This window comes from Syzygium oleosum, unplaced genomic scaffold (genome assembly GCF_021117445.2).
Source record: "Syzygium oleosum isolate NSW1041296 unplaced genomic scaffold, Sole_v2.1 Sole_v2.25, whole genome shotgun sequence".
NCBI lineage: Eukaryota > Viridiplantae > Streptophyta > Magnoliopsida > Myrtales > Myrtaceae > Syzygium > Syzygium oleosum.
This window is the reverse complement of record NW_026607509.1, coordinates 1591262-1722685: the sequence shown is the minus strand read 5'-3', so window position 1 is coordinate 1722685 and position 131424 is coordinate 1591262. Positions and strand designations below refer to the sequence as shown.

Here is a 131424-nt window from a genome sequence, read left to right as displayed (position 1 = left end):
AACGGATTTCTGTTCCAAAATTGATTCTGAAAACAAAAGAACAGAAATAGTTACTATTTGGCAACTTGCCAAACGCACCCTTATTAGGCCATTCCCCACGCGTCGAAATAATTTAAATGAAAATGCTCATTTGGGAGATATTATCAATGGGAAGGATGAAGAGAAGAGAAAGGCGATGGTTTTTGTCATATTGCCTTATTCCAAAAAAAAGCAACATCTTTAGGTTAAGGAACAATTGTGGCCGGAACTTTTTTTTGTCCCATAAAAAAGAACAAACTTTAGGTTGAGTGACAATTTTGGCCCCAATTTTTTTTTTGTCTTGTAAAAAAGCACTAACTTTCACTTAAATCCCAAATCTGACTTCCATTGACTTAGAACCATTGATCATCAAACTTGACTATTCCACCTTAGCAATAAATCTATGAGGCTTGCTGACTGGATTTAAAGCATTATTCATTGTCTTATTCTTTGAGCCACAACTTGAAGAATAACGGTGAAACTCTTCGTCTCCTTCACTTCACCGGCAAGTCAAAAATATCTCCAGATCGAATCTCTCTGGCCAGACGTCATCGTTTTTTCGTAATCTGAAGCTGTAGACCACCGTCCGTCAACAAACGCCATGGACGAGATTCACCAAGCTCACTACCATAACATTTTTTCTCAAACAAAGGTGACTTCAGACAGAAAGTCAATGAGGGCCAGATTTTGGGATCATAGTGAAAGTTAGTGATTTTTTATAAGACAAAAAAAAGTTGGGGCCAGAATTGTCACTCGACCTAAAGTTTGTGCTTTTTTATGGGACAAAAAAAAGTTCGCACCAGAATTGTCCATTGACCTAAAGTTAGTGCTTTTTTTTAATTAACCCGTCATATTGCGATTACGTAATGCCAAACTCATTGTGGAGTAGTGCTGAAGTTAATACATCATATAGTTTGTGTGATTATAAAGTGGGCATTAAAAAATCAAGTGGATCAATAGAAAACCAAATAAGTTCTGCCATGGCACTTAGTCATCAATTTATAAAAAAATCAATTTTGTTAAAAATTAGCGTTACCCGTCACTCTAACAGACCACATACTCATCGCACTTCAGTAAATAATGGAATATCCTCACTATTTATTTAGAGATGAGTTCCATTGTAGGCTGATGACCATGACAAGAACTTCCAGGTAGCTTACAAAATAAAGTGTACCTTAATTAATTATTTATTCAAGAAAGGCTAAAGGTGCATTTGATTCAACTTTTCCAAGGGCTTTGGGTCGTCAGAGGCCCTTGGGGGAAAACATGGGGTAGGACCATTTTAGGCTTTCGGCATTTTAGGAAGGCTATTTCCTAGAGTTATAAAAGAATTTCCAAAACTATCCTCATCAATTTTTTTTTTCTGGTTTTGCCCTCATAAGAATTGTTCATCTTATCCACGTAAATCGCCGATGAAGCTCCATCGAGAGTTGCAATAGGCCATCCAACAATCGCCAATGATCGCTGATAGTCACACGACCTAAGCGAGGGATGCCTGGGGTTGCGCGACCTCCGCGAGGGTCTCCTAGCATCACTCGACCCCTCACGAAGGTCGTGCTTTTCCAAACTTTTTTAAATTACAATTTAACAAGCATAATTTGAATTTTGGAAAACCCATTTAACTTAGGCTTTGTTCGTTTAGCATAAAATAACTTCCAAGAAAATGTTATTTGGATTCTCCGGCATTCGTTTCACAAAAATAAACTAGCCAAGGAAAAATTTTCTCTAATTAAAAAAAAACACCTTCAAAAGTAGGGAAAAGGATTTCCTACTTTTGAAGAGAGGAAACCATTTTCCCTCCTCCTTCTTTCACCTTTTATTTTTTTTTTTTAATTTTTAATTTTATTAAAATTCTAATTTTTAATTTAACTTTATTTTTATTATTTTATTCTTTTCTTTTCTTTTTTTCCTTTTTCTATTTTCTTCTTCACCGGCCAGTCGCCGGCCACGACGAAGATCGGCGATCGGTCACAAGCGAGCTCGAGCCTCACCACAGGCCGGTGATCCTTGAGCGTCGCCAGAGAGAGGCGAGGCTCAAGCTTGGCAGTTTGACGATGCTCGAGCGTCGCCAGAGGGCGGCGAGGCCTCGCGCCTTGCAGAGAGCCTCATCGCCGCCTCGCAAGTCCTTTTTTGGCAAGCTCGCCACTCGCAACGTCTCGAGCCTCGCCAGATCTGGCGAGGCGAGGCGAGGCCTCGGGTGAGCAAGGCTGAGCCTCACCTGAGGCTAGTCGTCGTGGCCTACGACCAACAGATGAAGAGAAAAATGAAAAAAAAAAGAGAAAAAAGAAAAGAAAAGAAATATTAAAAATTATTAAAAATTTCAAAATTAAAAAATAATTAAAAATTCGATTTTTTTTAGAAAAAATAAAAATTTATTAAAAGGAGTGCAAGCAGTATACCGAACAACGGAAAATGTTTTCCAATTCATTTTCACATTTCAGCCAAACACTGAAAAATATTATCATTTTCCTGGAAAATAACTTCTTGAAAAATATTTTTCAGAAACATCATATTTTTCGTGAAACGAATGGAGCTTTAAAGTCTCTTACATTTCCTCAAAGGCTTTCCCATAAAGCTTACTAAACATAGCTTAAAAATCCTATCTTATAGAGAGTAAGTTAGCATCTTCGACATTGAAACACTAATACTAAATCCGCTGATCTCATTATAAAAAAAAATCCTAATTCTTAAATTTCATAACCTCTCTAAGGGTGCGCATGGCAACGATTTTGTGCCCGGAAACTGATTCTGCTCAGAAAAAATTCTTTTTTATTCTATGCCCGGAAATTGATTATGAACATTTGAAGGTGTTTGGTAACGGCTTAAAATTTCCATTCCTGAAATAGAAAAAGAACATAAATACGTTTAATAACAGCATAAAATGTAACGGCCCGGTCCGACGAGGGCGGGGAGTGGTCGTCGGGGCCAGAGGGCCTGGACAAGGAGCGGCTCCTGGCAGGCTTCTAGGATGGCAAGGGGGGCATGTCTCTTGTCCCACATCGCTTAGGGGGGAGTCTTGGGCTAGTTTATAATGCTTGGGTTCTCTACTCTGTATAACGCGTTTTAAAGCCGTGAGGGTCAGTGGGCCCAAAGCGGACAATATTACACAGTGTAAATCCCGGGTCCTTACATAAAATTTCTTTTTATTAATAATATTTTTAAATATTTTAATACTTTAATATTTCTTTCTTTTTTCTTTTTTTCTTCTCCTCCTTCTTGGCCATGGCCGGCGACTAGCCACAGGCAAGGGTCGCCCTCGCCAGCGAGGGCGAGGGCTAGACCCTCTCGACCTGGGCGAGGGTTGCCCTCGCCGGCCTTTTCCAGCCCTCGTCCAAGCTGGCGAGGGTTGGATTTTCGCCGCCGCCCTCGCCAGATCTAGCGAGGGCGACCCTCGCCCAAGCCGCGAGCCTCGAGGGTGGCCCTCGTCGGCTCAGGCAAGGGCTGGAAAAGGCCGGCAAGGGCCGCGCCAGCCCTCGCCTGTGTCGCCGGTCGCCAGTGGCCTATGTCGCCGGTCGCTAGTGGCCTATGTCGCCGGTCGCCAGTGGCTGGTGGCCGGCCAGGCAAGAAGAACAGTAAAGAATAGGAAATAAGAAGAAGGAACAAAAATAATTGCTTTTCCAATTCTGATTCTTATTCCCATAATCAAGAAACTACTTTTTTTTTGCTTCTTGATTCTATTCCAACACCGATTCTAGGAACAATTTTTTGCAAATTTGTGCCCGGGAACAAAAAGTTTATTTTTTTTTTTATCGGTCCTACTCTATCTCTCACTCACGATACACACTCAGACTTGCGCCCCACCTCTTGCAGGGCGTGGGTATCGAAACCCACATCTTAAACTACGCGGCCCCACCCCTACCCCCTGCAAAGGTGGGGATTCGAACTCCCCACCTCCTCCTTCTCAAGTGAGAAGGGTGGCCACTGGGGTAACCCGGGAACAAAAAGTTTACCAAACAAATTTCTATTCAAAAATTGATTATGAGAATAAAATAACATAAATTTTCACTGTGTGGTAAGTTGCCACACGGGCCCTTAGTCACCACAAGCGCTGACAAATTTATACCCGACAAATCCAACCGTTACATTTTATCTTTGGTACACAATTGAATGATCGTGTTACTCTCTATTCGGGAAAATTATCCAAAAAGTTCTAAACATATTGTACTTTTGCCAAATAGTATTAAATATTTTAATTGTGCCAATTGATTTTTAAACATTTTCACGTTGTGCCAATTATGTCCGTCCGACTAATTTTGGTCAGAAATCACTGATATGAACACCAACCATCCTAGATGGCACAGTCGACGCTGATATCGATAATTTTTAATAAAACTTTAATATATTTTCGAATTAATATTTTTTTATTTCTTTTCTTTTCTTTTTCCTTTTTTTCTTTTTTTTTTTCTCTTTCCTTCTTTACTTTTTTCTTACTGTAGCTAGTGAGGGTTGCTGAGCCCTCGCCGGCTGCAAGTAAGGGTCGTGTGCCCATCACCCGGCCTCACCCAAATCTAGGCAAGGCCATTACAGCTGCGAGCAAGGGCAGCCTCACAATGGCCTCACCCAGATCGAGGCAAGGCTGCCTCGCCCGCGGCCAGTGAGGTCACAATGGCCTAGGCGATCCCGCTATGGTCTAGGGGAGGTTTGCCTTGCTCTGATTTGAGTGAGGGCATCGCGGCCCTCCCCAACGGCTGATGAGGGCTTCACGGCCCTCACCCAGTGGCCGGTGATGGCTAGCGAGGGCCAGACGACCTTCACCGGCCACTGTAAAAAAAGAAAATAAATAAATAAATAATTCATTCGAAAAAAAATTGAAAAAATTTCCACGTTAGCGCCGCCCGCACCACGTGAGACAACCAATCTCCACGTCAGCGATTTCCAGCCAAAATTAGCCTAATGGATTAAATTGGCACAACGTGAAAAAGTTTAAACTCAATTGGCACAATTAAAAGGTTGAGAATTGAATATACAAAAATATAATAAATTTAAGATTTTTTGGATAATTTTTCCCGCATTATTCCCTTTTACTCACGCTCTTTTTTAAGAAATTTCATTTTGAATGATGTTATGTTCCTAAAATTTGAGTTATATAATTAGTATATTAGGAGGGTTGGTGCCAAACCATTATTAGATGTCATGTGCAACTCATTTAATACATTTACGATATCTATCTATCTGCAATAAGTCGCATCAATTCGTACATTGATTTTGTAAAACAACCCTAATAAATGCGAAATTGCACTATTGTTTTTTCTACCAATACCTATTTTCTCCGTTACCCTCCTTTATAAAAGCCTCCCGGCCCTCCCCCCACAACACTACCCTTTTCACATCTCTCTGTCTCCAATATGGCTCTTTGCATCACAAAGCTCATCGTCTCCACTCTCCTCTTCACTTCGACCCTTTTCTTTACCGCAAATTCTCACACTTTCTCAAGAAGCTTGCTTCCGGAAGAGCTTGGCCTCGAGAAGGAGAAGCTGAGCCACCTCCACTTCTTCTTCCACGACATTGTGAGTGGCCGCAACCCGACCGCAGTGCGCGTGGCTGAGGCCAAGATGACCAACACGTCTGCCACGGCGTTCGGCCTCGTCGTCATGATCGACGACCCGTTGACCGAGGGCCCGAAATTGAGCTCCAAAATCGTCGGCCGGGCTCAGGGACTCTATTCGTCCGCATCGCTGAACGACGTCGGCCTGCTGATGGTGCAGAACTACGTCTTCACCGAAGGGAAGTTCAACGGGAGCACGCTCAGCGTCCTCGGCCGGAACGCGGTGTTCTCCGACGTGAGGGAGATGCCGATCGTCGGCGGGAGCAGGCTCTTCCGGTTCGCACGCGGGTACGCTCAGGCGAGGACGCACTCGCTTGACCTCAAGACTGGCGATGCGGTTGTGGAGTACAACGTTTATGTCTTCCATTATTGATCCTCTTCGGGAGCTGTCGCCGGAGGAGGCCATTCTAGGAAAGAAGTCCTTAGATTTCATTTCATGGCCGTATTCTCTGTTTGCCTCTTTAAGCTTTCTCAATAATATTATTTCGGGTATTAGAGAGATTCTTGCACTGTTGATTGTACTTTTAGAACATCATATTTCCCAAATTAATGGAGACCTACAGTGGATGCCAGAGAGTAGAGACTAGAGTGCTCGTTGGGACAGACACGTGGGTAATTCATGTCACAAATCATGTTGGAGATACGAAAAGTGATTCACTATTTAGCGTTATTATATATTTTAAAGATTTTTTATAGGATATTATCACGTGTTAGAGACAATTATGATATTATTATTAATTATCCATATCTCTCAATTGTATGTATATTTTTCTTGATTGTGTATATCTTGATTGATATATGTTAGCTTAGATAGTAGTCTCATAAAACTATAAATAAGTAAATATAAAATATCGAAATATACATAAATTCATCAATCCTATCTTTCGCTTTACAATTTCTCAACTCACTGAACAACATTGAAAAGATTCAAAAAGTGTTTGCATATAAATTGTTTCTTCAAATGTTCCATTATAATTTGACACATCATATATTTCATCGGATATTTCCGTGAAGTCAATCGGTTGTCCAAAGAGTAATTCTCATGAAAAAGATCTCTTCATTCGATTTCGTGGATACAAAAATGTAAAAAGGCGATTGTGCTTTATTCGTTTGATGTATCAATAAAGGCGGGTTTTGGGCAATTAGATTGGACATGAAATAATCCAAATGGTTAGGTTTTGGCATACATAGGGATGGACAATAATGTGTTGGGAACATGATCCTTTTCCAGTCTCGGAGATGGCAGCATTTAGTAGTCTAAAACCATTGATAATCTACGACCAATTGATCACTAACTAATTCGGCTTGAGACTGATTATGCTATCAATTGATGATAAGAAAAGGCAGAACTTAAAAGTTAAAACCAAAAATGTCAAGGGCATCCCAAAAAATAAAGAAAAATCAAAGACCCTTTGATCTTATTTAATTTAATAAACATTATTGATGGCATATGGTCCGTCTTCCAAAAGTCCAAACTCTTTTGACAAATAGTCGGGATGGAGATCTCCACCCAACACGCCGTAGTCACCTACCTCCTTGAAAACTTCGATCGATCTTGTCAGCCCGCTACATCTGGACTTCTTACATTTTGTCGTTTGTGGGATCACATGTAATATCAGTCGTCCGACCTAAAACTTGTCAATGTCGACCGTCAAACTCGAGCACAACCGCGCTTCAGCTCACGACAGGGTAGACTCGGTCGGCTCGAGTCAATTCCAGCTCGTAAACCGACCAATGGTATGTGAGAAACCAAATTCAGCAGTGCAAGACACGCAGAGATATCCACCCCAGTTGACGGGTCCTAATCAAGACCACACGTTTACTTATAGTCATTGCTAAGAGAAGTTGTACTGGTGCAATGCCATTCAAGAGTCAACTAAGTTACCACTTCCTTCACGTTAAGTCCTTAATTAGATGTTTCCTTGGCACTTACTAAAGTTTTTCTCTTTGATTCCGCCAAAAAAGAAGAAGGAGAAAAGTCTTGCATTGTCTCTTACTCCGTTTGATATGACTAACTACAGTGGCAAATTCAAGATACCGATCCTTATAGTAAGTCAGATCTCTGCCGAATCCGAGGTTGCTTTGAGACAAATTAATCTTGTGCTGTGTATACAGATCCGTTCTCCAAATAATACGAAAGAGATGCACCGGAAATCGTTTGATCGTACAAGTTAATTGATGGATCATAAGTACGGATATCATTCACTGTACATTTGATTAAAGATTTGACACGGGTGATGTTGATATCTATACTTCATCAATGAAAAAATATAATTACGCAGAAAGTTTTGTGGAAGTAGGTGTTGAGACTATAGGAAAGAAAGAAGAAGAAGTGGAAAGCTGAAGAAAGTTCAAGTCTTCTGCGACTGATTTCTGTTCTTTGAGCCAAGGGAAAACAGAGTAGTTGACATTCTGTTAGTTCAACAGATTTGTTTCTTCTGTTAGTTCAGTTGTACAGTTGTATTTCTGGGACATGAGCTGTAACTCGAGCAGTAGTTTAGCTTGAAGAGTTGTACGTGTTATATAAGCAGTAAGATACACGAGAGATGTTAAGCTCTCAGATGAAGTTCTTTATGTAGTTCAAGTTCTTCAACCGTGAATTTCCTTTCTTCTTTCTTCATTTCTCAAGTTCTTTACAGTAGGAATGGCGAAAATAAGAATCCCTTCTTTGGACAGGCAAGACTCCAAATGAATATAAACCATATACTCACGTTAAATAGGCCAAAAAGGAACAGAAAGAAGCTGGTACCCCGTCCCACTATGCACGAATTTTCAAGGCAGCTTTCTTCGTGATGTAAACTTGTTGGGGACCAGAGAAAAAGTGAGTTGATGACTAAAGCTTAAATGGAGAATCCCCCGGAACCATGGCCAATGTTCAATGGAATGCCATCTTTTTCTTCGTCCGACCAAAGCTTACAACTTTCGCAAATTTCATACTAATGCGTCGGTCCCGTTTTGTGATTATGTCCGCCAGTAAAATTTTCATTTAACAAAGAGATAACTTACTAACAAATAGCCACTCTGAGGAATCGATACGCGGGAGATTTGATCTCTAGAGTAGAGAAAGGCCCATGGCGTCAATGTATCGAGTACTAGTTTTCCGTTTGCGGAGTAATGTTTGAGATCATATCAGTTCCAGCGCCCGAATGTTGCTCTCTGCAGCATCTGGGGTTTCTGAGGAACTGAATGGTGCGGTTTTTCAGTGAGCGATCTCTTCGTGCTTCTTGGCTTGACTATTTAAGTCCTGGTGAAGAAGCTGAGGGGAGTCGTGAGTTGCTTTGTGATGGGTCAAATCGCCCGCCCCGGTCATGGTTTCATGAGTAGTTGGGTACTTTGAAGTTCCTTTTCGACCCATTGCATGGACTTATTCGTAATGCTTCACTTAAGTGCCTCCTGGCTCATTGCCTTCATGAGTAAATTGTTTCGCTTCATTCCAGTTAGTCCACTGCCCTGCATTTTGCTCAAAGTTGGCCTCTGCAACAGAGTACTAGGAACTCCGACATTGGTGTACATTGTAGGATCACATTAGGCTACAAGAAAATATTCAATGATTTCAAACCACCACGTCACTAGCCTACGTGGCACGCGTGAGCCACTTAAAATGCAACCAGTGTACTATGACATGGAATTAAAAAATTGAAGAAGAGGGAGGTTTTCTAGTGGGAGCTGACAGTAAAACTACCCGTGGTTTTGAAGGAGAATGTTGGGAGAACAATAACAATCCGAACAATATCGAATTAGCGCAGCGAAATAAAATAATCTCCCCTCTTGTGCAAATCTAATAGGAAACGACTGAATCGAGGAATATAAATACACCAGGCACGTAAACACAAAGCGATTTTTTTACGTGGAAAACCTCCTCGGTGTGAGGAGATCAAAAACCACGGGACCGGAGTCCACCCAAAAATCTTCACTATCAGCAAAACTGGGTGAACAAAGTTCTTCTCTAGTAAATACTAGAGGTACATAGCAGCAAAACCATCAAGAACATCATTCTTGGCAATAGACATGAACTTCACAAGAGATAAAAACGATAAATCTCACCAAAAACGCACTTTTGGTGCAACCCATGAAAACCTGATGTAGGTAGCTTCAACTGAAAATCAAACCATTCAGATTCGAGAAAAATGCGGCACGAACACGCTGACAAAATTTCAGCTCAATCGGACCACGAATCGATCTCCGACATCAGCATTAGACATATCCTCAAACCCAGATTTTCTTCTCTCTCTTTTGTTACTGTGTCTCTCAAAAAAGTTCTTTTTGTGGCCACAACATAATAATAGTGAGAAACCTTATTTTTCCATATGAATAGACATATGGGCTCAAGCCTTGGACTTGCAATACATTGGGCTTTCTCCACATGATCGTGAACCTAACCAACAGAGAAGTCACACCTAGCTTTGGAAGTCATAACCCACGAGGGAAAAAAAAAAAGTCACAACATGCCGGAAGCGGAGGCGGAGGCGAATATGAGCTTCGAACCTAGCAACTGCAACCGACAGGGGCTCTTAGAGGCGACGTGCCGGAGCCGAAGGCAAGAGTGTCTTCGGATGCAAAGAGGTGGAGTGAAATTTGAGACAGAGAAGGGGAACCTCATCTTGAAATGACTTTTGGGAGAGACAGAGAGTAGGCAATAAATTCATTGTAGCGTGTGTCGATCCTTCTCCCTGTCCCTGCCAACCAAAGGAGAGAGAAAAGTGAGCTTCCGGATTCAATTTTTTAATTCCATGTCATAGGCCACTTGTTGCATTTTGAGTGACTCAGGCATGTCAAGTAAACTGATGACGTAATGATTTGAAACCACTAAATATTTTCTCATACCGTACGTAACCAGCAACTACTTTGATGGCAGTTTCTTTATATTTTATTTGTTCACTCACCCATATATTCTGAGGATTTTGTTTGCTTCAATCAACGTTTTAGCTTAAGTAATTACTCTTTGAGAAAGTAGCAATTCTGAGTCTATCTTGGCTTTAGTTCGTCATAAGGTTGTCTTCTCGCTTGATAACGTAATGTTCCAAAACCCAATTGACCCCGTTTCGAGCAGCATAGCCTACACAATTAAGCGAAGCTTCATACATGACCCACTTCAAGTGCACATGAGATGTATATAACCGACTTTAAATGCGTTTCAATGTTGAAAAAATGTGTAAAAGTATATGATGACCCAGTGAAAAATCTGCATAAGAATATGAACATCTAATTAGTACCTTTGTACATGGGACAGTCTTCCACCAAATTATCACCCTATTGTGAAGATTTATCTATGAGGATCTTGATTGATTTACAAGCTGAGTCTCGTAAATTACTAGTCCTTGGGCAAAAGAAAACATTCTTCATGCGGACAAAGTAATATACAAATTTCACATTTGATCTAGAAATATGAAAATCAGTTAGTGTTCTATCGCTACGTGCATTTCAATACAGTGCATTCAAAGAAAAGAATGTTTTCCTTTTCTTTGCAGGACAGGAAAGGAAGACACTGCACAAGTTGTTAGCATTGAATATGCATTTTAAAACCCATTTCTGCCAATTCTTGAATCTCAAAGCGTGCAGTGTGGTTCGATATCAAGACTAAACATAGTACGAGCTTCTCCAGTTTTTTACCTTCACACTACTACAGGACCCAGCACCAGTGGGACACTGTTCAGATGTTAGTGTAAAAATTCAGTTCACTATTACTTTCTATTACTGGAGGATGACTCAGATGATTTATTGAGCGCATCCGTTGAACTTTCCTCTGACTTTGCGGTACCTCAATGAACTGTCTAGTCTCGGCGACCATCCGAAGGATTTTATGGTTTCTTCATTATTCAGCTTTCCTCTCTTTTTTCACTGTTCTTTTTTTTTTTTTGGTCAGATCTCTTTTTTCACTGTTCAATGGCATAGTTTTTGCCCAGGTGCTAGTGGGGACAAAGTTTTAGTTGTTAAGAGTAAAAATTTAACTCAGTAGTACTTTGCATCGTATAGGACAGCTCAGATGATTTATAACTTCCCGGCACTTCAATGAATTGTCAGTGTTAGTATGGCCTCGAAGATGTTTATAATTGCTTTAGTTTCAGGATTCCTTTGTACTTCTCTTCTGGGAATGATTCACTTTTCCCTGGAAATATGCAGTAAATAAGCCTCGTTTGACCAGCAATTGAATGACCGTGCGACTCTCTCCTTATTCCCTTGTACTCAGGCTCCTTTTCCTCGATTACTCCACAAAATAATTCATTTTGAATGATGCTATATTCCTTAAACTTGAGTTATATAATTCGTATATTATGCGAAACTGTTACTAGATGTCCTGTGCAACTCATTCAATGTACTTACGGATATCCATTTTGCGATATCTATTAGCAATACATTGCATTACTTCGTACGTTAATTTTGTCAATCAACCCTGATAAATCCAAAATTACTCTCTCTTGTTTTTCCTACCAAAATCCATTCCCTCCTTTATAAAAGCCTCCCACAATTGTTGGCGTGAGTTGTCAATTAAGACTAATTGAAGAAATTGTAGGGATGATTTGTTGCTAAATTTGTGTTGTATAACATCCTTATTTGGGGTATCAACCAAATTCTTAGCCTAAAATAGTGCATAGCCTAGATTACCTTTGGTAGTCTTTTCTCTCTTTTCTCTGTACAACTATACATGTTTATAGATATACAGAAGGGAGATAAACATCTCTGTTTTTTTTTTTTTGGTAAAGGAGATAAACATCTCTGTTCATCAACATCAACACCCTTTTTCGCATCACTCTCTCCGATACGGCTCTTTGCATCGCGAAGCTCATCAGCTTCTCTCTCCTTTCCACTTCCACCATTTTCTTTACAACAAATTCTCACACTTCATCAAGAAGCTTGCTTCCGGAAGAGCTTGGCCTCAAGAAGGAGAAGCTGAGCCACCTCCACTTCTACTTCCACGACATTCTGAGCGGCCGCAACCCGACCGCAGTGCGCGCGGCCGAGGCCAAGATGACCAACACGTCTGCCACGGCGTTCGGCCTCGTTGTCATGATTGACGACCCGTTTTGACCGAGGGCCCGGAATTGAGCTCCAAGATCGTCGGCCGGGCTGAAGGACTCTATTCGTCCGCATCGATGACCGACGTCGGCCTGCTGATGGTGCAGAACTACGTCTTCACCAGAGGGAAGTACAATGGGAGCACGCTCAGCGTCCTCGGCCGGAACGCGGTGTTCTCCGGCGTGAGGGAGATGCCGATCGTTGGCGGGAGCAGGCTCTTCCGGTTCGCACGCGGGTATGCTCACGCGAGGACGCACTCGCTCGACCTCCAGACTGGCGATGCGGTTGTGGAGTACAACGTTTACGTCTTCCATTATTGATCATGTTGGGGAGCTGTCGCCGGAGGAGGCCATTCTAGGAAAGAAGTCGTAAGGTTTCATTTCATGACCGTATTCTTTGTTTGCATCTTTAAGCTTTATCTATGAATTCTTTCCGGTATTAGAGAGATTCTTGCACTGTTGGTTGTACTTTTAGAAGATCATATTTTTTTTCCAAATTAATGGAGACCTACAGTGGATGCCAAAGAGTAAAGTGCTCATTGGGACAGACAGGAATAATTGATGTTATGAGATATTAAAAGAGATTCGCTGAACAGCATTGAAAAGATTCATATAGCGCCATATAAATTGTTTCTTCAAACGTTACATAATAATTTGACACCATCATGTATTTTATCGGAGATTTCCGTTAAGTCAATCATTATCCAAGGAGTAATTCTCTTTTAAAAAATCTCTTCATTCGATTTCATGGATACAAAAATGTAAAAAGGCATTTGTCCTTTATTAGTTTGATGTATCGTATTGACGGGTTTCGGGAAATTAGATTGGACATGAAATAATTCAAATAGCTAGGTTTTGGCATACATAGGGATGGACAATGATGTGTTGGGAACATGATCCTTTTCCAGTCTCGGAGATGGTAGCAATTAGGAGTCTAAATCTATGATAATCTAGGACCAATTGATCACTAACTAATTCGGCTTGAGACTGATTATGCTATCAATTGATGATAAGAAAAGGCAGAACTTAAAAGTTAAAACCAAAAATGTCAAGGGCACCCCAAAAAAGAAAAGAAAAATCAAAGACCCTTTGATCTTATTTAATTTAACAAATATTATTGATGGCATATGATCCCTCTTCTAAAAGTCCTAACTCTTTGGACAAATAGTCGGGACGGAGATCTCCACCCAACATGCCAGTGTCACCTAGCTTCGCAAAAACTTCGATCGATCTTGTCAACCCATTGCATCTAGACTTCCTGTTTTTTGTGGTTGTGGCATCGCATGTATTGTCAGCCGTATATGATCTAAAGCTTGTCGATGTCAACCGTCGAACTCGAGCACAACCGTTTCTTGGCTCACAACAGGGTTAAACTCAGTCTGCTCGAGTCAATTCAAGCTCGGCAAACCGACCAATGTCATGTGAGAAGCCAAATTCTGCAGTGCAAGAAACGCAGAGATATCCACCCCTGTTGACGGTTCGTAATCACGACCACACGTTTACTAATAGTCATTGCTAAGAGAAGTTGTACTGGTGCAATGCCGGTCAATAGTCAACCAACTTGCCACTTCCTTCACGTTAAGTCCTTAATTAGATGTTTCCTTGGCACTTATTAGAGTTTTTCTCGTTGATTCCGCCAAAAAAGAAGGAAAAGTCTTGCATTGTCTCTTACTCTGTTTGATTTGACTAACCACAGTAGCAAATTCAAGATGCTGATCCTTATAGTAAGTCGGATCTCTGCCGAATTTGAGGTTGCTTTGAGACAAATAAATCTTGTACTATGTATACAGTTTCCAAATAATATGAAAGAGATGCACCGGAAATTATTTGATCGTAGAAGTTGATCGAAGGATTATAAATACGGATATCATTCACTATACATTTGGTTAAAAATTTGATACGGGTGATATCGATATCTACAATTCGTCAATGAAAAAATACATTACACAAAGTTTTGTCGAGTTAGGAATGACGAAAATTAGAATCCCTTATTTGGACCAACTCGACTTCATATGAATATAAACCACATATTCTCGTTAAATAGGCCAAAAAGGAATATAAAGAAGCTGGTCCCTCCTCCCACTATGCACGAATTTTCAGGGCAGCATTCTTCGTGATGTAAACTTGTTGGGGACCAGAGAAAAAGCGAGTTGATTACTAAGCTTGATTGGAGAATCCACCGGAAATCGCCAATGTTCAATTGAATGCCATCTTTTTCTTCGTCCGACCAAAGCAGACAACTTTTGCAAATTTCGTGCTAATGGGCCGGTCCCGTTTTGTCATTATGTCCGCCAATAAAGTTTCATTCAACAAAGAGATAAAATACTAAAAAAATAGCCACACTATTCCACAAATTCAAGCAGTAGTCAAAAAATGGACGAAGGAAAATGCGCTCAAATAAGGAGTTTCAATGGTTCTCGTATAAATATATTGCCAGTTGCTGTGCAATTGGCTAGAGAATTAAAGCCTAATTGAAATTGACGAACAAGGGTTGTGTGTTGTGCATGATCCATGGGAAAACTGGGGCTGTTGATTTTCAATGGTTTAGAGATAAGTTTGTCTGCAAAGTTCTGTGATGTGTCGTTGAAGAATGATTCTTGGATTGGTCGGCAATGGTGCCTCTGAGGAATCGATATGCGGGAGATTTGATCTCTAGAGTAGGGAAAGGCACATGGCATTGATGTATCGAGTACTAGTTTTCTGTTTGTGGAGTAATGTTTAAGATCATATCAGTTCCAGCGCCCAAACGTTGCTCTCTGCAGCATCTGGGTTTCTGTCAAACTGAATGGTGCGGTTGTTCAGTGAGCGATCTCTTCGTGCTTCTTGGCTTGACTATTTCTGTCCTAGTGATGAAGCTGAGGGGAGTTGTGAGTTGCTTTGTGATGGGTCAAACCGCCCGCCCCTGTCATGGTTTCATGAGTAGCTGCGTACTTTGAAGTTCCTTTTCGACCCATTGCACGGACTTATTCGTAATGCTTCACTAAAGTGTTCCTCCTGGCTCATTGCCTTCATGAGTAATTTATTCTGCTTCATTCTAGTCCATTGCCCTGCATTTTGCTCAAAGTTGGCCTCTGCAGCAGAGTACCTAGAAACTCTGAAATTGGTTTACAATGTAGGATCGGTACATAACCAGCAACTAGGTTTGGAGGATTATCTTCTGCGGATTTTGTTTGCTTCAATCAACGTTTTGGCTATAGTAATTACTCTTGAGAAAGTGATAGTTCTGAGTTGGTCTTGGCTTTAGCTCTTCAGAAGTTTCTCTTCTCACTAGACAGCATAATGTTTCAAAACCCAATTGACCCCGTTACGGGCAGCATAACCTACACGATTAAGCGAAGCTTCATACATGACCCACTTCGAATGCACATGCAATGTATACAATTGACTTTGAAATGATGTGTTTCACTATTGAAAAAATGTGTACAAGTATTTGATGGCCCGGTGAAAAATCTGTACAAGAATATGAACATCTTATCGGTACCTTCATACATGGGATAGTCTTCCTCCAAATTATCACCCTATTGTGAAGATTTATCGATGATGATCTTGATTGATTTACAAGCTAAGCTTTGTAAATTACTAGTCCCTGGGCAAAGGAAAACATTCTTCATGAGGACAATGTTATACACAAATTTCACGTTTGATCTGGAAAAATGAAAATAAGTCGGTGTTCTATTGCTACGTGTTTATCAATACAGTGCATTCAAGGAATAGATGTTTTCCTTTTCTTTGCTGGCCAAGAAAGGAAGATACTGAACTAGTTGTTGGCATTGCATATGCATTTTAAAACCCAGTTCTGCCAATTTTTGAATCTCAAAGCATACAATGTGTTTGCGATATCAAGACAAAACATACTACAAGATCTTTCAGTTGTTACCTTCACTATTACAGGGCCCAGTATCATTGGGACACTGTGCAGATGTTAGTGTAAAAGTTTAGTTCACTGTTACTTTTTATTATTGCAGGATGACTCAGATGATTTATTGAGCGCCTGCGTTGAACTTTCCTCTGACTTTGCGCCTCAATGAACTGTCTAGCGTTAGCGATCATCTGAAGGATTTTAAGATTCCTTCATTGTTCAGCTTTCTTTTTTTCACTGTTCAATGGCACAGTTTTTGCCCAGGTACTAGTGGGACGACGTTTAGATAGCAAAAATTTAGTTCGCTAGTACTTTACATCATATAGGACAGCTCAGATGATTTATGACTTCCCGGCACTTCAATGAATTGTCAGTGTTAGTATGGCCTCGAAGATGTTTATAATTGCTTCATTTTCAGGATTCCTTTGTACTTCTTCTCTTCTAGGAGTGATTCACCTTTCCCTCGAAATAAGCAGTAAAATAAATTTCGTTTGACCTTCTCAATGTGGAAAGTCATGTTATGGCTCTAGCATCTGTTATTAGTGCGGAGATGGTGCCACATTTCTTTCTGTGCTGCATACGGCTTCTAGTGCGAAATGAGCATCTGCTGGTTTGCAAAACTTTAGGCTTGTTTAAGATGAGTTTTGGCTCATCTCATCCCGAGAAGATGCTCTGAGAAGATGCTCTGTTGTACCCTTTGGAAGCCTCCCGCGAAACCTATTGATGCAAGTTTTGTAGTCTCGATAGTTGTACCGTAGTCTGCCGGCCCTTGAATGCTGGCTAAAAGGGTGGACGATATCGCAAGTTTTCATCATGCCATGTGAAGGGGTTTCTCTTGTTCATGGCTAGAAACTTGTAGTTACCAGAGCTTCGACACTGAAAATAGATTTCTTAACCGGAATGAGCGAACAACTTTTGCATTGCGGCCTCTTAGTCCGGCCGAATTGCGGTGGCCATTATCCTCAGCTATCGTACGTGATGTCACCCAATTACTTCAGTGATGCTAAGCCTCGTATATCTTTTGCATTTACACATCCTGTCTCTTATTCTTGTTTTCTCCTGCACTTGACTTGGCATCCCGACCATATCAGCTTACGAGTACCGATTATATCTTACAGTTTTGGATGAGTTGTCGAGATGCAAGATAGCTAATATGCTCTCATTACTGTCCTCAAGATTTTGTGCCTCGGTTTAGAAAGCCATTGGGTTAAAATGTGTTGAAAATATATCTCGAGTTTGGATTTAAAAAAGAAACTTTTCTAATCCAAGTAGGTTTCCTAATTTAAAAAGTTTCCTTTCCTAATGTGAATAGGTTTCCTAATTTGGGGTTTCATATTTTCAATCCAGTTTTAGTTTATATATAAGAAGTGTCTTCGTTATGAAGAGGATCAAAGAAGCTGCTTCTTTGTGAATTACACTATGAAACAATCTAAGAGTGTTGAAGCCAATTACATTTTTATAGGTAAAAATTGTTAATTTCTTTATGAGATTCAGAGATTATTTCGTGAGAAGTTGTAAAAGCTAAGCATTGTGTGAGTTATTAGGTGTAATTAGGGACTGAAAAACACAGAGAGTGTTTAAGTGACTCAAGAGTGATTGTAATTGCCGTTATATCGCTTGATCTATAATGAATCATGTGATACTCCCCTCGTGGATGTAGGTCATACCAACCAAACCACGTAAATTTAGTATCCTATTTATTTCCTTGTTTTGTATATTTATTGTTTGATCGATTGCTTTTCCGCAACAATTAGTATCAAAATCAAACTTAGCTTAATTGAAGCAAATCGATGGCAATAGAAGAAGGAAAAGTGAGAATCAACATATTTGATGGGAAGAATTTTAACTTTTGAAAAATGTAGATTGATGATTATCTATACCAGAAAAATCCGCACTTATCCATGTCTATGAAGAAACCAAAGTCCATGAAAGAAGCTTATTGGAATTTGATGGATAGAAAAGAGTTGGGTATTATTCAATTAACATTGGCTCGTAATGTCGGGTTTAATATTGTGAAAGAGAAAACCATTGCGGGACCGATGAATGCCTTGTCGAATATTTGCAATCAACAAGGTCTACTTGATGCATGTTTCACTTAAAGATAGCCAAAAGTGCGACGGTAATGAGCATGTCAGTGAATTTAATGTGGTTGTTCGTAAATTGAGTTTGGTTAAGATTGAGTTTGATGATGAGGTACGTGCTTTGATTTTATTATCATCATTGCCGGATAATTGAAATACCATTGTTACTACTATTAGTAATTCCTTTAGGCCAACAAGCTCGACCTTTGATGGGGTTCACAATTTAATTAGAAGTAAGGATATCCGTAGGAGAGAATCTGATGAATTTGTGTTTGTTGCTTTGTAGGTAAAGGTAGAGGAAGAACTAGAACTAGTGTTAGTAGGAGTAGTGCAAACTTGAACAGACGAAGTCAATTTTTGACTAATTAGAGTTAAGTCTACAGATGATGTTGTAGGTGTAATTGACAGTGATAGTATCAATAATGTCTTATCTATTACTGAGGATTTGTCATTTGATAGATGACTTATGGATTTTGATTATTTGTTTCACATAATACTAAATAGGAACTAGTTTACTACTTATCGGTGCACAAATAGTGGTAAAGTATAACTGGGAAACAATGTTGAGTGTGATGTTATGAGTGTTAGTGATGTTAGAATATTCGGAATGCATTATGGTATTGTGAAGACATTGACTGGAGTGTAGCATGTTCCAAAATTGAATAAGAACGTAATTTCATTGAGAACCCTGAATTTAACTAGGTGTTGGTATACTTTAGAAAATTGAGTTTTAAAACTCGTTCAAGATGCCTTGATAATAATGAGAGGAATTAAACACAATGACCCACAAGAGCTTCAAGGTGAATAACAACGAATTTCGCCACAAAGACGTCGGATGCATTTTTTCAAGAGATTGAATTGTGGCAAAGGGCACATCGGCGAGAGAAGTTTGAAAGTTATAAGTGAAAGAAATCTATTGGGTGGTTATGTAGTTAAGAAACTAAATGTATGCATGTGCTTTTACTTAGATGAACGGCGAAAGGTGTTGTTTAGTATAACTATTAGAAAAACCACACAGACTGTAAAGTTGATTCACTTGGATATTCATAGGCTGTCAAGGAAAAGTGTCAGATTTATGCTAATAGTAGGAGATGACTACTTAAGGAATATATGAGTTTTTGTGCCGAGGTACGAGTTCAATGTTATTAAGTAGTTGAGAGCTTTAATCGAAAATGTGCCTAATAAGATGATCAAGCATGTGCAGACTGAAAGTAGTACGGAGTTCTGCTCTGAGATATCAAATGAATTCTGCATGAATGAATACAGAACGAGGCACCGCATTAGTGACGGGCTAAACACCTTATAAAGTAGTTAACAGTGCAAGTGGAGTTGATGACCTAATGAAATCCACAGTTATGGTAAAGTTTAAGCGAGGCTTGGACCTAGAAGGTGTACGTGGCAGTTGAGCCTACGAGGGGCTATGAAATAGCAAAATTCAGATTTTTAATAAAGCAATTGAAACTAAACTCAAACGCGAAGTCAATGTGAAGATTGTTGAGATTGTTGAGATTATTTCATGAGTTTGAACCCAAAAAAAAAGAATCACTCCTAACCCAAGTAGGTTTCTTAACTCGAAAAGGTTTCTTATTTGTGTGATTTCCTAGTGTGAATAGGTTTCCTAGTTTGGTGCTTCCTTTTTTGGATCCAATTCTTGTTTATATATTAGAAATGTATTCCTTTTAAAGAGTATCAAAGAGGTTGAAAAAATTCGAGAGTGTCGAAGCCAATTAAATCTTATAGGTGAAACTTTTTAATTCATTTGTGAGATTAAGAAATTATTTCGTAAGGATTGTGAGGGCTAAACACTTTGTGAGTCATTGGGTGTGATTGAGGACTGATCAACATTAAGAGTGTTTGAGTTCATGGGTATAATCGTAATTTCCGTTGTATGGCTTAATCTACGGTGAAATCTTGGACAGCTCTTCTTGAGGACGTCGGTCACACTGACCAAACCAAGTAAATTCAGTGTCCAATTTATTTAGTTGTTTTATTTATTTATGGTTCGATCGCTTACTTTTCTATGATAGACTGTGCTGCAATGATAATTATATGAGTGTTCTCTGCAAGTGCATGCCTAGCAGATAATTTCTTGGCACTCAAAACCAGATCATATTGATCTGTTTTTACTGGAGATGTGGATGCCCCTACACATCCGAAGGTAGTCTTCACATTAAAATTATGAAACCAACTGGTTATACTGGAAATGGGACAAGGATGTATCAGAAGAACAGGCCTAATTAGCAGATGAGTCAAGATTGCGCGTCCGGGGTGAGTTTGGACGGATTAGCTTTTACCCTCTGAGCTTGGCTTATAGTTATCATTGCTCGGGGTTCAGTCTCTTTCTCTCTGATGCGAAGTACTCTTCCCTGGCCTGAAGCATCATCGGTCAGGACTTAGGAAGCTGAATTTCTTGATTTTTCTTTGGGGAGGAACGTTGGGATCATACAAGAGAAGAGACAGCCCGAACGGACGGCCACAGTCCCTGACCCCCTTGTCAATTACTCTGGTGTCCCATTCGGTGCAATTATGCAGAGACGTTCACTTCACAGCCCAGTGGATTGCGCCTAAAAAAATGCTCAGATTAGCCTCCTAAGGCGACTACTGCAGGAACTGTCGACCTCGTTTGAGTCTTCTTAAGGTTGTGGGCCGATGTTTCTTTAATTCCATTTCTCTCTCTCTCTCTCTCAGTGGTCCCAATGATATTGCAAGTGTACTCTTTGGGCTGTCTTTATGGGGCCTCCTTTATCACCTTGCTCGTCACATGCTCCCCTCCTTAGACGCATTTACTTGTGGACCCTGTGATGGTTGGGTTGACGTTAACCCCGAATGTACAGTGTTTTTCCTTAAAATTCATGTGTCAAGACCGCAAAACCCGCCTTTTGAAAATAGCAAGTTTCTCTGTTTGCTACGCTTACCATCATTGGTTAGCATCGTTAGATTTTCCGGACTACCCATACAGGACTTTTCCTAATATGTGTTCTCACTCAAGCAGATCAAAGTTGGACCATTGTCAAGATCTATCAGCTCAAATTTTTAGACAAATCGAAGGCTCGGCTTGTTTATGTATAATGTCAGGGTACCAGTCGGAGCACTTAGAAGGGGGATGTTCGTGAACAGTACCCTCTGCAATCAGTGAGCGAGCTCTCTTTTTCTTAGTACTGCCTGCAACTCAAACACCCAGGACCATCCACACCTCAAAAGTGTTGTTTTAGTCTAATGTGGTAGAATTCAAGGCAGATACATCATTCTTCTTGCCTTTGGAAAAAAAAAAAATTTTATGCTCATCAATGATGTAGCTCTCCTTCGCAGTGTCGAATTGAATGATGATCTCTCACAGGCGCAAAATGTTTGATTCGCCGAAGCCTCGCCTGCCTGGATCCTTTTCCAATCCTCCACCTTTTCTTTTCCCTTTCAACCAATTTTAGTCTGGTCCAGATTCGAACTTAGCTTACTTAGCAATCGTGATTACAGATCCCTTACTGTCATTAGTCGCTTAGGAAATTTTGGTGAGGCTTGAAATCCGAAAATGATCTGTAATGCATAATTCGTGACCGAACTCGGAAAGGCTTTTGTAGCCACATCAAAATGCAGAGTAGAAAGCTGAATGCACGACTGTTTAATCATATACTGCTACTATCATTTCGTTCCTGGCTCAAAATGAAAATCAGCATGATGCAGCCAATTGCCAATTGCCAATCCCATTGAATGCATATCTCCAGTGTCTCGTGTTGCTTCCAGTCATTTCATCATTTGGTAAAGCCATTAGCTTTCCTGGTTAAAACTCAGGGTTATGGTTCGTAAGAGAGTAAGAAAATGTCGAATAAATTGGGGGTACCGATGGGCAGCTTCTAGCGCTGTTGGGTCTTTTTCTCATCATTATAACCAGATGAATTTACGGAGAGCACAGTTTCAACAAGTCATGTGACGACGTCGGTATGTTTACACTCAGAATCTAGAAAATCAAGGAGTGTTGTATAAATAAGTTCACACTACACGCGTGTTGATGGTTTTCTGCACTGCCGACTGACAGGGAAAAAAACCCTTGCCGATCAATAAACTTTGGAAAAGAAAACAGATGAGAAAGCAAAACTTCTCTTTTGTCAACTATGCGGATGTGTTTGTGCTTAAACCTTACACAAGAACAGATGTGTTGGCAAAGAAAACACCAGCAATTCTTGCAATACTTAATTTAGACCCACCTAACTCCTTTCGCATTCCAGATACACAAACAGTTAAGTCACAGGAGGTGAGAAAATAAAGGTGGCAGTCTAACTACCAAGTCCAATGCTGTCCTTTAAGGTCTCTTTTTTGGTGAATGGAGGACACATCCTTTTCTGGGAGGGTTGGTTTTGCCGTCTTAAAGCCATGAAAGTGTTCTGGTTACTGCCTCTGAATGATTGAAAAAAAATAAAAGGATAGTGTTCAAAAGACAGACAAAGTGAAAAAGTGACCACCCACCTCTCTCTCCTGTAGACCCTTCATAGGCACAGTAGAGTAACAGTGTACCCTTTTGCTCTCCCCTTTTTTTTTTCAAGTCATTGACGACCATTTCTAAGGTGATAACAGACTGCATTGCTTCTGCTTTAGAGCCTCTAATGGTATGATCAACATGGACCATTTTTGGCCATATATTAGACACGGACTGCCAGATGCTTCAAGCATTTTAAATAGGTCTCGAAACTCACCATGAGATCGATTTTAGATGGGCAGATTCACGCGGTGAGCTAACACTCATTCGTTTTTTACTCCACATGTTCTAACGTATACTTAAGTGAGAATTCATAGCAGAAAAACTTCAAAGGAGGTCGGCTACACCTGGTGCAGACCAAGGGGAAACCGAAAACGGCAAACCATTCGACTAAAAATTCCCGATGACTCATTGGGGTCAAAACTGGTATATGCTTCAGGATTTTGATCAGCTATCATTGTACTAGATATGATGCAGAACTTCTATTACGTGTAGATACCCAGAGCAAAAGAGGAAAAAGATTGTGTGCGTCTCCGAGAGTCCTAGATATTTGCGAAGTGTGTGTGTGAGAGCTTCACTGTAACAGTACTTATCCGAATTCCAGTTCCAAGCATTTATTCCTTTCACGTGGACAGAATTTTCAAAGGAGGAGGCATCGGTCGTGTTTCAGGCACACGTTGTAAATCCAGATGCTAATAAGAAGTAGCGCCAAAGACAAAGATCTCATATTCGTTAGCTGGAGATCATATATTCAATCCACTCCTGCGAAACTTATGTTCATATTTCGCCACTAATACAACTTATACGCAGCTCTTTATTCTAAAGAACAAGTGAAATTCCGACATGCGAGTATCGCGGTGAGCACAAAAGCATGATGTTTGTCTACATCAATTGAAGATCTAGACTCACTTCATTTACATAATAAAAATCAAGGGAGAAAGGTTATCATTGTTATGGAGTAAGAAATAGCAAGGAGGGTGTCCATAAATTAGAACCGTCTCTCTTTCTCTCTCTCATATTTTTCTCTTCTTATGATTAAAAAGTTTAGTACCAAGCAATTTGAGAGAATAAGAATTCTAAAAAATCCTCATTAATTATATAGAGTTTAACCAGACCCGCTACAGATGAAGATCCAAGCTCACATGGTCCTGCATGCTCGCCTTCCCATCACAAACGTACCTGCTTTGAGGATTCCCGCTATTGGCTCCACCTGGAGATCGCTTCATCGTCTCGTCCCCAGTGAATAACGGCAACGGGTGCGCTGAGTGGTGGTCACGGCTGAAGCCGGAGCTACCAGCAGGGATCCGCCACAAGGCTAGAGGACTCCCATTAATGGGCTGTTGATGAGAGAAAGAGCCGTGGCCCCCATAAAACCTAGTGCTGTTACTCGAAATGGTGGTGTTGCTACTATTGTTGCTCCATGTAGGGTAAGTCATGGCGGTCGCCGAGCCGAACCGGTAGTTCATGAGGCCGTAGACGTGGGTATCGGAAAGGCCACCGTTGGCCATGGCGGACTGGAGGTGGGCGCGCTTGGCGTGCTGGCGCTCTCGCTTGTGTGCGTTCTGGTGGCCGCCGAGGGCTTGGGAGGTGGGGAAGTTCCGGCAGCAATAGTGGCACTCGAACCGCCGCCCGCTCTCCCCGTTGCTCTCGCCATCCTTGCTCGCCTCCTCGGCCACACCGGCCTCGGCGTCGCCCCCGCACTCCGTCTCGTTGCCGCCGTGGCCCTGGCCGGCGCCGCCCTCGGCTCCGAACTCGATGCCGAACAGCTTGATGCCCTTCTCCTTATTGACAGGGGCAGGGCGGATGAAGGGAAGTTGAGAGAAGGACTCGACGTTCATGAAGTCATGAGTCTCTCTCTCGTGAGTCTTCTCCATTAGAGGGAGGGCCTTCAAGGACAATGAGAGGGAGACAGGGCAGAGCCAGCCTTTGGAGGAGGAGGAGGAGGAGGAGGAGGAGAGGAGTGTCTTGGGGGGTTTTTTGTGGAGGCTATGTGTTTGACAGAGAAGGTGTGGGGCCTTCAAAAGAGGGTTATATGATCCATGGAGGATTTGAGGGATGACTCATCCTTGAGATTGACGACTGACAAAGCCAACTTCAAGTTCAGAAGTTCAATAGTACGTTCAGAGAGAGAGAGAGAGAGAGAGAGAGAGAGAGAGAGAGATTTTTTTGCCTTATTTTCAAGAACTTGAGTCTTTAACATATTCCTTTCCCATTTGATTTCTTACCTGCATGCGCTTTCCTTCTTGAATTTTCTTGGGCCTTCCAACTAATGTCATTGCTGCGAGCGAGATTTAATGTTTACCTAAAAGCTACTAAATTTATGACAACCTCACATCGAGCTATGTAGAGATCTTAATTCTTCTCCCCATAAACAAATGAGGCACAATACTTCTTAGTGCTGTCTAGCTTTTAGCACAAGTCTTACGTCACTCAATTACCAAATGATCGTATATAAAATATTCAACATCTCTTATACTAATTGGACCCTACCAAATTTTGCCACGAATGTCTACTTTCGAGCTATTATAGTTATCATCTCCATTAAAAAGTTCAATCCAAAAGTTTAAGTTATTAGATAGAGAGAGACCGTATGTATATAAAGATAAGAGTGAATGCACATACATACCATGTTAAAAAGTTCAACTCAAAAATTTAAGCTATTAAGTAGAGGGAGACTATGTATATATAAAGAGTATATAAGATCCGTTGTCTAAGCGATGTGAGATATTTCAACGGTCTATATAGAGTGCAAATGTCAAAACAATGACCAGATCCAAGCTCATGTAGATCCCCTTCCCTTTATATAAGGAGCGTCCAATGTTGCATTTTCAACTGATTGAAATAGGACTTGTCAAATTGTGTTGATTTTAGCAAACAAGATTGTGGCAATTCATTGCCCACCAAAAAAAAATACTATTTGGTTTTGTTATGCCTGGAGTTTCCAATGCCAATGCAAGTTTTATTTTCCTTGTATAAGATACCTAACAACATATGTTTGGGGATGTCCTTCCACAACTACGTACGACTATCAAGTGATTTGACCTTCATGTACTTCTAGAAAGTTTGATTATGTCAGAATAAATACACCGTGTGCATAAAATCTTCCTTTTTGCGAACAATTGCTTGATGATGGTCTGATATGGAGGTATAAGTGCAGTTTGACGTGATAAGAAATTATTTTAAGTGACTATCTGTTGATATTTGGCACCGAAAAAGGTTTTACAATTCATATATTTGTGAGTGAAGTATTATTAGGACGGACAAAAATTCAAATATCATAAGTAAACAATAAAGAGATAAAACGGTTAGGATTCCGCGCTTAAAAAATTGTGATACATCTCGCGCTCGACTCCTTATTTGGCTCAACCACTAGAAGGTTTTACCTTTTGGTATGAACGGCCTATCTTTTAATAGGACCAGGAAGGTGGACTTAATTTGATACCTCAACTATCTTTTAATAGGACTAGGAAGGTGGACTTAATTTGATACATAAAACTGACAAAGAGAAGTTTATAGTCCCCGACAAGTCCATAGTTAAAAAAAGAAAAGTCACAAACTTTGAAAAATATGAATCCAAGAGATGCCAGTACATTATTGCGACTTACATGTCAACATGCTAATGTATATACGGATAGACTATATTGAGGAACTATACATAGTTTTGGTACCATTTTTCGAGAGAGTACACGCTAGACAGTGAAGGGACACAAGACCCTTTTTTTTTTCTTTTTTGCTTTTTCAAGTTCTGTCCAATGTACAATACATCCATGAGTTTTCTCTTCTCGCTCTCTCTCCAAATTCCATTTTACTCACACATACCCATCACTCAACACCCCATGGTTTAGTGAGATGTGTGTAAGGACAGAGAGGGAAATGTCGATGATGACTCTCTCTCTCTCTCCAGGACCAGGGGGAGAGAGAAGTTGGTGTTGGTTCTTTATAGCTGTTGGCTGTGTTATATCTGTTGCAGGGATTCCGCAGCAAGTTGTGGTCCTTTTTATGATGAACATGTTAACTAGATTTCAGGATCAACTGATGAGGGAAGTGAAAGTCTAACAACTTGTTTCTTCAATCTTCTTTTGATTTGATGAACAAAGTACACCTCTCTCCCAGCCTTTTCTTTCTCTCTTTGGGTCCTGTTTCCTCCCTTATTATTACTAATATTATTATTATCATCATCATCCGGTTCTTTGTTGATTATTATGATCACAGTGAAAAATGTTTGTGATTGCCATTAGGGTTTCTAAACAATGTCCTTGTCTTTGTTTTGTAATGGTTAACTAAGCATTCTTCCTTTCTTTTGTCATGTTTTAAGTAAACTATATTACGTATTAAATTTTTATAATATGTTGCACTAAGCCAGAAGTTTGAATTTTACCAGTTTATGTCACTTGCAAGGTATTCTTTGGGCTTTTGGGTAGCCGGTTCTTTACTCTCGTACCCTTAATTATTTAAAAAAGTAAGGAAGGAAATTATGGTTGCAAAATATCAACATATACATATAATTCATATGCATCAGCTATTAACGTAATTAATGACAACTGAATAATGTTCTCTACTTTAACGCTTGTCTAAATTAACCAATTACGGATCAGGCTAGCCTTGAGAAAGAGGTTTAATCAGAAAGTTTCATTACTAACAAAGTTTCTTGAAATATGGAGTGAATAAATGTTGAGTAACAATATGGACAACACCACTATACTATACATAGTATCACTACACTTAAGGAAACATTAAACTTCTTGGATCTGTTTATGACCCTTTATGTGCCAGTTAGAATTATGAAAAGCTAAGGTGTTTCTTAGTGAAATGAGGAATTATGGTTATAGCCCCCACAAGCCTAAACAGTAAATACTTAGAAAGAGATAATGTCTGCGAGGCTTTTCTTTCCTTTCTTTCTCTACTTTCAAAAACCGTTCAGGCTAACCTTTTCAACCGCCTGTTAACGTAGAAAGTTGCTTCTATACAGAGAGGGGGAGAAGAGGGAGAGAATTTGAGTGCCGATGACGATCTTTTGTTGTATTGAGGGTCTTCATTTTGCTTTTGAGTGTTCGCAGCTTTCGTTTTCCTTTTTTATTTCCTCAGTGTGTAGCTTTTGAGGAAGAGCTGGAATATCAAATCTGAAGTAGCAATTTAATGATGCTGAACTCACTGCTTTTTTCGTGCATGCTTGACTCGTTTTGCAATTATTCCCAACCCCAACTGCTCACTTGCTCATAACTCTCCACCCTTTCTTTGCCATCCCAAGACAAGTCTCTCTCTCTCAATTTTCTAGGGCATTGTCTTACCATGTGATCTTTCTTGGACTACTTTGGGTTTGAGCTCCATTTGCACGCATTAATGTTTTTGGGGTTTAACGGAAGTACCATTTGATGGGATTGTACCAATCTCAAAGGAAAGTGGGCCCCCTCCCTCAACATGTCCTTATTACTCCACGTCACTCCTAACTCCAAAAACAAACCTTCATTCATGCGAGCACTCTTTGCCATTAAAGTCCCGGTCACAAAGGTTGTGATTTCTTGTGGGGAGGGGGGACCATTGCAGATCCATGAGGGTTTCAATGCAACTGCACAAATTATACCTCAAAAAAAATTCATGCGTAGATAATTATATAGACAAGGGTTTTTAGAAGCGTCTCCGAAGCACTTGTTAAATATGTTTAATGAGACAATATTTTATTTTCAAAATATTGATTGTGCATATCACGAGAGCAATCGGTGCATTATAAAATTGTAACATATCTTTATAAAATTCTTTAAAAAGTGCTTCTAAGGTAAGGCACTTCTAACAAAATTCTTACAAATTATATGTATGACTGATATCCAAGAGCTTGCTTGATGTTTCTTGCCCCCATGATGTGAAGTATGATGAAGTTTGCATTTGAGAAGTTAATAACCAACTAGGGTTTGACATTCAAAGCATGAAGCAATTTGTAGCTTCCCGATACAATTGCATTATAGTCATTCGTAGCAAAGGCGTTATATATCTAACTAGGTCAATAAGAGTAAAACGGTACAACTTCGTTAGCACATTCCCTTAAATTTACAAATTTTCATTAAAGAGAAGCATACAACGATGATTGCCCGACTCCCAGAGTCCAAACCACAATCCTTTATCTGGTCAATCCCCTCCTACCCAAAGAAAGAAACTTCTTTGGAATGGCTTTCCCACATAAATTTTAGACCACGTCCAACGTAGTTATTGATGTAGCAGATACTCATCTTTATTATGATAAAGCAGGACTTTGGCCAGGCCTTCAATCATGCCATGAATGAACACAGCTTCAACATTCAGAATTAGATGCAAATATTGCTGACATATGGATGATAGGTTCACATCCAATTGACGGTGTTAAAAAAATTAATTATAAAAGGAACACATCTACGAATACCCTTGATACCAATAAAGAGGAGCAAGAGCTAGAGCTAGGTAGGCTCCCACCCCGGATTGCGACGTTTCTTTTCAAGCTCACTTGTCACATACAACACACGTACGCTTCACCGGTAAAACCTTACCTTACAAAGTGCAATTTTATCTTCATGACGACTAATCATGGTCCGACATAAGAAACTGAGATGGGCTCGGCTCGGCCCGGCTCGGCTCGGCTCGGCTCAGGAGGTTGGAAAGAGAGAGATAGAGAGAGAGAAAAAGAAAACAAAGAAAGTCGTGGAGGTGGGGTTGAGGATGCATGTTGTTGCACAAGAGAAGGGTCGCTATCTATTTGTTCCTCAACTCTTTCCCCATTAGGTGGCCCGAGCGCGACCTTGCCTCTGGCAACTCCTGCGTCTTTTGCCTCCCACCTTCACTCCTCTCTTCACCACCAAGTCCTTAGCTTGACCCTCCATCACTTTTTTTTTTTCCTTGTTTGTTTCCTCTTCTATTCCTCACATGTGTGGACCATGCATGTAGATAAATTATGCACTCACACTGCCCTCTTCTCTTAGCTTTGTCAACCTCAGCTAGCTATGGAGCTGGTTTGGAACCGACAACCTTATGGTGGTTGAATGTAAGAGTCATTAACTGTCGAGTCTTTATTGCTGTAGATTCATTCTATCATTCAATCTATCAAATACATTTGGAGGCGTAAGATTTTATCTTGCTCGTTTGTGCAAATGATCATGTATGATGCTTCATTCCGTTTGAGGGATTTCAAAGCTTGTTTGGAATAATTTTTTTATTACAACTCTCGTCCCTATTTTTTTATCATCGACGGATAAATTGTAGACATCGTGAAAAAGTATATATCTTGGGATTTAAATTCCGCTATTTGCTCTTTACCCAAGTCCCAAAGCATAAGCAAATGGACCCCTATCCCGATTTGTAAAGGTTTAGACTAGGATTTGTAGCTTTGCAAGCTCATGGGTATAAGTTTTGCAAAACAAAGGGGGTCATGAAAATGAGAGCATTATTTGTTTCTTGTCATTGTTAACTTAAACCAATTTAACCTACCTAATTTTCTATTCTTTGCCAAATTTAGGAAAGTTGGGAAAATACCAATATACCATTGGAGGAGCCCCCAAAAGAATCAAAAAGGAACATCTTGGGCCGATTCATGTGTCCCTTCTCCATTGGCTAGTCCCACCTGATCCTGCTTTTTTTACAATAATTAGAAACTGAAAATGTTAGAGAAGTGGGTGCCCCAGAAAACAAAGTATCAGACATTCCTGTGCAAATTATATCACAGGGGACTTCTCGCTACCCTCAGCCTAACATTGATAAACAGCCTATGTTGTCTGTAATATGCACTGGAAGAGATATTTCATATTAGCAGAAAAGAACAGAAAGGAAGAATGTGGATGCAAGAGAAAAGCAACTGAGCAAGTGTGGAGCTAAAAAGAACAATGTGCTTGAGAGAGAGAGAGAGAGAGAGAGAGAGAGAGAGAGAGAGAGCCCACACATTCTGTTCTTGGATCTCTCAATCGTAAATGATAAAAGCGAGCACACATGGAAAAGAATACAAAATGGCATTGCATGGGCACAAGATCATGACCGTGATGTGTTGGGTCCTTCCACATGTTAAAACCCACTTAAAACTGTCAACATAATTCGGACAGCCCTAGCTCTTCCGACTCCTTAAAAGCTTTGATGGGTATGCATCATTTGTTTGTCTGAAACCGAGAGTCCACTTGTTTGGACCACCCAAGGCATCTTTTCAGATGTTGCATTAACGCTTGTGTGGGGCTATAATCCTTCTATTCTTCTCTGTTTTTTTTAGTTGTGTGATGTATCCTGGTCCCTTTCCCTTGTCTAACCTAATTTTTTTCATTGTGTGGCACGATTATATTTGCCTACAATATTAATTGGGTTGGGTTGAGCTATCAAAACTTTTAATTCTGTATAATTAATTAATCATTGCTTTAGGTCGTATGAGTTTCCATGCTTTTCATTATTAAATGTGAATATACATATATAGTTTCATACTTGTCATAGTTCCATCAATGTGATAAAGATTTATTATGTCGACATCTTCCCCTATCGTCTAGAAGACTTAGTAGCCTCTTCATGTTAATTAGAGCCATGATTTTTCCAAAGAAAAAGTCGATGTTCATTCAATTATCAATTTGCATATATGAAGCCAAAAAGAATGTGCATCAATTATTAATTGTTGATTATGGCTCGGAATTAGTCTAGATTGATTTGAAATCCAAATTATAATTGAATTGCAAGGAAATCGGCCCATATAATGAGAGTTCAAATTGAACCCTTACCAACAAGATCACGGGTGATGCAAAAAAAATAGGGAAATTAATTTTGTGTAGGACTTCTTTTCCTTATTGAAGTTGTTGTCCATGTTGACGTCGGAGAAGGGCTCATATATTTCTCGCATATGATTATTATGTCGTTGAATTTGATCTCGGATGCATAGTGAGTGCACTTTCTTCGTATGAAAACTTGCGAGAGACATAGAGAGCATCGAGAGATTTAATCCTAAAGAATTGATAGCCTAAGAAGACTCATTTCTTGTGCTTGATTCTCGTGGGTTCAGGTTCAATCTAGAACTGGAAAACACTCATAAGCGAGTGTGATCGAGTTATCTTAATCTCATATTTGTCGAGTATAACGAAACCATCTCGCCGATCTCTTTCCGCGGAACAGGTACACCGTCGTACCACGTAAATCCGCTCTGTTCAGATTTCATTTCCGCGATTTACTTTTTAACCGAATCACTTCTGTCTGTTCGCGTTTCCGTGCCAGCTGTAACGCTAATCAATCGAATATACGCAGGTAACATACGAATGAGGGCAGTGGCCTTGAAAAGCAGAAGTGGTACGATCGTGTCTCATTCAATGTTGATGTTCGAGAGAGAGGTGGGGTGGGGTCTGCAAACACTTTGGAAACTCAAAATCATCAATCAAGCTAGTGAGTTAATATGGGCCAATGGTGTTTGGTTGTGTGGCCATGGCGCACAATAATGATGGCAAGAGATTTTCACGCATGTTTGTGTGTGCGTTCGACATTAAAAGCACGACAGCACTAAGTATCTGAGGCTTTGGTAGTTGCAAGCTCACCACGTTCACATGAACAATGTTTCCTTCATTTACTTCCGCCACTGAAAAATAAACATCGAAACAAGAAATGGTCCACATCTATCCCTTCCTCAATACCCCAAGATGTTGACACATGATTCATGAGAGACAATTCTCAATGATGGATCTCTCTCTAATTTCTTTCGCAGTTATTAACGTTGTCGATTTTGGGCCAAAAAGTCATGTACATGCCCACTGCTTTGGACAGTTAATCGCCCACTTCTCATCCTAATTCCTCCTTCAACAATTCAAATGGTTGCACAACTAAACTATTATTGTGCAAATCGCAAAGCCCTTCAAGGGTTAATTATAGAGATAAGTGGATCGGAAATCCTAAAACTTATTATAAAAGTGCAATTGAGTTCAAAAAAAGTGTAATTAAATCCTAAAATTTGTCGCAAAGTGCAATTGAGCCCTAAAACTTTCAAAAAGTGCAATCCTAAAATTTGTCGCGAAGTGCAATTGAGTCCTAAAACTTTCAAAAAGTGCAATCAAGTCCTAAAATTTATCAAATTAGTAGGCCTTCTGTTGATCATACTTTTTAAAAGTATTTGGACTCAATTGCACTTCCGCGACAAGTTTTGGGACTCAATTACACTTTTTTAAAGTTTCATGACTTGATTATACTTTCGTGACAAGTTTTAGGACTCAATTGAACTTTTTGAAAGTTTTAGGACTCAATTGTACTTTCGTAATAAATTTTAGGACTTCCAGTACACTCATCCCTTAATTGTAAGCAGCGCACTTGAGATGAATCCTTAATTATGAAAAGTAACTTACCGCATGTATCTCAATTGGATAGTAGGGAATAATACTAAGTATATGTAAGGCCTGTTTACAAGATTGTGCATTACGCAATGTGGCAGGCTCCTTGTTGGAATGTCACTATTGAATTTTAGTTCATCAGTAGTCTATCTATTTGTAGGCCAATCTTAGTAGGCCAAGCATTACCAGAATGCTTGATTGTTTGATGATGCTTCTTAGGTTACGTCGGCCTGTCCATCACCTATATTTGGCGAGGATTGTGGCCGGCGAGGGTTGTGACACCCTTGTCTAGATTTGGCGAGGGTGTCGGCCCTTGCCAGGGCGAGGGGGCGACCCTCGCCAAAGGCCGGCAAGGGCGTCGCAGCCCTCGCCTGTGCCACCGACCTTCGCAAACCGTCGCCAAGGCCTGGCAACCAGCATAGGAAAATAGGGAAAAAAAAAGGATAAAAATTCACAATATTTACATAAAATTTTGCAAAAATTGTTTACGTTAGCGCCGGCTATTAGCACGTAGGACGTCTAGCGTCACATCAGCGATTTTCGGCCAAAATTAACAGGAAAGACTACATTGGCAAATCATTGAAATATTTAGAACTAAATTGGCAAATTTGAAAATTTTAAGACTGAATTAGCCGTTGTACAATAAGTTTATGAGTTTTTGGACAAATATCTCCTGAATTGGTTATCAAAACTTGTCCTACTTCGTCAACATTTTAATTCACTCGAAATCACTAGTACATGAAGAATATACGAGACCCAAATGACCACTCATCTCATTAATTCAACTCTATCATTTCTCTCTTAGAACAGCCTAATGGTGTGACCATTTTAACCTTTTCCTGTGCCACTTAGGTTCAAAGCTTTGGTAACCATCCTTTTCCAATGAGAATGGTGCATGCAACTTCCTTTTTTTTATTTAGATATCATCTAGCTTGGGTTTGATAAGACGACCCTTCCACGTTTTGCCGTAACCATTCACCAATACAAAGCTCACATAAAATTGAATGAGCAGAGCCTGACAGAGGGAGTTAATTTTGATGGACTTGTGGTAGGGCCTAGTACTTGCCATGATAAGCAATGGCTTTCTGAGCATCCTCAGGTGGTCCAAGAAAAACCTAAAATATACCTCCAATGTCCTTCGTTTTCGTTTTCATCTTCTTTCCGCACTAGCTAGCTACCTTCCACACATGCATGTATGACACATTTCCTTCCAACATGTCTTTATAGACGTGGGGTCGCATCCTCATCGACGCGCCCGGTTGAAAAATCTCATCGACGATTGCGAATCGCATTGGCGAATAACGATGTGTGACCAAGTACGGGACAATAACGAAAAGCTAGAGTTTCTAGTTGTAGCAACTTAATTTACGATTCGGAGTATCTTTTCTATTTTCTAGTTATGGTATGTGTTAATGTTTGAGCGACCTTCTCCTAGATATGCGTACAATAATTGTATTGGCCTTGCGAAATGTACATCCCATCGCGTCAGATCGATCAATTTGATTGGTGAGGAACTATTTTTGTCACATTTTATACAATTCAAGAGAGACCGGTGGGGGTCCCTTGACGTTGAGTGCCCTTTTTTGTAGGTTCATCAGACTTCATAATGCACTTAACCTTTTATGGTATCTTGGAGATCTGCAAGACAAACCCATTTCGAGGTCTCGATTGGAAATGCCAACCAACTAATCCCGAATAATTGGATGTTTTAACTGCACATTTATTAGTGTTTTTCACTCCTAGGGCATTGCATACCATGAAAATGGATTTGAGGAAAATGAGCTCGACACGTAATAAGGTAATTTATTCATAACATATAATTAAGTCGTTAAATGTCAGCATCGTGTAATTAGATCCTAAAATTTGTGAAAAGAAGGCACGATATTCGAGTATCTCTATTGGGTCCCTTAGTTTTAGATGATGGAAATTTTTTATGTGATTTTTCTTTGGTTTATGTTTTTCTCTTACCCATTTGTGCATTTTTGCGAGTACCCGGCACTAATGTGATGCCAAGTATTTTTCACTCTGCGAAGATTGGCGAAAAGGAAATAATAGACTAATAAGAAATGGAAGAAAATAGAGAGAGGGAGAGGAAGGGGTGCAAGGCAGCAGTGACCGTCGTCCATGCATCAGCGATGGTCTCTCGCCCCCATGGAAAGAAGGGATTAGAGGCGCATGCTAATGAACAAACATAGAGATAGAAAGAAGGAAGAAGGGTGGAGGGGATGGCGAACTTAGGCGAGGTCAAGCTCACTTAAGCCTTCTAGCTGCCATCATTGGTGATGGTGGCGAATCTTTTGCAGCGATTCCGCCACCATATAAACTCTCATACGTAGAGGTGATCATTAGGCAGGCAATCTACCTGAGCCTGAGAGGCTCAAGCGGGAAAACGGGTAGTTTTGGACCAAGGTCTTACTTAAACAAGCCCGGTTTGGTCCGGAAATTATTATAGAAAATTCAATGTTATAAGTGGACTAGGGCAACATATCAAGCCTGCATTGGAGTTAAAGAGAATTTTTTTTTTTATAGAAAAAATAGTTTCAAAAGTGACAATGGAAGAGACAGTGCCCGATTGATTATGTCTCCTTCGAATTTCTTCACTTCTTGTCCATAGATTTGGTCTACTCTCGCTTACTATCACAGGTTTTGCCACTTCACTTCTTTCTTCTTCCTTTCTTTTCATTTCTTGTCCATGGATTTTTCATCCGAAACCTTCTTCTTGATTTTGACATGTGTTTATGATCCATTTATTTAACTCTGTCTCCTTTTCCCTTTTTAATTATGACAGTGCATTTGCGCGTGCTTTGCCGATCTTATCGAGTTTTGTTAGAGAGAGAGAGAGGGAGAGCGTGTGCTTGTTTGGGTGTCACAAGTCGAGAATAATGCATTCTTTTCCGAGTAAATCCAAACTATCATGTCTAGATGCTTTAACACAACATTTTCTGAAAAGGATAAATCGATTCGAGAAGGTCCACATAGTAATGCTCATTTCTATACTACTTCTATAAGAGTATACGTTTTGCATTGGCAGCGTACCTAATAATAAAACTATATCAACCCTCAAATTTCAATTCTATTGAGATTGGGAAGAATTGACCGAGGAGATCCAATGAACAGTATCAAAACTTTCTTCAACGCAGCTGTAGCCGAGCCCAAAGGCCTCATGTACCAAATTTGGGCTTTGTACTAATCTAAGATCACACACTTACAAAGTTTCAATCCATCCACAACTCATTTTACAACGGTTGCTGCTCGGTCCCGGACTCACTTCGGACTCAAGACCTACAACAGGGACATCGAATTCGGTAGGGGTGTCAAAAACCGAATTGAAATCAGAACTGGACGGAAATTTTGTGCATTTTCAGTTCGGGTCGGGTTTCGGTTCGGATGATGAAAAGATAATTGTTCTTTTCTTCAGGTTTGGTTAACCAAACTGAACTAAAATTCTCAACAAAAACTAAATGCTCTTTCTCACCTCTCTCAAAATCGCAATGAGAAACCATAATATAAGTTTTTCTCATCCGAACCGAACTGGGGTTTATATTCGATTCGGCTCGAGATTCAGTTCGGTTTAAGCGTATACCCTAACAGTTCAGTTCGGTTCGGTTCGGTTCGGTTCGGATTTTCAAAAAACCCGAACCTAATCGAACCGATGACACCCCTAGAATTCAGCACGCTAGGCTCACGCTCTGCTCTCGGGGTCGAGGTTGTCGAACACGAAAATATTTTTTCGTTCACTAATTTTTATAAAACCGTGACGAGGGCCGGAAAAATAGTTTATGGGCCAAGCCTTGTTGTCCAAATGGTCTCCCCCAAGTCCCCTATTTTGCCCTCAAAAGAGCGGGCCCAGGACAGCGAAGGCTTTTCACATCGCAACAGTCTAAAACATTGGACGTGCAGAATGAAGAAGCGTCGAGATACCGACCTGACAGATCCGTGTGTCTTACTTCTTGTCTCTGTAATGTTCATGCCCACCTAAGTTTCAGAAATCAGAACGCACATGAACATCGAACATCGAACATCCATGGTTTGAAGGGCGCGATACATGTGACATGGGACCAAACAAAGCTTTGATTAAGGTCGAGATATTCCTGCCGTTGGTGTTCGAATACTGGGATGGCGATTTGCTCGGGCCGACTTGAATATCAGTCCAAACCCCGGTCCAATGCGATCTGGTCCCGAAAATTCACCGAGAAGGAATTGGTGACATACAAGTGTGCATTGCACTTCTTCAATCGATCGATTCAACTGTCGGACGAAATTTAATGTAGTAGATATAGAGGCATGCGTGAAGTCTTGTCATTCGATGATGACAAGACACCACTCCAAATTTAATGTAGTTCTTTTAACCTTAATTTTCACTACTGTTCTAGCTTTGAAAATTGACTAGCTGTCCCTCTATTCTACGACAAACCCACTTTATCCTAAGAAAAAATTTATTGAAAAATTTTCATAAAATTAAATGGTATACGAAAATTTTTATGGACATATAATTTCCAGTCAAGAAATTTATTTCTTTTCATCTAATTTCGTGTATTCCTGATAACAAAACAACAAAAGTGCTTTGATCGATGCATCTACTTATATATTTATTTTTTTAGGTAAAGTTGTTCAATCAATCCTGAATATATTAAACAAGTATCAATTCGATTATAAATTTTTCGATTTTGTCGATTTTATCATAAACATTTCTACTAAATTTCGATATAGTCTTTTCGATCAATTTTCATAGAAGGTCACTAAAGTGATGATGTGACATACGATGATGTATCGTCACGTTAGCGATTTCCAACGAAAATTGACGAAGAATACTATATTGGAATTTCGCACAAAAATTTAGGTTTAAATTGATTAAATTAAAAAGTTTAGAATTTAATTAGGTAATTTTTTTATTTATTTTTACATGCAAGCGATATAAGCTATAGCAAGATTGAGTATCATCAAGCTATGAAAAAAAATTTAGAGTTAATACCACGAAAAATCCCAAACTGGTATATTTGTGATAAATTTACCCTCTGTTAATTTCTGTTAACTTTTACTGTCAAATTGCTTAATTTGATGACACGTCGCAATTAACGGGTGTCCTTTTTGTTTGTCACATGTTTACCAGTGTGTGATTTTTTGTTATATTGATCCAATTTAACGGAAGGTAAATTTATCACAAGTGTACCAGTTTGAAACTTTTGGCAGTCAAACTATTAGTTCGAGGTAAATTCGTCACAAATATACCGATTTGGAATTTTTCGCGATATTAATCAAAAAATTCATACAAAGGCTTACACGCAAGTGAGGTAATGATGACTCTCATATAAAGCTATCTTTTTTCAACATCATCTTATCATTGGAAACCTAACGTAGCTCATCAGCCCAAGGCCATCATGGCCACTAATGATTCCAACCTGCTTGCTGTCGGTAGAACTTTCGCAATTGGACTATTGATTAGCTTTAGAGGATGAATTATCTACTCCACTGTAATATATGAATTAGTGAATGTATGGTCCAATCTCGATTATAATATAAGATCTAACTTGCTCCACTTTTTCATGATTTCTCTTAACGTTTTCCAGACACTTGACCTAAATCATCAACCATCAATGACAATCATCAATACCACCATTTGGTCCCATCTTTTGCCTGGAGCCGGGGCCGCCACCATACAAGAAGAATGCCTTCGAAAGAAACAACTCCCCCACCAAATTAGTCCAATTAATCCTAAATTTATTGTGCAGCTACAAATTCGGTCCTATACATTTCAATTTTACAAATTTAGTCTTAAACCTTTGCACGAAATTACAATATTGTCCTTCTGGCCAATTTTCGTCGGAAATCACTGAAGAACCCATCCATAAATATGATCTCTGAAGCCTTGCCAAGCGTGTTGAAAAAATCAGCTAATGCCATGCAGGACAACTGGCGATGATTGAACCACCACATCAGCCATTTCTAGCAAAAATTGATCGGAATGACTACATCGAAATTTCATGTAAGGGTTTAGGACTAAATTTGCAAAATTGAAAAGCTGAAGACTGAATTGTCATCCATATAATAATTTAAGACTGATTAGGTAGATTTTCTAAAATAGATAACCGGTGTGTACTAAAGAAGAACTATGCGTATATGTTCTACGAGACAAGAACGTAGAAGGAAGACATGTACTCGACCTTCTATTTTTTTTTTTTTTATCTCTCTGACTTTGTATTCACGAGAAGCCGCAAGCAACTCTCACTTCTAAGGTATTGTTGATGGAAAGAGATGGCAAACCTACCCTCCCTTGTGTATTCTAATATTTTGGTATGTGCGGCATATGAATAAGATCAAATGACTTGTTTTGTTAACTCGTGACTCGAAAACCCTATGGGTTTAGGCCGATTTGTGATTGGATTCGATGTAAACTAAACCATTTGGATTGACGAGCTTTGGACGTTTGTAGTAGAGGTGGAGGTAGTAATTGTTCAATGAATTCTACACGGACATCGTATATGAGATCCATGTGGAACCCGCTAAGTTTATTAGAGAAAATTCATAAAATAATTTCTTGAAAAATGTTAAATCCCCTTCAGAAATTAAGTAAAGCCACAGGGCTGACATGCCTATGTTGTCGAGACCCGTGTACGAGGGAGTCGTTCCTTGTAACGGTTCGCGGACTCAGAATCGATCACGAGCCGCATCAAACATCGAAATGGAGACGAAGTTCGTGGAAAATGGACGAATTGGTCGCACTATGGACAGGGCCATTTGATCTAAAATCGATTTGTTGTGTGCAAATGAATGGTGGAAGGAATGTGACGTCTGATGACTAGTGAGGATTGCGAAGTAGGCAAAAAGATGGTGCTTTTGCGACCTTTCTTCCTATATCTTGTATGACCGATGTCTAATCATTCATAGAGAGGGACGTATGCTTGGTGGGTTAGGTGAGAAGCAATTCTCTTTGATACCAAACGGGAATTATTGTTCTTGATTCACGAAAATAAACAATTGGGGACAACCCCCAATAACTCGTGAAAGAATAAGGAAAAAGGAAAAAATTGAAGAGTCGACAAAGGCCGTCGAAGCTGTTGCCTCATGTTAGTGTGAAACGAAAGGCAGGGCCTTCGTCGCCGTGTTCGATTTAAAGTAACGAGCTTCTACCGCACACGATGATGGGGGAGACATGAAAGCTTAGTTTTCTGTGGTTTTTTTTGGAGTGTGAAATCCTAAGAACATGTTATGGATAAGAAAAGGCTAGATAGGAAAAAAAGCTATCCTTCCAATGTTTGGATATGCACATCAAATTGGATCGGTCTGGATACATTTGATAAGAGCCCTGAATACATCATCAGGGTACCAAGGCCGATATAATTGAAAGAAATTATGGAACGAATATCTCACTCTTCTTTCTCTATCATGACTAGCAATAATGCCATCATTGATGCCGCTAATGGCCATTGCGTCGTGCGGTGGTCGTTGCTCCCACGGGACCACTGCACGACGCATACGGAAGGAGGGAGCCGATATGTAGGAAAGTGAACAAAACTTCCGGCCTCATTTTGAGTTCGGGCCCCTGTCTCCAAGACACGCGTCGAAAATCCTCTCGTCAAAACCCAACAATCCGTCACCAATTTACAGGGATGAAAAAGAGAATTCTCGAAAAATGACAATTTCCAGGTAATTTCTTATCTCGTATCCATTAAGGCATTAACCATAGTGCCCCAAATCACGCAAGACCAGACGGAGAAGAAGAAGGGCACGAAAGTAGAGAATGTGAAAGGAGAAAAGAGTGCTGGAATCGAAACGGGATGCTTTTCTTCCTCTCTTCATTTTCTTTCTTTTTGGTTCTTTTTCTTTTTGGCTGACAACTAGTTGAGGGGTAATACGTGGATCATTGATGTTCGGTTAAGAGGTAATCTCATTACAGAGAGGAGCCGAAGCTCCCACAAGGGCCTCCGCAATCTGTCCGTTTAATATACAGTGACAGCGGATTTCACGGTGTGTTCCTTATTTTAACGTGCCGGTGCACGCCCTACACTCCAAATTTCCCCTGAATCCAGGGAAAGGGAATATCCTCCGGAAGTTTTACGTTCTGGTAATCCCGATTTCTGGATGAGATCAAGATAAATTCTTGTGAAGATTTGCTTAGGCCCAGGAAAGGAGAAAAAGAGTGCTAGGATGGAAAGAGGATGCTTTTCTTCCTCTCTTTCCTTTTTGCTTTTTTTTGGGTTGACAACTGGTTGAGGGGTAGAGATCGGTCAAGAGTAAGGGCAAAGTGGCCATATGTTTAGGTGGGCTAAAGATTCCGGATGACACGAAGAAGACAAGAGAGCGAAGAATAAGTATCCGAGACAGACAGCATCCCTTCGGTTGCAATGAGTGGTTGGTAAATGGCATGATGACTTCCCCCCCTCCCCCCTTTTTTTTTTCTTTCCTTTTTAAAAAAAAATGAATTTTGTGGATTAGATATTGTATTGTATATTCATAGAATAATCAATTTCTTGCTTTTCTTTTACGGTCAGGAAAGGACAAAAGAAAAAATCAAATGAGGAAGGAATTTCTCCCCAAGGGGGGGAGAAAAAGAGAGCAACCCCCGTGACCATGTCACAGGAAATTAAAAGTCGAAGCGGGCATATCCTCAAAAGGCTCAATCTTGGTTCTTATTCGGATTTCGGAATGCTTCTATGTTCTCTATTTACGGGCAAACTTCATCGAGTAGTCTATAACTTTCCAAGTTTGAGGATTTTTGTGCAACCATGCTAAAGAGGTCATGCATCGAGTGTGATCACAATCGTTAAATTTTGTAAGACCCACATGATTAACTATTATGATTGAACCAATCCATCGTGGATCAGATTCGGGCAACTATTTATTCCCGCGGAAGTGTTTTCCAAGAGAATTGTGTTCATTAGGATTCAAAAACATTACCATGTTTACCTCTAGAGACAACATATGAAGTTGAACACTTAATCAACTCGGCAGGTTGTTTACTGATGTAATTAAGAAAGATCCTAAGTCACTCACCCTTAAAAGGATCTCAAAAGGTACTCCACGTTGATAATCTAGCTTAATATAAAGAAAAAGGCATTGCTTTATTGTCCGTCCTACAAAATGTCCCTTTTTAAGTGTCCCTCGACGGTTTTTTAGCATCTTGAATGTCTCATTCTTCCTTTCCATTTTTTAAATTGGATTGCCGCATCGAGATCAAATAGAAATCCGCGGAGCATATTCCCGCTATACTTATGATGTCCATATGTCGATGTTCAAGCTCCCAACATTTCGCGCCATAGAAAAGCACCGTCCTATAAAGATTTTCCTTTTAAGCGCCCCGCTACGATTTTTATGCCAAAATATACTATCTTCAATGTCTAATTTCCCCTTTTCAATTCGAAACCACTAGAGTACCTGATCGAGTTTTAATGGAACTCCATGGAGCAATTTAATGAAGAAAAAGTAACATTAAATGTTGGGAACTCTCTTATTTATTTATCTTTTGCTAATACGCAAGAGATTATTTTTGGCAACAGATATTATTTCCCGCCCGAGATAATTAAGACGAGAAATTAATAAAAAGGAAGGAAAAAAAAAAAACTCTCGGACAAAGACACGTCGCTCCAAAACAGGCGTTTTGTCCCCACCCGAAATAGGAAAACGAAGAAAAAGAAAAAGAAAAGGACAAAAAGGAGGAGAAAATAATCGAAATCTGATTGGCCCGCGACTCCTGTGACCGTGCGTTTATTGCACACAGCGCACTGCAAAGCTGCAAAGTCTGCGCTCCTCCCCCACCCCCCCAAATAGTCCAATTCATCACCACCACCGTATTTCTCTCTCTCTCTCTCTCTCTAAATTAAAAAATGAATAAACAATAAAAAAAATCACAACTCAACCTAATTCCATGCAGAATAAATAAAAAAGAAAAAAGAAAGAAAAAGAAAAAGGAGGAAAAAGGCAGCTTCCTCCCCCCCTATCTCTCTCTCTCTTCTCTCTGTTACCTGCGTGTGTCTGTACTGTACTCACCAAATTAAGCTTAATTAACCGCGCTTCACGAGTTAACGTACCCGACTCCCTCTCTCTCTCCTACTCTCTCTCTCTCTCTCTCTCTATCTCTACAGCACACACGCGCACAGAGAGAGAGAGAGAGAGAAAAGTGGTGTGGGGATTGGAAATGCGATTTGGCTTTGATGCAGGGGGCATCCCTTCCGAGGCCAAAAACACCAGGAAGAGCTAAGCCCCTCAGCCCCGAGGAGAGAGAAAGCTAGAGAGAGAGAGAGAGAGAGAGAGAGAGAGAGGCGGCTGGTTCACCGGGAGTGATGGCTGCTGAGGATGATGATGATGTCCTCCTCCTCCTCCTGCGTCCCTAGATCTGGACCTCGCTCCGCCGCCGCCGCCGCCGCCGGGGAGATCACCGTCTCCGTTCGCGAAGCTTCCTCTCCCCCCCCCCCCCCCTCCGAGTGACGTACGCGCAATGCTCGCCTGATCCTGTCGCAGGTACTTCGTCTTCGCCCCCGCGCGCGCGTCTGCCGTCATCCGCCTCTCTGTTCTTGACTGCTTCGGAGGAGGTTTTGTTTGACTTTGAAAAAAATGAAGTCTCTCTCGGTCGAGTCGAGATTGCTGGCTCCGTGTGCTGTGCGTGCCGTCGCTTTTGCGGTTCGGTTCCTCGTGCTCAGTGTACGAGAGGCTACGACCGAGTAATCCGATCTGAATGCGGTTTTTCGCGGTTTTCTTTGTTTCTCGTTTTGCCGGTGAAAAATCGAGGGGGAGGTAGCGCGGCGAGTTGCTCGACGGGCGTAATCCTCTGAGAGAATGTGGTACTGGACGATGCGAGAGATTGCATTTCTCATTCGCGCTCTGCGCGAGCTTGGAGTTGGAGTTGGAGATTCTTTCGAAGTTGATTTGATTGTTGAAGCCTGCTTTTTTTTCTTTTCTTTAATCTTTTTCGCTCCGTCAGTTTTTGTGCGGCCGTTGAGGTGTGGAAAGGACGATGGCGTCGAGGCGCGTGTCGAAATCGAATAGATTGAGCCTGAGCAGCTCTAGAGCCGCCAATTCTCCTGTGTCGTCCACCACCTCGTCTTCGAAACAGAATCTGGAGACTTCCGCCGACGGTCAGAGCTCTCCCGCGTCGTCTTCGGCACGCAGCAAGCCTCAGTATTTCTACACCGAGAGTTTCCCTGTGGATTCGGAGAGATCCAAAGAGAATGTCACGGTGACCGTCCGGTTTCGGCCGCTCAGGTGCATTGGCCTTCTTTGAGCGGTGAATTTGCTGGCGGAATTTGTGCGGAACACCTGCCGATGTGGTTTTGTTGGTTTTGTTTTTGGAACAGCCCCAGGGAAATTCGCCAGGGTGAAGAGATTGCTTGGTACGCCGATGGAGAAACGATCGTGCGCAATGAGCATAATCCATCAATTGCGTATGCTTACGGTAAGTTTTTATAAAGTGTATGGCCATGGTGGTGTGTGATCTCTAGTCTCTTTTAGCTAATTCCTGTAGTAATAACTGAAGTGAAGTGGGCAGGTATATTCATATGCGTACTAAATTTTCTTTTGGCATTGGCTTTAGATCTCTAAGAAGATCGAGTGGAAAATATATAGTGCTTGGAAGGCTACATATACTTTTTCTGTCCAACAAAAGCTAAGAGTGGTTAGTTAGGGTTTTAAGTACGACGAACTGTCAAATAAATAATTCCAATTAGCGTCAGCAATTTGATCGCTGCCTAGTCGAATTCATCCAATAACTCTCTGCTTCCTTTCCGCTCGACATTCTTGCTTGGTTTTTACAAAAATTACTGTCCATTCCGCATTTCCTAGCTGACTCTAGACTCTAGACAGCTCCCTCGACTGTCCTTACTGCCAAACAATGATCCCTTAGTAATAAAACATGCTTCCTTTAATCTTGTTTTCTGGGATTTGCCAATCGGTAGCTGTATTGCCAGTACAAACTGAAGTTTTTATGGTAATGCAAGAATGCAGGGAGATTGCATTTGCGAATTAGTAATACTTATAAAATACTCACCATTGGTGGAAGGTGTTAGCAATTCAAATCGATGCTATGTATTATCTTCCTATGTGCTCAGAAACCTAAACTTTTGTTTCTAAAAAATATTCCTTATTTATCACAGGCTTTAAATGTTCTCATCCTGCACTGACGGTGGACTTTCTCTTAGTAGTTACGATCTATACTTTATTAGCTTTAACTTTTTCCTCTTTTATGCTTCTAGATCGCGTATTTGGTCCCACAACCACGACGCGTCATGTCTATGATGTTGCTGCTCAACATGTTATTAGTGGTGCTATGGACGGAATCAATGGTCCGTATGCTGTAGGCTCTTCACACTCTTCTGTCTCTAATTTTTTTTTTTTAAATTCTTTCTGTCTCTAATTGCAGAGTGTCTGCATTGTACATTTTGCCTTTTGTCGTCTATCTTTACCTCCCAATGCAGGAACTATTTTTGCATATGGTGTGACAAGCAGTGGGAAGACTCACACCATGCATGTGAGTTCATGTACTCTGTAAATCTTATGTTGCCTCATATTGGAATATAAATTTGATCACTTTACTATGATCTGAAACGTGCTATAGCATCCTTGAGGAGTCATTCATACATTTTCCTCGGTCATAGTTTTTCTGATAGTCTATTTGTTCAGTATTTTTCCGTGATGTTATACGTTTTTATATGTACCTGGATGAAACTAACACAATCACATTTCGCATACACGGAGTTCCAAAATAAGTAGATCTTTCTTGGGTATTGTGTTTATACTATTTGGTGACATTCGGTTCTCAAATTCGTATTGAGGGGTCCAGTTGCATCAATTAACTTTGACTTTATCATAACAATCATTACAACATAGTCTGAGAGAGATTTGGCCCTCTTTTGGCTTGGGATACCTCAGAATGAACTGTTAAAAGATAAAAAATGTGGTTTTTTTTTTTTGCTTATGTGAATTAGTGGAGTGACATAGATGCTAGACGATTTTTATCCATGAAAAGGAATAAACTCCATTTTCTTAACCACTGCAGCATGACATATTCTAAGCTTTGTTACACTTTTGTTTTTGAGGTTCATCAAGTATGGTCAGCGTACATGTTTGTTCTGCTTCATTAACAAGCAATTCTTAGTCTTTGTTTATTCAACCTGAGCGTGTTTTAGCCTCTTTCTTCAGAGCGGTAATTGTCAGTTTGATGAAAGAGAGAATTCCATGCTGAGCGCATCTAAATAAGAACTTAAATGTTCGAACTGGTTTTGTTCGGAGTTGACCCTATTTCCGTCTTCTTATTGTTTTAGCATCCTACTGAATTATAAGGGTGAATTCATCTATAAGGATAAAGTTCATGCGACAATGATGTGTTAAGAAGATGCTTTACTCCTAAGCTCACACTATAACTGTGGGTTGTTTTCTGAACTATGAGGTCAAGTATTTCGTATTGTGCTGCTTTATGCACTGCTTTGTCCTATTCCTTGTCGTACATTGGTAAACTTAGCTAGAAGATACTATCTGCAGTGGCTTCTGATACTGAACGTAGTAATTTGATGTGATGTCAAGCTATGCATCTGAACTTGCAATCACTATGATGGCTCTTTGCAGGGTGATCAGAGGTCGCCTGGAATTATACCACTAGCTGTTAAGGATGCTTTTAGCATTATTCAAGAGGTAATCGCTATAGTTGTCAGCCAGTGGCGTAACTTCTACCTTGAGCTTCTTGTTACAAAATAACATGTTTTCTTGCAATTCAGACTCCGAACAGGGAATTTCTACTTCGTGTGTCATACTTAGAGATTTATAACGAGGTAAGTTTCTTCTCATGATTTCTAAGTGCTTGGTTCCTTGTGGCTTTTTACATCAACTTTGTTTTTTTTGGTGATTCTGGTATTTGTACTTAACATGAAGCAGTTTGGTTGCTCTTACAAACTAGTTTGTGAAATCACTGGTTTTGGAACTTCATGAATTGCAGGTTGTAAATGATTTGCTAAACCCGGCAGGGCAAAATTTAAGAATTCGAGAGGATGCTCAGGTAACCACTTAACAATTGCTACTTTCTTCTTAGAAATTACTTCGTCCTTGCTCGGGTTTTTTTTTATCGGAAATATTGTTAGTACCTGAATAATTAATAGCACTGACTGGAGAAACGATTGTAATGGACCTCAAAGTTTGGAAACTACCCCTGGACATTTGAAATATGTGATAAGGGTTACCTCACATTCAAGATGTTTTGAGGTGCAACACCACCTCCTTGTAAAGAAATATGATCGACCTTAATTGCTTTTGCAACTTCTAACCTATTGAATTCCATTATCTATCTCATGATTTCTTCAAGGGCAATTAAATACAGTCTACCCTACTCTATGCTAAGCTGTCATTTATTTATTTTTCATCTTATTTTTTGCCAAATCTGCTACGCTTGTAAAGAGGCCAAATTGTTGAGCCTGACACATCTTCTTGACAAACGTTGAGTCTGGGGCTTGCATGGCTAATAAGGATGGTCTTGCAGGGGACCTTTGTTGAGGGAATAAAGGAGGAAGTTGTACTGTCTCCTGCTCATGCCCTCTCCTTGATAGCAGCCGGAGAAGGTAAATGATGTGAAATTATGTTACTCTGGAAGGAAAATGATTGTTCGTTTGAAGTATAATTGTCCATTCTAAAGCATATAAGTTGGTGATATCGCTATCTAGAGAAAGGCGTTAGGTCTGAATCTATGTACATATAAAGATAGATGCATGATCTATCATGCAAGGTGAAGTAAAAAAATGACACACGGCTTCATGTCCAAATAAAGTAAGAATAGAATAAAAAGGTGTAAATAAGCCATATAGAATCAATGGATTCATGGAAAAATTCCTCCGTGGTATTATTATTTTTCTCACAAATGTTTTGGCTGATGAAGGGATCGGATGGTATAATTCCTTTGTATTATTAGTAGATTGGAGGATTAGAAACATGATTGTTACTGTTTGTTTTTTTTTGGTAAAAAATTGTTGCTGTTGAATTGGCTGTTTTTGCATTAATTGTTATTTCATCATCTTATTGACAATGTACCGGTTTAATTTGGTAACCTAACTTTTATTGAATCTTGTGATAGTTTTACGTTGATAGTGTCGTTGATATGATTTTTATTAACCACAGAGCATAGACACGTTGGATCCACCAATTTCAATTTGCTGAGCAGCCGGAGCCATACAATATTTACTCTGGTATGTTGCTCATATTTTGAAAAAACCAAGATTGACTTGCTGTTATAATTATGACTAATGTGTTGACTAATGTGTTGATTCAAACATTAAAGTTCTTTGCGGTACAATTTTTGTAAATTAAACAATTAGAGAGCCATATTATCCTTCCAGAGATTGAGAGGAAAACAAGAGACGAGTCAAAGATAAAGAAGGAAAGAAAAAAAAAAATCTTTGCACCCATGAAGACTCAAAGAAAAAAGCTATCACATATGATGTTTAGCTTAACTATGCACTGTGTCACCTCTCCATAGCGACATGATTGTTTAGATGGTTTTTATCAGAGAAATCGGCAGAGATATCACACCTGTTTTATATGGAAGTAGAAACTGTAGACCTTTTTGCCATATTGAGCGACCAGGTATCACTAGCTCAATCAGACATATAACTCGAATGGTCCTGCCGGAGGTGTCAACGATCAGTGATTGATTGCGGATATAATTGCATAATATGAACTGCAAACTTAAATCTGATTAAATATGCCAAATTGACTAGCTTTAATAATTTGAAACCCCAGGAAAATAACAGACTCAATATCCACGAGCAGAAAGTAATTCTACAACGGATACTGTAAGAATTACCCCAGCAAATGAGTGACATATATAAACTGCCAATGACAATACTGTATTCATCTTGATAAGCATTGGGCATGTACATTCCTTTCGCTGTGCTTTCCTCTTACAACGTTACATCTGCTCCAACTGTTTACAGACAATAGAGAGTAGCCCATGTGGTGAAAACTCAGAGGGGGAAGCAGTAACCCTGTCGCAACTGGTAAAATCCAAAATCTTTCATTTGATAAGTTTGTTTCAAGTCGTTCGATTGTCTATTGTAGTTTCAAATAGCAGCAGATAGCAATTGTTGCATAATTATATTGTGGTCAAGGTGGGTATTGCCACTGCTGTTGGCTGCTAGCGTGGTGTGAAAGAATTTATACTTACTGTTGTAAGCAGAGGTTATTGTGCACCAGTCTTGCTAAGAAAACTGTCCTGTTTTTTCGACTGACATTTTTTTTTATCAGTCAAAAGTTTGGATGATTGCTCAGGCAACTGACTGCAGCTTTGTCCTTTATAATAGCAACTAGAGCAGCCTGATCAAACAAGGTTTTTAATTTAACTTGTCAACAAAACATTTTGACATTTCATTCAGAAAAAATGTTGACATCTTATATATCTTGATTATTTTATGTTTGCTTTGGTACGTTTACCAAACACGAACTTAAAAGTCTGACTGTCTTGTCACAGATTGAATGTTCAAAGTTGCAGACCTAGGTTGTCTGAAAGTTTTTAAAGGTTAAAACTGAAGCTGAAGAATTAGCATCTTACTGTTTCTACTGTCTGATAGAAAAGAACCCGGACTGCAATCATTATAGTGTAATGTCGCAACACAATAGTATACCCACTGTAACTGTTTCCACAGTCATTGCAATGCGATTGCCTTGCAACCACTGCCTCTATCTAGATCATTACTTCCATGAAGAGTAAGCTTTTTCAATTTTTTTTTTCTGGACAATTAGATTAAACTTTTACTTGAGCATTGATTGTTTTGAATGACTTTGTTCTCCATGTAAAAGTCTGCAACCTGTAACCTTTCATGTTTTACTTATACCTGCAGAACCTCATCGATCTGGCAGGTTCTGAAAGTTCAAAGGTTGAAGCAACTGGTGTAAGGAGGAAAGAAGGATCCTACATCAACAAAAGTTTGCTAACTCTGGGAACTGTGAGGCCTCATATGTTTCTTTATCAAACTGAGTTGTTAGTATGGATCGATTTGGTTTTATCTGACCTTTTAGAGATGATAGTCCGTTGCTTGACTCAGTGCAGATATTATTTTCATTTTGCCATAACAAAACTAGTTCAGTCTATTCTCGGCTCCTGGCCCTCTCTCTCTCTCTCTCTCTCTATGTGCATGTGCGTAAAATTTTGTTTAGACAATGGGTGTTGTTTAGTCAATTAGTGTTATACTTGTGTAGCCAAGAGAAGGAAAATAAGTGAGCTAGTCTTAGAACAGCAAGGATATGCTTTCACATTGAAGGGATGCAGACATTACTGAGCTTTTTGAGTCCATGTCTAAGTTGAGGGAAATCTTATGATGTAGGTTGAGGAAGACAACTTGTAATAAATGGTTCTCAGTTACTTCTCTTGAGCTGAAGAGATCCTTGTGTGGTTCGCTGTAATGTTCTTTGGCCTCAATGAACCTCCATTTGAGGCTTAGTTTGTGTTCTTAAGCTCTGTCTCTGGAAGATTATGCAAAAAAAAAGACAAAAGAAAATTTCTCCCTGCATACTTTTGTGAATATACATTTTTTTTTCTGGTTTTTGGAAAAGAAGCAGAAGAAGACAAAACTGTTGATGACAGCAAATATTATGAGATAAAGCAATGTCTATTTTCCCTAGACTTTATGTCTCGTGCTTTGGTATTATAACTGCACTTTTTGAATCAGTTCAGATAAATTGCAAGCAATTTTCCTCTTTTTGAAATGAGATGTTAAGCAATTAAATTAAGTTGCACAGAATCATAGTTTGTGCAGTGAGGCAATATTTTCACTCAATCAACTAAATGCCAAATGGGTTCTAAGTTCTTGAACTACTTGGCATATCTCATACCCCAACCGACAACAATATTGATCCATTCATGAAGGTGTCAATTTTCGAATTTTATCTCTGGGAAATGGTTTAATGTCATGGTCCTTATTTTCTTTTGAAAGGTTTAGTTTTAACTGAGTATTGTGACTTTTAGGTGATATCAAAATTAACTGATGGGAGGGCTACTCACGTACCATACCGAGACTCCAAGTTGACAAGGCTCCTCCAGTCTTCTCTAAGTGGTCATGGACGAGTATCTGTAAGCCTTCAAGTTACTTATGTCAAATCATAGATATCATTTCTGGAAAAAATTCACAGATTGTAATTATTTTTCTTCTGGAGCTTCCAGCTTATTTGCACTGTCACTCCTTCGTCAAGCAATTCTGAGGAGACACATAACACATTGAAGTTTGCTCATCGTGCAAAACATATTGAAATTCAAGCAGCACAAAACAAGGTGAGCACACATGATCTGTTGATTCCCCATATTCAGGATACTTATACCTGATTTATCTATATGCAGATCATTGACGAGAAGTCGCTGATTAAAAAGTACCAAAATGAGATACGACGCCTAAAAGAAGAATTAGAACAATTAAAGAAGGGTATCGTCACCATTCCTCAAATGAAAGATGCTGCTGGAAAAGATGACATTCTGCTCCTGAAACAAAAGGTACTCCAATAGTGAGTCAGCATGGTCACCATTGCTTCTCTCTCTCTCTCTCTCTCTCTCTCTCTCTCTTCATGGACACTTTGAAAGGCCCGAAAGCAAGTTATTTGAAAATTTTATAAGTAGGATTGTCAATTAGGAATACAAAAGCCTCTTCTCATCTATTTTTTCAATCAAGACAAAATAATCATTGTGTTTTCCCGCTAGAAATTGCTTTTTAACTTTTCAATTACCATTTCCTTCCAAAGGATTCAACCTCAATTGAATCCTGTGGTGGATTTGATTGGTAATGCACAGAAACTGCTGAAAGAAGTGTCTAAGTTGTATAAAATGTTGCAAATTGCAGGAGCGCAGCAAGAATGTTTTTAAATATTGTGTACCTTGATCATGATATCCTTGTAATCAACAGTTATGCTTGCCTTTGCCTACATTAGGTGGTTAATTTCATCATGGTAGAGACTAGTAGTCAAGTTTCATAACTTTCTTCATATATTTGTCTCTGTGACTTTTTTTTTTTTTTGGTAAGGTGTCTCTGTGACTTTTTTTTTTTTTTTTTGGTAAGGAGTGTCTCTGTGACTTTGTTTCTTCATAAAGTGAAGAATGTTTGTATGACCTGTTCCATTCCATTTTTTATTTGCGACTTTATATGTAAAGCTAGAAGATGGTCAAGTTAAGCTTCAGTCCAGATTGGAACAAGAAGAGGAAGCGAAAGCTGCTTTATTGGGCCGAATTCAGCGGTTGACGAAATTAATCTTGGTATCCACAAAAGATTCGCCATCGTCCAAACTTCCGCATCGCCCTGGTCATAGGAGGAGACATTCCTTTGGTGAAGAAGAGGTGTGGTTGGTTTTCATAATAGCTTGTTTCTATAACCTTAAGAAAAGAATATACAAGAGTTTGTTTCTATAGTTTCTTGTTGTATTACAACTGTGCACAGTAATTTACTTTAAAAGCATTTTGGATTTTGGTTTACCTACTCAACGTAAAGTGTTTCATGACTAATGCTAATTTATTCAACTTATACAGCTTGCATATCTACCCTACAAAAGACGGGACTTGATTTTAGATGATGAAAATATAGAGTTGTATGTTTCTCTTGAGGCCAACTGTGAAACAGCAGATGACCCAGTGAAGGAGGAAAAGAAGAGCAAGAAGCATGGATTGCTGAACTGGTTAAAGCCACGTGTATGAATGACAAATCTTCTGTTCCTTTCTAGATATTGCATATTTTTATAAATTCTCACATAGCAGTTTTTTTGGGGGGAGGTCATTCATATAGCAATTTTACTGTTCTTCTTTCTGTGTTTAAGGGGTTCTTGATATGCTTATTAGGAATTCCCATCATTGTTGCTTTAACTTGTGCTGTGTGCATGTCTTTATGCTTTTGTTTCATTAGATGATAACAGGAGAAACATTTAAGCATCAGATGCTTAGCATTTCCTCTCATGTGTATGGCCTAATTGGACTTTTCTTGTTCTTCTTCTTTTAATTTGACACAAAATCTGTGGTACTGAATTGAACAAGCCATTTTTTTTATAGATTCTAGTAAAAGCTTCAATTTTAGATGCAAGCTGCTGGTAAACTGTGCCGCAATCATACCTAAGGATCTCTAACTGGGGGATCTTCACCTGTACCAGTGGACATCCTTCATAAGGCATCTGTAGTTCATTAGCTGTTCCCGGTTTCCTAGTAGATGACATACAATAAAGAACTCACACCCTGTTGCAGCATGAGGCCCATGGGTATTTTTCTTTTCCAAGTATTTAAGGGAAGTTCATGATGAATATATTAGGTCCACTATATTGTTAGTTTGAATATGGATGTACCAATCAACAGCGTCATCATCTTTTAAATATTTGGAGAGCTTGTCAATTAAAATGCTGAAGATTTTCTCAGGATTTCCATACTTTTTGGAAACAAAAAAATTGGGGGGGTGAAGCATTCTTCAATTTTTCCTGTATTACATTTTCCTCTTTTTTCTTAAAATTTTTTTTGCTTTGACCATGTTAGCTTTAGCTTTTATTTTCCAAGTATAGTTGCCCCAGCAAACTGGTGCACCTATATGTAGCCATATGCTTTCAACTAGACTTCATCAGCATATTATTTTTCGGTTGAATCTCATGTTGTCTGTTTTCCGTTTCTTCTGTTTACAGAAACGAGATAGTGGCTTGGGTACGCTGGCAAGTACTAGTGATAAATCAAGTGGAGTAAAATCTGTTAGCACACCTTCAACGCCCCAAGCAGAAAGTGGCAACTTTCTTACAGAATCCAGACTATCCCAATCTTTAGTCACAGAAAGTTCTCCTGTAGCAGATATTCTTTGTGAGAGTAGAGAGGACCGAGATGTTCGCGAAGATAACTTTTTGGGACAAGAGACACCTCTGGTAAGCCATTTATGTTTTCTATGGCAAGTGTCAAGCAGGAAACTTGCCAAGACCTGGCAGTTGGTTGATATTTTGATCCAGAATTAATTCTCTTATCTTGGCGATGAACTCACTTGTAGAAAACACTATTACCGAACAGTGCCTAGGAACTGCACGCGGTTTTCTGGGTTTATGCCGAAGATATACTTGTATTGTTCATGAGTGTTCTAAGACTCTTCCAAAATCATTCTTCTAGTCTGTCGAATGTCCAGTCACAACATGAATCTGCACATCATAGCCATGTGCTATTCTAAGTTTTATCAAAAGTAGAATGTTTGGTTACTCTCTTTGGGTTATAAAGTCGGAGATGCATGCATGCATGAGTGTGTCATGATTCATATGAGATCTCTCTCCTTTCTCCGTCCAGACACATGCACATGAAGGCATGCAAACTTGATGCACCGTACATATGAACATGCACATATATTGGGCCCGTTTGGTTCAGCATTTGGATCAACATTTGCCAAATGCTAGCATTTGGAATGCTGAACCCAAATTTTTTATCCCCAAACTACCCTTAGTTATTTTGGCTTATTCCGGTTTTGCCCCTCGTGTGTACTGTTCATCTTCTTCTTCGTGAGGTGGCCGGCAAGGGAGGCCCGCGCTGGATCGGGCCGGCAAGAGGCCGGCGGCCGTTGCCCGAGGCCGGGCGACCCTCGGGAGGGTCACGGGACCCAAAGGCCGCCGCCCGGGTCGCGCGGCTCAGGCGGCTGCCGCCCTGGGTCGCGCGACCTCAGCGACCGCCCGGGTCGCTTGACTCAGGCGCCGTCGCCCGGGTCGCGGGACCCAGGGATGCGGTCGCCCGAGGTCCCGCGACCCAGGTGGCCGTCGCCTCGAGGTCGCGCGACCCAGCGGCCGTCGCCTGAGGTCGCGACACCCAGGCGACGGTCGCCTGAGGTCGCGCGACCCAGGCGACGGCCGCCTGAGATCGCGCGACCCAGGCGCCGGCCGCCTGGGTCGCACGACTCAGGCGGTCGCTTGGGTCCCGCGACCCTCACTGAGGGTCACCCGGCCTCGGGCGACGGCCGCCGGCCCCAGATCTGGCCCGCCGGCGGTCGCCCGACCTCAGGCGACGGCCGCCGGCGCCAGATCTGGCTCGCCGGCGGCCGGCCGGCACCGGCTCCGGCGAAGGGTAAGTTAGGTTTTTTATTCCCAAAGTCCATTTGCAAAAATAATTCACCAAACACTATATTTTGGCCAAGTAGCTTTACAAAATATTTTTACCAAACACCATTTGCATTTCTCCAATGAGCTTTCACCCAAAGGTATTTGCATTCCTCCAAGTAGCATTTTCAAAGTTGAACCAAACGGGCCCATTGTAGGTTTACATCTATCAACGTACTTATGTATGTTTGTCTAAATGTGCAAGTCCAAATTTGTGGTGAGTTACATTTTTAACCATTAGCTTATACTTGTATTCTATGGGGTACAGAGTAGCCTAAAATCAATCGATCAGATCGAACTCCTAAGGGAGCAACAAAAGATATTGTCGGGGGAGTTGGCACTACATTCGAGTGCTTTAAAGCGGTTATCAGAGGAGACTGCAAGAAACCCCCAGAAGGAACAGATTCATGTAATTTTTTCTTTCCTCGGATCTTAAATCTTGTATAATGTAATCAAGTACTATCTTAACACTTTGCTGGTATTTAAGGTGGAGATGAAGAAGTTAAATGATGAAATTAAGGTCAAGAATGAACAAATAGCTTTGCTTGAGAAGCAAATTGCTGATTCCATCGTTGCTTCTCATGACAAGATGGGTAAACATGAAGTATCTCAAGTAAGTTGCACGTTTCTTCAAATGATTCCGCTGTTTTATGGGTTCACAGACAACATTATGCTCTGTATCTCCAAATGTTGCAGCATATTGCTGACCTGATGGCTCAACTGAATGAGAAGTCCTTCGAACTTGAGGTAGTTTATTAATGCATGTGTTGATGCTATTATACGTTCTTATCTGTCTTTAGAGTACTTAAGGAAAATTGCCACGGTGGATTGGCAGATTTATATAATTATTTTATACAGAAGTGCTCCTGATAATCTATAGATGCGTAATGAGCGGCACTGGAGTTATTTTTGAATTTGGAATTGTGATGTTTGCCATCTATGACGTCCTTTCTGCTAAGTGTTAAAAAACATGAAGATATATGTATGATTACCTGATAGTGGTAGTTGATTTCTTGGCATCTGTTAAAGCATTTAAGCTCATTTCCTTTTTATGCTGTCATCATTAGGGGTGTCAAGACCAAACACTATACCCACATTTTTATTCCTTTTTATGCTGTCATCAATGATAGACATGATGACCCATTGACACCCCTAGTCATCATGTCTATTCACATTAGATTCCTGCCTCAGGCCTCACATGCAATGCCAAAAGAATAAAAATGTGGGTTGTATGTTTCCTTACCTTTATCGTAATCAATCTGAGTTGCTTGCTGAGTTGGCAACTTCACCTGACTGCTTGGCTACTGCCTCATCTGATACGCAGAAATTTAATTTCAAGGGCATAAACAGAGAGATATGGGCCATTTGTTATTTGCATCTACAAGCCTCTGCTTATGATTAATCTATTTGGCTTGTTGAATCGTCAGGTTAAAACTGCAGATAACCGTGTCATTCAAGAGCAGCTCAACGAAAAGGTACCCGGAGCTTTTAAATTCATGTATTTCTGTTACACCATAGTTTGGTTCATGACGATTGTCAAAGTTTAAAACCCGTTTTGGACTTGCACTTGTTTTGGTACAGACTCGTGAGTGTGAAGGATTGCAAGAAACAATAACATCCTTGAGGCAACAGCTCTCGGATGGCCTGGATTTGAGAAAGCTTAGTCCATCAGTCGGCTACTCTCAGAGACTTGCTGGAGTGAAGAGCTTTCTTGGAGAACTTGGCTTGCAAAAAGAAGATAATTTGGTTACTGACAAAAATGAAGGCTCGCTTGTACAAAGACAGGTTTCCTCTTGGACTTTTAACCATCTCTTCTGATCTTAGTCTCCGGTTTAGGAGAGTATTTAATGGAGTCATAGCCAATTGATGGATACTGCTAGACCTGTTAAACGGGTGGGTCGGGTCGGGTTTGGGTTGGGTCATAAATGGTCCAACCCAAATTGACCCATTAATCCGTTTATGACCCATTTATTCATAGTGTAAATATCTCGACCCATACCCGACCCGACCCATACCCAACCCATACCCGACCCGACCCATATTGCTAAAACACTTTTATATTTAACCAAATCTAGGAATACTTGTTTCTTATGATTTTTTTTTTAAATTATACTGCTAAAACATTTTATGCAATACAAAGCTAGTGAAAAAATTTTATAATTTTTTTTAAAATTGAGGTTCTGTTTGTTTTACGAAAAATGCGACATTTCTAAAAAATATTTTCCATAAAGTCATTATCCAAGAAAATAAAAAAAAATTAATATTTTTTTAAAATCGAATTTTTAATTTTTTTTTTCTTTTTTTCTTTTTCCTTTATTTTTGGCCGATCGCCGGCCGCCGTGGCCGGCGACCGACCACAGGCGAGGACGAGCTCGCCGGAGGCCGGCGAAGCTCGTTCTCGCCGGCCTCAGGCGAGGCTCCAGCCTCGCCGATCTGGCGAGACTCGAGCTCGCCGGCCTCGGGCGAGCTCGACCTCGCCGGATCTGGCGAGGTGGAGCCTCGCCCGAGGCCGCGAAGCTCAAGCTCGCTAGCCTTGGGCGAGGTCGAGTTCGCCGAGGCGGCGAGCTCGAGTCTCGCCGGCCTCGGCGAGGCTCCACCTCGCCAGATCCGGCGAGGTCGAGCTCGCCCGAGGCCGGCGAGCTCGAGTCTCGCCAGATCGGCGAGGCTGGAGCCTCGCCGGGATCGGGCGAGCCTCGAGGTCGCCGGAATCGGGCGAGCTCGAGGCTCGCCAGATCGGCGAGGCTCGAGCCTCGCCCAAGGCCGGCTAGCTCGAGCTTCGCCGGCCTCCGGCGAGGTCGTCCCGCCCTGGTGGCCGGTCGCCGTGGCCGACCGCCGGCCGGAAAAAAAAAAAAAGAAAAAGAAAGAAGAGAAAAGAAAAAAGAAAAAGAGAAAAAAAAATAATTAAATTTCGATTTTTTTAAAACATTTTTGTAAAGAGGGAGAGAGTGTGTGGATGGATCTAGTAGATGGGTTGGACATGGGTTCCAAACTCAACCCATTTAGACCCATTTATCTTTAAGCTTTAAAATTTAAAACCCATTTAAGGTTGACTCTTTAAAATTAAAGTGACCCATATATGACCCATTTAAAAATAAATGGGTCATATATGGGTTTAAGACCCATTTTTACACCTCTAGATACTGCTTATGAAAGCTGTTCATAGGTAACATTTTCATGTATACTCTGTCACACAGTTATAGGGAAGCTCCCAGGTTTTGGTGCATTGATCTCTTTCTGGTTGACATTGATAGTAGTTTACTGCCTGCCTTCAGCCAACCACCAAAGTAAAGGTCTCCTGGAAATTAGATTATTTGCATTTTTGTGATTGTTAAGAAATTTGTTATATGCATTTTTGGTCTGTTCTATGACAATTTAAGTTTTTGGGAAAAAGGTTTATATAACATGATCTCAAAACACCTGTCTATGTTCAAATCCTAACACTTCCAAAAACTTGTTTGCACCTGCTTGTGCATTCTGAGTATAAGGGTGTGATTATGAGAACATTCCTGACAGCTCATATATTTTTCTAAAACTTTAATTTGTTTGTGCAGTCAAAGTGTCTTGTAATTAAATTGCTTTAGTTATGACATTTTAATGAGGAGCAAATAAATAATGATCATAAGTCATAACTTAGTTATGCTTTTCATTTGATACAACACTGTTCCGTGAACATCTTGACCGACTCCTGTACTTCATTAGGCTACCAAGATTGAAGAATTGAACCGAAAGGTGACTGAGTTAACTGAGTCCAACCAACAGTTAGTAGTTCGGAATCAGAAACTGGCTGAGGACAGTTCGTACGCCAAAGGCCTCGCCTCAGCCGCTGCTGTTGAGCTCAAGGCCTTGTCAGAAGAAGTCGCGAAGCTCATGAATCATAATGACAGGCTCACTGCTGAGCTGGCAGCTTCTAGGAACTCCCAAACGCCACGCAGGAGCAGCAGTACGATCCGTAATGGACGGAGGGAGAGCCACATAAAGCGTCAAGACCAAGGTGTCTCGCCTGCTGCTGATATGAAAAGAGAACTGACAATAATCCGAGAAAGAGAGGTAGCTTATGAAGCCGCTCTTCAGGAGAAGGACCAAAGGGAGTCCGAGCTACAAAAGAAAGTGGAGGAGTCCAAGCACAGAGAAGCTTACTTGGAGAACGAGCTTGCTAACATGTGGGTTCTTGTTGCAAAGCTGAAAAAATCGCATGGACCAGAAACTGACATTTCTGATTCGGCGAAAGAAAATCAACGATGACGTGGTCTTTAAAATCCGCATAGGGTAAGGATGTAATGGTTTGAGATGTGGACTGTACGCTGACTTTTTGCTTTGTTTAGGGATTGGTTTGGGAAGATGCGGCTTTGTACAGGATTGTTCTGTTAAGTGAATGAAAGAGCCTGATGTTTTGTAAATACAGGAGGGTCTCTCTTCGTGTGGATGCCCTCCAATCAAGTGTATGTAATTTGTTTTCTGAAGCCCCAGGAATAATTTGAGCTTCTCTGGTGAGTATTGAGTACTGCTACCTTGACATTGGTTCGACGAATCCCCATATTGAGATCGTGACACGTGTCGTTGAGAAACAGATAAGCAGGGTGCCATGATCTCAAGCTGCTAAACTGAGATAACAAACACTAGAATCGACACTCGCCATATCGCCTTATTCATTCTCAAACTAGGAAGTCAATTCGCCTGTAACTTCTTGATATGCGGTGACATATCTTTCGATTTGTATGCTGTTCAAGTTGGACATGTCATGTCACAAGATAGAATATGGAGAAAGTAGAATTATCTCCTCGAATTTGCACGTATTTATTGAACTCAATGATAATGGTTCTATACTTGCTTTGTTGCTCTCTTTCCATCAATTCAGTTTCTTTTCTCTTTGCACCCACAATCGTGAGGACGATCACGACCCATTACCATATCGAGTTGGTAAGACAGCTTTGAACCATTTCAACCTTGATGACACCTTAGAGTGAGCAAGTTTGCACTTCAAGCTAAAGAAATGGTGAACTTGTAGATGGTGAAGCTCAGAATTAAAGCTTAGTGTAAGCTTGAGGCTAACAGTATGTAATTACATCCTAGCGACGACTGTGTCGTATCCTTAACTTCCCAATTGATTTTTTTCCTCAACCATTTACTAGAAGTTTCTACTTATACGATGCTGCAACTTTCTCGGTATAATGCCCGATCCATCTTAGCAATTCATGCTTTTGGTGATTTTCTCTAGATGTTATGACTAATGCGGAACAAAAACGAAATTGAAACTGAGAAGAATAAAAGAACACACGGATTTACATGGAAAACCTTTGCGGGAAAAACTATGGGCAGAGGAGAACCAAAATTCGATAGGAAAATTCAAGAATTACAAAGGGTGGCTCAAAAAAAAAAAAAAAACCTTTGAACTCTTTCTGTCTCTACTCAAAATCTAATAACTTGATAAAATCAATATTGATGTTACTCCATACCGTGGGGGTACAGCCCCCGCACCCTCGCCGAGGATTAGTGTTGGGCCACGGGCTTGGATTGTATCCGAAACAGAATTCAAGACATACTCAACACTAGATAAGTTTAAACATTTTCCATTGATGAACTCACATGTAATAATAGGTTTGGGTTATGAAGGATTGCAATGTGAACCCTTAAGACCATTTAGGGAGGCCGATGAGTCGAAATGCACGAAAGTTAGCCCAGACACCACATGACCGCTAAAGCAACAAAATAAAAAGGCAGAAGATGACAATCGAATGTCATCATGATGAAATTTTCTCTATAGAAGCCATTAGTGTTGTTTTCAAACCGAGTTAAAGCATCACTAGATGATGTTTATCATCTCAAATCTGCAGTTCAGGCAAATTAATGCTAGACCACATAGAGCAATTAATCGAAATTGGAGAAAACGATAGCAATTCTGATTATTTAATGAAGCCAAGGCCGCTTTGTTGTTTTTAAGCCTCAGATATGACTATGAGTGATGCATAAAGCATGCAGTTGCTAGAACTTAGCAGGAAATCGGAAAGGTAAACCCAAGATGGATGACAGAATGCACCGACAGATCAGCGAGGTCTTGCACATTATTAGGCAACTAATTGAGCAAGGTTTACAGAAGAAACCAAAGAACCATTAATTCAGCTTTCTCTCTCTTCATCTTCTCTGATTTATGCTGTGCTTTTTCTACTTTCCTTTTAGTCCACAAGCTTCTTCATCGTTTAATTCCTAGGGTTTCGTTCTAACGGCGATAACAATTCAGAGTCCGGTCATTTCTATGCTTGAGCAAATTAGTAGTTTTGCAGACACATATGGACATATGTTTTGTACTATTTGTTCTTCGATCTAGTAGAGTTCATACATTTTTTTTTGTTTTTAGTTACATGTGCATCTTGTCTTATAAAACACGGTGTAAAGAGCACATAAAAAGGTTCACTGTATCAGAGCTTCAAAGTCAAGTCCAGACCTCCCTCTTTTTTTGAGTCCTCACTCTTATTAGGATCTGAGCCACTCCCCCTCTTTGACAACCCCAAGAAGTTACAACCAGGGCTGGTCTCTTGGTTTGCGACCGAGCTTGCAACATTCCGGCGTCTAATCTCAGGCGTCGTCAAAGGTAACCATAGGGCACATTGAGAACCATTACCTTGCTTTGGCTTGAACGGCACGCCCATGCCAGAGCCACCACCGTGGGCAGCTGCAGGGTTGAACACTGGGGCAGCTGCAAAACGGTCAACCCTGAGAGGAGGCGGTTGGCTTGCGGCAGCAGAGTTTTTCATGAAAGAGAGGCGTTTTTCAATGTAGAGTCTCTTGGCTTCTCTCTTCTCTTTGCGGTGCGCATTCTGGTGACCGCCTAGGGCTTGTGAAGAAACGAAAGATCTGAAACAAAATGTGCAATTGTAGGTTCTGGGTGAATCCAGGCTCAAAGATGCAGCCGATGGGTTTGAATTAGCTGTTGAGCTCTCTGAAGAGTTTGCTTTTGCCATAGAGAGAGAGAGAGAGAGAGAGATTTTATGTAAGATAAAGGGTTGTGTGGTGTTAGAGCATGAAGGTTGTTAAGCTTTTTATAGAGGAAAAAGGGGGGTTAAGTATGAGGAAGGACACAACACGTTTTGTCACGACTGTACTTAAGAAAAACTTTCCTTTGAACCTGTTTGTAAGGATTGTCTATGTGCCTGTATAACAAGCATGACATTTCAGGAAAATATGGGACTGCATACATGTGTGTTGTTGATCATGCATCTTCCTCACACGATAAAGCTTTTAATTCGATTTTAATTGCGTTTGAGAGCAATCAATCAGAATGAGAAGCGATGGATTTGCAGTAAAGAAAGATAGCACCAAAAGGCGGAGTTAAGTTTAGGGTTCTTATTAAATCCTGGTGAGGAGCATAATGCAGAAGTGAAGCAAAGGACTAGACACCTGGTGTTGAAGGGAAAAGGAGAGAATTAGGGCTAAACTCGTCTTCATCCGAGCGTTATGAGCAATGTTTGGATAAATCTTAGTATTTTCTGCAAATACCAACGTTAGAATAATCTGGTTTAGTCTTTGTAAAAGAAATGAGTTGCATGATTGTGTAACCATCGCTTACATAAGAATGGCCATGCATGTCATTTTCCTTTGTATAGCAGCAGGTGGCCAAATATTTTTAACTACATATGCTAGCTGAAATGATTCATTTGTTCATAGAAAGTCGCAGATTATCATCGAATCAATCATGTAAATATCGGACACACGAAGATAGAACTTTTATATTGTTGCTACATATTGACCATCCCCATGTATAAGCACGGACCTAAACCTTAGAACTTCCCTACAATATACCTACACGCATGCAACAAGTTAAGAAAACATGCACGTCGTGTTCGGGGGTTTTCCAACGTTAATGAGTATAAGCGTATGATAAAAAGAGTCTCCTTATTCGTCAAATATCTATTTTCCCATTTTCGCTTCCTCTTTAAAAACAAAAGTTTAACAGGTGATTATTTTTCATTGCTGCAATTGCTATCAAGTTCTTTCAGTATATTTGGTGATAATGACATAAGCTAATAATCGAAACAATTAAAGGTATACTATTGCGACATTATCTGCTTGTAGAGATCTCTCTCTATATGTCCGTTTGCCTAATTATTTTTTATTTAGCATAGAATCCTATTAAATAGTTTCTAATCTATTTGGTTCGAATATGCTATTCTTAGTGAAGCAAATTTTCTTTGTTAACCATAGTAGTCCCCCACTTTAAAGCCCCTCTCTTAATGTTAAATGGAGATAGTGGTCATTAATAGTTTGTAGTTATACCCACCAGTGGGCAGCTGCGCTGGTTAGGGCGTTCGCAGTCTTTACCCGTGAGACCTGGGATTGATTCCCAAGCACTGCTATCGCGATTTAAGTGGGGGACCATGGTGGTGGGTTGTTGTGCTAGTTCCCCTCGAGGTATAGTCGATGTTGGCTGTCGGCCGTACGTGCGGATCCTCGATTATAAAAAAAAAAAAAAATAGTGTGTAGTTATTGTCTAGTAGAAAATATTGATCAATTAATTAGCTGATGAATAAAGTTAAGGTCAACGGTCATAAATACAGTTCACCTTTAAAGTATGCATTTTATGCTGTCAACTAGTTCTCTTCTTCCCTTCAAAGGTAGATACATATCTGTTTATCGACCAAAATTTTCTTCCATATTCTCGCGTAGTTAACTTGGATAAAACATGATAGTACCTCTGTGTATAATAGAGTCACTATTACTCTATACACAATATGCATATATAATGAAAAAATTACCTAATTAGTTCTAAACCCAGCGTATGGACGCCAATTTAATCCTAAATTTTTCAATTTTGCCAATTTAATCTTTTTTTTTGCATGAAATTTCAATGTACTCATTCTGGTCAATTTTCGCCAAAAGTCGCTAACATGGTGATCCAATCATCGCTATCCTACGTGGCACACCGCCATGTTAGTAGTTTCCAGTGAAAATTGGCTAGAAGAACTATATGAAAATCTCGTGAAAAGGTTCGTGACTGAATTGGCATTCATATGGTAGATTTATGACTAATTGGACAATTTCTGTGCTTGAGAACATCCCTACACTATGTAATGTATAGATCGTGATAGAGTCAATATTACTTCATGTGTTAGATGTAGACAATTTTATTTGGATTTAGTTTCTAAAAAGTTTTCTCCTAGGTTTTCTTCATAAGAGGAAATTACTCTTTCATTAGAAAACATATGTCCACATTAAATGCACTACACGTGCAAATACCAATTTAGTATCACATATATGTATTTATGTTGTTATCTCTCTTCGAAAATTTAGTATGCTCAATAACATTAGTATTCTCAAAAATTACAAAAACCTACATAATCCAAACTAGAGTAAAACTACTAGTGAAGAATATCAAAAAGATGTTCATTGAGTCGTACTTGAATGTATTATTGCATAGATTAACAGTGACGAAATTTTCAAACTTTTATTGGGAGATGAGTTACTACTTATTATCAGTGCCTATGGAGTGCGATTACATACTCTGATTATGTATTGAATTTTCAATGTGACGACTCTTAACCCACTGAAGCCGTAGCAAAAGCAACTCTTCATAGGGCAATCGCCATTTCTTATGAACCCAAACCTAGGTGATCTATCCATGACCATGATGAAGTTCGGCTGAAACTAAGTGGAGGTTCAAATCGATTGATATTGAAGAATCAGTGGCTGAGTTGCGGTAAGGGCGAAATGCCACTCAGACACCTAGTTAGCTAGTTCTCCCTAAAATGCATTGAGGGCAGCGGTTGATTGGACATTTACATGTAAAGCACTGGTTCAATACGAGCTGCGAGAGCGGTACCAAATCTAGGTAGACTCTGAATACTACATATGATCTTCAAATAATAAGGTCAAGGTCGGCCAGTGAGATGATGGGAGGTATTGTAAAAGTTTTTTTCTTTTTGTACATGCTTCCCAATACGATGGAAAAAAACTTGGCTTCTCGTTGTTATTGTATATGATTTTTTCCATTAATCCTACAATGTGTATATCTTTCCTCTGACGTATCTTTTATCAAATTTCAAGAAAAACAAATAATAATTTTCTCAAACACCAGTTCTATAATATGTATTGAATAAATAAGGTAAAAGTTACACATATTGAGTCATGTAGATCATAATTACCTGTACTTTTTGCTTCTATGTGAATTTCCTATCTCTTACCTCAATTTACTTAGTTTTTCTCATTTAATCCTTTTAAACTTTGTGCTATCAAGTATATTTTACAAGAACAACGGATCCGAAGCGTGGGTCAAGCAACTAGTAGTAACACTGGAATTTTCTCGATGCTATTTATTTATTATTAAATATTTTCTTTCTATTGTTATTTTTGAAGGAAAATGAAATAGAAAGAAAATAGAATTCAAAAGAATTCGAATTTGGAATTCTATTCCATTCTAAAATTCTATTAAATTATAGAAATTCTATTGATTAATTCTATTTATATTAAGTAATCAAAATATTAACTAATCCAAATTTTATTAAATATTAAATTAAATAATAAACTATAGTATAAACTATACTAATATACCAAAACTATGTAATAAATCTAAATACTAAATAATAAATTTAAATACTCTCACAGCTATAATGTGTGTGTTGAGAGAGAGAGAGAGAGAGAGAGTATTTGTATTACATGTTAGGGGGAGCTGAAAAGTACTTTATATACTTACTTCGCATTTGATATAATGGACCGAGCCAATCTAATGCACGATGGTCGTGAAAACTTTTCAAGTAGAGTTCGCCGCAATCTTCTACCTTTCCCGAGCGATCGGTTTAATTTATCGGAACGACGGGTAGATGACATTATTACCTGAAGGTAGACCTATTAAACGGGTGGGTCGGATCGAGTTTGGGTCGGGTCATAAATGGTCCGACTCAAATTGATCCATTAACCCATTTATTTGGAATATAAATATCCCGACCTGTACCTGATCCGACCCATATTAGTAAAATACTTATATATTTAACTAAATATAAGATAACTTGTTTCTTATGACTCTTTTTAAAAATTATACCACTAAAACATTTTCATACAATACAAAACTAGTGAACAATTTTTATAATTTTTTTTTAAATTGAGGTTTTTTTTGTTTCGTGAAAAATGCAACATTTTTATAAAATATTTTCCATGAAGTCATTTTCCAAGAAAATAAAAAAATTTCCAGTGTTTGGTTGAAACTTGAAAATGAATTAGAAAATATCTTCCGACGTTTGGTATATAAAATCTGATTTGATTTTACTTCATGCGTGCATTTTAATAATTTTAATAATTTTTTATTGTTATTTATTTTTTTAAAAATCGAATTTTTAATTTTTTAATTTTTATTATTTTCTGTTTCCTTTATTTTTGGCCGGTGGCTGGCCAGCGGCCACAAACGAGGACAAGCTCGCCGATATGGCAAGGCCTCGGCCTCACCGGCCTCAGGTGAGCCTCGAGCTCGCTCGATTCCGGCGAGCCGAGCCTCACCAGCCTCAGGCGAGGCTCCACCTCGCTAGATCCGGCGAGGTCGAGATCACCTGAGGCCGGAGAGCTCGAGTCTTGCCAAATCAACGAGGCCTCGGGCTCGTCGGAATCCGGCGAGCTCGGCCTTGTCGACCTTGGGCGAGGCTCCAGCCTCACCGATCTGGCCAACCTCAAGCTCGCCGAGCCCGAGGCCTCGCTGGCCTCCAACGAGGTCGTTCCTCCCCTGTGGCCGATAGCCGATCACTGGCTGTCGCTGTGACCGGCCACCGACCGAAAATAAAGAAAAAATAATAAAAATAATTTCAATTTTTTTATAAAAAAGGGATGGGCTTAATGGGTAGGTTGGAAATGAGTTCCACACTCAATCTATTAAGACCCATTTATGGTAGGCTTAAAACTTCAAGACCCATTTAAAATAGGCTTTTCAAAGTTGTATTGACCCATTTATGATCAATTTAAAAAATAAATTGATCATATATGAATTTTAAGACTCATTTAACAGGTCTACCTCAAGGCGACGTCAACGGCATTCTCTTCTTCATGCAAGATTGTCGTGGCCACGTACTCCCACCGCCCCACCCAAGTGTACGGTGGATTCAAGGGCGAGTCAAACACCGTGCTTCCATAAGTGATGTGCATAATGGAGACAGATTACGTGACCTCCTCCTCCTTCAGGAACCTTGAAAAGCAAGATCTGCCATAAATGCAAATCGGATCGTTACGAGCCCCATTGAAACCGCATCTGCCTTCGAAAGCATGCATCCACAGAGAGAGAGAGAGAGAGAGAGAGAGAGAGAGATGACTGGACGAGTGTCCGTTGATCCTCTTTCTCGAGTTCGTGCTGCAATGCAATGGTTACAACAGTCGTTTCGGTTTTGCTCGGACATTTTCGTCGCCATGCAAAGAAACCCACGTGCTGAAATATAGGCTTCGGGGCCTTGAATTGACCCAAGTTGAGGCCTAATAAAAGATGGATTCTTCTCAATTGTCAGTTCGGGCCCAAGGAGTAACAAAAACAAAAAAGTCAAGGACATAATTTGGGTTGATAATCGAATTTCAAAACTCTAACATGCGCATTTGAGATGTTAAGAAGTTGGCCGTGAATTATCAAGCATATAGTTAGTATTCGCATCTTGGGAATCGTAAGCATCGTGATTTTACACGGATCATTACGAGACAAATTCTTAATAATGTTTGCAGGTTTATTTAGATCTGAAAAAGTAAACGAGTTTATAGAGTTTTAATTATTTTCCAGTTTTGGCGAATAATTTTGTAATTTATTTGGCGTATGTAATATTTTTTTTTATTGGCATTTTATACGCAATCGTGTCGTTACATTAGGAATATATAATTAGATAGGGAAAATTCCAATTAAGGACCCCAAGTGGGGCCTTTTTTTCAAAAGAGGACCCCAAGTGGATTTAGTGTTAAATAAGGACTTGAAGTGCCCAAAAAGTCTCAAATAAGGGTCTGGGTTGCCAGCCGACCAAAATGCGTGCCGGCCGGCGAGAATGTTACTATTCCGGCACCGGAATAGTAACTTTTTAATTTTTTTTTCCTTTGCTGTTTTTTTTCTTCTCTTCCTCCGCCGGCCATAGCCGGGGCCGGCGGAGGTCGTCGGCCTCAAGCAAGGCCGCCCTCGCCAGTTGCCGGCGAGGTCGAGCCTCGCCGGATCTGGCGAGGGCTCGGCCCCACCGGCCGCTAGCGAGGCTCGACCTCGCCTACCTCACCCGACGCCGGTGAGGTCGAGCCTCACCAGCGGCCGGCGGGGCTGAGCCCTCGCTAGATCCGGGCGAGGCTCGACCTCGCCGCAGAATCGGGCGAGGGCTCGGCCCCGCTGCCTCACCCGACGCCGGCGAGGTCGAACCTCGCCGGCCGGCGGGGCCGAGCCCTCGCCGGATCTGGCGAGGCTCGACCTCGCCGGCAAGCCGGGCGAGGCTCGACCTCGCCCGCAACGGCGAGGTCGAGCCCGCGCCGGTTACGCGAGGGCTCGACCTCGCCGGCGTTGGCGAGGCCGATCTCGCCTTTGCGGTGCAAGGCCGGCCTCGCTTGCGGCCGGCGAGGTCGAGCCCTCGCCAGAACTGGCCAAGCTCGACCTCGCCGTTGCTGGGCGAGGTCGAGCCTCGCCAGCGGCGAGCCCTCGCCGGCAACTGGCGAGGCCGACCTCGCCCAGCCCAGGCGAGGGCGGCCTCGCCTGAGGCCGACAACCTCCGCCGGCCCCGGCTATGGCCGGCGGAGGAAGAGAAGAAAAAAAAAAGAAAAGGAAAAGAAAAAGAAAAAAAACAGAAAAGGAAAAAATAAAAAAAAAATTAAAAATTTACTATTCCGATGCCGGAATAGTAACATTCTTGTCGGCCGGCAGGCATTTTGGCCGGCCGGCAACCCAGACCCTTATTTAAGACTTTTTGGGCACTTCGGATCTTTATTTGAGACTGATTGGGCACTTCAGGCTCTTATTTGACACTAAATTTACTTGGGGTCCTCTTTTGAGAAAAAGGCCCCAGTTGAGGTCCTTAATTGGAATTTTCCCAATTAGATATGATATTTACTAAAATGTGTTTTTGAGTACCATAAATCGAAAAGGGCAAAAAGAAAAAATGAAAATAGGTTTAATTTATCTTTCTAGGCTCGAAGCCTAACGGGCGTGCCCTTGCTAGGTAGTTTGCACTTTGCAGTTGGATAGCCATAGCCATTAGCCACTAGCCAGCCGATATCCTCCATCGACTGAAACTCCGGCGGTGGATCACCGTCATCTTCGCCCGACGCCGTTTGCAGCTTCATCAAGCGGCGGGAGGCTCGCTCTGTGCCCGCAGGTTGCACCTTCGAATCACTCATGCTCTCTCTCTCTGTGCTTGCACTTGTTGCTGCAGTTCGATGCAAAGCGAATGAGTATTCGCAAGATTCGATCTTTTTGTTGGGTTGATTGGCCTAATTTTGCTGCTGGCACCTCTGATGAATTTGTTACGGATTTTGTTATTTCTTGTAGAGATTTTATATGGGTCAGTCTCTGTGTTTGGAATCATTTGGGTGGTTGACTGATTTTTTTCCATTGATGTCAAAGCATTGTTAGTGGACGCAGTTACTGCAAACTATGATCCGGTGTGCAAAGAAGAGTCTCGTGGTTTTGCAAGAGATGTGTTGAAGGACTGTTGTTGTATGCGGAAAAATGGGGTAAATGGGGTTGGGATGCGGGGACTCATGGCCACTGTGGGGGGCAGGAATGGGGGATCAACACGCGTGGCGCGGGTGGGGCTGCTGACTAGTGGGTTTGGAGCGGCTTGTCCCTGGACAATCCCGCGATCGTACTCTCTTGGCCATTGTTAGATTTGCTAGATGAGTGAAGCTCGTATTATGCCGTGTGATAGAGCTTGTAGAGCTTCAGAAGTACTTGCTGTGATCAGATTCATGCTAGAGAATGGATAGAGCCCTCAACTTAATGATGCAAATGAACTGTAGATTGAGAAGGAAGAAAATCAAATCTTTTGAGTAGAAGTTTATAGTCATTTCTCATATATTCCGGCGTAAAAGTATGATCCTTGTACTTTTGGGTTTGATGCTGCTATTAGACTAGAATCGATCCATTAGGAGAACGGGAGGAGGAAAGAATAACGGGTACTTCAAATGCGGTGACATGGTCTCTGTTTTTCGTTCGAACTTCATGCCGGTACCATCAATTTGTACATTGATTACATGTAGAGATGAAGTCATTTACTGCAATGTGCATTAGATACTTTGGTTAGCAGTTGCTCGGTGCATGTTCACTATTTATATTTCAAGAGCAAACCCTAGTTGTCATGTTGTTTAGTTGAGAGAATTTCTTTTGTAGTGGGTTTTTTCAAATAGACGAATCATTTAGCTTTTCATTTCCCTTTTTTTCTTTGGTTATTGAATGAAAGTGACATCGATGTCTCTTTGTTACAGTGCACAAATGAGAAGGAAATAGAGAGAGTATGACGGATTGACCGATTTTTTTCAGAAGGGGAAGAGGGAGCTTAATTCGGTTCTTTGCTTCAAGCTGAAAATTTTTTTGGGTTCAGTCACATTTACCAGAGAAGAATTTGCAGCTGACTTAAAGTTCTTGATGAATTCCCTACATTTCTCTTCTTCCCTACCTCTGTTGCCATCACTTTCTGGGCGTCCCCTACCTTATATCGCACCCCAGTGTTGTTATTTTGGTTCTAGTGACCACCGTCAGCACAAACACCATCTCTCTCGTTCTTCTTTATCCTTTAACTTATCAAATTTCCGTTTGTCGTATATGAGTACAAACGCTCTGTCAAATGAGGGGACAATTCCTGTTATGAACTTTGAGGAACTTGCAGAGAAAGATTGGTCCTTTCTTGAGATGGATGACGATCCTCAAGCAGGCAACAATGTCAGACGCATAATATCTGCAGGAGAACTAGAGAGCACCTCCAAGGTTTTGGTTACTTTTGGTTCTGAAGGTTTTGTAGATAGGTTGTTTGATACGTCAAATTGCCAGCTTCTGCTTGTTGTCCATGATTCACTCTTGGTGTTGGCTTGTATAAAGGAAAAATATGACAAGATTAAGTGCTGGCAAGGTGAACTAATATATGTTCCAGATAAGTGGGCGCCTTTTGATGTGGTGTACATTTATTATCTGCCAGCTTTACCATTCACCCTTGACCAGGTTTTTGAAGCACTAGCCGAGCGATGCCTCCCAGGTACTTTGTGTTCTTGTTCTATTCTTATATGCTGTTCCGAGCTCATCTCTGTTTTGTCTTTTGCTATCCTCATGTCTGCAAATCCTTCTGTCATTTATTACAAAATAAGCTTCATGTTGTTTCCATCCCTAGTAGAATTATTGTATCTGTGAACAGTACTGCTGAGTGCTTGTTACATAAACATTAGGTTACCATCACATTATTGTGTTTGATCGCAGTATTTGCTAGTATTGACGGGCTCCGTAAATAGGAGTAGTTATGGTAGTTTAGATGGAGCTATTCTCCATTTTTCTTAGGTTGACCTTCTCAGAATCTGCGTTTGTGTCAGGTGCCAGAATCGTTATTGGTCATCCTCTAGGGAGGCAAGTCCTGGAGCAGCAGCGGCAAGAATTTCCCAACTGCATAGTCTCTGATTTGCCTGATAAGATGACCTTAGAGAAGGTTGCAGTTGCCCATTTCTTTGAAATGGCAGATTTTGTAGATGAGCCTGGATTTTATCTTACTGTTTTGAAGTTCAATGGGGCATGAATACGACTTCTGTTATGTTAGAGGGACCACTTGGTGTAATAGAACAAATGAATTTCGATCAAGTAAAGTAAATTCAGCTTCGGGAGCTCAGAATTCAAGTTTTTGTTTAACCTTTTAGTTTTTCTTATTCATTTGAAGTAAATCGTCTGGAGCTTCACTAGCAGGAGGGTCCATGGAGGAAACCTCATTCTCCATTATAACCAACTGTGTCACTGTTTAAATCAAACAGTCATTTTCTGAGACAGAAATTAAGGCTCCGTTCGTTCGTTTGGCGGAAAATATTCTCATTTTGGAAAATATTTTCCCGGAAGTCATTTTCCTGGAAAATATTTTGCCGAAACATAATTTTCCGGTGTTCGGCGACCAATATGAAAAAGTTTCGGAAAATATTTTTCGCCGGCGACCGGTAGCGGGCGGCGGCGTCCGGCGGCCGGCGGCGGCAACCGGCGACCAACGGCCAACATCCGGCGTCCGGCGGCGGTGGCGGCGGCCGGCGACCGGCGGCCAACGTCCGGCGTCCGGCGGCCAACGTCCGGCGTCCGGCGTCCGGCGGCCAACGTCCGGCGTCCGGCCGGCGGCGGCAGGCGACCAGCAGCGGCGGCCGGCCGGCGCAGCGGGCGGTCGGCGGCAGCGGGCGGCCGGCGGCCGGCCACCGGCGGCCGGCGAGCGACCAGCCACCGGCTGCGGCCGTGGCGGCCGCGGCGGCCGGCGACCTTAGTGAAGAAGAAGAAGAAGAAGCTCCGGAAAATGATTTCCGCTTTTGAAGAAGTGGAAGTCATTTTTCGTAGACTTAGGTTATTTTGTGAGGGGGGGAAGGAAAATATTTTCCCACGGAAAACGTTTTCCGCCCCCCGAACACCGGAAAACCCGGAAAATATTTTCCGGGAGAATATTTTCCGCCAAACGAACGGAGCCTAAGTCAGAAAATAATTCCTCGCTGTTTCTTCTCAAACTTAACTTTAGATGATGAATGCTTGGCCTCTATATAGCACCCTTACAAAAAGATCAGTGAGTTGAAGTGACCTTAACGGACAAATCTCATTGCTGCTACCACCATGAACTCCTAAGGCAGTTCTCAGGAATGGAAATTGCATAGCTTAGATACTCAGTAACGTCAAATGTGGAAGATGAGAGTTTATCAAAAGGAACTGATAATAGTTTTAAAAAAATGACAGAATTCTAAATTCCAAATTTCAGCTTAAATTAGTGATTCTACAAATGAGAGTCCGGGCCTGCTGGCTTAGAATTAAGCAGCGGCTGCAGTGCCTTGACAACGATGGTCATGTTCGGCCGGAAATCCGCCTCATACTGCACACACAAAGCTGCAACTGCTGCTAGCTGAAACATTAAAGCAAAACAATGAGTTAATTAGATGGCAATCATATCATGCCATCTACAACCAAAAGCCACATTATTTTTCTATGTTGATCTTCTCAAGACTATGATTTCAGGCAATATGTTTGCATATGTTTCATTGTTATCTTTGGCATATTGATCACACAAAAGATGGACAAGTTCACAAATTTAGCCAAGTTTCGATTTTCATTCTCCGTCCTATCCTCTAACCAAAAACATTTCGTCAATGGGACTAGCTTTGTAGTATCATTCCTGCTCAAGTAAAATTTTCCTACCGAGCTTAAATCTTGATGGATGTCAATGCAGAGGGCAATCTGAAATTACACTTAACTCATTTTTCCTGAAAATTCATTCAAGGACTTTATTCCACCATTTTTTTATTCATCTTGTCAAAGAAAATAGTAGCAAAGACTGAAATGTTGTCATCACCTTTGCGATTGCCTTAGGTGGGTAGTCATCATTAAGCTTTGGGTCGACACATTGTTTCACTTTGTCTTCACTCAGTCTTGGCGTAGCCTGCAGTATTACCAAGACACTAAACTTCAGTTAAACACGGGTGACCAGAAAGTATTGAAAGTCTAAAACCATTGTTGTGGAGGGTAAAAACAGACCCAAGTAACAAGACTCTGCTGTCCTTTGGGCATTGTATGGTCTACAGGCTTTCTTCCAGTCAAAAGCTCTAGTAGAACAACTCCAAAACTGTAGACATCACTTTTCTGAGTTATCTGCCCCGTCATTGCATATCTGCAAAAGAGAGCAAGAGTTTATTACATACTGTGACCGAGAATAACAATCTGACTCTTAGGCTGGGCAGTAGGCATTCACTACTCAATTAAGGGAAGATTTTACAGTAAACTGACACCAAACCAAATGGCTAACCTCCTTAAGGTTTTTGTCACAAAGAGAGATGAGCTCCGTCAGGAAGCTATTTGATGATGTCTCGATGAATAACTAGACAATTGCTTTCACCCAAAATTCCTATTGATAGGACGACTACTACTTTCAAATACTATAAAGATACCTATTTCTTTCTCCTAGTGACTACTCCGAGTAAAAACTACTGACCTTAACCGTTCACGGGATTTCGCAGTCGACCATTTGATAGCCCTGTTCCCAAATTTACAGAACTTATAGGGCTTCGATGAGCCCTGGATGTAAAGGAGTTTTTGAACCCTTCTGTTCTGTTAATGGCCGCATTTCTACAAACACTTGTTCTATTGAATGCATTCAAGGGTAGAAAATTCTGCAATACTAGTACACTTTCCATTTCCAAGAGTGGAAGAGTGACTTTCATAATCTCAGTTCACGCACCTTTTCAGCGTACAAATCCCAACTAATAGACCATTTGCTGTTTGACTGTTGCTCCCAGTGTTCATAATTGCAAAATCTTATGATATGGTTCTGATATTTATAGATTTCTTCAAAACCTTTTACAAGTCCAGAAATTCTGTTTAAGCTTCGCAAGTTTGTGTATGGCGTATATACCATGCTATCTTTTCCCTATGAGAGACCATGTTGAATACCATAACCAAGGGGAAGAAACATTGTCTTTGTATCTAAGCATGCCTCCACCTCAATTAAGTGCTTGCGCTATGCAACGTCGGTGGCTGCATGTCTGTGCATCTTTATTCACATAGTGTCCGCAAAATTTTGGGATGAAAAAGAGGATCAGCATAAATTAATCCTCTCATAAACTACCCGGCGAAAAGGACCGACTTCATATGAGGATGGAACTGTCAACAGGGAGCATGCTGATATGTAAAATTACTAATATTTTCCTGCTTCCTTTAATTTCCGACATTGTTGATACCCTTGCTTCTACTCATATTCTCCTTTCCGTTAATTTTAGACGATCTAATAACGTGCTAGCTTTTCCTCTAAGCATGCAACAATTTTGACTCCATCCAAAAGATAAAACATAAAAATGCTGATCATTTGTACAAATTAAGCTTACTCTGGAGCATGGTATCCAAAAGTTCCCAAGACTCTAGTGGAATGCAGTCGAGCAGCCGTGTCCGAAGACTGATTTGACAAGTTAAAGTCGGCAATCTTGGTGACAAAATCATTGAAGAGCAGGACATTGCTGGATCTGACATCCCTATGAACAATAGAAGGCTGAACCTTTTCGTGCAGATACTCAAGGCCTTTTGCTGCACCATAAGCAATTTTGACTCTCTGATTCCAAGTAAGGACTGGACCAGGCTCGGCACCCTGCACACCCTTCCTTCCTGCGACAACACGGACACATTACACTGGCATTTTCTCACAACAAGTCTGGAAAACCCCCCGAGTTTATTCGGTCATACCATGTAAGACATCGTGTAGAGAACCCTTGGTAGCAAACTGAAGCACCAAGATTCTGTTATTCGCCTCCAAGCAGTATCCAATCAATTCAACGAAATGTTCATTCTTGAGCCTTGAAACATTCGACAGCTGTGAGACAAGACACGTGATATAATCAACTTATCGGGTCAAAATACTGCAGTCGATTAAATGTAACTTCGGACACAGGAGAATTACCTGCTCTGCGAATTCTGAGTCAGGTTCTTGTGAAGTGCTGGTATCTAATTTCTTTACTGCTGCTTCCTGACCGGTACTTAACCTCGCGTAGAACACGCGGCCATAAGAACCTTCCCCAATCAAAGCTTTTGAACCGAAGTTCCCTGTCAACCTATTCAGTTCGTTTAATGGCAAAGCCGGCGTTTCGATGGGCAAAACCTTTTGCGGAGCTCCACTTCTGACGACACTGGAGCTCTTCGTCTCCCCTCTCTCACCACCTACTGAACAAGGAAAAGGAAAGGAAAAGAAAATAGATACCACTGAGTCAGAACCGAATTCAAATAACACTCAAACTGATCCCCTTCTCCAGAACACCAACCAAATATATGCAAAAGAAAAAAGAGAAGATGCATAACATGGATATTTGATAATCACACCCAAGTCGCCAATGAAAAACTGAAGTTCACATTTCTGTATTTTCTACATATTTATTTCTTAAGAACAGGATATAACAGTATATAGACATCGAAACTTGGTGTTCTTGAGGCTGTGACCTGACATCCTTAAATGCTGTAGAGGAAAAAAAAAGTTGAAGACAAAAGAATGAGAGCATCAACATGTAAAACTGCCCTCGATAAACATAGAACTCTCATGCTTTAACTTAAGAATCCTAAAAGTGGCAAGGGCGATGACTAACCATTAGAAAAACACGGAAGAGAAATATGCAAATGAGAGCAACAAGTACACTACTTCTCGCTTGAGATCGTGGTCAATGGCTATTAAAGCAGCTTTTCTTTCTTTTTCATTATTAAAGTTGCACACTGAAATTTTCTTAAAGAAAACAAGATCGAATAGTGTGGTTACCATAGGGATTGCCTCCTCTGGGTGGGGCAGTATACTGTTGAGCAGGAGGCCGATAGCTTTCCTCTTCCGCGCCTCGGCAGCACCACATGATTCAGGCCTTGACAATGTTCTCAGCAAGCCATCTCAAACAAATTGCTCTAACTCGATGATTTACAACGGGTGACTCGCAGCAATCTGAAAATTTGAATTATTCAATGTCGAGGAAAAATCCTCCTGCAATAGCCAAAATAGGGGAAAAGGAAGCAAAAGACAGATCGGAACAAAGGCTCCGGATGGACAATAAATTGCGAAAAATAGGCACTGTGATATTATGCAATGATCCCAGTGAAAATCAGGATTCCTGTCGCGTTAATCTGCTACACCAGGTGACTATAAAAGGCGAGAACTTAATGATGTCATTCCCCTAGCTATGGTCGGACAATAAACAGAGGAGCACACTGATTCGATTTGAAACTAGTGATCAAATGCATCGATTAAGCATATCAAGAAAATGACACATCATTCTTTCAAGCCTGGATAAAAGACAAGAACAACAATGCAAACATAGTTTCACCTCTCAAAAGATTTGATGGGCAGATTCCATTCGAAAACGACCATGCATGAGAGAGAGAGAGAGAGAGAGTTAGTTCTTGGAGGCAGAAGAGAGGAGAAGAAAAACTGGGTTATGATCGAGATGAACAGAGAAGAAGAACAAGAAAGCTTTCTTCTGTTTTATTTCGCGGGAAATTCGCTGTCTCGGGTCCAACCGCAATAACAGAAGAACCATTTTGCATTGGTCGTCTCCTTACCTACGTGCGTCCCACGTCCCACGTCCCACGTCTCACGTTTGATTCACGACTTCATCATCTCGTGGACCTTGGGCAGATCGGACCGGTCCAGATCTCACAAATGATTGCCAGAATCTCTTAAATTCATATAACATACATGATACATACCGCATACATCAACCTCCCGTGACACTGCTCGTTAAGAAAAAAGATCCCCCGCAATCCTTTGTCCTTGTAGTTAACATGTTCGCGATGATCGAATGAGTTTATACGATAATTTCTCACCTGCTCAATCACTTTATCAACGATGCGATTGTTTATTAGAAATGAGAAAAACAAAATTAGCATTTGACTCTTATAGATTATCTCAATCCTAACTAGTTTGGTGGGTCGGTAGCTTGTACAGAGAATTACTTTCCCACTCGACAGACAGGGAAATTCTTCGGCATGTTCACACGTCTGAGTTTCGAAATTGCACAGGCACACATCTGCAGATAGAAATTCTCTCGAGACACACCACCCATTGTGTACAAATTATCACCGCGGACAGTGTTGGATTAGCAGAAAATGTACTTTTTTTCTGCATAATTTAAGGTGGGATTAACATAAATGCCACTGATCCGATGATACTTGTGGAAAAGAACATCATCTACGAACATTATCCGGTGTAATATTGCCGGCACATATAGCAGCGATGGCTAGTATTGCCTCCAACAACTTTTGAGGCACAAGAAACACCTGCGATAATCGACAATAAACTGAATGCTGGTTCACCAAGATCATCACCTCGCCGTAATGAGACTTAACACTTTCTCCCATCATAATTTTTGCCTTTCATAGTATGAGATTGCTGCAATGGCAAGTACCAATATATTTACAAGAATAATGACTCAAGTGGATAAATAACTTCTTCGTAGACACACGAGCGAGTCGAGCCACGAGCTGAAAAATTAGCCAGAAGAAGCCCCTCCACAGCCCGAAAGAAGAAGTGCCTCGCCCCCTGCTCCTACCGCTATGAGCACAGATTCAGACCTCGACAATAATATTCTTTCAATTGCTCATTCTTCCTTCCATATGCGGCCAGCGACCCTCAACTTAAGCTCTTGCCGGTCACCGCCGGAGAAATAAAGAGCCAGACTTCTTGGAATCATGAGACCGTCGTGACTGTCGCGAACCTTCCGGTGCCCGTCTCGGATGCTTCTTGGTTTCCCTACCCATGTCAGCTTACGGCCATTCCCGCCGACTTCTAAACTGTAGCTAAATTTCCTTGCCTCAGTTTCTTCGCCCATAAAACGAAGGAAGGCCATGTAAACTGGAGCCATGCCTAATTGGAATGCCTCAAAGTGTAAACAGAACTGCCTCCCGAAACAATTAAATACCTGCGTGTAAAAAAAAAACGATGTGATTCCAGGTAAAATGCGCGCAAGAAAAAGTCTAAACAAGCACTGAGGCTAATGAAAGTATCTATGCAAGCACATTGCATCCTATTGATCGCTAACTGTATTATTAAGTCTGCTAAACGATAGGAAGGGTTCTGTTGACAAGTGCCCTCAAGTCACCAATCAAGATATTATAAAAACCAAAAGTTTTGCAAGGGGCAGAATGCACCTTGGAAATTCTACAAATACGCACTATAGTAATATAGAAGAAAACTTCCTTCATCAGAAAAGCTTACTCAACAACATAAACACTTGGTTGATCAATTAATGTAACTTACATATCACGATAATCTGTAGGGCACTCACTGTTATTTTGCAATAATATTCTATTTCACCAAACAGAAATATACAGTTTGGGGATGTACCATCTGCAGAAAGGTCATCGAGAAACTCAAAGCAGTAAATTTGAACTACTGCAAATTGGAAATCAACTACAATAAAGGAACATGCACATAAAGACTAGGCACATGAAAGGCAGTGACAAGTTTCAAAAGGGACATTATTAGCTGTTGAACTCCCCGAGCATCAAGTTTCTTGGCCAAAATAATCATTGGCTAATGCATAAAATAACTTACTGTTAACATCCACGTGGCATTCTCAACTTCTTGTGGGTTGGACTTGACATATCGATGCTGGAAACTGCAGCCATTATGCATGTCCACTTTATGGTCTTCTCCAAGATGAGCAACAAGGGTTGGAATGTCGCCCGTGATGGAGCACTCAGATCCAGCATAAGGACAATTATATGGACGGAACTGACACTGCTGCTCGTGGCCAGGCTTGCTGAAGTATTGGAAGATTTCGTGACAACCTAAATTCTTGTATCGGCAAGGGAGTTCCAGTGACTCGGCAACTTTCTCCAATGCCAGACACCTTATATCTCCAAGTTCACTCCGACAAATCGGGCAAACATTGCGGACTCTAATCTTGCAGGTTGAGCATAAAGTGTGGCCGTTTAGGCACTAAAGTTGAAGCAGTAAGAAAGAAGAGTCAGCAAACAATGGAAGTGGCATGCTTTCATACCCAAAAGTCAAAATTACTAGCTGAAGAATGCTACGAGTGAAAAATGCTATGCGAGAGCTTTCGAGTGAGTGAAATATAAATTAGGCATGCAACTCAATCAGATTGCTAACCCAGGCACTTACAAAGCACAATGGATAAATTTCTAAAGGCGCTTGAAGCGATGCACTTAGTTCAAGCATAAAAATTGAAAAAGAAAATTCAACCAGATGACAGGTCAACAGGATTGAAATTAGTAGCAGATATTCTGCAAGAGAACACATAACTATATCGTAGAACTGCTAAATCTACACTTGAATTTCAATGCGCAACTGCAAAATATTCTTATGTCTTCTCTTACACATCTAGAGCAGCACGTTTTAAAGAAAAACAGCATCTTAGCCGGGACGGTTGAAAGATGCACATGGAGCTATTTATACACCTGTAGGCAGTGAAAATATACGGAAACAATTGCAGAAAAACGATGGAAACACCAACGGCAAAGATACCTGGTAAATTGGAGAATACATTAAGTTTGTGCAGACAGGGCACTCAAGCAGAGCATCTACGCCAGCATTCGAACGAATTCCACGTTGTCCAAGTGAGACAATGGAAGATTTTGCTGGTGTAGAATTGGTCTCCTGTTTGCTGATTACTACACTGTAATCAGCGACAGCAGTGTAAGGTTCATGAACTTCTTTGCAAGTGCCTCCAGCAGGAGCCATTGTCCTATCGAAATAGAATTATCTTGCTTTAAGAATTGAATTTCACAATGTTCTATTTCACTGAGGCTATTGCTGAGTTTTCATAACCTTGTCCTGCAATAACATCAACAGCATGTAAGCACATCAATCCTAAAGATGGGGAAAGCTATTTTCAACAACTTTTCAGAATTAATCTCCATCATAAGAAAAAGGTTTTGTTACATTTTTGCGTTTTTATCCGTTCACAGAGAAACCTATTTATTGGAAATCAAACTAGACCATGTTGATATTTCACTCTCGAAGAAGGATATGTTGTAACTTCACTAACTTTTTCCACTGAATGCTTTTATAAATCAACAATTTTGTGAAGGAGCAAGTAAACAGATGCAACATAATCACTGTGAAAACTTTATCTAACAGTTCAAAATGGCGAAATCAGCAAACCTAACTTAAACCGTGGAGCGCCATCAAAGGAGGGGGGATCCTTATCCGTGCAAATTAGCAGTTTTAAGCAAATAGAGCAAAACTAGGATGATGAACGGGTCAAAATTGTGTTCTTTCGCTGTGATCCAAGCAAACCGACAGTAATCGGACACTAAGCAGAAAGTATTCCACTCAAATTACCCAGCAATAGCAAATTCGAACTGAAAATGACACTTCAATACTTCATACCAAGATAAACATGTCTTTTACTACGAAATCATCCGGAGAACCACTGGGGAAGTAAAAAATAAAAATAAAAAAAATCTAATTTTCACCATGGGTGGCGATGCAATTTGCTCGAATGAAATTTAACCAAATCAATTCGGAATTCCAGCCCAAGTTCCCATTTTTCAACGAGACAACAGTCGGACTGGATTTGCCGAAAGCATCGTGGGTGAATTCTTTCAGCAGAGTCATCGCCACGGAAACAAGCAGACAGAAACAGGAACAGAGAAAGAGCCGAAATCAAATCAAGCGCATCTACCCAGTAGAGATTTCGAAGCCTATCCACGATCAAACTCAAAAAGATTCAAGTGGGTTAACGCGATCCACGACCGCGCAAGGAAAAACGAAAACCAGACAAGAAATCTCCGAAACACAACAAGAGCTTTCAGTCAGAACAAGAATAAAAAAAGGGAAAAAACAAGAAAATGCCGGGAGCACCCCCGATGTCGCGCGTATTACCCGGAAACGGGAATCAAGAAGAGAGGGTCATCGTCCCTTTGTCCGTTGAGCCCGTGAACGTTCGTTCGTTCGTTCGTTCGTTCGCTGTTGTGAACGTGTCTGGCGAGCGACGATTGATAAAGGTTCGGTTTTTCTCGTTTCCTCACTTCCCCATGTCTTCCTTTCTCCTCCTTCTCCTTCTCTCTCTCTCTCTCTCTCTCTCTCTCTCTCTCTCTCTCTTTATCTCTCTTCGATTACTGTGTGCTGCAAACATCATTCATTTCGATTCGTACAAACATTTGACTTTCTTGGGCTTGCAACTTCGGTGAGGAAGGTCTCTGTCCGGCCGCGGTTAGACGCCGATGTCCGGACTCTTCTAACCACCCCCCCCCCGCACGCTACGTTTGAAAATTCGAACCTCTCTCCCGGATCGTTGACGTTTACTTTCTAGAAATGGAATCGAATCGGATGAATTGCTTGCATTTTTTCCGACCATGGCGGTGCCGCGGTCGACCCGATCCGTCTATACACGATACGATACGACACGAGATGAAATGAAAAATATAAATAAAAACTCACGTATATGATTTGATGCTATTGAGGTCGGGTCCATTGAGGCGGAGCTCAAATGTCCATTGGAGGCTTGCCCCGAGATATCGGTGCCCTTGCCCGAGTCCATTAAGGTCGAGCCCGAGCGCAAGGGTCCATGGGTCCGGCCTTATGAACTGGGGCCCGAGCATCAGGGACCTGGGCTCATGTGCCAAGAAACCGAGCATAGGCACCAAGGTTTCGGGCTCAATTTTTATGGATTCGGGAAGGATGTCCTAGGCCGGGATCTTAGTGCACCGGCCTGAATCCATTGAGGTCGGACTCAGGACCCCATTGCTGGTGCCTGAGTCACTAACGGCCAAATAATACATGTCTATTTAAGAAAAAAAAAATAGGTTTTTCTTTCCAAATTACAAAAATAATATCCAATTCATTTTTAGGTTTTCAGCCTAATATCAGAAATTTTTTTCATTTTTCTAAAAACGACTTCTTAAAAAATGTTTTCTAGAAAATATAAAAATTTTCATGAAACAAAAAAAGTCTCGAATTCTCGTGATTCCTCCCGGTTTGTCTATTTTAAATTATCTAGTTCTCTTTCAACAGGGAAAAGGTACTCTTTTTTTAAATTATTTTCATAAATACTAATTTGATTTAGCTTATCCAATTTACTAATTTCTTCATTCAAAATTGTTCAAACTCACGTCGTTAATACCAATGAATCCATTGAAAATGTCAACTTCACCGCAAGAGATACATAAACAAAAAAACATCGATATAACATTAAATAACGCAACCGGATGCAAACTACATATGGACATGTACATAGTGATGCACATATACGGCATAGTAGATCATCTATATACACTTATGAGGTTATATTAGCATCATATATCCGTCTATTGGCCAAACATTCGTTAGCTAAAAGGCGGCATCGCCCCAAGAAATAGTACATATCATTTACCTAGCCGCACCTCCACGACGCATCATGTATCCGGACCGATTGTTTGATGTCATTTTATCGAAGTCACGCATAAACTTGTTTCATATGAATGGACCATAGTTCCATGTCATTGCATATCATAAGTTGTCATGGCTAGGGCCCATATAATTAAGGAAATAAGGCACATTCGGGACATACCAATATTCACGTCGTTCACTTTGTCCCTCTCTTTTCCCATGTACAAAACACAAATTCCTTACATTTCTCACGGAAAATGCACGCTCTAGCAAAGAGCAAGGGAGAGGGAGGGAGGAGGAGGTGAAAATTGAGCAGCTATCGAGGTACCGGCCGGCATCTGATGTCCCCTGGCTAGGTGCCACGATCCAATTGTCCCTAGCTAAGCTCAGGCGATCACGGAACGATTAGCCACCGTCTCTCTCTATCTGCCTTCGTGTGATGGAACGACGGATTCTTCGCCTAAACCCAATGAAGTATGTCGAGGCCTTTGTTAGTGCCTAAGTGGAGCCGCTGCAATGGGCGCCGGCCGTTGATGTCTCTTAGGATGCCAGGGTGCCAATTTATGACGAAGTAACATGATCAATTTGGAAATTTCAATTGGCTTTTTTCAACCTAAAATCATAATTGAACGAAGTTTAGCTTAAATATCATCAAGATGGTTGGTTTAGTTGGTTTCGTGAGATCACGAGTTTGATTCACATGTATTTATCAAATAAAAAAAATTATAAAAACTCATTCGGCTCAAATAGTCGGCCTGCTAATTCGGACCGTCTGCCACTGCTCTTCCGTACACCCACGAACGACGCTCGCCCGGCGGCGATTCTTCTCCGGCGACCCTCCTCCTCCTCGTCTCCTCGCTCCGGTCCGGCGTCTCCTCCTCATTCTCGGCGACTGTATGCGCGCCCGTGTTCCGTTTCCTCTCCGCTCGCCAGATCGGAGGTCTCTCCCTAACGATGATGATTTCTCCGCTCTTGTCTTCCATTTTTTACTAATGAAAGCTACTGAGAAATATTGGTTCTAGTTTGAAGCCTTTGCAATCTATGATGGTTTTTTCCGCATTGTTCTGTTCTTGGGTTTGGGGATTTGGTTTGTGGCGTGGGTTTTCTGTGAAGATGACTGGTATTGGAAGATGAAGCTGTTTTTCGATTTGCATAGAATTAGTACATTACTTAGGAGAAACTGTTGCGTGCAAGCCTGATGCCTTCGGCATGATCTTCAAGTAGCTGTGGTGGCTAATGGCTATATTTAGTCAGTCCTCTATTGGATATTGGTAGTCGTACAGCTGTATCTATGGGACTTGTAGTTCGCCCACCAGATGTTCGTGAAAACTTCTCAAAGAATCGAATTTCACCAGCGTCACTGTGTCAATTGTTTTGTTACCATCTATTAATCTGAGGTTTGATGTGTCTCCTCTCTTTTGCACGAGTAGATTGTTCTAGCAAGACCGCAGATACCCAAATTATGAAAAAAAAATTGGAAAATTTATGATTTGTAGAAATACTTTTGTGTCATAAAAATCTTGTGATGAGATTCTGCTCAAATTGATGAAATAACTTTCATAGCATTGAGATCACCAAAATAATTTATTTCCTTATAAAAAGGAATAAAAAATCAGCTTTTCATTCCACATGGCTCAATCCAATATAATTTTTAAATTGTGTCGTGGTCAAGTCTGCTTTAAATTATGGGGTTATCTTTATAAATCTCAAGTATGGAATGAGTGTGTTATGAATCATGGCGTCATCTCGGTCAATGTTTATTTACTATTGCAAAAGCCCCTAGAATCACATCTTGCAAAAGTACTTACGAGATGCTTTTTAGAAACACTTCCAAAGTACCAAGTCTCTTAAGCGTCATAGCTTGAACTGGCCTTAAACACTTTTAAAAACTCGTTCTTTATTCCAATTACTAGGAAAGAGCAGACGCTATGCGCGTGATTGATCCTTCTGTTTGATTTTTAATGTACAAGTATTTTGGTGTTGTCACATATAGAAAATCTCAGCTTACTTTCCTCTTTTGTAAAAGCTCGAGTTATAAATAGATATAAAGTTTCCATGTAATATTCTGTAGTGAGATGTGCAAAAATTAATTAATAACCTCTAACTTTCATTTCTATTTATTTAAAGCTATTCTTTGTGTCCTAGCAACTTCTCGAAAAATATAATGAGTCTTTAGGGTGATTTATCTTTTATTTTTATGGTACTCTACCCTTTTTTGGCTATTTGCTGATTTGTCTTTTAAATAGACAGATTTTGGAAATCGGCAACGAGAAACTCATTTCGTTTACATCTGTACCTCTAAGAATGTGCATCATCCTGACTTTTTGCATACTACAACACCCAGTTTCAAGTTTTGTGTTTCTTTTCGTATATCTAACTAGATAAAAGAACACTTATCTTAAATCTGGAGATTGTTTGTAACTTATAGGGATAATGACACAAACAGTCCATGAACTTTGGCCCAATGTGTGACGTGATCCCTAAATTTTTAATTTGTTCAATGTAATTCCTAAACTTTATCCCAATGTGCAATGTGGTCCCTGACTTTTAATTTGTTCAATGTGGTTCCTGGACTTTTGGTACATGTTCAATGTAGTCCCTGAACTATATGGAAAATATGCAATATAATCCCTGAACTTAAATTAATGGAATGACTACATTGAACATTTTCATATAGTTAAAGGACTAAATTGTGTACCAAAAGTTCAGGGACGACATTGAACAAATTAAAAGTTCAGGAACTACATTGTACATTGGGTTAAAGTTCAAGGACCACATTGAACAAATTAAAATTTCAGGGACTGCATTGCACATTAGGCCAAAGTTTAGGGACTATTTGTGTCATTTTCCCTAACATATACATGTCAAACAACGATTACTGTTTCAGTAAATCAACAACTCATGCAAAGAAAAAGATTCATGATAGAGGATCCATATAAATGTTGCGAACTGTGACATTGACTGAGGTGGAAAGTGCCACATGAGTGAGTTTTGTGACTTTTAAAGTAAGCCTGAAACAGAAAATGTTGTATGCCAACAACACAAGAAGTCATTTCCGCTCAAATCTTCCTCAGCTTTACACAATCATTCATCTAGAAGTCTGGTTTAGAGAGTGCCACTATCAAATTAATCCACTCTTGTGCACCGTTATCACACGAGGTCATAGCCTGAAGGGAACTCCATGGAAGTGGTTTTATCTAAAACTGCTAGTGCTTCGGGTCCAGATATCACTTGCATAATTTTGTATGTTGAAAAGTAATTTGAAGACTTCACTGTAACAGGTAGTTCATGGCCAAAGCCTTTTCCCTTTCCTTCCTATCTCCTTTACTATTTGCTATTGTCATTTTTTATTGTGGTTGCGAATGGATTATTGAAACATTTTCTGCCATTCTAAAATTTAGAAAAACTTATGTTGTTTACCAAGTTACAAATTTTGACACTATTTCCTTTTTCTGTTGCTGGAACACTAGTTATGGAGGTTGATTCAAATGCAACAAGAGGGGAAGAAGGACTAATTTTGGGTGGGAAAAGAAATGATGATGCCGGCGATGATGAGAATGTTGAAAAGAATGAATTTAAGGAACCTTCAACAGATGTCGATGTAGAGGTTCCACGCATTGGGATAAATTTTGCTTCACAACAGGAAACTCGTTGCTATTATGAGAAATATGCTTCTCAAAAGGGATTTGGTGTTAGAAAAATTAGCACGAAGCGTAACATTGATGGACAATCGAGTTATTATTCACTAGCATGTGTTAAAGGAGGTAAACAAAAATCCACAGCAAAGAGTAGATTTATCTCAAGGCTATCAATCAAAACTGATTGTAAGGCAAAAATCAATGTGATTGTGGATGGTGATGGACAATGCACTATATCTCGTGTTCTTTTGGACCATAATCATGCTCTTAGCCCCAAAATTTCACGATTTCAAAGATCTCGCAGGAAGTTGGATTCTTATTCAAAGAGGAGAGTTGAGTTGAATGATCTAGCGAGCATTCCTTTAGATAAAAATTCTCACTCTGTAGCTAGCGAAGTTGGAGAATCTGAGAACTTAGCATTTGGCGAGAAAGATTGTGGAAACTACATTGCCGAAGTGGAACAGTTAAAACTTACGATTGGAGATGCAGAGGCACTTTGTAATTACTTTGTTCGAATGCAAAGAAGGAACTCGAATTTCTTTTATGTGATTGACATGGATGAGGAAGGACGGTTGCGGAATGTATTTTGGGCTGATGCGAGGTCTAGAGCTGCTTATGAGTCATTTGGAGATGTGTTATTCTTTGATACAACATATCTTACGAATAAGTATGATATGTCACTTACTACTTTTGTTGGAGTTAACCACCATGGTCAGCCTATTCTATATGGATGTGGTTTGTTATCAAGAGAGGATGTAGGCGCTTATGATTGGCTATTTAGATCGTGGCTAGAATGCATGCATGGGCGTCCTCCAAATGCTATAATTACTGACCAATGTAAAATGATCCAAGCTGCAGTTGCGGAAGTGTTTCCAAGTTCTCGTCATCGGCTTTGCCTTTGGCACATAATGAAGAAGCTTCCTGAAAAATTAGGAGGTCTAGCTCAATACAAGGCAATAGAAAAGATTCTAAAAGGTGCTGTTTATGAATCTTTGAATCCTCAAGAATTTGAAGAAAGTTGGTCCAAAATGATTGAAGAATTTAATTTTGAAAAGAATGAATGGTTAAGTTCCTTATTTGTGGATAGTCATCGTTGGGTTCCTATATATGTTAAAAAGGTATTTTGGGCAGGCTTGTCTACAACGCAAAGAAATGAAAGCATGGATGCGTTTTTGGATGATTATGTAAGCTCAAAAACTTCATTGAAGCAATTTGTTGAGCAATATGATAGTGCCTTGAAAAGCAAAGTCGACAGGGAGAATAAAGCGGATTATTGTTCTTCCAACTCGACCTAAAAGTCAGTTACTGATTTCTACTTTGAGAAGCAATTTCATGAGAGCTACACTAATGACATACTTAGATTGTTCCAAGATGAATTGAGGGGATTGCTTTACTGTAATTGTGAGTTGGACAAGGTTGATGGTTTGATATCTTCTCTTAATGTGACAGACATTCTAAGGGGGGAAGGAAGGCAAATCTAAAAGAAGAGTTGTGTACAATGTGTGTTATAATGAAGCTGAATTTGACGTTCAATGCTCATGTAGTCTGTTTGAGTTTAAAGGAATTCTTTGCCGACATATAGTGAAGATTCTCATTGACAAAGATGTGAAAGAGATTCCATCACATTATATTTTAGCTCGTTGGAGGAAGGATTTGAAAAGACGCTACTTTTTTGTCATAAATTGTTACGAAGATCGGCAGATGAATGAGCATAACCTGCAGTTTGATAGGTTATGCACAAACTTCTTCGAAGCTGCAGAGATTGCGGCAATGTCAAGAGAAAAGTATGAGTTTTTCATGAGATACATAGATGAGGGAAAGAAAAGGCTAAAAGATGATTTTGTTTCGCATAATTGTCATTTCAGTCCAAAACAGTGATGCCCTATCAACTTACAAATGACTATGTCCTTTGCAATTTCAAAGTAAAGGTTGCCCGCCATCCAAAAAGAATCTGAGATAGTTAAAAAGGGTAGGGTACTGTTTATTTTTCTTCTTCTTGTACTTTTTCTTCTTGAGTCAATGCCACTGATTTCTAAAGTTCACAGCTTTGCAGGGAAATGATGGAAAAAAGAGTGAGCAAATTAACTTAGCCATGCAAAATAAGAGGAAGACAGAGGTAGCACTTTAGTTTAAATTCTTTTACCAGTGTTCCTTAGCTTCTTATTTGAGGTGAATCAATTCTAATATGTCACTTACGAGACCTTAATCACAGATCAACAACGTGAAACCTAGTACTGCAGATGCATAAAGACCCGGCTCCTCCATTCATTCACGCATCAGCTATTAGCTATTTTATATCTCAAGAAGGTGAAGGGGGTAAGTACATGACAGTAATATCACCATAAAATGTTCAAGATATTCGGTTTCAGCATGAGAAAAATCCTCTGTTTTTCCTTTTCCAGTATGGAGCTTTTCCATGCGGGCAAGGGCAACTGTGAGAAATGGCATTATTGCTGGAGGAATGAGTTCAGATAATAGAAATCGAGTAAATGAGCAATCAGAGCGAACCGTCCAGTTCTAGATTCTCCGAGATAGTGGTTTATCGTGCTCATTCATGTTTATGCCAAACATCTTGATAGCCAATGTATGGTGGTAGATGAATGTGGTGTTTCCTTTGGAGAGTCTCTAAAGGTCTCTCCTCGTAAAATGCATTTCTTTTTCCCGTCCTATGTTCTTCAACATTTTGTTTGTATAAAGGCAATCCTTGACAACTACATAATAGATCAAGACAATTGTTGTGGTACTATAATCACAGATTTATTATATATTGGTTGATTGTACATGTTTGGCCTGTAGCAACGGCATCGATCCTCAAAGTTAGTTGCCAAGGTATTATGGCAAGAACACTGGTATCTTCTGTTTTCTGGAAAGGTTGTTGCTGTTCATACACAAATTTCTTTGGCTTACGCGACGGGCTCTGGTATTTCTTTTGTTTGTTCCAAATCGAGAGGACTTCTCATTTTTCCCGTGTGATTTATGCAGGATCTTGGGTAAAATTCGTATCGCAGATCACTTATTTGGATGGAGTTGGAGATTAATTGAGCTTCACTTGATCTGTGGCATATATTGCCGTACTAGTTTGTCAAAATAGCAGAAGTAAATCCACATCTTTCTTGAAGATAAGAAGGATGGTTGACATTAGCAAGAAGGAAGCTAGGTAATGCCCAAGTTATTGCCAAGGTACTTTTATGTAATAGAACTCTCAAATTATGTACTTTTATATCGATATGTGACTGTGTTTTAATTGTTTTAAGTTTATTCTATAATATACGCTATTGGCATAAGAAGATTTCATGGTTTTTTCTTAGTAATATATCAAAAGAGGTGATAATCTCTAAGAAAATAGCATAAGAAGGAAATTTAATGCCATTATTCTAAATTCTACACTTAATGGTACTTTGGACCCATTTAGTTTGACTTTGGGGGAATGCCTTTGGGGGAATGCAAATACCTTTGAGCTAAAGGGGTTTTCTGAAATGCAAGTAGTGTTTGGTAAGTGTTTTTTAAAATCACATTTGAAAGCAACTTGGCCTAAATACCGTTTGGTAAAAACTATATTTTGTAAATGACTTTTGCTAATTTTTTTTTTTTAAAAAAAATTTCCTGTGAAGATCAACCACCGGCCACCGCCGCCTGGCCTCAAGCGACGGTTGTCGGGGTCGTGCGACCCCGGTGACCGCCACCTGGGATCGCCGGACCTCGGGCGACGCCCTGGGTCGCGCGACCCAAGCAACGTGATCTAGGCGGCGCCTGAGGTCCGACGACGCCACTTAGGTCGCACGACCTCAACAACCACCGCCTGGGTCGCGCGACCCCCAGGCGGTGGTCGCTGGGGTCGGACTAGCTCTCAGGCGGCGGTCACTGGCCGTCGGACCTGCAATCTGGGGAAGATAAACAGTGCGAGATGAACAGTGCAAGTTACATTCCGAAAATGCAACTTCCCAAGGCACCTCTAACCTTGCATTGGCCAAAAGTCCCGCATTGGAAATGCAATTGCATCTCCCCAAAATGAGTAAAAAAAGTTGTCAAACACCATTTGTATTTAGCCAATGGACTTTAGAGCCCAAATGAGAATTCTAAATGTTGAACAAAATGGAGCCTTTGTATCTCATGACTGCAAAATGAAAACAAATTATGAGTTTCTCGAACACAAATTATTGATTTATCCTGGCCTTCTTAGAAATTTCCATGCTGTCAAGGGACTTTAATAATATTAACGGTGATAATTGATCCGATCCATGTGCTACTGGAGTCCAAAAAAGGTAGTTGCTGGACCAAATGGTTCTAGGAACATACATTATTTTTCATAGAGAAATCATCTTTGCCCTTTTCGTTTGCCAAACTATCTTGAATTTAAAACCAAAAGTTTTGTTAGAACACCTCATCTTTATTTGTTAAAAAGTTATCTTAAAGCAAGTTTGCAATATTTCATACATTACTTTTCTCATGTCATGCGTAATTGATCATTTGAAAATGGAATATTTTATATCAAATATGTTTAATAAATGCATCGAAGATATTCATTAATTAAAAATTATGGTAAAAGTCAGAAGAAATCCTAAAAGGATAATGATATAAATAGTCCCTGATTCGGGGACTAAATTAAATATGTACCAAAAATTTATGGACCATATTAAACAAATTAAAAGTTCAGGAACGACATTACACATTGGGTTAAAATTCAGAGACTATATTGCACATTGGGCCAAAGTTCATGGAACATTTATGTCATTTTCCTAACCTCAATCTATGCTCACTATGACACGTTTATCCTAAACTTCCTTTTGTGACACCAAAAATCTTAAATTAGTATCTGTGTGACACATTTAGTCTCCATCAAGATTCCATCAATAAGCACCATAAAATACCTGCCTACATAAACGCCGGAAAACAAACGATTTCAACATGAAAACGGTGTTGTTTTGGCTGAAAAATTATCTGACGGAATCTTGGCAATGTGTCACATAGGTACATGTTTGGGGATTTTTATGTCACAAGAAAAATTTTAGGATAGATGTATTACGATCGACATAGTTTGGAGTTTTTAACGTTTTTTTTTTTTGTCTAAAATAAATATTTTGAAAGTTATGGATATATATTAATCCACTCAAAATTAGAGATTTGACTCATTCGAGATTCTAGTCCTTTCCAAATTCCGGCACTCCCTAAAAAGTGAATGAAGCAACCTTCTCCATTTCCCTAATGGGGGTCGAGGCCGTCATGTTCTAGACTCTTCCATGCTCCGAACCCTCTGGACCTCTCTCTCTCCTTCCTTCCTCCCTCTCCCCCTCTTTTAACCAAACCTCGCCTCCTCCATTTCCGCCTCCCCCAATCTCACGAAAACCTCCGAGCTTTCCCGATCCTCTCTTCCCGCAAATTCCGCCTTCACAAAGCACACCAACGCCGCCGCCGCTGCTGCCGCCACCACCACCGCCGCCGGGCCGATGGCGAAGTACGGCGAGGGCGACAAGCGTTGGATCGTGGAGGAGCGGCCCGACGGCACCAACGTCCACAACTGGCACTGGTCCGAGACCAACTGCCTCGAGTGGTCCCGCAACCTCCTCACCTCGCTCCTCTCCGACGTCACCCTTCTCGACGGCGAGGGCGACCTCTTCGTCCGGACCGGGAAGGTCGAGAAGGTCGAGGGGGAGGCCTACGTCAACATCCGCAAGGGCAAGATCATCCCGGGGTACGAGATCAGCGTCGCCCTCCGCTGGGAGGGCGAGGCCAGGGACTCCGACGGGAAGTCCCTGCTCAAGGTCGACGGTACCGTGGAGATCCCGTACATTGCCGACGAGAACGCCGACGAGGACCCCGAGGTCAGGGTCCTCGTCAAGGACGACGGGCCGATCGGGAGGAGGTTGAAGGAGGCGATGGTGAGCCGGGGGAAGCCGGTCATCTTGGAGAAGGTTAGGGTTTACGTGGAGAGCATGGCGAGGGGAGGCCCCGCGAGGGAGGATTTGGAGACGAAGAAGGTGGCCCCGAAGAGCCAGGCGTCCACACCAGCCGCGGCAGCTGCTGCTGCTGCGGAGAAGAAGGAGGCGGCGGCCGCCGAGAAGAAGGAGGCGAAGAAGAAGAAGAAGGAAGGTTTCAAGACGATAAGCATGACCGAGAAGTTCAGCTGCAGAGCGAGAGATATGTACGAGATATTGATGGATGAGAATAGGTGGAAAGGGTTCACGCAGAGCAATGCGAGGATTAGCAAAGAGGTCGGTGGAGAGTTCAGCATTTTCGATGGTTCCGTGACGGGGACGAATGTGGAGTTGCAGGAGGGGAAGTTGATTATGCAGAAATGGAGGTTTGGGAGCTGGCCTGATGGTATTCACTCCACAGTAAGTTCTCTAATGTTTTCGCGTTGATAATTGTCTGCATTGATGTTGTTAGTCTCTGTGATATATACGCTCATGTGTTCTTGTTCATGGGCTATTTGCAGGTAAAACTTACTTTGGATGAGCCGGAACCTGGTCTGACTGTTGTCAAGCTCACGCACACTGACGTCCCTGAAGAAGATAGGTTAGTTTTAGAGCAAGTTTGCTCTTATTTTGCATTGAAGATTAGAGTTTGAACATTTGATTTAAGTTGAACTTTCACTAGAGGCTGGCGATCTGCTAAATGAATAGATTTGGATTGATATGTGAATGGAGGATCGAGAAGAGGACACGAATTTAAGATGCATCAATTGTTTTGGCACTATCAACAGAATCGGCGTTTTTCCATGACGTGCATTGAGATGAATTTATAACTCGAGTTTGACAGTTAAAAATGAATTGCCAGCACTGAACTTTTTACCGCGTATTGACCGCACATTTTCCTTTCTGGTTCCTTGGATTGTAGGTATGGGAATGCAACTGTGGTGGAGAACACTGAGAGAGGGTGGCGAGACTTGATCTTTCACAAAATACGGGCAGTTTTTGGTTTTGGGATATAACACTTGAATGTTTTTTCCTCCTCAAGTGTAGAATTTTTACCAGGATGTGTCTTTTCCAGCAATGATATAGATTGGATGAGATTGTATTGACGTAATTGAATGTTTGATCTTTTAATCTGATAAACTGGTCCATGCGACTCAAAACTTCTTGAAGAACCTGGATGTCATGCCTAATTGTCTGTTCCAATAATGAAATACTTTGATCCTGCACTCAGGTCATGAGTTGGTTGGGATAGGCCCAATAACGAGATAATTTGTTCCTAGTACATGTCTGTACATCTATAAAGTCTTTCATGTCATGCAATCTTCTTTACGTATTGCACTTTGACCCTCATCCTTTTGAGCAGCTGAAATCATTATTGTTGATTGCCTTGTGTATCTGTCAGTTTCCATGCCACGAGTATTCTAGTTATATGTTAGTCTTGTTTTCCTGTGAGTTCCCGGGTAGATAGGTTGGTAATTGTGGGTGTGCCCTGATTTCCTTGTTAGGCTAATAAAGTGGTGCCATGAACTACTGTGACTGGGACTTGTAAGATTGTAGCCGGATCTGATCCTTGTATATGATAGTTGTATTAGCCTGACACTTATTAGGGCATGGTTTGAATTAGTGGCTTAGACTTCCAATATGAATACAAGGGAGGTTCAAACTTGTTCGAAATTTATGAGACTCTTGGTGTCAAGGGATTTGGCGTACTGAAGGTGGAGCTGCCTGCCCAATTGGATGTACTTGAACTGATTATCTATTCCTCGTTCATTAGGTCTTGGTTGGGGTGGTTCTTTATTTGTGGCCGCACTTTGCATTTTATCTTTCTTGTAGTGGCATTGGGGCCATAGTTCATCATACTGTATGTTACACTGACTAAAAACAGAGAACTTGTCATGGTTTTATGTATGTTCTTGGAATAACTTCGACAGTTTAATCTTGGATTCGGTAATTAAGTGTTGTGGCTTGTTGTTTGCTAGAGATAATGTCTTGTTAGTAGCATGCATCTTGATGACATGGAAGGGCAACAAGCGATAAGTGAATAGGCAATTTTGGTATTTTGTTCGATCTTCTCAAAGTTTGTAAAATACTTGGAATTTATCGGGAGGGGAATGCAATTGGTTCAGAAAGTACATGTAGACCGGAAGAGGCTGCCTCTTGTAGTCTTCTACTTTTATTAGGCTTTGGACATCTTGCTGACTTGCTCCGACTTCTCATAGTCTGGTGTTGTTTTCCTTTGTTTTTTTAATTTTATTTCTTTCCTTCTTTGTTTCCCGGACATTTCCGATGTACCTGAATTGTATGTTTTAGCAAAAATTATTTATTGCCTATCAAAAAAAAAAAAAGTTTGGGAGGAGACGAGGTATTTATGGACTAGCTATGCCATTTTATTCGAGGCAGGGTGGGGGATTTAGAGGTGGGAACCACGGTGATTTTTAAAAATAGATGAAGTTTAAAATACCAGAACTGATGTTGACACAGTCAAGTTCATTGCATTCATGAACTCAACTGGGAATCTATGCAAACTGCTGTTTTAATTTTCATGTAGGTGAGTAGTGTGTGGCCTTCAATGTTGTGCCTGCTGAAGAACAATGACTAGATTCTCAGAGCAACTCATAGCTGGTAAATGGGTTGTAATGGAGACACTGTTAGAAAGTGAAACATAAGACAGGAAGACATTACTCCTAAGAATGTGTGCTTGAAATTGGACTCACTATGTGGAAGAAAACTTAAAATTCTGTAGTTTGGATCCTTTTCTACGGTTCTGATCGATGTAAAAAGGTCACCTTTTATGCAGTTCGTAGTTGTAAGGTTTATGTGGCGTAGTTATTTGTTTTCCTTTTGTTGCTCAGGACTATGGGGTTAGTGTGACTATGTGAATGAATTTATGAAGGAAAAATGAGAGAGTGCGATGGAAATTTCGTTGGGACACCTGGAACTTGTGAGTGCAGAGTGGCTTATCTGAGGGGAGAAACGACATATAGTTGGAATCTCTTATGTTCGCATAGCTCAGCTATCTGCTGCATTCCGAAAGTGTCCCTATTGCTCGCAGCCCGTTTCATATAATTGGGTTTCAACTGTCTCCTGAGGCGATGCTGGAAGAGCACGTCTCTTCTTAAGACTGGTTGAATTAAGTGAAGCCAGAATCGAGAATCGGCACATATTCTTGTGAGGTGGGTTCACTTTCAGCGCATCTCAGTGATGCAGGCCTGCTTTTTGCCGGAAATCACCAGGAGGCGCCTGGTGCAGTAAGAACCTCACTGTTGACCGAGCAACGGAATTTGCGCGAAACAGATCGATGGGCCTAGGATGTTTAATAATGATCGAGAAATGGAACTGAAAACCATGATTGCCTTATTCAAAATGTACAGCGTCAGATTGAAGACTGCAAAAGAGATTGCCTAGCGCTCCGGCGTGAGAGCCGAAGATAAAAGAAGAGATGGAGGGGGTTTTGTTCATTCGTTTTTAACCTTAAACAGACTGGAGGGGACGGCGTCTCTCTTTTTCTCTCTTTTTTTACGAAATTTGCCCTTCGCCTGAGGCGCTCTCGACTCAATCTATGGTCGACCCCCCCCTGCGGATAAGGCTTTCCCTCCCAAACATCTCTACTCCTCTGCGCTCGTCTCTTTCATCTGCGCTCGTCTCTTTCTTCTTCTTCTTCTCGCTCTGCTACCGGAAGACCGGGAGAAGATGTCTGTTCTAGCGCCGAACCCTCACGTCCTCCTCAGAGAAGCCTGTCCCCGAGACCACCACCACCACCAGTGGCTGAGCGGCGTCAGCTCCTTGTCTCTGCACAGGCCGCCCGGTCACTTTCCCATCGGCGATCGCGGCAGGAGCTCGGATTGCCCGAGGGTCGCGAGGCGGGACGCGAGGGCGGGGGCGTTCTGGCCCGACTCCTCCAGCCACGCCGTCGCGGAGATGGAGCCGATCGAGGACTCCGATCAGCTGGACCAGATTCTTCAGCGCGCTCGCGAGCTCTCCCAACCCATTCTTATCGATTGGTACCTTCATCTCCACCCAAGATCGCTTTCAATTCCCTACTGTGCTTGTCCGCACGTCCGTTTCTCTACTGATATCGATGTTAAGTCTTCCAACTGGACCGTCGTCTTTGTGTACTCCCGTCTCCTCCCGTTTCGGCTGTCGCTGCTTCCGCGGCATTAATGAGCGCTATAGATGCATCGAGCTCTGTCGTTTTTAGGCGAGACCGCGAGATACGGCTTGCTGTGTGTTAACGACTATTTCTGTCTGAGGAAGGTTTCGAGAGATACCACTTGGCCTTTGTTGGTTGATAAATCATCGTTCGAAGATTTGCGCCGATTGAATCGGTAACGTTCTTGCATCATGCCGATGGACTCTTGACCGGAATCCGTGTTTCCAGACTTAGATATTGGGTTCGCGAGTTTTGTATTAGCGATAGCTCGGGAAGATTCAATGGAAATTTCGGTCTCTTTTCTGCTTCCCTCTTAGAGATATGCAGCGCCTGCTCAAAATTATAGGTGTGAATGTCGATTGGCAAAGAATAGGGGGAAGTGCTTTCTTATGTTTATGGCGATCGCATAATTCGAAGTCGTCCTTTGTCTGGATTGAAACTGCATTAACATACGCTTGTTCGCAGTGCCTGTGCTTTTACTGATTCTTTTGTGTCAAGTTGTTTGTCCTAATAGGATGGCTGCTTGGTGTCGGAAATGCATTTATTTGAAGCCTAAGCTAGAGAAGTTGGCTGCCGAGTACGAAAGCAAGTAATTTCTCTCTCTGTCTCTCTCTCTCCTTCTTCTTCTTACTCTGTGTGTGAGAGAGAGATAACATATGCACCAAACACCTCACCAGTAGGCATGGTAGAATTCCACTTTATGATCACTTCCGTGTAATCTTAAGCACCGAGGCTCTGGAAATCTGCATTGTGGGTTTAACATTATAGTTGGAGCGAAGTTTGTTCGACTAATATTTTGGTCGGTTATGATTATAAAACTGCCGATTTGGTTATTGCTGCTCCAAGAGCTCGTTGGTGCGTCATGTACGGAAATACTTGTGGAGAGTCGTGTTTATTGCAATGATGTTGAGGTTTCTGCGCGAAGTTTTCTTTTTCTACCGAGCAAAGTCACTTGAGCTTAAGATCTTCACAGTTTTCTGTTACTCCTTCAAACAAAAGACTTGAAAACCTGTAATAGTGGTGTCTATACTTCCAGCAATTCTAAAAGTGCTAACATACTTTATTCGAACCTAGAGGCCCTTGTTGGGAACAAATTTGCACCATATTGATTTCATTTTTGCCTTCGCTTCTTCTCATGGTACTGGTAGAATCAGATTCTATTGTGTAGACGTCAACAAAGTTCCTCAGACCCTTGTGAAGCGCGGAAATATCTCTGTATGTCATGCTACCCAATTTTTCAAAGCTTCGATTTCTCTCCTATAAGCATGTACTCCTCATCGCTGACTATACTTTCTTTCAATTTTCGCGCTTGCAGAAAATGCCGACTATTCAGGTACGCAGTATATCAATAGCTTAGAGAACTTTTCTCCATGCCTCTGGTTGTTGATAGATTTGCAAATTGACCGGACACTAATTTGCAGTTATGGAAAGATGGAGAGATGAAAGAAGAAGTAATTGGAGGACACAAGGCATGGCTTGTGATTGAAGAAGTTAGACAAATGATCCAAAAGTTCGTTTAAATGTGCTTTGGAATACCCCTCTCTCTCTCTCTCTCTCTCTCTCTCTCTCTCTCTCTCTCTCTCTCTCTCTCTCTCTCATGTGCATCTCTGATGCAGTAAATGCAACATTGTACAGCGAAATTAGCTGTAGGTTATTATTTTTAAGTAAATCTTCATTAGCACGGAAGTTTTGTGAGTAGTAGGCTATGCTGCAAGCCTTGCAAACACTTCCACGGGACAATAACGTCCCAATTCCCGCACAACACTGTAGTCAGAGTTTGAGTGAAACTCCTCTACAGGTTAACAAAGTCCTCTTTCGGGTTCATGCTGGGAGTTAATCAATCGACTAAACAGGATGATCGATAACATTCGGTTCTGATTTTTTACGCTTCAGCAGCACTGTTGGCAGCATCTCCTCGGTTCGAAGACGCAGGCTGATGAGCTTGATGTTTGAACCAGGTATTATTATGTCTTTGTTCTTGCACAAGAAATCTCGATTTCCCCGAGTAAATGTCGGAAATCACGATTGAACTACAAGCGCCGAGATCATGTGTTGCACTCGCCCGTTTGCTGGTTTCCTTCCGATGTCGGGGTCCAAATGGTCCATGTCCATATGTAGATTGTTGTAAAAGCGAGGAAAAGGTTGCCGTCATTGCTCATAGCCCAGTGGGTGACACAAGGCATTGTGTATTGGGTATTGCTGGCTGTTCAAAATGGAGGAGAGGCCTTGGTCCATATGAAGATTGTTTTGTGCTCAAATCCCAGCGAGACATGTCTTTTCAACTTTAATCACAAACTAAGCTTTTTTGCCGAACTAGCTCGAGTAAAGAGACTCTCAAACTTCCGACCCAAAAAAAACAAGAGACTCTCAAACACATTTTATTATAAAAAAAGTCATAAATTTATTATACAATGATCAATTCAATCATAAACCTTTCAATTGTGTCAATTTACTCTTAAATCTTTTGGCGATTTGTCAAAGTTAAAAGTTGGCCAGCGCCCACGTAAGCAATTTGCAGTAAAAATTGGCCGGAATGACTAATTTGATACAATTGGAAGGTTTAGTGTTGAATTGATCGTTGTACAATAAGTTTAAAACTTTTTGAACAATTATCCCGCTGTCTAATATCCCTCTATATTTATGGAGTCTCACAATTTATCCACCAAGCTATCTAAACCTGTTCATAAAACAAATGGATTAAGAACAAGGTTGTACTCGAACTGTTTCAATCATTTACTTTGGTCCTTAAATTTTACTTTGGCCACTTGAGCTCTTAACTATATATCTCTCTCTTCATATTAATATTTCAGTCAAGTATAGTGATGGGAATTTGGCAGACCGCGTCGGCGTAATATTAGCATGCTCTTCGAACTCATTGTCATGGGGAATAAAGATATAAAAAAAAATAGAAGAAAAGAGGAAGATAGAACTAGTTAAAGGGATGGAGATAGAGTCGGTGGCTAAACGGCAGAAATGCCAGCTTCTAGCCACCACGAGTGTGCAGTGACCCTTAGCTGGGCCGACCCGACATGCGTCGGCAAGGGGGCCATTGGCCTCGCTACTCCGGCTCCGAGGATCGCGACTCTTGCCACAAATCTAGTAAGGTCAAATTTGTAGCTGAAGCACAAAACCGAAGCGACGAATGCCCTCGCCCTCCAAATTGAGGGCCGCAACCCTTGCGGACCCATGGCCTCGCTTGGCTTGCTCGCGGGTGGGCGAACCATCTCGATCTCTCTCTGCCTCTCTCCGTGTTTGTCGGTGGACATGGCAATGATGTCCGCACCAAATTTGTCTGGGGCCAGCAAAGGACGCCGGGCCCTTGCTAATGCGAGGGCAGCATGGCACCGCCACCGCTGCAACAACTTTCCTTCCCTCTTTTACTCTCTATTCTCCTTATTCCATTTTCTTCTTTTAGGATTTCCATCTTTCGAAATTTTGAAAAATATTTGTCTTTATTTTGCATTTGTCAAGGGTTTTTAATTGCACGCGAGATGAGAGCACTTAACAGCGATTTAAGGATTACATAGCATCCGGGTTTACTATTTAACGAAAGGACCGACTCGAACAAAAGAAAATGTTCATAGTTCCGGGATCCAAGCGGCCGAACAATACTCAGAGGCCCTATTTAACAAATTGAAAAGTTTAGAAAATCATTTGTTCCTAAAGTAGACTTTGACCAATTTATCAATAGCTTACTTGGATTGGCTTTTACCATTTACTATTTGCTTAATCGATATTTTTCTTTACACACACCTCGAGTTGTTCAAATCCGAAACATCCGAAAGTGTAACGAAAACGCAATTGTTGACACGTACATTCCCATAAGATTTTTTCACGATCGTTTACATATTTCGTAATATTTTAAATTTTACCAAAAAAAAATTGACAGAAAAAAATTGTTTTTTTTTTTTTACTTTTACTTTTAGCTCCAACAAACAGTCCCTTGACCATTAAATTTGACCATTTAATCACCCTTGTGTTACCATATACACTAAATACTCAGTGATTAAATAGATACAATTAGTTCGTCGCCTGCCAACCTCAAAACGCGATTCTTAACGCAAGCCGCTTGGATACACTTCGACCCAAAAAAAAAAAAAAGGAAAAAAATTCCATACACAAATTTAGATAGCAATAATCAGAATAATAAAACTGGGGGGGGGTGAGAATGAGAATGCGCAGCGTTTGTCATTTTGTCTGTCGCGAATTTATTGAATCCAACCCCCCCAAATTTCTTTTAGGACAAAGACGAGATCGGAACTGAGTGGGAAGAAGAAGAGTAGTAGTAGTAGTAGTTCGTGATTTGGATGGGCCTCGGACCCACGATGTCGTTTTCCCCCTTTTCCGTTGTCGTTTTCACCCTCTGAACAATCATTTCGCTCCAGTCGTTTCAAATTTTGCCCGACGACAAAAAGACAGCACCGGCGGTCGATTTCCGAAGACCACCGTCGGTGGTGCGGATCTCTCTCCATTCTTCGTCCCTCAAATTGGAAGGAAAATCGAGTCCGCGAGCCCCGTCCGTCGCGCAGCCCTAAGGCTCCGTTCGTTTGGCGGAAAATATTTTCTAGGAAAATATTTTCTGGATTTTCCAGTGTTCGGGGGCGGAAAATAACTTCCCACGGAAAACATTTTCCCTCTCACGGGCAATTTTGCCTTCACTTTGGGGGAAAATGATTTCCGTGGGAGAGGAAGTTGATCGCCGGTCGCTGCCGCCGCCGGTCGCCGCCATCGGTTGCCGACGCAAGTCACCGCCGCCGGCTGCGTGGTCGCCGCTGCCGATCGACGGCCGCCGATCGCCGCCACCGGCCGCCGGCGATCCACCGTCGATCGTCGGCCCGTCTGCCGGAATCACCGGCCCGTCGGTCATGCCGGCCATGCATCGGCTTGCCGATCGCCGCCCGCCGCTCGTGGCCGCCGACCGCCGCTGGTTGCCGATCGCCACCGCCGTTCGCCGCCGCCGGATCGGCGGTCGTCGAACACTAGAAACTTTTTCAGATTTTAGCCGAACACCAGAAAATTGTATTCCAGAAAAATATTTTTCGAGAAAATGACTTCCGGGAAAATATTTTTTCAAAAGGAGAATATTTTCCGCCAAACGAACGGAGCCATCGCGTCCTATTTAAGTCCTATCGGGATACGGGACGGCCATCTGACAAGACCCGATCCTTAGCCATTCATATTAGAAACTTGATCGATTAATCATTGGGGCTTGCCCGCCATTCCCCACGTGGAAATTGGGAGAGGTGGGGAGTTCGAAACTCCCCTCTCCTCTGGGGTTTATGGGGGGGTTTTTTCAGGTTGGTCCGTTAGGGCCCCGCCAAGCTTTTTGTAAATAAGTTTTAAAGTCTAGAAATACATTCGGCTGACCACAAAAAGAACTTTATCGGTCACTCATTCATTGGTGCTTCTGATAGGAGAACTTCATCGACGAGCATTAGGTGAATGGGAAGGAGGAGATTTGACATGAAACACTCACCCGTGGTCCCTAAAGATGACCGTCACTGAAACGATACTCGGTTGGGCAATTCAATTGACGGTCCAAAACTAATACCAATCTTCAATTAATTTCCCGTTAACGCCCTAACAACATCTCGCAAGGCGCGGATCGGTTCTCGTCAATTATGGCCAGCTTTTCCCCTCGCATCGCATTCAATATGAAAAGTGAAGTCTCGCCACCCATTTTATGGAGGCACATCATTTTTTCTCTTATTAAACTTGGAGGTTGATTCGTCGTTATGGACCGACTCTTCGGGTCCGTTTGAACTGCCGAATCAGACAGTTTCCCATTTTTACATCGAACCGTGTTTTACAACTACGCAACAAAGTCAACCGAGGAGCGGTCCGCCCTCTGCGGCGGAGCGAGCCGTCGCACCGCCGCGAGCAGTACCCGTTCCCCGGCGATTTTCCTTCTTCCTTTTAGTAGCCCCAGCATTACTTGCTCTGCCCCAAAAAACCAGAACAAACCGACCTCTTGATTTTGGCCGAAATTTTTTTCGAAAGGGTAAATCTTTCAGCTCGGCTTGAGAAGCCCAAAACAACACCCACTTAAAACTATATCATCAATCTGAGTCGGACCAAAATTGACTTGTGTATTAACAAACAAAAGGTGAGAAAATTGACAAAGTGCACCGTAATTCTCCCCCCACCGTACAGCTCGACGGCGGGTCCCACCGGCTCGATGGGGGGCGCCCCCTTGTGGGTGGGTGGGTGGGGTGGCGGTGGTGCGTTATCACGACCTTTGTCGCGTCGGTTGGGGGCCCCACCGATTTTCAAATCCCCATCTTGATTATTTCATTTTTAATTTTAAAAAAAATTAAATGAACATATGGGAATGGATCACCGACAGACCAACGCCCCCTAAGATTTGTGTGGCTGGTTCGACAAATCGTACGGATTTTCGTTGAAAAAAAAGATGTTGGGTTTTGAGAATTACCAGATGGAGCGGTGCGCGGTTTATTTTTCTTTTTAATTAATTATTTATTATTATCGTTCGGAGGAATTAAGGTAATGTAATATAAGATAGAGCGCGTGTTGGGACGAGCTCCATCGCTTTTCTCCGGATTTTTCACATCTCCTCATGGCGTCGATCCCAGTCAACGGTCAACGGCCTGGGGGGAGAGGATCCTCGTCGCAAGAACGTCCGGCAAGAATTTTGCACCTGCGTATCGAATTCAGGGTGGTATTCGATATTTCATTTGGCCAGGTGGTATTTGATCTCGTTTTGGAAAAAGTTTCTGTTCGTGTTTTTAAAAGGAGGGAAAGAAGAATGGAAAATACCAGTTTAGAGTTTTACCCTCTTTTTATTACAGTATACTGATTTGTGATTTTTCGTGGTATTAATCCAAAAATTAATCCAAAGTATACCAGTTTGGAGGGTTTTTATGATCAAAAAATTAATTTTAGGTAAATTTACTATAGGTATACCGTTTTTTTATTTTTCTTGATTAAAAAATTAATTTAAGGATAAAATTTATTACAGACGTACCAGTTTGGAGTTTTTTTTTGCGATATTAACCGGGAAAAAACAGTGCCATCTTAATCTGCTCCAATTGGCGATGGATCCCGCCGCCGCCACGGCCAATCGGCTGCCGCGGGGAGGGCCGTCCAATCGCGGCGCGTGGGGTTTGCCGAGGAGCGGGGGGAGTGATCGGGTGAGGTCACGCCCATGCTTTTGCGGTGGTGGCGTTGTCCGTCGCGAAAAGTAACAGCGTGTGCGTACGTACGTACGCGGGAGTACCCAGGGGGGGCGGGGCGGGGGGGCCACGTGGACCCCCCCTCCCCCACGCGCTGAAAGCTATTCATTCAGCCGAGAGTAAAGCGACACTTTCTCTGTTGAGCGACGTGATGAAGGAAGGAGACTCCGGTTGGACTTTTCCGAAAGTGCGGGGAAAAATAAAATTTTTTTAAAAAAAGAAATAAAAAGAAAAAGAAAAAGAAAAAGAAAAGCGCGTGAGCGCGCGGCCCCACCCTAAGGTTTACCATTGTCGCTATTTTTGCTCGTGTTCCTCTTTCTTTCTTTTATTTTTACACTCGTTTCTTGAAAAAAATTACGAATTCCGTACATCACCCGAAAGAATCACCACGCCCTTAAAACTTCTCTCGCGTGATTAGCCGCGCCCGTTAAATTCGAAGGTATAAATGATTTACTTTGCTAGAAACGACGCGAATTTTCTGGAGTGCTTATTAGACAATGGAGCGCGACGATGATTTTCCATATTGGGATATGGTCGATCGGTTAAATCGTGGATTAATAGAATTCAAATTCTCAAATCGAAGCCGGAGCAACTATCTACTTCGCCCTTATCTCTTATTCAAATGGAAATAGCACTTACATGATCTTATCAAATACCGAGAATATCTTGCTTGGATCCTCTCCCATGATCTGTTTAGAGAAGTTGAATGTCAATCCGTGTCAAACTAACATGGTGCAAACGACGAATGGATTCATGCTCGCTCGATTCATTTGAAAATAATGCGAAAAATTTTAAATTGAGAAGAAGAAAAATACGCGAAAATACTTTGATGTTCATTTTTATTACCCGTTTTTCAAATTTTGCTGGATTTGATTTAATTTAATTTTGCAATTCGAAATTTCACATTTTGGAGAGGGTTACTTCGAAGTACGAGATCCCCCACCCCCGGGGATAAAGCCAAAAAATCATCTGGAAAATTCGGAGGAGCGGAGGAGGATCCACGTGAACTTGAAAGACTCACGTGAAACCAGTGGCATTCCTGGTATTATTACCAAACATCAAGGCCGAAGACATCGACCCCTCTGTTTCAGGGCGGTGCTATTTTCGTACCGTTTGCACTAAAAAGACAACAATGCCCTTGATCTTGCGATTGCAATTTAGGCTCCGTTCGTTTGGCGGAAAATATTCTCCTTTTGAAAAATATTTTCCCGGAAGTCATTTTCCTGGAAAATGTTTTCCCGGAGCATAATTTTTCGGTGTTCAGCGACCAATATGAAAAAGTTTCGGAAAATATTTTTCACCGACGACCAGCGTGGCGGGCTACGGGCGGCGACTACGACCGGCAGGATTTGGCATGACGACTGGCAGATGCGATCGGCTGGCGAAGGGGGACGGGACGGGCGGCGACCGGCGGCGGCGGCGGGCGGCGGGCGACAGCGGCGGCGCCGCGCAACCGGCGGCCAAGCGGCATGGCGGCGGGCGGCCAGCGACCGGCAGCCAACGGTGGTGACCGGCGATCAACTTCCTCTCCCACGGAAAATATTTTCCCTCCCATGGGTAATTTTGCCTTCAATTTGAGGGAAAATAATTTCCTTTTTGTGAAAAGAGAAAATCATTTTCCTCAAAACAATGAAGGATTTGGGGGTGGGGAAGGAAAATGTTTTCTCACGGAAAACATTTTCCGCCCTCGAACACCGGAAAATGCGGAAAATATTTTCCGGAAAAATATTTTTCCGCAAACGAACACAGCCAAAGTGATAACTCAATTCCTTCTTTTTTTTCAATTTTTCCTTTCTTTTTTATTATTTAAGATGATTGCATAATTAAGCATTTCGCATGTTTTGTTTTTTCAGTGCATTAAGGACAAGTGCACTCTCAAATATTCCATAACGTTTTACATGCTCCGTGTAAAATTATCTCATCAATTGTATGGAAATTAGACATTTTTTGATACAGCATAAAATTAAAAAGTCTGTTCTTTATCATTGAACTTATAACAACTTATGTATTTTTTTTTTATCTCTCTTATCTCAAAAGCTCATTTTCTTGGTGAACTTTTTAAAAATTTCATTAGTCTAAAACACGTACAAGTCTCTCCATTTATTACATTAGAGAAATTATATTTTTTTCCTCACAATGACGGCGAGATACTTTTTTATACACCGAAAACATCACATCTTGATATATTTTTGTAAACAGTTCGTGGATGATAATAATTTTTGTCAATCCAAATTAATGATATTTGACAGCCATTTTCTTAAAAAAAAAAATGCTTACTCAATGCAATGTTTCGATTTAATTAAATTTCATCCACGTAACAATCTATCCATGAAATTGATCGACAATGCATAAAACAACTAAGTTTCTTGGAAAATTCTCTTTTGAACAAAACAAATTAAAAAGGAAAAAATATATATATATATAGTGTTAATAGACATAGAAAATCTGCCATAAACGAAAATTAAAGATACGAAATTCTTAATCGTGGTAAGCAAATTATAACATAGATATAGAAAAACTGGAAAAGAAGGAAAGTAAATAAATTGGGATTGAACCGATTTAAATGCGACCGAACGATGGAGGGCAATTTTGTCTTTTTACAAAATTGCGAGGAATTTTTTCTTTGCTAAAAAAAAAAGAAGCAAAAAAAGAAATCGGAAGGATTTTTTTTTGATGAGGAGATGGAAATGGTGTTATCCCTCTTTTTTTTTTTTAAACTCAATAAATCTTTCCAACTCCACTGACGACCGTCTTCTTCTTCTTCCTCCTCCGTTCGCATCGCAGCGATCTCCCCAGTCTCTCTCTCTCGCTCCTCTCGCTCTGTTTCGCATTAACTTCTGGAGCCCTCACAGTACTCCCTCCTACCCCACTCCACATTCTCTCCCCTGCCCAACCATCCCACCATTCTCTCTCTTCACAGTGTCACACCAAGAAACGCATTTCCGCTTCTGGGTGTCTCTCCTTTCTCGCCTCCACGCAAAAAGCAGAGAGAGAGAGAGAGACAGTATAGAGAGAGAGAGTAGAGAGAGAGGCAGAGAGGGCACTGTCGATCTCCATGGCCGACCCCACGAAGCACCACCTCCCCATCGGCGGCGGCGGCGGCTGGGGCAACCTCTTCTTCTTCTACTCCGACCTCAGGTCCCTCCTCCGCACCAAGCGCACCGCCGCCCTCGCCTACGCCCTCACCTTCGCCTTCGTCGCCTTCACCTTCTTCCTCCTCCTCAACCCCTCCTCCTCCTCCTCCTCCTCCTCCGCCGACTCCTCCTCCCCCTGGTTCTTTTCCAACGTCTTCCTCACCGCCCCCGCCGCCGCCGCTGCCACCTCCTCGGATTCGTACAGATCTCAGTCCGCTTCCCTCCTCTCTTACTTCTTCCCCAACGACGACGGCAGTGCTGCGTCGTCCCCTCCTTCCTCTTCGGATAATGTCCGGACCGGATCGAATGCCACGGCTCCTCGTCCTCCGGAAGAGCGGAACAGTACTCAAGTCCCGGTGAATTCTGATAAAGATCCAATTTTTAAGCCGAATCAGACCGTGAATGCTTCCTTCGCGACGGCGGCTTCACCGCCTGCGCGAAACGTTACTCAGAGTTCGCCGAGTTCGGCTGCCTCTCAGGCGCCGAAGCAAGGCGAAGTGAAGGACGCGACGCAGAGCACAGCAAACGTGGAAACGCCAGCACCGACGGCGCCTGAAGTTCCGAAGCAGAATCAGACGAGTGTTGCCGTGCCGAGTTCGTCCGCTAATCGCACCCAGGGTCCGGCGAAGCTACTCGCTCCTCCAGCGAAGAACGATACTGCGAAGGCAGTGGAGGTTGTCGGGGAGAAGCAAATCAAGCCGAACTACACGTCCTCGCTGTTGAAGAAACAGAGCAATGACACTGTTTCAGGGGTGTCGGCCAAGCAGGGGATGAGTGGTTGGATCGAGTCGTTGAAGAAGTGCGATTTCTTCGACGGGCGGTGGGTGAAGGACGATTCGTACCCACTTTACAAGCCGGGCTCGTGCTCGCTAATCGACGAGCAATTCAATTGCATACTCAATGGGAGGCCTGATAAGGATTATCACAAGTTCAGATGGAGGCCTAAGGGTTGCAATCTGCCAAGGTATGAATGCGCTTGAGATTGCTTTGATTTTTACCATGATTGTTCAGTTGATTTCGTTGTTCCTATTGCTTAAGTTAGAAACTAAAGAATTGATCGTGGATCTGCTCTTTTTGGGGCGTGGTATTGTTTTTCCAATTATGTGTGTGCTTCTAGGGAGTGTCCAGTTCACTCAGTTTCCTCATCTGTGTTGTTTTTGTTATTGCCTTTTCTTTCTTTGTAAGGTCAAATCTGATACCAAGAAGAAAAGTTCGTTTTTTATTTATTTATATTTTTTATTGTGTTCTACAACTCCTGTCGGTTGTGATTGGGCTCGATCTTTTATCTCCATCTAGGAGTTTTCAAAATCTAAGATTTGCTTGGCCATACAAATAGGTAACTAACTGAAGATCAAGCTTTTCTTTTTTTTCTTCAATCGTTTTTAAACTTTCCTTCTTCCAAACACCGCTTTACCTTTTTCGATGTTCTGCAACTTACATTGTTCTGTGTCGTTGGAGATTGGGGGATTCTATGTTGATGTAAGAAGGTTGTGAATGGCCAGGTTGAATGCGAGCCACATGATCGAATTGTTGAGAGGGAAGCGGCTGGTTTTCGTCGGCGATTCCTTGAACAGGAATATGTGGGAATCGCTGGTCTGCATCCTGCGAGGCGCTGTGAAAGATCAAAAGAAAGTCTATGAAGCCAGTGGCAGACACCATTTCCGCGGTGAAGCGTCCTACTCCTTCATATTCAAAGTAGGTTGTTGAATTGCTCTCCTATTCATATCACCTGCATTTCACATCCCTCTTGCTCAAATACGCGTCAATTTTTGTTGTTTTAGTCTATTCAGTAATGCTTTGGTGGTGGTATTTGGTAGGACTACGGTTTCACGGTGGAGTTCTTTGTGTCCCCCTTTTTGGTTCGAGAATGGGAAGTGCCCGACAAGAATGGATCTACAAAGGAAACACTTAGGTTAGATTTGGTAGGGAGGTCATCTGATCAGTATAAAGGTGCGGACATTATTATCTTCAACACTGGACACTGGTGGACTCATGATAAAACTTCCAAAGGGTATGCCATTTGTTTGATCATGAATGTGGTTGATAGATCTCATTGCATTGGTGAAGTTTTATAAAACATAGAGATGAGGAGATCATTTTTACCGTTGGTTCAGATAATCTAAATGAATGATTAAATGTTTCAGGAAAGACTATTATCAAGAAGGTAGCCATGTGTATGGTGAATTAAATGTCCTAGAGGCATTTCGGAAAGCTCTTACAACGTGGGGGAGGTGGGTCGATGCCAATATAAACCCCACAAAGTCTATTGTATTCTTCAGAGGATACTCCGACTCCCATTTTAGGTATGCTAAGATTGCTCTTCTATTGCTCTCTCTCGCGGGCGCGCTCGCGGGCGTGCATCGTTTGTGTGTGTGATATCATTTGCTAAGTTCCTGTGGAAAATGTTGTTCAAATGATTCGGGATTGTCGATCTGTGGGACAATTGTGTTTTCGCAAGCCCCCAAACAATCTAACCACGAGTTTATATGAATTAGTGCTGAATGAGCAACGTAGTTGAATGTATATGGTAATAGGATTTGTCATCTGATTGTAAAATTGTTAAAAATTATGTAGTGTTAAAAATTTTGATGTTGCCAATGCTTTTGTTTTTTTCATGTCGAAGATCATTCTCAATCCGCTTCTTTTTATATGAAGTTTGTTGCTAATTCGTAAGGGTCAATAGCTACTTCTATAATGTTGGCCAAAAAAAAAAAAAAGGCTACCTGTACAAGGAAACTGAACTGTAGCATTAGAGGTTTTTAACTATCTAATGTTCGTCTAATGTTCGAATAATGCTAGAGATACCGAGATTGATTCTCAAAAATTAGTTTACTAATGAATGTTACTGGTTTTTCTTTGTTGTTTGAATATGACTAGTTTAAATAACATAGTACAGGCTATCCCATCATTTAGTGAACTAATTTTGAAAACCAATTTTAGTATCTCTAGCATTACTAAATAACATCCAATCACATCAATTGAAAACTAAACTTGTATTTTGAAGCTCCAAAGCTCATTCATCGGTTATCTAATCATCCGCTCTGCTCGCAATACTTAAACTCTATATCATGTTTCATTTTCCACGAAGCTGCTTCATTTGGAGCTTTCTTGCTGTTTTTTTTTTATCTTATCGGCCTAAAAGCTCAATCTTAAACTTAGTCCTCTTCTCTCCGTGCAGTGGTGGACAGTGGAATTCGGGCGGTCAATGTGACAGTGAGACTCAACCCATCAAGAATGAAACTTACCTTCGAGAATATCCTCCGAAGATGATTGTGTTGGAGAAGGTGCTTAGAGGGATGAAAACCCACGTCAATTACCTAAACGTCACCAAAATGACGGATTATAGGAAAGACGGCCACCCGTCGATTTATCGGAAGCAACATCTGACTGATGCTGAGAGGAGATCGCCGCTGAGATTCCAAGATTGCAGCCACTGGTGCCTCCCTGGCGTGCCCGATGCGTGGAACGAGATCCTATATGCAGAACTCCTCGTGAAGTTGAACCAGAAGTAGCAACCGCAAAGGAGACCCTGATCAGTCTCGAAACTGCACATATTACAGAGGTGAAATTAAATTCTTTTATTACTACCAGCCCCTGAGGCTAATCGAGTCGCGCACAGATGAATACTCTGTTCGGTCTTGGTATACACGTGCAAAAGATGACCGATGAGAGGGCGAGGATGAGAATACATGAAAGCATGTTTTCCTTTTTCCCCCCTTTCTATTCCCTCCTGTTAAGAGAGTGGAGGGTGATGTAACAAAGTCCTATTCTGTTCATATCATAAGTTATATGCCTATGAAAGGTTTCATAGATTTAGCGAACGAAAAAACCTATATATGTTAGGTGCTGAGCAATATTTCAGTCGGCGTCGCCTTGCAAGCCGCAGGTCATGGTGTCTGTGGATGCATTGGTCGCTCTATAGCAATGTTACTCCTTATGTTACCTGTTTTGGGGAGAGAACTTATGAAGGATAATACTGTAAGAAAGATGAAACTGGGTCCTCCATGAGCATACCCGCTCTTTTGTCGCTCCGTCTTAATGTCGATCAGATTCATCAATATACAAAAAACTTACTGGGACCTAAAATTCTTTTTCCCCAGCCTTGTAGTAGAGATGATTCATGTGGAGAGATAAGTAAACGATAAGAGTTTTAGGGTTTTTGCAGTATCTGTATCTGCTGCATTTGCACTTTGCAGCCGTCTCAAAGTCAGCGAACATGATTCGAGTCCCTTTTACTTGGTTTTGTTAACTTTGATGTTGTTTTCATCGCACGTTATATTGAGAACATACATTCTCATGATTCTGCATCATCCTCGGCTTGCAATACTGCGGCCCCATGTCTTTGCGTAATGTTATTATTAACTGGACTAATAATCAGCTCCTGGTTCAAGATCTGATCGTAATGTACGTGAAAGCTTCCCCGTCCATGCAACACATAATATTTTTTTTTATAGAGTTTCCTTCTCACGCCGGCAATATAAAATATGATCTCCTTTCGACTTTTCCTGCATGCCATACGTATTCTTCCTCTTGAAGCGAACTCCTAGTCAAAAGGGTCTGACTCTTTTGTGTGGTGAAGATGACCGACTGGTGCTGCTTTTCATGATGTTTTTATTAAACAATGAGATTTCGTTTTTGTTTAGGTTGAAGTTGTACGCTTGTCACGGCATCACATGGGGATTTTTTTTCCGTCATTTCCGACACTTAATTGCCGGAAAGAGACAGTGTCAGCGGTGATTGTATCGGTTAGGTTTCCTGTTGCAGCGCTGGCTTTTTTATCTCAAGAATGACAAGTGTTATGCTTCATGTTCTGCGGTACTAAACTAGACATTTTTCCTCAAAAGTGCTTTCAATAAAAATTAGAAGCTTAGATGGATTTATATGTCGAGCATCTAACTTGATGGCCCGCCTTTGACCACATGAGTTGTTTTGGGAATCGGGAGACTTGTTGGAGACTTGTTTAGCCGGTCCAAATCTTTTCATTGTCTGTGCTGTTCAAGTAACAGGGTTAATAACATAAAAAAAAGATTAATGAATGCGAAGATAAAAATAAAGGTGGTCCTCGGGGTTCGAATTTGCCATCAAGTCACGGACATTTATTCCAATAGCACGATGCAATAAACTTCAACTTCTTTTCCAATTGAAGCATTTTGACAGGGGATCGGATCAAATGAAAATCACGATGCCCACTTAGCGATGATCCGACATGTAGAAATTTGATCGCGTGTCCGCTACGTTAACATTTTGTGGGAAACAAATTGATCGGATTCCGTTCAAAGCCCATCAAATGCAAAAATCTATTACTGAAATCAAAGTATAGTGGTTCAATTGATAATTTCACTGAATTTCTGTGACTACTTCCGGTCGCTTATTACACAACGAGAGCACTGTTATTATAAACAGAATGGCGGCCGTTGTCTTGGCACGACTCTATTTGTACTGCGTAATTCAACGGTTGAGACTGAATATGGCTGTGTTGCTCCAAAGTTCCTCGCGTTCGCTTGACCTTTAGGCCGTACGACAATAATTTTCTCCTAAAAGCACAATTTTCATACACATGACTAACACAGGAATCGAAAGAGAGATTCGCATACTTGTGTCTGGAAAGTGGAAAAAGGTGGAAACGATAGACGCTTTAGCACTAGCAGTTTTTCTTTCTGATGAGCAGCTAACCTTATTCTAACTCCTCTCTCCCCTCTCCTCTCGTTTCGAATCTTCGCAAGCAAGAATAGTTCTCCAACAACTCGGTTTGACAGTCCCACACGTTATTAGCTGGTGCCTACTGAGCCCCAGGCCATTGCACAGTGGTGGGTCTCTCTCACGTGCAAAGGAAAAAGCGTTCCCAGTTCATGTCACCATCCCCTGGCATCTGCACACCCTGCGAAATGTCTGCTGTTCGCATGAAATCTTCGGCGCAATTGACGGTTCTCCCAGGATTAGGTTTGACTGCAATAGAGGTTGGTACCGCCGCCGCGAGTTCTTGAACTGCTAGTGAAAAATGGTTCCACTGTCGTCCGTCGACATTGTTGTTTATCTAGGTTGGTCCTTTCGTGGGATGTGTAAATAGAGATGTTGATGTGTTACTCTTGTGTCCTTCCAATCGGGCTAATTGTCGGACGTGGAATGAGAGAAAATCACCGAGAAAAGTTCAGATTACAAGCCCTACAGAGAGGGAGAGAGGAGGTCGGCTAGCGGCGCCTCTGTAGCCTTATTGCCAACGAGGTCCGGTTGTCTCCTTACCTTCTTTTACAAACTTTCGGGAGATATCTTTAAATTGTCAAGGTCGTTCCATAGTCATATTGGATGCCGGCGTGATATTAAACAGCAACTTGACAGTCATGTCGTCGCTCTTATAGTTATTGGGTGTTTAGAGGAGTGAGGGTGGACTGTTCTCCCTAATGACAATACATCGAGATGATCGACGAGTTTCAAAATAGCTAATTGTTAGCCAAAGGAAAAGTGACCAATGTTCGAAAAACCTTCACAGTTTATTAGTCCCAAGCAATGCACATAAGTTTAGCCCAACCGTAGGATCGGCGACTGTGAGTTGCTTCAATCATACGGACCTTTTAAATCTATCGCTGACGAGAGCAAAGCCCGCTCATGTTCAAGGGAGAAAGAAGAATTTACGATGCGGGTCTAGGGTTCTTAAAGTCTGCTTGGCAATCCAAGCCCAGTTAAGGATAAGATAAGATCAAGTCCAATAATTCAATCCTCACGGCGATATTCAAGAACCATTCAAGACCGTTATGATGTAGAGGGTTGTAGCGGTCGAATGTCAAGTTACTATGTCAGCTCAAGATTTTTCTTTTTTCTCTGTAATAGTAAATAAAGCTGGAAATTCTTATTATAAGCGGGAACATAGGGAAAGTAAGTGCAAGAACAACATGCGGGTAAGAGGACGAAGGTTAGTCCAGCTAACCGCAATATTAGCGCAAGGACATTGTGGATTAGCACCCTAAACCACCATGAACGCACCGCGTTAAGGAGGAACTGAGAATATTTGTAAGTACTTATTTTATTATATCCATCTGACCTACCTTTATAATGTATGTGTTATTCATATTGGTTCTCGCAAAAAATACCGGGTCTCAATTACCATGTAGTTTATGTACTGTAATGGGTACTTTTGGACATATAATTAATATATGACTATCCAATATTTATTTTCTCTGAAAACATGTCCCAATTCACGTGAAACAACAACGAAGAAGAAGATCTCGAGTGCAAAACTGCCACTCGGCATGATGCTTAGCTTCCTCCATATATACTAGATTCGCAAAAACCCCGTGAACAATCAATCAATCAACAGATTATAATACATCAATCTTCCCTAGAGACATCATCAGACATTGGTGTGTGGCCATGTCGAAATCTATATGTCTATGTAGGAAAATGAGGTAAAAAGGAGCAACTTAAATCTGAGAAAAAGAGAGCTGATTAAACAAAACCAAAGTTAAAATGGTGAAGAAAAGCCAAATATCATTTACAAGAAGGGGGAAGAGAACAGCGTGCCCATTATTAATGCATCAGGGAGCAGCTTGAGCCTGTGTATTATTCGAGAGAGGCCGGTGGATTAAGTTTGTTCTAGGATTAGCTGACATTAATGACGACGATGGAGCAGACATTTTATTTGTGTTAGTGGCGGTGGCGGTGGAGGTGGAGACGCGCTCGCAGGACGGGCACATGGTGAGAGTGGTGGCCGGAACGGGATGTTTCATGAACGGATTGACATAATGGTGGGAAGACTTGAGAGCTCTGAGTTCTTGCAGCTCCTTGTGCAGCCTCTTGTTCTCTTCTGTCAGCCTCTCGCAGCATCTCTTCAAGTGCTCGCAATCCACCTCCGTTTGCTTCAGCTTCGTCCTGACAATATACGTGAATACATAAAATATGTTAACATGTGCTTTGTGATACCTTTTAAGCAACCAAATGAAGAAATATTACAGACTTTTCTTGTTGAGGTTGTAATTTTATCAGCGTTTGAAAATCGAACTTGTTAACATAAACCATAAAGTAATATACGGCGCAGGTGTCAAATTGGATCATCGTGAATTATGTGATGAGCGTTTTAATAAGCTCTCTATATATGGATAATGCATGCCTAGTGTTTCAGCTCCAGCATGAGATATATAGAATCAGATATATCCTGTGCTATAGAATTGCAGAAAATTTTCACCTAGCTCGTCTGTTCTGAAACCACACTTCTACTTGGCGAGGGCGCAGATGCAACTGTTTTGCCAATGCAGTCTTTTCTTTCTGCATGTTTACAGAGAACAAGTTTAAGCCAGAAAAGAAACAAGAACATTAGTGCAGGTATTGCGAAAATCGTAATCGTGTAGACGTTGAAAATGTGTTTTGTCTGTGCCTTATATTTGGGAGGAAGCTCAAAGCAATGGGTCAAGTGCACACTGCTCTCTCTTTGCATTTACGGGTTGATTCGTCGTCGCGCATTTCGTGAAGCCACAAGGAGCACAGTCATCAAGAGTCTGAATTACATTTCATCTTAGCAGTAAGCTAGCCGCTTTATCACTGTATATTCTCATCTTTTGGTTAATAAGTTTCGAAGAATATTATCATAGAGTACTGCTATGTATATTAACACCTATTTACGAGATTAGTTATTCATCAATGATGAGACAAAACGTATGTGAACAATTAAACAGTTGAGCTATGTTCATAACACGAGCTTGCCGCAATCTTTTTTGGGCAAACTCTTAGTATACCCTCAGTATTTTAACTATGAATAGGATCTTTCGCAAGTCTTCAACGTAAAACTAGCTAGTCTTAATTATCTATTCTATTATACAAAACAAAATAGAGCCTCCTACTTTTAAGGGATTTTTTTCCCTAAGTAAACTTAATTTCTGATTCGACAAATATTGTGTCGATGGACGATTGAATGATTACTTCATTTTATCTCTCATGTTTTCCATATTATAGTTTGGATACTTTCTATCCTACAACAACCTTCTAAAAAATACTTTAAATGTGGAATTTTTTTTCTTTCCGTAAATACAATTTCTTTGCAAAGTATTTTTTCATCTATGATTCTTTTAATTATTTGATGACTTAAAGATTCGTGACAAATTCAATTTTGGAGATACCAAATTCTTATACACATGCAATGCATGTGCATGTTTGCCAATATTTTATATCAACCATTCATTCTAAGAACATATTAATACAATATTTACGTCATGATTAGTGAAAGTTTTCATTTACACAAGTAAAATTAATCTCACTATATATACATACAGTATAGGTAAACTTGTCAAAATGTGTCATAGACCCATTTTAAACCCATATATGATGGGTTGAGTTGTTATATAGGTTAATTTTATTTAGTTAATGAGTCATAAATAGGTTTAAATATAATATGATTGTTAAATGGGTCAAAATGGGTCTCAAATGGGTCATTATTGAATATGACCCAATTCACCTCTATGTCTCTCTTCTCGTGCTCTCTCACCCTCACCGGATCTTACACTCACCTACTCCGCACTTTCACCTAAGTTTGGGTATGAATTTTCTTAAATTAGGTTGAATATAGAAGTGTTTTAACAATATGGGTCGGTTGGGTATGTGTTAAGTATTGGTCAGGTCGGGCATGGGTCACTAAATTTGCATTGCACGAAAATGGGTTCAAACGGGTTAAAAGGTTCTATATGAATATGGGTCGGATCATATTCGACCCGACTCAAACCCGATCCGGCCCACCTGATTGATGGGTTTAAACATAGGTTAGTTGCAGTAAAACTTATTTGTCATGAGATCAACAGTACGTGCGTGCCAAAAGGAGTTATGCGTAATCCGAGAACTATATAGTTCTACAAAACTTTAATAGCCATTTTGCGTGTTATTACACTCACAGGATTAAGGGTATGGTGTTCCTTGAAGCTCTCTTCAAGAAAAGCAGACTGTTCCTTGGAGAGCCTGAGTTTCTTCCGAGCCAAGCCGTTGTCTTCATCATATTCATCACTGCCTTTGGAACACGCTCTTTCGTTGTCGCCTTCAAATGACAAGGCGTCGACCGTCTTGCTCCTTCCACCCGAACCTGATCTGAACTCCAACTGATGAAATGAAGACGCGCCACTGTTTGGCGAAGACAGCTGCGCCGCCCCAGCATCCACCACCTCGGCCTTTGCCACCGACGCGGTCGCCAGCAACTGGCTTGATAACCACTTCCCTTCGGCTAGCCCATCTGAAGAATTACCTGTAAATGTACCTTTTTTAGTCGTGCTTCGCTTGAATGCGTCGAGAGAAGCATTCTCGACAAATTATATGGCCGTAAGAATTTTCTGTATCAAATGTGAAAAGTTGAGGGATGTGGAAAAGATAGAAACTCCAATCATCAGTAAAAGAATTAATGAAAGGAATTCGATGTTTTATGGTCACAAATACTGAAATAGTCATACTAGCAGCAGAAAAGTAGTTAGTAAGGAAAGCAACGGACAAAAAGATAGTCAGCTAGTCACTTGAAGATGAGTCGGAAACGGATCATATGATCATCTGGTGAAGCCCTTTCCATATTCTTTCATATCGAATCAAGTGATCGATCCCTTCTGTAAATTGCTTTCCTCAACACAACTATCGAAAAGGCCAGCGAAAGTCAGTAAGAAAGAAACGAAATAAACAAGGTTCTATGTTATCACTAGGCTACACAGACAACGTCGAAACTCCCTTTTTTGAGTTTCTAGTTTTTATCTATCTCTCACAAAAGCTCAAACCTCAAAGCATCACGAAGTAGAAATTCAGCGAAAACGGGACCTCGTAGCTTACCGTTATTATCGTTGAGCTGAGGAAGCAAAGACACGCTTCGAGACGGAAAGAGATGAAGCTGAAGAGCTACGACGTCTCTTGATCGCTTACCCTTATCTTCGCGATCCCCTCGGCTGTGATCTCTTGTTTCCTTCGGCCGTCCGCAGAAGCTGCTTCCCAGCCCAAGATGAAACCCTAAGTCTTCCATTTCAAGAAACGACGTGTCTCCCAAGCTCAAATTCAGTTCCATTTGATTGATGCCAGAGAGAAGAACCCAGCAAATATGATGAAGACTTCAGGCTCTGGAAGCAGAAACCTAATTGCAGTTCATTCCAACCCAGACACACACCTTCACGCGAGTGCTTTTATATTCATATTAATTGCCTAGTCCTAGCGAGCAAGGATAGAGATGGTCCGAGGCTGTCTATATTGGCCAACACACGTGAATCTACATGATTATACACGACCACGTTTTGTACACTAGAGAGAGAGAGAGAGAGAGAGAGAGATTCGACTTGGTGGGACCGAAACATGACTAAGTTCTAAATGCAAGTGCGATTTTTCTTTTGTACCAGGTCCCGGAACCGCTAAGCCTTAGCTACGGCGTATTTTGTCCTAAGATCTATATAATATGAAATTCTCTCCGAATTAAGTTCCACCCAAGTATTGTGTTACATTGAAGAGCAACATTTAATTTGAAGAGAATGATGAAAATGTAGTTTTTTCTATTTTGAGACTTTTGTTTTCGAGTGAAGGCTAGTTAGTTGGATGAAAGAAGTTGAACTAAGTAAAGTCGAGTGCGCGAGTAAGTTGTTTCAAATTTAAATGGTTAGATAACGATACGAGACATATATTATTGTTTAACGTGCTAGGCGTAGAATAAATTGTTAATGTATTTATCGATTAGCGATTAATAATATATGGTATTGTGCTTATGAATGCCTAATGGAAACGAACACAAGGCATGGACATGACTACTTTTCATGATTAAAAGCCAATAGTCTATTTTCTTCTTTAAGAGAGTGGTGAGGTGACTTGTCTAGCTATTGATTTCTTGCTGATAGATAGGTTGATGGGCTCATGATCTTGAATCATTTGGAATGTTGCTAACTGCATTATTGCGTGTCACCAAAATAAGAGCCGCATCATCATCATATTGGCAAGTAGATTTAGAAGCTACAAGACGATAATTAATCAAATGGCTAAAATTTTTTTATGAGCTACATATAAAATAAATCACCTAGATGATAGATAGAGGATAATGAATATTGAGTAGAAAAAGTACCAATCAAACAATCAAACGGCCGGAACTAATTTGACCATTCTCCCCTTGACGACGACGACGACGAGGCCTCCTTTTTTTCGTGTTTAGGTAGATCTTTTGTGTGAATTTGAATGTACTCATGAATATGACATATCATAAATGATTATTTCATTGAGTTAACTATATGTTTAACAGAACTCGTCACCTTATTTAACAAATCAATCTTTTGTAAACTTTGTTTTTTCGGTATACTTGGAATCATTCATGTTCATTCCTTTGACTCGATTGGGATGGAATAATTGTGGATGCTCAAACCCTAAGACTAACCAGCAACGTGCGTACTAGTTGACCAAAAGCTGACTCTTTCTGTTTTTCCTTTGTGGTGGGCTTTTTATCTGGGCAGACAAAGCGGGGAAACTTTTGCTATTCCAAGGAAAGTTTTAGGTGCTAAGCAAAAGTGAGTAATTTTACAAGACCCAATGAAAAACGTTATCCTTTTTCGGGGCTGTAATCAAATCATGCCGTTCAGCATGGTCTTTAGGTCAGCTTTGTTGCATGTCGATTAATCCATCTCCCGCACAGTATTAAATCGCCTATCCTATACATTGGTTCAGTGTTTCTAACAAGGCTTGAATCTAATACCATAAGAAGAGCGAGAAGTTCCCTTATTTTCTGCGTCGTCACCTTATTGGTAGTTGCTAAAATGACATCATAGATTGAATCGATTTATCGGTTCTCGACTCTCTAACATTCTTACCTAAGATTACAAGAACATCTTGTCTTTTGATACCATTGCCAGCTTACTACATGATATGTTCGTAATTTTACAATTTGTTTTTCACCTGAAATGAAAGGGTGAACTTCTTTTGATGGCTCTTTTGAGCAGCTATCCATCAATGCATCTCCCTTTTATTTTTCTCCATGGCGCCAACTTGGCAGGATCCATAAAATTACCAAATAGTAGCATCCGATGCCTCATCCTCACTCCTCATCCACAAATATTACTAATTAAATTTGAACAGGCAATGAATTTATATCCCTATAATGCCAAATGAAAACAAAAGCGTTTCTCTAAACATTATATTCTGTCATATTCAGCTCTCTAACAAGCGGGCAAAATCATGAATAAAGATCAATAAACTATTTCAACATGTATAACATAGATGAAAAGCTCTTACTATAACTTTGCTTAGTTTAAAATGTTTAAAATGTATAAAACGTATCTATCAATTGTTTAACCTAAGATTTTTCAATGGCTTATTTATAGGACCGGTCTACTTTATTTAGTAGATTAGGCAACTAAGACTGAAAAATGGGGGAGAGAAAAGTAGGCATATGTCGGTGGTCCCATGCGCGTGGCTTAGCTTTTCTTTATAGGAAAGTCGTGAATGAAATCACACATATGGACCAAAGGCTACGAGTCATATCATATGACCCGCAATGGTCAGAGATATGCCATTGCTTTTGGGATCATTCGCAATTATTGAAGTCACGGAGGATTTCCTCGTAGGCCGGGGGGGAGAGAGAGATGGCATCGCATCCTATTCGAAGAAGAGATCGATACTCATCCAAACTCCATTTTAACGTCGACCCACATCATCTCATCTAACGTCGAAAGTAATGAACATTTCTAAGGGTAGATCTATGACCTTTAACGGCTTGGTCAAGTGGTTAAGTGCTTGATTTAGATCCGGCGGATCCTATATCCATAGTACAACATCACCCGTTTTTCATTAATTTGAGGTTGAGCTTGCAACCTTGTTGGTGGAGTCTTACCCGATGCATGTAGACAGGACGATTTGCATGCATCAAATAAGTTAGTCGAATCCAATACTTTGCTAAGTGTAGATTTATGACCTTAACAGTTGGCTGAATGGTTAAGTGCTTGATTTAGATCCGACGGGTCTCGTGTCCAAAGTACAACATCACCCATTTTTCTTTAGTTTGGGGGGTAGAGCCGGCAATCTTGTGGGTGGAGTCTTACCCGATGCACGTGGACGGAACGGTTTGTGTGTACCGAATAAGTTAGTCGAACCCGATATACTTCGCTTTACGGAAAAAAAAAAAGCGAATAAATAATATGAATGAAGCAAGACAACTCCGATGATTATTTTACGATTGCCAAGATTAGGGCAAGAAAAGACACGTTCGATTACCGTAGGCACGCAACTTGGGAATCAAGAGGGATCATCTTGTTCCCTCCGGGGAACATCATGATTGAGAACATGTCATGCTTTTTTTCTTCATTATCAATTGCAATGGCTCGCAATGATCTGCATCATCGTCGGCCATCATCACGGTCATCATCAATCATCATCCCTCCCCCATCTTCTTTTGCCCTGGGATGCTGCGCGAGTGCTCGGGAAAGGAGGGACACGAGACCCTTAAAAAAAACACAAGTTGGAGGTTTCGATTTCGAAGGGGAAAAAAGCAAGATGATGTTGCGCTTCTGTTGACGCTGATGCTGTTGCATTGGGCTAGTCAAAGTACAGGATCCATCATTTCCTCATGCAATGATGTGAATCATGAGCAATCATGAGAAATCGATATCATATGGGAGCATATTTACGTTTGGGTGTGTGTCGTATGCGAAGACCAAGCGAGCACACGCTGCTTTGAACATAAACACCCCGCGTAATCACATTGGCTTCCAAGTTAATGACTCGAACTCCGCTTTGTTTGAGCAAATTAACCTCATTTTCATGAGATCTCCCACAATATTTCTACAATGACTCGATGTACAATCTTTTGCCTCGTCTTTAAGAACGCTAACGTGCCGTTTTGTGGTTAGCCCATCGGGTATTACTTGTATATACACACACACACAAAAAGGAGTAGTTGGCTTTGTTGGAGTAGGATCGGTTTGTTGTTCATAAAGATGTATTTCAATATTGTATCCATCTATCTTTTGTTGTTGTAATTGAATCCAAACTATAGGTAATTCGATGTATCTTTGTTATCAAATATACATTTCTAGTAGATGGACTTCGATTCTACCCTCGAGTAACTCAGAAAGGTTAAAATTTATATTTCGTGATAAAACAAAATTATAATTTCAGTGTGAGGCATTGATAACTCACAATCTAACAAGAATGCATAATATGAGAGGACATGTGTTATGTACTTTTTTGACCTTTACTCATATAAATCTCAATAAACACATTCAATCTTACAGTAAAATAACAATAATGAAATGACATTTACGCTAGAATGAATACTAGATGGAGGATGAGTTTGTTTATCGGAAAACTCAAGATTTGAAAAATATTTTTCGAAAAACGATTGGTTATATTACTTAGAAAAATTTGTCAATACAAAATGTTTTTATTATCGACAATAATTTATATCCAACTACTTTCGTGAGTGATGAAAATATTTTTCATTCATTCATTTTTATAAACGCTATAAGCAATCGTTTTTCGAGAAATATTTTTTAAATCTTGAATTTTCCGCGAAATAAAACGCACCCGAAAAGTCTTCTTTTTTTTTTTTTCGCAGCATCCATTTGCCGTTCCAAATAAAACACTAAATCACGTGATGGTGCGACTTGGAAAACCGCGCGGGGGTTGCGCGAATTACGCAAGTTGAAAACGTTGACTATTCATTACTAAGGGCAGCCAAAAAGTTGACCGCTCATTTTGCCGCTTTTTGGACTCTTTTGGGTGATGGCCATGGCGATTCTTTACTAGAAAGCTTCAAATTGATCTTGCTTTGCGCCATCATCGTCGATCGAGATTTATATTTCTTGATTCTTTACTAGAAAGCTTCAATTTGCCCGAAACCGCGACCGGTGTGGGAGTAGCAGCTCGGTCGCGATTATCACCCCACCCCCTTTCCAGGTTTAGTATCTATCGAAAGGCAGAAAAATGTGGTCTTATGATCATAACAGTTGACTAAGGTCATGCGCAAAGGAATTAGAGAAAGAAAAAATGTCCAAATTGTGAAGAAACGCTCGCCGGATGGGCTCGGGCCGGGCCTTTCGGGCCCGAATCTCTTGAGGTCCTCGTGCCCAGGGCCGCCCATTCAGGAAGTTGATATTCACTAAAATCAGCAATACAACGATTTTGGTTGGCTGCCTTTTCCCATCTCTGCTCGAGATCAAACATTTGAGTGCTCGCTAACTGAATATCCGCATGAAGCTATGCTTCAAGTAGTACTAACACACGTTCTCCAATTACCAGACACTCCCCATCTGTTCGTGCACATACACAAACACCGCTCACCCTATAAACCAGAACTCAACCTTAACTCCAAGGCTCGCAGGAAGGTTAAGAAAGTACACGTCGCTATCCGCAACGGTAAGTCCCTTCCATGAGAACGTTAGGGACGTTACAAGTTTGCATCCCCTGTGGATCAAACAAACAAAGCAAATACAGAATAGAGTTGAAGTAACCAGAGAGAGGGAGAGGGGAAAACTGATCTGAACATTCATTATTTTGCACAACTTAGCAGGTAATACATCTAATGATAGGATGTCAACTGGTCCTTATTGGCACACCAATAGCTTTCTAGCCAGAGAATACATGACATAAACAACATTTTATGATAATGGATCGGCAAAAGAACAGCGATGACATATTTATCCTCGGACATAACAACAGGGACTGGACTTTCATGAGAATCTACAGGATCTCGGAACCAACATTCCGTCAAACTTTGTAGCTCGCCAACATCTCCTGAAAAAAGTAAGTATAACAAGTTAGAAATGTTACTAACTCTAAACAGCAAAATGAATCAGAGGCCATGATAATGCCTGAGCAGGAACGACAAATTTATATGCCTTCTTTGGAAAGAAGTTATCATGCGGGCACGCTTCTATCAGAAATGTGGATATCATCGTGAGCACCAAATTGCAATTAAACGGTAGGAACTTGCATGCTTCCACGACCTATTCTACGCTCCTATAATAAATTGCATACATAAACTATAAAATTGGCAAAAGGGGGAAATTTTAGGAAGAACATTGCTACCGTCCCAGCAAGAAACTATTCCAATTGAAACCTCACGTCCCTTTATCTGAATGAGGTACATCTTAAAGCAGCCACATACCAACAAGTACTACGATGAGAACACTTAAATCACATCAGGTGCATGGACAAATGCTACTATTTACTCAATCAACTTCTCACAATAGACTACAACTAACCTTATCGCTTACACTTTGGGCATGGGTAGGTCACAATTTTTTGAACCTAAGTGACGGACCTAATAAATACAGAGAGGAATCAGAAGAATTCCACTCCCAGCTGGACCCTGCAAGCAACTATTCTTCATTTGAGCTAATCGGTTGTCAATGGTGTTTACTACTTTACTCCCGAAGCCGTCTTAAAAAATCCTCTTTGTAGCAGATCATGATATCACATCAATTTCTTCCTTGTTACTTAGATTATGACATCCTCAATCCAGCAGTCACAGTTGGTAATCCTTCAAGCCACGCCCATGGTTGTATTCCCAGCACACAAGCACTGCTCTTCTGCTTCTTCCCCCCCACCCCTGACCTTTCTCTTCCGCTTTGATAAGATGCAAGACTATCCAGAAGGGTGGGTCAATCATCTTCACTAGAAGCGAGGAATACTAGGTTGAAACTGATATAAGTACAAAGAAATTGGTGTTTTATTTTTTTGATTTTAAGTTTCTGTTTCGCAGATATTGGAGCTGATTTAAGTCAAACAAGATTCTGAACTGAGATCGAGCACAAATATGAGTTTGATTGAGTGCTAAGTATATAATTCGAGTTGAGTTGTGAGCATGAACTAAGTCAAGTTGAAGCTCATAAATGTGCTCATCCCCAGCAACTAATGACATGTATTGCCCACAGAGCAAGATGATCCATGCCCAAACAGAACTCAAGAAAGAAAAGAGCTTAACCATGGAAAGTTCTGCACCAAGCACCAGAATCAGAGATCTCAAATCAACTTTTTTAGACCTCTTATTTCACATGGGGTGGTGGTTGAGATATTATATAATTTGCACGTTTGAGATATTTGGGTTGCAGCATCACTGACAAGTTTCAAAAATTAATCTAAGATCATCTAAGATCTTAGCCTGCATTTTGCAAGACAAAGGCTAAGTCATTCCATATTGTAGATGTCCTCCTAAGAAAATATTCTAGTTTCTCTGTTTTGCACTCAACTAGGCCATAAACATTTATCTACACTCAATCATTTTGCAATATTTCAACTTCCCAGTCATTTATGCTGACTGCCAATTTCGTCATCTTTCAAAATCTACCCAGCCATCCCAAGTGACATCTCTTACATCTTCACTCATATAGCAATTAGCCTTCACCTCATTCCCACTGCAGTTACAAGCCAAAAAGCTACACAAGCTATCTGATAATCTGCATAGCTAATGGTATCCATAATGACTACCGTGCTTGCTTATCCATCATTTGAATCGAAAGAATCAAATTCTTATAAAAACTGCTAATTCGTATTAAAAAATCAGTCCAAAATTTAAGGAAGAAAGGGAGCTAAGAGGAAAGATTTTTTATGCTGCTCCTCCAATCGGTGGAGTAACAAGTGATGTAACAGGTCAGTGCAGACTTATTCTGAAAAAAGGTAACATACCAAAAGAAACATCTTTAAGTACCGACAAATAGCACTTACCTGGTTCTGGAGTACAAACAAAGTCAAACTTTTGAGGAAACTGTTGCATCAAGGTAAGTCCATCTTCAGTTTAAGCGTCTTCTTCTGGGTGCACGAGAATCCCCACTGTCCAAATCTGAAAGTCGAGCAACATCAGTTCTCCTTCTGGAAGTTGAAGTTGAAAGAGAGACCATGGAATCAATCTCCACAGCAGTGTCCACCTGACTTTCTGAGTTTATAACAGCAGCAATGCTTGAGAAAGAATCTCTATCGTCAACTGGAGGCGGCTCCTCCTGGTTTCTTGCTAAAGTATGATTGCGGAAATATTCCACTAAGGTCGGAGCCGGAACAAGTGTAGTTGGAAGAGAAGAAATGTCCGCATTTCTGTGAGATTGTGATCTTCTAAGTAAAAGTGAGCGAAGCCGGCGGCTTTCACCACTCTCAATGCCTGCGGTCTCATTTTGTGTTAAGTCAACTATATCATCTGGAGGAACGACCGTGTTCTGCTCTCTACGCATCCTCCGAGAAGTTAGAAACCTATCTATCAAGGAAGCGGTTCTCCCACCTGTTTCACGAGTACCATCAGAGTCTCGTAGCTGAAAAAAATCTCTAGTCAAATCATATCTATTTCCAAGGCGCCGGATCATCTCTTCCATAGGGAAATTGAGAACATTTCTATGAATGGTCTGCCTCAAACTCTCAACACGACGAGCATGGGGCCGCACAGGAATTTTAAGAGTTGGATCTTCCTCAGGCTCATGAATGTTGTTCCCACGGCCATATATAGGAGTCACGTTCTTAAATGTGACTTCTCCTTTGCAAACCGGACATTCCTTGATATCCGCATGAAGTTGTAACCATCGATAAAGGCATGGCCAGCAGAACAAGTGACCACAACAAGTAACAACCGGGTCTCTAGCCAACTCCAAGCATATGTTGCAATCGAAGAAACTCCCATCAGTCCCGTTATTCTTCGCAACATTGTCCTTATCTGTCGCTCCATCTTCTAAGAAGTTGGTATTATTTTCACAAACTTTGGGGATATCAGTCACTCTCTCCTCGGCAGCGACACTACCCTCACCCGCTTGCAGCGAAGTCCCATCAACGGTATTATCTATCAATTCACTCAACTCCATTGAAATGTTTTGCGCCTCAGGTGCCTGTCGCCATCTCCACCGTGGCCAAGCCCTTATCCGAGCAGCTTCCCTGTGCCCGCGAATAGGTTCTTCAATCCAATCATCCAAATTCACAGCTTCACCAGTTACAGATCCTGAGCCCGGCTCGGGAATAGGACCCAAATTCAAATCAAGGTTCATCACACCAGATGTCTCCTCCGCCATCACAACCCTTTACTTTAGGAATCGACCAATGTCTGATCAAGAACTCTCTCTATATATACAAAACACGTCAAAATCCAGCTAAAAAAGCAAAGCGCCGAATTATTCTAGCGTATAATTATTCAGACAACCAAGATTTCAAATTTATCAAAATCAGCCCCAAAACCCAGATTCGATAGCTCTTCCCCCATCTCAAACTCAGCAAACCCAGGCGAAAGATTGCACCTTTATCACCTGTACAGAAAAACCCACCTCCGAGAACACCTTTTCTCCATCCCAATTCGAGAACCCAGATCGAACTTCCCAATCCCACAAATGTCGAACCCCGCAAACCCAAAAAATCAGGAACGGACGACCCTCGCCCAAAAGGGTTCTGGAAGCCGCAGCGATTCCGGCTCCGGAGACAAACCGATTGCGACAAGAATCGGCGCCCAAGAAGAGGAAAGCCCGAAAGAGACAAGAAGAGGGCAAAAAAAATCGATAACCAGGAGCTGGAAAACCTGAATTAGATGGCCAGTTCGACGAGCTTTCGAACCTCGGAGCTGCTCATATCCTTGGAACGGCGCCGAGATTGGAGCAGATTCAGCTGTAGTTGACTCGAGCTTGGGGATCCTATGGAATGAGCAGATGAGAAGCGGGAGAGGGTTTGCAGAAGAGGCGAGAGTGTGTGAAATGAATTGCGCAAGCTTTCATTGCGAGAGAGAGAGAGAGAGAGAGAGAGAGACAGAGCTTCTTCTGCATCCAGTGCCCCTACTCCAAAATCAATCCTACGCGGGGGCGCTTAGCTAAACAAAACACACGGCTCTCGGACACGACATGTAAACATCACCTACGAATTTATGAGAAAAACAAAAAACGAGATTTCTAAAAAAAAAGCACCACCAAAGTTCAGGGTTGATCTTAATTCTGTCACGAACTTTTGTTTTGTTTTGAAAAAAAAAATCATAACTTTAGGTCCAGTACAAATTTGCCCCGAAAGTTCCCAACTTTGAATTCAGTCCTAATTCTACCTCAAATTTTTTTTGTTTGAAAAAAATAAAAATATTAACTCTCTTCCCAAATTTGTCCTTATAAGCTCTCCATAAAATATTGTTGTTAATTGCCACTAGTTTCCTTAATTTTCGTATCAAAGAACTGTGTCATTTTGGAGATAATTTTCCAAGTCAGCAGATGTGGATTTGTTACTGGCGTGAAAATGCCACGTCAAACGATTAATGACGACTTTTTGACGTAGGGTTATCGGGGGCAAACTTGAGACTAAATTAAAGTCGGCGATCTTTCTCAGATCAAAAAAGTTCAGGGTAAATTTGGGACTAAAGTTAAAATTTGTGACTTGTTACATCACGTACTGAGCCTAATGTTTGGGTTTTTTTAGATAAACAAAGTTTGGGACATAATTGGGATTGAACCTAAAGTTTGGGATACTTTTTTTAGACAGAAAAAATTTTGAGGTAGAATTACGACTAGATATGAAGTTGGGGTTTTATTCATAAAATTAAACCGACCAACTTATTAAAACTCGAGATCTATATATCTATTGACATACTTTTGTGAGTGTCTAATTCAAGTCTTTCATATCTATGACAAATAAATATACTATTTCCAGTAAAAATTCTAGAAACAAATTCATGTAATTAGCGTTTCTATTTGGAAAATATGCCTCTTAGAGTGTTGCTTTATGTATGAATAACTTGGCATTTATGACTGATTTTATAATACCTCAATCTAAAATGTCGTGACATGGTAAATTTGGAATAGAGCTCATTAGGGAATGCTCCACTCGCCCCGAGTGGAGCTTGATGTTTGACCCGGATGCCCGTGGTGGCACTTGTCAACTGGCTGACCATCATTAGCTTGTGTCCTTGTGACACGTGGCAATTTACCAACCGTTGATTTCACTATACATATATTGTCACACGATAATATCCCGTCCGTTAATTATCATCTCTCTTGCTATTACCCATCATGGGAAGTTAGAGAAAATCAAAGTCGCGACCAGCAAATCTAACATGATAATGACTTTATTTCACTCAAATTCAACATGAATCTGCCTAACATCTCCGTGTATGGACACGCATGCATGTATAAACAACATAGCGTCTAATCAAGTCCAAGAACCTCCATTCCATCCCACCTCCAAGATGGATGAGGAATCTCAAATAAAACGGGGACTTTCTTGGAAATTGAGAAACCTGTGTCAATGATATTTGGGGTTTGTTTCGTTGATGGCAAATAGTCTAAAATGATACCTCATGCATTCGGTCTCAAGTCCAAGAAGCTTCATGCTTGTTAAATCCGGTGTAAGAAAAATTTGGGGTGGGTCGAAAGACATGTCGATTCACAAAAATTCGCAGTCTCGCCATCTGTCGCTCTGGCAACTTTTTTAGATAATTAATATTTTTTATTCTGCATGAATTTTGGAACTGCGAAAAGGCATCCTTCAGTTAAAAAGATATGGATAATCGAGCGAAAATTGAAGGTTTTCAACGGTATCAAAGGAACTAGAAGAAAAAAGATGACATTTTGACATCGTTCCAATACATAGAAAACAAAGATGGACACAAGACTCGGCTTATAGGCTCTAAAACTTCTTACAACACTCCTTTCCTGATACTTTTCCTATTGCAAGAAGTTTCAGAGGTGAAAACATCGAAAGGGAATGCTCCATGGTAAAAGGAATCACGAAAAACCCTAAAGCAGCACCAAAAACCAAACTCCCGATGATAATCGCAATACTACGGATACCAAAAACCGTTGTAAAGATCGAGAGCCGTCCCTGTTGACAACAGGAAGGTCGAATTATGAGCAAGCCCATAGGCAACAATTCCAAATGATATAAAATGTTGATGTTTATATGCGTTTAAAGATGGAAGAAAAGCTCAAGGCCAAAAAAGAAGATGAGCAAATAGCTAATCTTCTTGGAATTGTATCTCGTTTCATGTTGAAGACAATTGACATTAATTCGAAAGGTAGAGGAAAACGCGAGTACGAGAAGCCAAAGTCCAGAATTGAAAAATCTCACAAAAATGAAGTGTGTAACCAATAAGAAATTAATCACCAGGTTTTGCCTCCAGTGGCCATCCTTCTTACTTGGAAGGAGGAGGAAAAGAAGTTCAATTTCCCACCTTTTCAGGAGGGGTTAAGGGGTGAGGACGTGTAGTTTCAGATGTTGGTTTTGATTCGTACACTCTGCAAAGAGACGGGGTAAAAATCTGAGAGCGAGTTGAGAGTTAGAGTATGACAGACAAAAAAAAAAAACCTAATAAGAAGTTACCATTATTATGAAATGGCAAAACAACTTCTGATCATGGCTACAGCTCCTATTTATATGTAGATAGTGGGGACGCCGGTGTATTGGGGCTAGCAATCTAACTTGGAAAGGGGTTAAATAAATTAAATGAGGATAATAGATATTCAAAGAGAATAATCATACTTATGAGTGAGGGTATCGCGGCCCTCGCTTGGATTTGGCGAGGGCCCGCTCCTTCATCCTCCAGAAGAGACTTGAGCCAACCCCAACACTCCTCACTTTTCACCCAATTTTCTAGTCTACTAGAGGGGTCTTCTCCTTCTTTATCCTTACTTTTCACCCAATATTCTAGTGTACTAGAACGGTCTACTCCTTTATCCTACTTTTAAAAGGATTAAAAAGGCACGTAATTTTGTCTCCAGGCAAATTAAGATATTCTTTTAGAGCTTTTGGACAGCTAGCCCAATACAAATGATGCCAAGTAAATCGATTTCCAAGACAAAGATGAAGACAATGAAAATCTTGAACTAGAGAAAGAAACAAAAGATTCCAATGACGACAAAAATTGGATGAGCACGGTTCAGCTCCGGAACAGTCTCTCTTGTGGGTGCAGTTCATACACTAACTCCTATTTCAATGCCAGATAATTAGTAGAATCAAACACTGACAATCACACAAAATCAAGTAGTATAGGCTTTATTTCTATATATAGAGATTAATACCGACGGCAGAAGGTCTCTTCGCCTTATCTGCGCTTGTTAGGAAGTAAGAAACTTTCACATTTAACTGAGATATGAAGGCAGTCAACCGAGCCAAATCAAGGACAATCACAATAGCACGATAGAAACAATAAGGGAGGATTCAAAGAGAATAGTGACACGGACATTTTTGTGAAACCCCCTTATACGTGACAAGCGAAGAAACC

At 40.9% G+C, this 131424-nt stretch overlaps 12 protein-coding genes and 1 pseudogene across 16 annotated transcripts; 8 read left to right on the top strand and 5 right to left on the bottom strand.

Moving 5' to 3' along the window:
• The first annotated feature begins 5341 nt into the window (after window positions 1–5341).
• LOC115674758 (dirigent protein 22-like) lies at window positions 5342–6306 on the top strand. The gene has a single exon (XM_030597259.2). It carries the CDS (start codon window positions 5364–5366, stop codon window positions 5934–5936), a length of 573 nt encoding a protein of 190 aa, XP_030453119.1. The 5' UTR covers window positions 5342–5363; the 3' UTR covers window positions 5937–6306.
• Window positions 6307–12271: 5965 nt separating this feature from the next.
• On the top strand, window positions 12272–13153 carry LOC115674820 (dirigent protein 22-like; annotated as a pseudogene).
• Window positions 13154–23842: 10689 nt separating this feature from the next.
• On the bottom strand, window positions 23843–25089 carry LOC115674888 (zinc finger protein 8). The gene has a single exon (XM_030597408.2). It carries the CDS (start codon window positions 24856–24858, stop codon window positions 24103–24105), a length of 756 nt encoding a protein of 251 aa, XP_030453268.1. The 5' UTR covers window positions 24859–25089; the 3' UTR covers window positions 23843–24102.
• An 18290-nt stretch (window positions 25090–43379) lies between these two features.
• Window positions 43380–59768, top strand: LOC115674819 (kinesin-like protein KIN-7K, chloroplastic). Of its 3 annotated transcripts, none has more exons than XM_056302785.1 (24): window positions 43380–43731; window positions 44192–44472; window positions 44565–44662; window positions 45459–45548; window positions 45681–45733; window positions 46828–46893; window positions 46977–47030; window positions 47195–47254; window positions 47732–47810; window positions 48364–48431; window positions 49179–49241; window positions 50082–50186; window positions 51206–51310; window positions 51401–51508; window positions 51575–51724; window positions 52376–52558; window positions 52748–52906; window positions 53875–54105; window positions 55577–55717; window positions 55796–55921; window positions 56005–56055; window positions 56736–56783; window positions 56890–57093; window positions 59008–59768. In XM_056302785.1, the coding sequence occupies exons 2-24, from the start codon at window positions 44225–44227 to the stop codon at window positions 59548–59550; spliced, it is 3033 nt and encodes a 1010-aa protein (XP_056158760.1). In that variant the 5' UTR covers window positions 43380–43731; window positions 44192–44224; the 3' UTR covers window positions 59551–59768. The 3 variants fall into 3 exon arrangements, with proteins under 3 accessions (XP_056158760.1, XP_056158761.1, XP_056158762.1); XM_056302786.1 differs by lacking the exon at window positions 43380–43731 and adding an exon at window positions 43790–44051; XM_056302787.1 differs by lacking the exon at window positions 43380–43731 and having other exon boundaries at window positions 44329–44472; window positions 45626–45733.
• A 9686-nt stretch (window positions 59769–69454) lies between these two features.
• On the top strand, window positions 69455–72089 carry LOC115668390 (uncharacterized). Its single transcript, XM_030589853.2, has 3 exons — window positions 69455–69596; window positions 70705–71468; window positions 71797–72089. The coding sequence occupies exons 2-3, from the start codon at window positions 70865–70867 to the stop codon at window positions 71994–71996; spliced, it is 804 nt and encodes a 267-aa protein (XP_030445713.1). The 5' UTR covers window positions 69455–69596; window positions 70705–70864; the 3' UTR covers window positions 71997–72089.
• An 822-nt stretch (window positions 72090–72911) lies between these two features.
• LOC115674693 (probable protein kinase At2g41970) lies at window positions 72912–78064 on the bottom strand. 3 transcript variants are annotated; one of them, XM_056302913.1, is made up of 8 exons: window positions 77269–78064; window positions 76716–76928; window positions 75873–76132; window positions 75659–75785; window positions 75307–75580; window positions 73964–74096; window positions 73782–73868; window positions 72912–73334 (listed from the first exon to the last, which is right to left on the bottom strand). In XM_056302913.1, the coding sequence occupies exons 2-8, from the start codon at window positions 76801–76803 to the stop codon at window positions 73209–73211; spliced, it is 1095 nt and encodes a 364-aa protein (XP_056158888.1). In that variant the 5' UTR covers window positions 76804–76928; window positions 77269–78064; the 3' UTR covers window positions 72912–73208. The 3 variants fall into 3 exon arrangements, with proteins under 3 accessions (XP_056158888.1, XP_056158889.1, XP_030453028.1); XM_056302914.1 differs by having other exon boundaries at window positions 75873–76129; XM_030597168.2 differs by having other exon boundaries at window positions 76716–76889.
• Window positions 78065–78212: 148 nt separating this feature from the next.
• On the bottom strand, window positions 78213–82138 carry LOC115674695 (E3 ubiquitin-protein ligase SINAT2-like). Its single transcript, XM_030597174.2, has 4 exons — window positions 81792–82138; window positions 80430–80738; window positions 79497–79883; window positions 78213–78861 (listed from the first exon to the last, which is right to left on the bottom strand). Exons 2-4 carry the CDS (start codon window positions 80643–80645, stop codon window positions 78541–78543), a joined length of 924 nt encoding a protein of 307 aa, XP_030453034.1. The 5' UTR covers window positions 80646–80738; window positions 81792–82138; the 3' UTR covers window positions 78213–78540.
• Window positions 82139–83952: 1814 nt separating this feature from the next.
• Window positions 83953–88962, top strand: LOC115674817 (protein FAR1-RELATED SEQUENCE 6-like). Its single transcript, XM_030597329.2, has 2 exons — window positions 83953–84216; window positions 86747–88962. The coding sequence occupies exon 2, from the start codon at window positions 86749–86751 to the stop codon at window positions 88207–88209; it is 1461 nt and encodes a 486-aa protein (XP_030453189.1). The 5' UTR covers window positions 83953–84216; window positions 86747–86748; the 3' UTR covers window positions 88210–88962.
• A 3186-nt stretch (window positions 88963–92148) lies between these two features.
• LOC115674694 (uncharacterized) lies at window positions 92149–94056 on the top strand. Its single transcript, XM_030597170.2, has 3 exons — window positions 92149–93246; window positions 93348–93427; window positions 93749–94056. The coding sequence occupies exons 1-3, from the start codon at window positions 92359–92361 to the stop codon at window positions 93840–93842; spliced, it is 1062 nt and encodes a 353-aa protein (XP_030453030.1). The 5' UTR covers window positions 92149–92358; the 3' UTR covers window positions 93843–94056.
• Window positions 94057–96418: 2362 nt separating this feature from the next.
• Window positions 96419–98783, top strand: LOC115674696 (thioredoxin-like 3-1, chloroplastic). Its single transcript, XM_030597175.2, has 5 exons — window positions 96419–96827; window positions 97491–97565; window positions 98125–98191; window positions 98292–98309; window positions 98398–98783. The coding sequence occupies exons 1-5, from the start codon at window positions 96517–96519 to the stop codon at window positions 98494–98496; spliced, it is 570 nt and encodes a 189-aa protein (XP_030453035.1). The 5' UTR covers window positions 96419–96516; the 3' UTR covers window positions 98497–98783.
• Window positions 98784–107164: 8381 nt separating this feature from the next.
• Window positions 107165–111151, top strand: LOC115674692 (protein trichome birefringence-like). The gene is made up of 5 exons (XM_030597167.2): window positions 107165–108267; window positions 108806–108998; window positions 109121–109314; window positions 109448–109606; window positions 110482–111151. Exons 1-5 carry the CDS (start codon window positions 107225–107227, stop codon window positions 110813–110815), a joined length of 1923 nt encoding a protein of 640 aa, XP_030453027.1. The 5' UTR covers window positions 107165–107224; the 3' UTR covers window positions 110816–111151.
• A 3442-nt stretch (window positions 111152–114593) lies between these two features.
• Window positions 114594–118441, bottom strand: LOC115674637 (homeobox-leucine zipper protein HOX11-like). The gene is made up of 4 exons (XM_030597094.2): window positions 118083–118441; window positions 117173–117516; window positions 115480–115559; window positions 114594–115166 (listed from the first exon to the last, which is right to left on the bottom strand). The coding sequence occupies exons 1-4, from the start codon at window positions 118309–118311 to the stop codon at window positions 114833–114835; spliced, it is 987 nt and encodes a 328-aa protein (XP_030452954.1). The 5' UTR covers window positions 118312–118441; the 3' UTR covers window positions 114594–114832.
• Window positions 118442–123741: 5300 nt separating this feature from the next.
• Window positions 123742–128010, bottom strand: LOC115674635 (uncharacterized). Its single transcript, XM_030597092.2, has 2 exons — window positions 125934–128010; window positions 123742–124001 (listed from the first exon to the last, which is right to left on the bottom strand). Exon 1 carries the CDS (start codon window positions 127250–127252, stop codon window positions 125999–126001), a length of 1254 nt encoding a protein of 417 aa, XP_030452952.1. The 5' UTR covers window positions 127253–128010; the 3' UTR covers window positions 123742–124001; window positions 125934–125998.
• Between the last annotated feature and the right edge of the window lie 3414 nt (window positions 128011–131424).

Coding starts and splice junctions, on each gene's coding strand:
- LOC115674758 (XM_030597259.2), top strand. CDS start 5,364: ATGGCTCTTTGCATCACAAAGCTCATCGTCTCCACTCTCCTCTTCACT.
- LOC115674888 (XM_030597408.2), bottom strand. CDS start 24,858: ATGGAGAAGACTCACGAGAGAGAGACTCATGACTTCATGAACGTCGAG.
- LOC115674819 (XM_056302785.1), top strand. CDS start 44,225: ATGGCGTCGAGGCGCGTGTCGAAATCGAATAGATTGAGCCTGAGCAGC. Junction 44,473..44,564: donor GTCCGGTTTCGGCCGCTCAG/GTGCATTGGCCT, acceptor TTTTTGGAACAG/CCCCAGGGAAATTCGCCAGG. Junction 48,432..49,178: donor GCCATACAATATTTACTCTG/GTATGTTGCTCA, acceptor AACTGTTTACAG/ACAATAGAGAGTAGCCCATG.
- LOC115668390 (XM_030589853.2), top strand. CDS start 70,865: ATGAATTCCCTACATTTCTCTTCTTCCCTACCTCTGTTGCCATCACTT. Junction 71,469..71,796: donor AGCCGAGCGATGCCTCCCAG/GTACTTTGTGTT, acceptor CGTTTGTGTCAG/GTGCCAGAATCGTTATTGGT.
- LOC115674693 (XM_056302913.1), bottom strand. CDS start 76,803: ATGTGGTGCTGCCGAGGCGCGGAAGAGGAAAGCTATCGGCCTCCTGCT. Junction 75,786..75,872: donor ACTCAGAATTCGCAGAGCAG/GTAATTCTCCTG, acceptor CTTGTCTCACAG/CTGTCGAATGTTTCAAGGCT. Junction 74,097..75,306: donor TTTGGATACCATGCTCCAGA/GTAAGCTTAATT, acceptor TCTCTTTTGCAG/ATATGCAATGACGGGGCAGA.
- LOC115674695 (XM_030597174.2), bottom strand. CDS start 80,645: ATGGCTCCTGCTGGAGGCACTTGCAAAGAAGTTCATGAACCTTACACT. Junction 79,884..80,429: donor TGTATTCTCCAATTTACCAG/GTATCTTTGCCG, acceptor CTTCAACTTTAG/TGCCTAAACGGCCACACTTT. Junction 78,862..79,496: donor ATGCCACGTGGATGTTAACA/GTAAGTTATTTT, acceptor TTTTACACGCAG/GTATTTAATTGTTTCGGGAG.
- LOC115674817 (XM_030597329.2), top strand. CDS start 86,749: ATGGAGGTTGATTCAAATGCAACAAGAGGGGAAGAAGGACTAATTTTG.
- LOC115674694 (XM_030597170.2), top strand. CDS start 92,359: ATGGCGAAGTACGGCGAGGGCGACAAGCGTTGGATCGTGGAGGAGCGG. Junction 93,247..93,347: donor CTGATGGTATTCACTCCACA/GTAAGTTCTCTA, acceptor GGCTATTTGCAG/GTAAAACTTACTTTGGATGA. Junction 93,428..93,748: donor GACGTCCCTGAAGAAGATAG/GTTAGTTTTAGA, acceptor CTTGGATTGTAG/GTATGGGAATGCAACTGTGG.
- LOC115674696 (XM_030597175.2), top strand. CDS start 96,517: ATGTCTGTTCTAGCGCCGAACCCTCACGTCCTCCTCAGAGAAGCCTGT. Junction 96,828..97,490: donor CAACCCATTCTTATCGATTG/GTACCTTCATCT, acceptor TTGTCCTAATAG/GATGGCTGCTTGGTGTCGGA. Junction 97,566..98,124: donor GCTGCCGAGTACGAAAGCAA/GTAATTTCTCTC, acceptor TGGTACTGGTAG/AATCAGATTCTATTGTGTAG.
- LOC115674692 (XM_030597167.2), top strand. CDS start 107,225: ATGGCCGACCCCACGAAGCACCACCTCCCCATCGGCGGCGGCGGCGGC. Junction 108,268..108,805: donor AAGGGTTGCAATCTGCCAAG/GTATGAATGCGC, acceptor GTGAATGGCCAG/GTTGAATGCGAGCCACATGA. Junction 109,607..110,481: donor TACTCCGACTCCCATTTTAG/GTATGCTAAGAT, acceptor CTCTCCGTGCAG/TGGTGGACAGTGGAATTCGG.
- LOC115674637 (XM_030597094.2), bottom strand. CDS start 118,311: ATGGAACTGAATTTGAGCTTGGGAGACACGTCGTTTCTTGAAATGGAA. Junction 117,517..118,082: donor TCAGCTCAACGATAATAACG/GTAAGCTACGAG, acceptor GTACATTTACAG/GTAATTCTTCAGATGGGCTA. Junction 115,560..117,172: donor AACACCATACCCTTAATCCT/GTGAGTGTAATA, acceptor GTAAACATGCAG/AAAGAAAAGACTGCATTGGC.
- LOC115674635 (XM_030597092.2), bottom strand. CDS start 127,252: ATGGCGGAGGAGACATCTGGTGTGATGAACCTTGATTTGAATTTGGGT.